At 37.2% G+C, this 144179-nt stretch overlaps 7 protein-coding genes across 8 annotated transcripts; 1 reads left to right on the plus strand and 6 right to left on the minus strand.

Moving 5' to 3' along the window:
• Positions 1–17446: 17446 nt before the first annotated feature.
• LOC110792189 (uncharacterized) lies at positions 17447–18225 on the minus strand. The gene has a single exon (XM_021996997.2). It carries the CDS (start codon positions 18086–18088, stop codon positions 17591–17593), a length of 498 nt encoding a protein of 165 aa, XP_021852689.2. The 5' UTR covers positions 18089–18225; the 3' UTR covers positions 17447–17590.
• A 38457-nt stretch (positions 18226–56682) lies between these two features.
• Positions 56683–57126, minus strand: LOC110792196 (uncharacterized). The gene has a single exon (XM_021997005.2). The coding sequence runs from the start codon at positions 57124–57126 to the stop codon at positions 56683–56685; it is 444 nt and encodes a 147-aa protein (XP_021852697.2).
• A 596-nt stretch (positions 57127–57722) lies between these two features.
• LOC110792193 (phospholipase D zeta 1) lies at positions 57723–82936 on the plus strand. Of its 2 annotated transcripts, XM_021997002.2 has the most exons (20): positions 57724–58201; positions 60476–60577; positions 60677–60792; positions 60922–61063; positions 63706–63876; positions 66913–67086; positions 70463–70705; positions 70780–70896; positions 72066–72205; positions 72346–72495; positions 73404–73560; positions 73637–74125; positions 78917–79027; positions 79410–79556; positions 79631–79828; positions 79924–80025; positions 80289–80420; positions 81404–81469; positions 82051–82112; positions 82205–82936. In XM_021997002.2, the coding sequence occupies exons 1-20, from the start codon at positions 57950–57952 to the stop codon at positions 82452–82454; spliced, it is 3321 nt and encodes a 1106-aa protein (XP_021852694.2). In that variant the 5' UTR covers positions 57724–57949; the 3' UTR covers positions 82455–82936. The 2 variants fall into 2 exon arrangements, with proteins under 2 accessions (XP_021852693.2, XP_021852694.2); XM_021997001.2 differs by having other exon boundaries at positions 57723–58201; positions 60476–60792.
• Positions 82937–83736: 800 nt separating this feature from the next.
• LOC110792192 (uncharacterized) lies at positions 83737–92915 on the minus strand. The gene is made up of 5 exons (XM_021996999.2): positions 92616–92915; positions 91819–92047; positions 88139–88291; positions 84221–85059; positions 83737–84111 (listed from the first exon to the last, which is right to left on the minus strand). Exons 1-4 carry the CDS (start codon positions 92829–92831, stop codon positions 84374–84376), a joined length of 1284 nt encoding a protein of 427 aa, XP_021852691.2. The 5' UTR covers positions 92832–92915; the 3' UTR covers positions 83737–84111; positions 84221–84373.
• Positions 92916–108862: 15947 nt separating this feature from the next.
• LOC110792195 (uncharacterized) lies at positions 108863–112136 on the minus strand. Its single transcript, XM_056829613.1, has 10 exons — positions 111962–112136; positions 111628–111866; positions 111313–111522; positions 110155–110247; positions 109963–110067; positions 109422–109875; positions 109241–109317; positions 109156–109199; positions 109017–109036; positions 108863–108897 (listed from the first exon to the last, which is right to left on the minus strand). The coding sequence occupies exons 1-10, from the start codon at positions 112134–112136 to the stop codon at positions 108863–108865; spliced, it is 1452 nt and encodes a 483-aa protein (XP_056685591.1).
• A 285-nt stretch (positions 112137–112421) lies between these two features.
• Positions 112422–114284, minus strand: LOC110792194 (uncharacterized). The gene is made up of 5 exons (XM_056829614.1): positions 113863–114284; positions 113624–113718; positions 113392–113569; positions 113197–113302; positions 112422–113114 (listed from the first exon to the last, which is right to left on the minus strand). Exons 1-5 carry the CDS (start codon positions 114282–114284, stop codon positions 112422–112424), a joined length of 1494 nt encoding a protein of 497 aa, XP_056685592.1.
• Positions 114285–119565: 5281 nt separating this feature from the next.
• On the minus strand, positions 119566–129685 carry LOC110792191 (bidirectional sugar transporter SWEET17). Its single transcript, XM_021996998.2, has 6 exons — positions 129486–129685; positions 129327–129363; positions 129015–129222; positions 124768–124929; positions 120194–120313; positions 119566–120102 (listed from the first exon to the last, which is right to left on the minus strand). Exons 1-6 carry the CDS (start codon positions 129517–129519, stop codon positions 119923–119925), a joined length of 741 nt encoding a protein of 246 aa, XP_021852690.1. The 5' UTR covers positions 129520–129685; the 3' UTR covers positions 119566–119922.
• Between the last annotated feature and the right edge of the window lie 14494 nt (positions 129686–144179).

Below are 144179 nucleotides of genomic sequence, written 5' to 3' on the forward strand. Positions count from 1 at the left end.
TCCAATTGCCAGCGGCTAAACTTCAGCTCCGTCGTCTCATCCGCGATACACATGACCACCCATCTCATCCTCCAAAAAATGATGTTTTGACGGCTTGTCAAAGGTAGTAGCATACTCACCTTTGTTGGAAAACTGGAACCAACCTTCAGCTCCCTTTACCTTTTGAAAGCGCACCAGCCTGAGGAAAGCGTTAAAAGACGGCCTCAGGCCCAACAACTCACACTTCGCGACGTACCCCAGTACGTCCGTCCAAGAATTGGGTGACAATTGGCAAAGACCAATACCGAATCCATCCAACACTTCCTCTACGAAAGGATGGACAGGGAAACGCAAGCCGCTCTTGAAATCACCGGCATAAACAGAAAATTCACCTGGGCCCACGTCAAAAATAGTGGACGCCTCGCTTTCAGGAAACCTCATTTCATAACCAGGGCCAGTATTCATGCCAGCGGCATAATTTTCCCCGTGTTTCTCCAACCACTTCAACCATTTTGGATCAGCTCCAATATGATCCGCATCAATTTGAGCATTCTCCCCTTGAACACCTCCACCAACAACCTGAGGCACTTCAATTGCCTCCTCTTCGGCCTCTTCACCCACAGCTAGGGATGGCAGTGGGTAATGGACCCGACTCGGATCCGTGGATCCAGATCCGTTTTCAGCGGATCTGGATCCTCAATTTTTGGACCCGACGGATCCGGGTAGGATCTGGATCCTTGGTTTTAAAAACGGATCTGGATCGGATCCTAAGTCATTACCCGGATCCGGATCCGTTTACCCGTTTTTATATTAAAAAATTAAAATATAAAAATAAAGACTTAAGAATTGTAATACTTTTGAAGTTTGTTGAACTTTTAATATTATTTATGTTAGATTTGTTAAATTTGACTTTAGTGAACGCTTGTATGGACAAATAGCGTTGTTATTGAAGTTTTATTAAACTATGTTTTAAGGTTAAAATCAAAATTAGAGTCGTTTGATGAAAAAATAAGTTAAGATCCGTTTTGGATCCGTTTTGGACCCGGATCCATAGGATCCGTCGGATCTGGATCTGGATCCTCAATTTCATTACCCAGCGGATCCGGGTAGGATCTAGATCTTTGCCTAAAAAACGGATCTGGATCTGGATCCTAGAGGATCCGGTCCAGATCCTACCCGTTGCCATCCCTACCCACAGCCTCACCGTCGCTCTCATCTGGTTCCGACTCCTCGAACGAGTCGCCAGGCTGTCTTGATGGACCAGCATCCTCCATCTCTTCCATCCAAAACTCATCAAAGTGTGTAACCCCTTGACGAGCACCGCTAGTCTCGCCCGGTGGAGTCCGGCTTATCTCCCCCGCCGGCACTCTGATGGATCTCCCCCCTGAAAAAGAAGGGTCCATTTGCTGACCTCTTAGCCGCAAGTCAGCAATGTTTGCCGTCTTTTTCGTCCTCGCCATCGTGTCCTGCATAAGACGCAATGGGAGGCCGAACTTAACGACGGGTTTAAAAAATGAGGGGTATTGGTGCGGCGCAGGTCAGACCACCATACCCAGAAGTTCCAACCTTAACGGCTCAAGAACCTTAAAACCATCAACTAAAATATTGGACGGTACAACAATGGACGAACAACAAAGGTATTTCAAAAATTACCAACACATAAAAACTGAAGACGAAATGATTAGAGGATTTACCTTAAAAAATGTCGGAGATAATGGCACCATTTTCTTCAAATAGGATAAGCTATAATTAAAACTAATTACAACTATTTGGTGGTACGCAGACCATATTTGAATTTGAAAAACAACTTTGGTACTTTAGACCAATTACATTCAAATTAATGGTACGCAGACCATATTTTCTATCCTATTTGGGCCATACTAGTCACTTCATAACCTGCAAAACAGTACATATACAATATATACCATTCACCCATTCATTATCATGAATGGCCCACATAGCTGGTTAGTTAAACACATTATGCATCACGTAAACATTTGCAGCAATTAATCAAGGGCACCAATAATCTACCAATTATTCAGTCCTTATTAATTCTAATCAAGTTGTTTTAACCTTAAGGATTTGTAGACCTAATCAAGAGTTTATGACTAAAAGGGCTCCCACTTAAACCAATAAATTCATTTGCTTTACTAATTTTAAACATAAAAATGTATTTCTAGTCTAACCGGAAACATACAAATTTAATTAAAATTTAAAGCTCATATAGATTTATAATTGAATCCAAAAAGTTTAATTTAATTTCAGTCGTATTTAAATTAATTCATGATTTTAATTTTAGTAAAATAATTAGAATAAATAAAATTTATTATAATTACAATATTCAAAATTAAAATCCAAGAAAATAATTTAAATTATTAATTTTAAAATTAATTAAAATTACGTAAACTGAAAATTTCAAATTAAACATTCAAAACGATCTAATCGCAACGCAAACACCCTACGCATCGCACGCCCATGGGCCACACGCACACAGCCATCGCTGGCCATGTGCGCGCAGCCCATGCGCTCGTCGCATAGCTGCTGCATCTCCCATCGCAAGCCATCGCACAAGTGGTGCTCGCTGCGCGCGCGCCAGCGCTCGACGCACGCGAGCCATCGCTCGCTGTGCGCGCTCGCCAGCGCTTGCTGCGCGCGCTCCAGCGCTTGATGCACGCGAGCCATCGCTCGCTGTGCGCGAGCAATTGCTCGCTGCGCGCGATCAACGCTGGGCGCAGCGCTCGTGGCACGCGAGCTTGCGCTCGCTGCGCGCGAGGCTGCGCGCGCTTGCGCGAGGCAGTGCGCGTTGTGGCGCAGCTCGCTTGCTGCCCACACGCGACTGCCATGCCTTGCCTTCGCCCATGCCCAATCATCTATAGCTCGTGGCACACGACACAAGGCAGGGCTGCTGCCTTGTGCTCGTGCACCATGCCCTTGCTCATTGCATTTGTGCCGCACGGGCGACGAGCTCCCTTGCTCGTCGTCGCATGCCCGCACTATACAACACCCCTTAAGGGTAACACGAAGCGTCCATTGCTTTGTGCGTGCAAGTTATATGAACGAATCGCATAAAAATTTAAAATTTTTATTTAAAATTAATGAAAAATTAATAAATAATATTAATTTCATAATTTTAGGGCGAAAAAATCGAAAATTTATTATTCAATTGATTTCCGATTATCATGGATTCAAGCCTAGGTCATAAAATTTAAAATTTATCATAAATTTACAATTTTTATGGTGGTTTTTAATCATAGGTTTCTAATTAAATTATAATTAATTATGAAAATCAAATTAATTCTAAATTATTCTAATTTTCAACAAATTAATCATAATTACAAATTAGATTGTATAATTAACAAGGCTAGGCATTCAAACTTGTTAAACATATACAGTAGGTCAATCAAAAATTCAAGATTTATCAACAAGAATCGCAAATATTTAATTTAACATCTTAAATTTACGAAATTTTGCATTCGAAAAACTAAAACCTTCGAAAAGTCATAGTTAGGCTTCGAATTTGAGAATTCTGGGTTCGGCAGAAAAATATAATTTTTGTCAAAATTTTAGAATGCCTTTTACATGCGGAATTGACACAAAAATCACTCGATTTGGATGAGTAACGAAGAAACTGCCAAAAAACTGCGTACGTATAATTAAATAAACGCAATTTGCAATTAATTAACAATTACGAAAATTAATCACCCCTTTTAATTCTTGCAAATTTGTAATATTTAACCATGTTCATGCAATTTAGATTATGAAAATAATAAGAGGCTCGTGATACCACTGTTAGGTTATGATACATATGACAATTCATAAATCATGCGGAAACAACCATTAATCCAGGAATACATATTATTTACACATAATCATATAGCATAATTTAGATGCATACTCTTTGTTGCGTGCCTTCCCTAGCTGCGCCCGAACCGAACAAGAACAAGTCTTTTAGGACTCCAAGTGTCGTCCCTCCGTAGATAGTCCACAGCACGTCCGGATCCGCCTTAAGATTGACCAACTAGAATCGCCCTTAAGGTACTATTATTTTCGGCTAAAATGGGCAAGAGTTATGGCTGATTTTTCTGCTTAAAAATCCTAGTTTTGAATACTTGAAAACTTATTTATAAATAATGACCCCTAGGCCCTTATTTATAGAGGTATGGAAAAGGAATTGTAATCCTACTAGGATGTGGATTTGTTAATTAGAACTTTATTAGGACTCTAAATAACAAAGCAATTCTAATAAGATTAGGATTTTAATCTTCGCACGAATCCCAATAGAATTAGGATTTCCGGCATACGCATCGCACAAGCCGTGCACCCGCGCAGGCCTTGCGGCCCACGACAAGCGCACAGCCCATGTGCGGTGCTGCGTGCGCGCGCGCGCCCTTGGCTGGGCCTGGCCTTGCGCTGGGCCTGGTCGAGGCGTGCGTTGCGTGCGGCTCGCTGGGCGATGGCCTGGCTTCGTGCTGGGCCTTCGTCTAGCGGGCCTCGTCCGATGCTAATTCGTACGATACGCTTCCGATTAAATTCCCGATTCTGGAATTCATTTCCGATACGAACAACATTTAATATTTCCGATTCCAGAATTAATTTCCGTTTCGAACAAATATTTAATATTTCCGTTTCCGGAATTATTTTCCGATTCCGATAATATTTCCGATTCTGACAATATTTCCGTTTCCGGCAATATTTCCGATTCCGGCAATATTTCCATTTCCGATAATATTTTCCGATACGTACCATGTTTCTGTTTCCGGCAACATCTACGACTTGGATAAGATTTATATTTCCGATACGATCCATATTTCCGTTTCCGGCAATATCATCGTTTCCGGAGTATTCATTTCTTGCCTGTGACGATCTCAGCTCCCACTGAAACCAAGATCCGTCGATTCCGAATATCCATAGATGGAGTATTTAATGCCATCAAATACTTGATCCGTTTACGTACTATTTGTGTGACCCTACGGGTTCAGTCAAGAGTAAGCTGTGGATTAATATCATTAATTCCAGTTGAACTGAAGCGGCCTCTAGCTAGGCATTCAGCTCACTTGATCTCACTGAATTATTAACTTGTTAATTAATACTGAACCGCATTTATTAGACTTAACATAGAATGCATACTTGGACCAAGGGCATTATTTCCTTCAGTCTCCCACTTGTCCTTAGGGACAAGTGTGCATTTCCTAATTCCTTTGTCGCTCGATGCTTGCTCTTGAACATAAGGTAAGAGTTGTCATCCTTATTATGTCCAGAGGTGTTTCTCGGTTTCAGAGTTCAACTGATCAAATAGACAGATAATCATAGCCTATGATTCATCCGAGCACGGCCATGCATTTCACAGTTTCTAGCTCTCCGAGTGGCCTTGTACAACTTTTAAGCATCTCATCCCGATTTATGGGAGGACAATCCCAATCTTGCGATCTTGAGATTAGACTTCGTTTGATAGGTGATTACCTGAGCGTTGCCTTTATAGCCTCCTTTTACGGTGCGACGGTTGGTCAACGTCAAAGCAACCAGTTCTCAAACAAGTAATCTCAAATCACTCATGTATTGAGGATTTAGTGTCTAATAATTTTAATGAAATTTACTTATGACAGATTCTCATCTCTTACAGTAAAGTTTCATAGGTCTTGTCCGATACTAGTCTTCCCAAAGTAAGTATCTATGCAAATGATTATGACATTGCCATGTCCACATAGTTCAAGAAACAGAACTACTAGTCATCTTGCATTCTAATCGTCTAATGTTTTCTATGCGTCCAATTTTATAGAAAACTCCGACTAGGGACCATTTTCAACCTTTGACATTCAAGTTCACTTGATAGACATTTCTTAGTCACAGGACTGGTCCTGACAGTCTATCTTGAATATATCGTCAAATTGAAGGGACTCATCATTTAATAAACCACAAATTAAATGGAAAAATGAATTCTTTTCATTTATTGTGAATGATTAACCAATAATGTTTTACAAAGATTTAAACTCTAAAACTTTAAAACATTAAACAGAGACATCAAAGCCATTCTCCAATATGCTTGATTCCCATAGCTGCAGTGTGCGAGTTGTGCTTCGCCTGCGGCAGAGGTTTAGTTAATGGATCTGATATGTTGTCATCAGTACCAATTTTGCTTATCTCGACTTCTTTTCTTTCAACGAACTCTCGTAGAAGGTGAAATCTACGAAGTACATGCTTGACTCTCTGGTGGTGTCTAGGCTCCTTTGCCTGTGCAATAGCTCCGTTATTGTCACAATACAGGGCTATTGGTCCTTTAATGGAGGGGACTACACCAAGTTCACCTATGAACTTCCTTAGCCATATAGCTTCTTTTGCTGCTTCATGTGCAGCAATGTACTCCGCTTCAGTTGTAGAATCCGCAATGGTGCTTTGCTTAGCACTTTTCCAGCTTACTGCTCCTCCGTTGAGGCAGAAGACAAACCCAGACTGTGATCTGAAATCATCTTTGTCGGTTTGGAAACTTGCGCCTTTAACAATTAATTCATCATCTCCACCATAGACCAGGAAGTCATCTTTGTGCCTTTTCAGGTACTTCAGAATGTTCTTGGCAGCAGTCCAATGCGCCTCTCCTGGGTCTGACTGGTATCTGCTCGTAGCACTGAGTGCGTACGCAACATCCGGGCGTGTACATATCATAGCATACATTATTGAACCAATCAATGATGCATATGGAATCCCATTCATTCGTCTACGCTCATCAAGTGTTTTTGGGCACTGAGTCTTGCTTAGAGTCATTCCATGAGACATGGGTAGGTAGCCTCGCTTGGAGTCCGCCATCTTGAACCTATCAAGCACCTTATTGATATAAGTGCTTTGACTAAGTCCAATCATCCTTTTAGATCTATCTCTGTAAATCTTGATGCCCAATATGTACTGTGCTTCTCCTAGATCCTTCATCGAAAAACATTTCCCAAGCCAAATCTTGACAGAGTTCAACATAGGAATGTCATTTCCGATAAGTAATATGTCGTCGACATATAATACTAGGAAAGCAATTTTGCTCCCACTGACCTTCTTGTATACACAAGATTCGTCTGCGTTCTTGATGAAACCAAAGTCACTGACTGCTTCATCAAAACGTATATTCCAGCTCCTGGATGCCTGCTTCAATCCGTAGATTGACTTCTTTAGCTTGCATACCTTTTTAGCATTCTTTGGATCCTCAAAACCTTCAGGTTGTGTCATAAACACGGTTTCTGTTAAAACGCCGTTTAAGAAAGCAGTTTTGACATCCATCTGCCATATTTCGTAATCGTAATATGCAGCGATTGCTAACATTATCCGAATAGACTTTAGCATTACAACTGGTGAAAAGGTTTCATCGTAATCCACACCGTGAACTTGCCTGTAACCTTTTGCAACCAATCTAGCTTTGAAAACTTCAAGTTTCCCATCCTTGTCCTTTTTCAGTTTGAAAACCCATTTGCTTCCAATGGCTTGGTAGCCATCTGGCAAATCGACCAAATCCCATACTTGGTTTTCAGACATGGAGTCTAATTCAGATTGCATGGCTTCTTGCCATTGCTTGGAGCTAGGGCTCGTCATAGCTTGTTTGTAAGTCGCAGGTTCATCACTTTCAAGTAATAGAACGTCATAGCTCTCGTTCGTCAAAATACCTAAGTACCTTTCCGGTTGAGATCTATATCTTTGCGATCTACGCGGGGTAACATTTCTAGATTGACCATGATTCTCACCAGATTCTTCTAAAGATCTCTGAGTTTCATCTTGAATGTCATCTTGAGCATTCTCTAGAGTTTGTTGTTCGACTCGAATTTCTTCGAGGTCTACTTTTCTCCCACTTGTCATTTTGGAAATGTGATCTTTCTCCAAAAAGACACCATCTCGAGCAACAAATACCTTGTTCTCAGATGTATTGTAGAAGTAATACCCCTTTGTTTCCTTTGGATAGCCCACAAGGATACATTTGTCAGATTTTGGATGAAGTTTGTCTGAAATTAATCGTTTGACGTATACTTCACATCCCCAAATCTTAAGAAAAGACACATTTGGAGGCTTTCCAAACCATAATTCGTATGGAGTCTTTTCGACAGCTTTAGACGGAGCTCTATTTATAGTGAGTGCAGCTGTATTTAGTGCATGTCCCCAAAATTCTAATGGAAGTTCGGCCTGATCCATCATTGACCTGACCATGTCTAGCAAGGTTCTGTTCCTCCGTTCCGACACACCGTTCCATTGTGGTGTTCCTGGAGGAGTCAATTCTGATAGAATTCCACATTCTTTCAGATGGTCATCAAATTCATAGCTCAGATATTCACCGCCTCTATCAGACCGCAGTGCCTTAATCTTCTTGCCTAATTGATTCTCTACTTCACTCTGAAATTCCTTGAATTTGTCAAAGGATTCAGACTTATGCTTCATTAGGTAGACATAACCATACCTACTGAAGTCATCAGTGAAAGTGATAAAGTAGCTGAAACCACCTCTAGAATTTGTACTCATTGGTCCACATACATCTGTATGGATTAAACCCAATAGTTTATTTGCTCTTTCTCCAACTTTAGAGAAAGGTTGCTTTGTCATTTTGCCAAGTAAACATGATTCGCATTTACCATAATCCTCTAAGTCAAATGGTTCTAGAATTCTTTCCTTTTGAAGTCTTTCTAAGCGTTTCAAGTTTATATGGCCTAATCGACAATGCCACAGATAGGTGAGATCTGAATCATTCTTTTTGGCCTTTTTGGTATTTATGTTATATACTTGTTTGTCGTGATCTAATAAATAAAGTCCATTGACTAATCTAGCAGATCCATAAAACATCTCTTTAAAATAAAACGAACAACTATTGTCTTTTATTAAAAAGGAAAATCCCTTAGCATCTAAGCAAGAAACTGAAATGATGTTTTTAGTAAGACTTGGAACATGGAAACATTCTTCCAGTTCCAAAACTAGCCCGGAGGGCAACGACAAAAAGTAAGTTCCTACAGCTAATGCAGCAATCCGTGCTCCATTTCCCACTCGTAGGTCGACTTCACCCTTGCTTAACTTTCTACTTCTTCTTAGTCCCTGTGGATTGGAACATAAGTGTGAGCCACAACCTGTATCTAATACCCAAGAAGTTGATTTAGCAAGTATACAGTCTATAACGAAAATACCTGAAGATGGAACGACTGTTCCGTTCTTCTGATCTTCCTTTAGCTTCAAGCAATCTCTCTTCCAATGCCCCTTCTTCTTGCAGTAGAAGCATTCGGATTCAGAAGTGGGTTGACTGACCTTCCTCTTTACAGATTTGGCGCCAGTTTGCTTAGTTGGGCTGGCCTTGTCGCCACCTTTCTTAGCATTCCTCTTCTTTCCAGATTTCTTGAACTTGCCCCCACGCACCATAAGCACATCCTGCTTATCACTTTTGAGCGTCTTTTCAGCGGTCTTCAGCATACCGTGAAGCTCAGTGAGCGTTTTGTCCAGACTATTCATACTGTAGTTCAGTTTGAACTGATCATACCCGCTATGAAGAGAATGGAGGATGGTGTCTATAGCCATTTCCTGAGAAAATTGCTGATCCAGCCGACTCATATTCTCAATGAGTCCAATCATTTTGAGAACATGTGGACTTACGGGCTCGCCTTTCTTAAGCTTGGTCTCAAGAATTTGCCTATGAGTCTCGAATCTTTCGACTCGAGCCAGATCTTGGAACATGTTCCTCAACTCACTGATGATTGTGAAAGCATCTGAGTTGATGAACGTTTTCTGCAGATCCGCACTCATGGTGGCGAGCATTAGACATTTCACATCCTTGTTGGCATCAATCCAACGATTGAGGGCTGCCTGAGTGACCCCGTCGCCTGCGGCTTCGGGCATCGCCTCATCTAGGACATACTCCTTTTCTTCCTGCATAAGAACTATTTACAAGTTCCTTTGCCAGTCAAGGAAGTTTTTCCCGTTCAACTTCTCCTTTTCGAGAATTGATCGAATGTTGAATGAATTGTTGTTTGCCATTAAAACTACAATTGAAAAGAATAAACAAATAAATAACCATTCACAGTTTCTCTTAATAAACTTAAATTCTAGCATACATGCATAATTCAATGTTTATTAAGCATTTCATTCAAGTTATGTGTTCCGGCAGGTGTGAATAAAATGATTCCAAGATCCTAAAATCATTGAAGAACTAAGCACAGTTTGTCGACTTAATCCTAAAACATCTTAGGTAAGCAAAAGCCTTTTGCTAATAGTCTAGAAACTATTCTTGGTTGATAGGTACGTCTAAGAACTTATTAGGTAAACCTATCGATTTTGCCACGACATAAAAGGACTCCTTACTTATATCGTTGAGTTTCACCAAAACTAACATGTACTCACAATTATTTGTGTACCTTGCCCCTTTAGGACCAATAAGTAACACCTCGCTGAGCGAAAACTATTACTAGATTGATATAAAGGATATCCAAGCAAGTGTATATTTTGGCATGGCACCTTTTAACTCAATTTTTAAGTTTGGAACTTAAGGCTCTTACTATGTTGGTTAGATTTTAAGTGAACTAAAATCCTTAATCATGCAACATAATCAAGCCACAATCTTATGCATAATTAAGACATATTTAAAGCAATAAATAACTTAAAGCATGCATAAGATAAATGTGATCTAGTATGGCCCGACTTCATCTTGAAGCTTTGACTTCAAAGTCCGTCTTGAAAATCTCCGTGGGAGGCACCATTTTCTTCAAATAGGATAAGCTATAATTAAAACTAATTACAACTATTTGATGGTACGCAAACCATATTTGAATTTGAAAAACAACTTTGGTACTTTAGACCAATTACATTCAAATTAATGGTACGCAGACCATATTTTCTATCCTATTTGGGCCATACTAGTCACTTCATAACCTGCAAAACAGTACATATACAATATATACCATTCACCCATTCATTATCATGAATGGCCCACATAGCTGGTTAGTTAAACACATTATGCATCACGTAAACATTTGCAGCAATTAATCAAGGGCACCAATAATCTACCAATTATTCAGTCCTTATTAATTCTAATCAAGTTGTTTTAACCTTAAGGATTTGTAGACCTAATCAAGAGTTTATGACTAAAAGGGTTCCCACTTAAACCAATAAATTCATATGCTTTACTAATTTTAAACATAAAAATGTATTTCTAGTCTAACCGGAAACATACAAATTTAATTAAAATTTAAAGCTCATATAGATTTATAATTGAATCCAAAAAGTTTAATTTAATTTCAGTCGTATTTAAATTAATTCATGATTTTAATTTTAGTAAAATAATTAGAATAAATAAAATTTATTATAATTACAATATTCAAAATTAAAATCCAAGAAAATTATTTAAATTATTAATTTTAAAATTAATTAAAATTACGTAAACTGAAAATTTCAAATTAAACATTCAAAACGATCTAATCGCAACGCAAACACCCTACGCATCGCACGCCCATGGGCCACACGCACACAGCCATCGCTGGCCATGTGCGCGCAGCCCATGCGCTCGTCGCATAGCTGCTGCATCTCCCATCGCAAGCCATCGCACAAGTGGTGCTCGCTGCGCGCGCGCCAGCGCTCGACGCACGCGAGCCATCGCTCGCTGTGCGCGCTCGCCAGCGCTCGACGCACGCGAGCCATCGCTCGCTGTGCGCGCTCGCCAGCGCTTGCTGCGCGCGCTCCAGCGCTTGATGCACGCGAGCCATCGCTCGCTGTGCGCGAGCAATTGCTCGCTGCGCGCGATCAACGCTGGGCGCAGCGCTCGTGGCACGCGAGCTTGCGCTCGCTGCGCGCGAGGCAGTGCGCGTTGTGGCGCAGCTCGCTTGCTGCCCACACGCGACTGCCATGCCTTGCCTTCGCCCATGCCCATTCATCCATAGCTCGTGGCACACGACACAAGGCAGGGCTGCTGCCTTGTGCTCGTGCACCATGCCCTTGCTCATTGCATTCGTGCCGCACGGGCGACGAGCTCCCTTGCTCGTCGTCGCATGCCCGCACTATACAACACCCCTTAAGGGTAACACGAAGCGTCCATTGCTTTGTGCGTGCAAGTTATATGAACGAATCGCATAAAAATTTAAAATTTTTATTTAAAATTAATGACAAATTAATAAATAATATTAATTTCATAATTTTAGGGCGAAAAATCGAAAATTTATTATTCAATTGATTTCCGATTATCATGGATTCAAGCCTAGGTCATAAAATTTAAAATTTATCATAAATTTACAATTTTTATGGTGGTTTTTAATCATAGGTTTCTAATTAAATTATAATTAATTATGAAAATCAAATTAATTCTAAATTATTCTAATTTTCAACAAATTAATCATAATTACAAATTAGATTGCATAATTAACAAGGCTAGGCATTCAAACTTGTTAAACATATACAGTAGGTCAATCAAAAATTCAAGATTTATCAACAAGAATCGCAAATATTTAATTTAACATCTTAAATTTACGAAATTTTGCATTCGAAAAACTAAAACCTTCGAAAAGTCATAGTTAGGCTTCGAATTTGAGAATTCTGGGTTCGGCAGAAAAAAACAATTTTTGTCAAAATTTTAGAATGCCTTTTACATGCGGAATTGACACAAAAATCACTCGATTTGGATGAGTAACGAAGAAACTGCCAAAAAACTGCGTACGTATAATTAAATAAATGCAATTTGCAATTAATTAACAATTACGAAAATTAATCACCCCTTTTAATTCTTGCAAATTTGTAATATTTAACCATGTTCATGCAATTTAGATTATGAAAATAATAAGAGGCTCGTGATACCACTGTTAGGTTATGATACATATGACAATTCATAAATCATGCGGAAACAACCATTAAGCCAGGAATACATATTATTTACACATAATCATATAGCATAATTTAGATGCATACTCTTTGTTGCGTGCCTTCCCTAGCTGCGCCCGAACCGAACAAGAACAAGTCTTTTAGGACTCCAAGTGTCGTCCCTCCGTAGATAGTCCACAGCACGTCCGGATCCGCCTTAAGATTGACCAACTAGAATCGCCCTTAAGGTACTATTATTTTCGGCTAAAATGGGCAAGAGTTATGGCTGATTTTTCTGCTTAAAATTCCTAGTTTTGAATACTTGAAAACTTATTTATAAATAATGACCCCTAGGCCCTTATTTATAGAGGTATGGAAAAGGAATTGTAATCCTACTAGGATGTGGATTTGTTAATTAGAACTTTATTAGGACTCTAAATAACAAAGCAATTCTAATAAGATTAGGATTTTAATCTTCGCACGAATCCCAATAGAATTAGGATTTCCGGCATACGCATCGCACAAGCCGTGCACCCGCGCAGGCCTTGCGGCCCACGACAAGCGCACAGCCCATGTGCGGTGCTGCGTGCGCGCGCGCGCCCTTGGCTGGGCCTGGCCTTGCGCTGGGCCTGGTCGAGGCGTGCGTTGCGTGCGGCTCGCTGGGCGATGGCCTGGCTTCGTGCTGGGCCTTCGTCTAGCGGGCCTCGTCCGATGCTAATTCGTACGATACGCTTCCGATTAAATTCCTGATTCCGGAATTCATTTCCGATACGAACAACATTTAATATTTCCGATTCCGGAATTAATTTCCGTTTCGAACAAATATTTAATATTTCTGTTTCCGGAATTATTTTCCGATTCCGATAATATTTCCGATTCTGACAATATTTCCGTTTCCGGCAATATTTCCGATTCCGGCAATATTTCCATTTCCGATAATATTTTCCGATACGTACCATGTTTCTGTTTCCGGCAACATCTACGACTTGGATAATATTTATATTTCCGATACGATCCATATTTCCGTTTCCGGCAATATCATCGTTTCCGGAGTATTCATTTCTTGCCTGTGACGATCTCAGCTCCCACTGAAACCAAGATCCGTCGATTCCGAATATCCATAGATGGAGTATTTAATGCCATCAAATACTTGATCCGTTTACGTACTATTTGTGTGACCCTACGGGTTCAGTCAAGAGTAAGCTGTGGATTAATATCATTAATTCCACTTGAACTGAAGCGGCCTCTAGCTAGGCATTCAGCTCACTTGATCTCACTGAATTATTAACTTGTTAATTAATACTGAACCGCATTTATTAGACTTAACATAGAATGCATACTTGGACCAAGGGCATTATTTCCTTCACAAAGAACCTGATAAAAAGATCAATGATCAAGAACGGGCATTACACCAACTATTTTACTCTACTACCCTTCTTGAGGGGCAAATGATGTGGGTAAAAATACCCCGCCTACGTGGCCTAATTACGGCGTGACACGTGGCTGCTTCTAACAGGTAAGCCGCCTATTTGGCTGCCATATAAGAGTCAGCAAATGTTGAGGTGTAACTGAGCAAAATGTACCAATCCCTTTAAGGCCCATGGCCCATAGGGAATGTTATGATAGTGACACATGTCGTTATCTAGTGAACTGACCAATCATATGAGATCATTCTAGGGTTTCCCCCCCAAAAAGGAGGAGACTATAAATATACTCAATTCCCAAGGAATTAACACAGAATTCTAGACAGAGAAACACCCTACAATTTATAGTTAATACTTTCTGTTCACTAATTACTTCTTCCTAAAAACCTTTGTCTTACTTAAGCATCGGAGGGAATATTCCTTCGGGAATATTCTTGTTTTGTAGGTACGCTGCCGACGTGGACTGGACTTGACACTACGTGGAACCTGATACCTCCTCGTCATCATCCATAGGAAAAACTCCCACAACACTAATGGTTACTTCTTTTTATATTTCTGTTACTTTTATATTTTTAGAAGAGTTAATTTTAATCAAGCTACTTATACACTTCCCCTAAAAAAAAACTACTTATTCACTTAAAACATTAGGATGTTACTTTAATATTTTACTAGGGTTACTTTTTATGTTAATGATGTTAATTTTAAACACTAACCATAGTCACTACTTATATTGCGAAGGGTTACTTCTATTAATAATTCCAGTTACTTCTATAGTTTTAGAAAAGTTATTTTTATTCAAGCTACTTATTCACTCAGAACATTAGAATGTTACTTTAATATTTTACTATGGTTACTTTTTGTACGTTAATGGTGCTACTTTTAAATATAAGCACAATTACTACTAATGTTCTAAAGGTTACTTCTGTTTGTAATTGGTTACTTTTATTTATAATTGGTTACTACAACTTAAAACTAAAAACGGACAAATTAGGTACCCTCTGATTTTTGTTCCTCCTACCTCTAACAACAATACACCTCGCATCCATGCCTTCATTTCTCTAAACTCCTCAAAAAATAAACCACTTTGGAAACTACAACCACCGCCACATCTTCTATGAACTATATATTCTTCTTACTTTCTCTCTCCTATATACCACCAACATCTTCGATTACTATATATAATGCAAAATGGTAAATCCTGAATCTTCATCTTACTCTATCTCCTCTAACTTCAAACCATCATCATGAAGATGTCTCTTTTTTGCCGCAAAAACTTTAATTTCATCATTGACCATACAACAACAACACCACCAACAAAGCCTTAGTCCCAAAATGATTTAGGGTCGGCTAACATGAATCGTCGTCGTAGGATCGTAATTGTCACCAATCAAATCAGAAAGGAACAGGAAATAAAAAAGAAAAAACAAGGAAGAGAAACTTTATGGGTTTTATTTCGATCCCTATAGCCGAAGTAACTACTGGTTTAATTGCCAATATGAACATGTCACACTATCAACTTGATGGTTTGGCTTGCCACATATGAGACTTGAAGTTATTCAAACCGCCAATTCAGTTAGCGGTTTATATAATGTAAATGCTATTTCAATTGGCAGTTTTTTGCTGACTAAATAAAAAAAATAGACCTTGTTTATGTGGACAGCAATATGAAAATTAACATCACATTTGTATATTTTAGAAATTTTAGCATCCTTAGGATTATTCCCGGAAATCTCTTGAGGATCTCCTCCAAAAAACCAGAAGCAAAATAACAAAATCCATACAACAAGAATGGTGGTGGCTGATGGGACAGTAGACAGTAGCAATAAGCAACAACCCAAAAATAAAATCAGAATTTATTGTACAACATGATCACTTTTAAGAGCGATTTCCTTCAATATTGCATAAAGATTCAATAATTCCCAAAATACGTTGCTTTCTAAGTTAATTCCCACCATACCGTCCACGTCAGCAAAATAAAAACGGTCTATTTTTTTAATAAAATTTACAGTAAACCGCTATCTCAAACAACGGTTTATAGGGCTAAACCGCTACCTGAAATAGCGGTTTATGTATTTAATGAACCGCTATTTCAGATAGCGGTTGAAATAACACACCAAAATCAAGTCAGGGGTTAGAGCGTTCTTATTGATTTCAAAATAACAAAAAAACACATCTCCCTTCCCTAGTTCCCCGTTGTTGTGAACAGCGCTGCCCCCACCCTGCCTCTCGATCAATCGCCGACCGACCAGTCACCCACCGACGTCGCGGCCAGACCACTCACCCACCGACGTTACTCGTCTGCCGCATATCCACCTGTTGCGGTGGCTGCAACCAGGTAAATCCCTAATTCTTTTTTAAATTTTATTTATGTAATTAATTTTAATTGAATGGAAAATTGATACAAGTATTAGGTTTTCGTTTGTTTAGGGTTTAGGGGTTTGCTCATAATTCTACACGGTTTAGGGTTTTGCAGACACCATTGATGATGGTTGTTAAAGGTTTTGTTTGATGGTGTTATTATCAGATTATATGCGCAATTTTTTTTTTTTTTGCTTTAAAACAAAATCGCCAATGTTGAACCAGGAAAAAAAAATATAATTCTTTCTCCCTTGCTGACGTGGACGATATGATGGGAATTAACTTAGAAAGTAACGTATTTTGGTAATTATTGGTTCTTTATGCAATATTGAAGGAAATCGCTCCACTTTTAACACAAATTTTTATTTATCTAATTTTTTTGTAATTTTGAATATGCCTTGATTAACTTTATATTACGGAGTATAAAAAAATGATAAATAAACAGTTTAAAAGATTCAATGATTAATTAACTTTTACATATACGGATATCTTTTAAGACTTTTAAGCATTTATAAAGTGGCACCAAATTAACTTTTATTTTAGCGCATAATATTGTATACCACTCATAAATAAAGTGGCACCAATGACAGATATTTCCCAAAGACCCTATCAATGTCATTGGGGTTTTCAGAGCAAGATCAGGAGACAGATTTTCAGTACAAGATCAATATTGACCTCTCTATTAGACCTTCCTATGATCTACAAATCACAACTGGAAATTTCTTCCCACATCTTTTTCTCGCCCCCACCATTTCCAACCACGAATCAACTAATACATTTCAGATATTATACTTCGTATACGATCTTGGCAACACATCTTCAGATTCAATCTTAATCCATCTAACATTCTAAGACAGTAATCACTAAGATAGATATCAGCAAACCAAAAGCATATAAATGCATCATTGAAAACAATGAATTTCTATCAAATTATTCATCAATTCATCACTACAATATGGACAATTAAAGCAACAATATGTTCGAGAAACAATTAATAATATATATGTACATTTATATACATCCGAATTGATTCAAGTACCAGTGAATTATCAGCAGACAGAGGCGATTCTCAACGGAACTTTTTCTCTCTCCTCGGTAATCAATCGAACAACCTTCTTGACGGCAAAATGCAAACAATTAGAGAAAACCAACCAACAAATAACCTCATAGACGAAATCAAAAGCCGGATCATCAGGATACGAAGACGAAGACGACCAATCGTCCCAATTAAACCCACCGCCACCTCCAAAACCATCGGAATTCCAACCTCTTCCACCGCCAAAACCGCCGAAAAAACCACTATCATCACCGCCGAAGAATCCAGCATCGTCTTCTCCATCGGAGGGAGGAGAACGGCGGCGAGTGCGGCGGCGGCGTTTGAGGAGAGTACGGCGAGCGGAGGTGCGGCATGAGGAGCGAGATCTGACAGGAGGAGGCGCGACGGCGTCGATCGGGAAGATGATGGAAGAGATTTGGAGAGAGTCGGTGATGGTGAGTTGGTGAGATAGAGAGATTGAGTCCGCCATTGCCGAAAGTGAGACCTCCATTGAAAAGAGAGAAATAGAGGTCTACAGAGAGAATGAAGGATGGTGTTGTTACTTGTTAAGGTTGTTTAAATCGGATGAAACGACGACAGTGCTTCGTGGAATTTGGTTGCGTGCTTGGGCTATGACGCGTACTTTGACACGTCTCTCTTTCCTCACTTACGGGACTTAATTGTTACTCTCTCCCTCCTCTCCCTCCTCTCGAGGATTTGTTCTCTACACCGATAAAATAAAATAAAATAAAATATGGACTAATAAGATAAGATAAGATAAGATAAGTTCAGAGTTAATAAGATAAGTTCAGATAACATAAAGTAAATATTACATAAGGTAATACTATAAGTTTCAATAAGATAAGATAAGATAATTGTCAATAAGATAAGATAAGATAAGGATCAATAAGTTCAGATAAGATAAGATAAGGGTCAATAAGATAAAATAAGATAAGATAATGGTCAATAAGATAAGATAAGATAAAAAAAGATAAGGGGCAATTAGATTTACACTTCCTCGCGTCCCAATCACCTCCATCCTCGATCGCTTCCCATCATCGGCCTTCCATCGCTCCCCATATGCGCGAAATGATGCAGCAACTGAGGTCACAGCCGTCGCTCTCTCAAGGATTTCCGTCACAGAAAAACGAAGTTTTCTCTCAAATATCTCAGAACTCCATTGGCACGATCTTCACTGAAATCAGGTCATTTTCCTCTTTTCTCTTGATTTTCCTTGCTCAATTGATTGAAATTCTGGAAATTTTCAAAATGATTTTGTTATTTATTTTAATTTTTTTTTTGGTGAATTCTTTTGTAACTCATGCTACAACATAGGTGAATAATTAGTTGAATTGGTTGTTAATGTGTGATTTATTGAAATTTCTTTGTTTCATATTGACTAATCCCAATTTCTGAAAATTTGCTGATTTTTAGTCTTTGATTTTTCTTCAAAATGGAGATTTTTCTGGAATTTGTTTTTTGCGTTTAATTTTGCTTTTGTTTTTTTTTTCTTTCAATTTTTAGGATTTAGAAGATAGAAGCATGACCAAAAACCCATCAAAGGTGGTCGCTTCCATCTCTAATGGTTCAATTTGTGGGTTTGAATCGCTTCTCCACCTCCTTCCATCTTCTCTCCCTGCTGACACTTTCCAGGTTCGTTCTTTTTCTTTATATTGTTTTCAATTTATGATTTTTTTTATTGATTTGAACTACTCCTCTTGAATGGCTTTAGAATGTAATTTAATCATCTTCCCACTTCTTTTTCTCTCCCCTTTAATTACCAATTAAACTCCATAATTAATCACCTTTCTGTTTCTGGGTTTTTTGTTAATTGTGAAATTTGCAGCATGAAATCGTCCCTGCTGAGCTAATTGATCGCATTGCTTCCCTCAGTTAATTCCTGTTCAATTTCCTAATTTCAATTTTTAATGGGAGATTAATAGTTGTGACTATATGTGGTTAAGTAAATAATCACAATTGGTTAAATTTATTTATATGAATGATTGAATATAATTTGTAACCTCTCAAGATATCATAGGAAGAAAATCTCTTCCAATCAGAAGCTTGTATAACTATGATCTTGTGCCTGTCATGCGTGCTTCAAGGCCATCTGCAAAATAATGTGCTACTCTCTGTACACTATCCCAAATGCTGTAGCATATATGTTGCCTGATTTTCATGAATGATTGAATATAAACATAGATATGCGTATTGCCCTAACAATTACTCGGGATTTTCCGTGTTGCTCGGTAGTGTGGGTCGGCGCCCGTGATGCTCGATTTTGTTAATTGGTCGGCGCATGAATTCTAAGTCCTTTATATGATTTTGAATGTAAACGTTCCTTGAAGTTGAATCGTGGCATTCGCTTTGGGATAATGTACTTGGAATTGGATTTTGAACCGATGTGCGGAATTAGAACGGGCTCGGAAATTGGAATTTTGGAAGATTGAAATGAATTTTGAAAGTTGAAGGTTGGAATTAGAAGTTGATTTGGAATTGGAAATGGAATTGTAATTAGATCATTGTCCTTCGCAATTGGTGCTCCCGCTCGGAGTTGTTTCAAGTGAAGAAAGATCGATGATGTCGTCATCGGTCCTAAGGGGTGACACAAATTAGGTGTCTACAATAGGCTACTTTATGAAACTTGTGATGTACGTTTTAGAAAGTTGCGGGTGCAAGATCATGTAAGTTATGCCATATTATTTTGAATAATATCAATCTTTTGGATGTTAATTATATTTATCTTTCATATATTTAATTCCTGGTATTAAGTACATTTTTCTTTCAAGATCAGGTAGTATTTGAAAATTATTGAATAAAAATAATTATATATTATCAGCGTTACCGTAGAAATTTTCAAAAAGTTAAATAAATACAAGAAGCTTTACATTTGGCACACTGAAGCGTGCGTTTTATAATATGCAAGGTGTTACCTTTGTAGTCTAATGTAATAGGGATTGTACCAAATGTAACACCCTTTTAGAATAGGTGGAGGCGTTACATAGGTCCAATTAAGTGTTACAACATATCGAGTACCGTGACAACAAATCTATTGTAGCGGCCACGAATGTAACGAGGTATTTACCTTAACAGAATATTAGAGATATTCTGCTTATTTGGTGGTGAAGACCAGCCCACCATTTTTGCAGGAGCAATAACTTCGAATGCTCTAGTACTTGTGTTTTATGTGAGTAAGTTAGAAAGAGACAAGTGAAAAAGAAAGGGGGGGGGGGACTATTTATAATATAAAGGTTAAAGGGGGGGGGGGGGATGGGTTGCTACAATAAAAAAAAGTTCCCGCCTTAAAGAACTTCCTAGAAGGAGGAGAGAGATGAAACGTGGAAGTTGAAACCATCAAGAATCGGCAGTTTCAACCCACGTGAGTTACTTTCCACCCGTAAATTAGTTTTTTTTTTTTTTTTTTAGAGTTTTATATGTATTTAAATCATTTTAACACTTAGTAAAGTTAAATGTACCAATCCATTTTGAGAGATTAAACTAACACTTTTGAAACTTGAAGGACTAAGCCGAGGGTCTGTTTGACCAAGTTTCTAAAAAAAAAATTGTGTTTCCTAGAAGTAGGTCTATTGAAAATGTTCTATGGAAACGCTTTTGAGAAACAAAGTCGTTTGACAACAAAATTTGAAAAGTACTTCTAAAGAAGATATAGATAAACTATATTGTTTGGCCCAATATAGATTTTTGTGACTTATGATTTTTTTTTTTTTATTATTATCAGTAGTTTAAAAAAATATTGTACACCCTTTAGCCTTTAAATAATTTATATGATGATTATAACTTACTCATATATATTGACAATCATACTCCGTACATTTATTTCTTTGTTATGGAAACATGATAAACTAAAAATTGTTAGTTTGAATTTTGGTCAACCTGTAGTCCTACTTCACAACTTTAATTTAGAATCAAGCATCACCGTTGGGACCAAGAGTCCAAACAGGCAAACACACATATAACCATAAAAAAAACACCAAACAATTACCCTACCAACCCTCGCAACCACCAGCTAGCAACATTCACCACCAAAAAAAACTCCTCCCTCTCTTTATCTTAACAATTCCCACCACCAGCAAAGGAACCCAGAGAAAGCAAAACTCTTTCCAATATTTCTCTTCACCCATTTCTACTAAGTTGCCACATCCATCAAATGTTGTCGTCGTCGAAAGTTGCCACATGCATGCAAACAAAGGTCTCAACTAGAATTTGATTACATAAAAGAGAAAATTGAGAAATTATTATGGCTGAATGATAAACACCATAAACATGCTTGAATGAACAATTTTTTTTCCAGTGAAGTTGGCGACAATCCTCTTAAAGTTCTACTATTGTCGTTTTTGGTGGAGGTGAGAGATAAACGTGGGTTCTTTCTTTTAAGTATAGTTTTTGTTTTGGGGATTTACTCTAGTTAATTTACATGAATTTCTCTAATTATTTGCAGAGGAAATTAGGATTGTTTAAAGTAAGGTGAGGAAAAAGATAATGGCATGGGTTGTTCTTTGGGTAATTGATAATTACACAAATTATACGAGGATAATATTGGCCAAGAAAAAGTTTCATTTAATGAGCAAAAGTGTTCGGCTAGAATTTGTTTTGCCTTCTTGCCTTTACATACTATTTTAAGCTCTTTTGAGTTTCTAGGAAAACATAAAGACCTTTCCATTTATTCTCTATTTGGCCTTGTTGTTATTTCTGAAGCCCAGAAATAGTTTTAAAAACTAGGTCCAATGTCAGCTAAACGTTTTAAAAAAGTTTAGAGACCATAGTGTACTTCATTCTTTTTCCGCCAAGAGGCGATTAGAACGGGCTCGGGAATTGGAATTTTGGAAGATTGAAATGAATTTTGAAAGTTGAAGGTTGGAATTAGAAGTTGATTTGGAATTGGAAATGGAATTGTAATTAGATCATTGTCCTTCGCAATTGGTGCTCCCGCTCGGAGTTGTTTCAAGTGAAGAAAGATCGATGATGTCGTCATCGGTCCTAAGGGGTGACACAAATTAGGTGTCTACAATAGGCTACTTTATGAAACTTGTGATGTACGTTTTAGAAAGTTGCGGGTGCAAGTTCATGTAAGTTATGCCATATTATTTTGAATAATATCAATCTTTTGGATGTTAATTATATTTATCTTTCATATATTTAATTCCTGGTATTAAGTACATTTTTCTTTCAAGATCAGGTAGTATTTGAAAATTATTGAATAAAAATAATTATATATTATCAGCGTTACCGTAGAAATTTTCAAAAAGTTAAATAAATACAAGAAGCTTTACATTTGGCACACTGAAGCGTGCGTTTTATAATATGCAAGGTGTTACCTTTGTAGTCTAATGTAATAGGGATTGTACCAAATGTCAGCTAAAGGTTTTAAAAAAGTTTAGAGACCATAGTGCATCACTCTTTTGCCAGTCTCTCAAACATGTCCCCAGCAAAAGACTTAACTTTGGCCAGTCTCTCAAACATGTCCCCAGCAAAATCGGGACGCTCAGTTCTCTCTTGGGTCAGCTTTTCCGCCAAGAGGTGATTAGAACGGGCTCGGAAATTGGAATTTTGGAAGATTGAAATGAATTTTGAAAGTTGAAGGTTGGAATTAGAAGTTGATTTGGAATTGGAAATGGAATTGTAATTAGATCATTGTCCTTCGCAATTTGTGCTCCCGCTCGGAGTTGTTTCAAGTGAAGAAAGATCGATGATGTCGTCATCGGTCCTAAGGGGTGACACAAATTAGGTGTCTACAATAGGCTACTTTATGAAACTTGTGATGTACGTTTTAGAAAGTTGAGGGTGCAAGATCATGTAAGTTATGCCATATTATTTTGAATAATATCAATCTTTTGGATGTTAATTATATTTATCTTTCATATATTTAATTCCTGGTATTAAGTATATTTTTCTTTCAAGATCAGGTAGTATTTGAAAATTATTGAATAAAAATAATTATATATTATCAGCGTTACCGTAGAAATTTTCAAAAAGTTAAATAAATACAAGAAGCTTTACATTTGGCACACTGAAGCGTGCGTTTTATAATATGCAAGGTGTTACCTTTGTAGTCTAATGTAATAGGGATTGTACCAAATGTAACACCCTTTTAGAATAGGTGGAGGCGTTACATAGGTCCAATTAAGTGTTACAACATATCGAGTACCGTGACAACAAATCTATTGTAGCGGCCACGAATGTAACGAGGTATTTACCTTAACAGAATATTAGAGACATTCTGCTTATTTGGTGGTGAAGACCAGCCCACCATTTTTGCAGGAGCAATAACTTCGAATGCTCTAGTACTTGTGTTTTATGTGAGTAAGTTAGAAAGAGACAAGTGAAAAAGAAGGGGGGGGGGGGGGGGGGGACTATTTATAATATAAAGGTTAAAGGGGGGGGGGGATGGGTTTCTACAATAAAAAAAGTTCCCGCCTTAAAGAACTTCCTAGAAGGAGGAGAGAGATGAAACGTGGAAGTTGAAACCATCAAGAATCGGCAGTTTCAACCCACGTGAGTTACTTTCCACCCGTAAATTAGTTTTTTCTTTTTTTTTTAGAGTTTTATATGTATATAAATCATTTTAACACTTAGTAAAGTTAAAGGTACCAATCCATTTTGAGAGATTAAACTAACACTTTTGAAACTTGAAGGACCAAGCCGAGGGTCTGTTTGACCAAGTTTCTAAAAAAAAATTGTGTTTCCTAGAAGTAGGTCTATTGAAAATGTTCTATAGAAACGCTTTTGAGAAACAAAGTCGTCTGACAACAAAATTTGAAAAGTACTTCTAAAGAAGATATAGATAAACTATATTGTTTGGCCCAATATAGATTTTTGTGACTTATGATTTTTTTTTATTATTATCAGTAGTTTAAAAAAATATTGTACACCCTTTAGCCTTTAAATAATTTATATGATGATTATAACTTACTCATATATATTGACAATCATACTCCGTACATTTATTTCTTTGTTATGGAAACATGATAAACTAAAAATTGTTAGTTTGAATTTTGGTCAACCTGTAGTCCTACTTCACAACTTTAATTTAAAATCAAGCATCACCGTTGGGACCAAGAGTCCAAACAGGCAAACACACATATAACCATAAAAAAAAACACCAAACAATTACCCTACCAACCCTCGCAACCACCAACTAGCAACATTCACCACCAAAAAAAACTCCTCCCTCTCTTTATCTTAACAATTCCCACCACCAGCAAAGGAACCCAGAGAAAGCAAAACTCTGTCCAATATTTCTCTTCACCCATTTCTACTAAGTTGCCACATCCATCAAATGTTGTCGTCGTCGAAAATTGAGCTCGACGTATCACGATAATGGATATGATGCATGCAAACCAAGGTTTCAACTAGAATTTGATTATATAAAAGAGAAAATTGAGAAATTATTATGGTTGAATGATAAACACCATAAACATGCTTGAATGAACAATTTTTTTCCAGTGAAGTTGGCGACAATCCTCTTAAAGTTCTACTATTGTCGTTTTTGGTGGAGGTGAGAGATAAACGTGGGTTCTTTCTTTTAAGTATAGTTTTTTTTTTGGGGATTTACTCTAGTTAATTTACATGAATTTCTTTAATTATTTGCAGAGGAAATTAGGATTGTTTAAAGTAAGGTGAGGAAAAAGATAATGGCATGTGTTGTTCTTTGGGTAATTGATAATTACACAAATTATACGAGGATAGTATTGGCCAAGAAAAAGTTTCATTTAATGAGCAAAAGTGTTCGGCTAGAATTTGTTTTGCCTTCTTGCCTTTACATACTATTTTAAGCTCTTTTGAGTTTCTAGGAAAACATAAACACCTTTCCATTTATTCTCTATTTGGCCTTGTTGTTATTTCTGAAGCCCAGAAATAGTTTTAAAAACTAGGTCCAATGTCAGCTAAACGTTTTAAAAAAGTTTAGAGACCATAGTGCATCACTCTTTTGCCAGTCTCTCAAACATGTCCCCAGCAAAAGACTTAACTTTGGCCAGTCTCTCAAACATGTCCCCAGCAAAATCGGGATGCTCAGTTCTCTCTTGGGTCAGCTTTTCCGCCAAGAGGCGAATAGCAACAACTAAGTCATTATTGTTGGTCATTCTATAACATGACCTGAAATTAATACATTCTACTCTAGGTTCGAACTATAACGCATATGTATTCTCTAAAGGAAAAGATTTGATCATAGAGATCACATCAACAAACAATTATCCAGGAAAGTACACAATCATTAGAGTAATCATCACTCATCCAGGAAAAATATTCACCTAAGGCATAACATTTTGAATCATATCGGTCATAAGGGTCTAGATTGCCCCTCATTTCCTTTATGCACTCAAATCACTTATTATTCTTGTGGCAATTCAATTGTTCCACAATTCACATTGAGTATGCAAACAATAAAAGAATTAATCTCTTGCGTGCTACTTAGAGCTTGGAGTATTATGGAATTCTCAAAATGAAAATAATACTTGAACCTTTATTGCTAATTCTATAAAGGTTTATTACATCCTTGAAAAGAATAAATAACAACTCAAACTCCTATTGCTTTAACTTTAAACTGTTGTAGCTTTGCTACTTATTCTCCAAAACATTTAAGAACAACCTAACTATTACAACTTTAAATGTTTAAGGCATCTTGTCTATCTGTTCTTTCCTTGGAAATTTGTGAAGTGAAATCTAGATCCTCAGTATTCGTCGATTTTCTCGAAGGATCCTATGTTGGTGTACTTGGAAAGAAGCATTTTATTCATGAAACAGACAACTTAAGATCTTACTAACGATTTCCCAACCAAAGCATAATCAGAATTTAATAAAACAATAAGTTTGGTGGAATCAAACAATTTCTATGCACATTTAAATGCAACACTTAAACATTTAACACGTTCACATACCAATTAACTTCTTATGCTAGCAATTAACTACTAATTCACATATAATTCTATCCTATATGCCCTTTCCTATATTACCCATCTCTCGTAATAAATCAAAATAAGTAAAACATTAAAACACTTAAGAAATAAACGAGACAGTTAATAAGAAAGGAATTTTATTAAACGAATAAATATTTATTAAACGAATAAATATAAAGGAATAAAGATACTTAAGGAATAAGTTTTTTTTATTATATATATATATATATATATATATATATATATATATATATATATATAAAATTTAATTTCGAAAAGAAAGAAAAACGTACTTAATTCACATAAACGAAATTTTTTGAATAAATAAGTTAATTTCGAACTTAAATAAGAAATATTAATGTACTTTCAAACAAAATAAAATGAATATGGTCCCCCAAAAAAAGTACGCATTTTTGAATGATATAATAAGTAGTAGCTCAATTCTAGGAAATTCGTTTTAGAAAACTAGCTAGTTTAGGCGCCTAAAATCATTGAAGTAAAACCATAAGCTCTGATACCACTTTGTAACACCCCGACAATTCTTTCTTTTCTAAAATAACCTTTTAATATAAAATGTAGAGAATTATCAAGGCATTATCGCCCGTGTGAAAACGTAACGGCTTATTCAGAATTTTACAGCGGAAAACATAAAACTAACTTTAGGTTTATAAATAATCGATTACAGGTTTAGTCCCAAAAATCAACCAACGAAAATAAGGAAATATAAATAGTACGACAAGTTTAAAGTCCAATTAAACAAACCCAAGTCAACTTAGTAAATCAAAACTAAATACAAGCTCTCTATTCCCGATCCCAATGATGCAACATCTTCAAACCTGCAGGTGGACAATGTTTATTGATCCTTAGAGACTGCTCACCAAAGATTGGGTCATCACAGGATCAATAAGGCATAGCCATGATCAACATGCACAAGCAAAAGCATGTAATCAGCAAAGCTGAGTACTACATACTAAATCAATAATAATCCTAACATGATTCTAATGAACACAAATAAAGGCAGACAAAACATGATAGTTTGACGACCATACTTGACCAGACTAGACTAGGCTAGACTTTTAGCAATAATATTATTTTAGTTGAAATAGACAATGGACCGAGTTGACCGTCCGACAGCCTTCACTAAGGAAGACGAGGTACGGGCGCGACTCCGTAACCTCAGAGACCTGCGATATCGAGGAACATTTGAATAAAAATAGGACACGGTGATCAATCCGGTCCGAGATAAAGGCCATGGGCTACCACCATGAACCCCAACTCCTGTTTGTCCGTCACTTTAGACGTGCACAGTCTAAAGCTATTGCTACTCAGTTTCACTTTACATGATTTACAAATTGAGACTCTGTTATGACTCAACAATCACATAAGGCATATAATCCACATTCGTTCACAACTGTTTTTATCTTAGAATTAAGTACGTGATCATAAAGGCATCAATCAAGACTCATTCCAATTTACCCAACTTTTCCTTTAACCATGATCAACCCTGTATATGGGTATAAAGTTTCAACTTAATAAACAAGGTCCTCGGCCCTCATAAAGTAGTGAAAAGCTAAAAAGGGAACAACAATCAACTGATCTGAATCAACATATACAAAGTAATCTAGTGTTCCCAATCAAACATGTTTGCATCAATCATCCATACTAACATGTTATAATTCTCTTAATGCAATATAGGTTCAATACGTCCATCCAACAGTATTAAACATGCAATTTCAACCTGACTAAGTTCGTCGATAATATCAACATCACCAAGTTCAACAATAATATCAACATGGTTTCAACAATTAGCACACATTCCAAGCACACAGGTATGTACGTACCTTGTGTAAACAAACTGATACGTCACTTTAACACTTTCAAAAGTCGCCTAAAGAGAATTCTCCGCCTAAAACAACCAACAAATAATCCCAATGAATCTCTAATCATTCGCAACCACAATAAAGCATTCTAAATGCATCCTGAACATATTTAGAACTTTCCCCAATATCAAAACTTGAATATTTGATTTCCTAGCATAACAATTATTGAATTAGTGATTGAAATTCGTTGAAAACTCTTTGCGAACATCGTACTTTAAATTTTCAGCAATATAACTAATTTCAAACTACTCCCAAAACTTTGAAATCATAAAAACGATAACTTTAATAATTTATAATCATCCTACCATGATTTCAAAACTATTAAAACCTTAAAAAATCATGTTTTAATAATTAAAATCATTATTTCAATCAAATTGTATAATATGAAAATTAACAACTTAATTATATAAAACATATAATCTGAAAATTATAATTAGACCATAAAACTATAAATCTAATCCAAGAAAACATGAATTGAATTAATAAACATAATTAAAGCCCCATCTTAAACATGATTAACAAATCTGAAAATAAATTAGTTTATGATATCAACATATAATTTGAATTTTAAATATAAATTATAAAAAATAATAATTTAAACTATGAAACCTTAATTAAATTATTAAAACATAGTATTAAATTAATTAAATAAAAGGCTAAAGAATTAACCAAAACAAGAAGAGAGAGAGAGAGAGATTGGCCGGTGACAAGGGGCGACGACAGCAGGACGGTGCTCGCAGGCTGGGCGGCGCGGCTAGCCGGTACAGTCGGCGGTGGTTGGTGGCGGTAGCACGGTGGCTGCAAGCAACAAAAGGACAAACAATGAGTAAGAGAAAGGAAAGAACGAGAAGGAAGGAGAGTGATGGCCGGAAGGGGAGCGACGACGGCCGCCTGTAGGCAGTGCAGGGTCGGCGCGGCGCAACGTGGTGGTTGTGGGTGTTGGCGTGTGAAGAGAGCAAGCAAGAAAAGAGCATAAAAGAGAAAAGACGAACTAGAGGGAGAAGGAGTTGACAATGACAGTGCAGCGGCTGCGGAGGAATCTGGGCGGCGGCGGCACGGGGCGGCGGCGCCGGTCGACGGTGGGTAATCAGTGGTGGCCGACGAGAGAAGTAAGGAAGAAAGAGAATAGAAAGAGAGGAGAGAAGAATAACGTGAACGTGAGGAGGAGGGAAGGGTTTTGGATGTGTGAATGATTTCACGTGAATTGAAACAAGGATTGGGGGTTATGGGTTATTTGTTTTGGGCTTTATCAAATTGGGCTAGGATTAGAATTAAGTTTGGTACTTGAATTTAACACCGCTTAGGATTATTTTCTAAATTCAATCGTGTTTTCGTAATTCAAATTCTTTTCAACATAAAATTCTAAAATTATTTTTATTTCATAAATCGTTGAAATATTTAAAAAGTAATAAAATAAATATTCGTTAATTACATATTTATTTCTAAAATTCGTAAATTCTATTTAAATATATTAATATACGTTAAAATATATAAAAAAAAATGTATAAAATTACGGGGGATTACAGCCGTTTTGTTCATTCGCCATATTAAATAATCGTTGTAGTGGGGTTCAAATACGGAAAACATTAACGAAAAACGTCAAATGTTAGTGTTAGTCAAACAAATCAAACTTATAACATAGTAAAATATAATTTTCTTTTTAAAATATAGCAATTCACAAAATTACCAAACTTAAAAGTAGTGTTCCACCAAATTTTCATTTTATTTAGGCAAAATTGCTAAAAGGGACCTTTTATAGTCCAGAATTTGCGAGAAGGGACCTTTAAATTTTTTTTTGTAAAAACACACCTAAATGTAAAAATAATTTGCGAAAGACAAAAAAAAAAAGAATATTCAGGCATTGACTTTGACAAGCCGGCGTTGACTATCACGTGAGAGTCACGTGCTCCATATTTTCTCTATGTGCACCCCTTTTCCCTCCAAAATATCAGGGTATATAAACCCTTTGAAACCTAAAAAAAAAATTCTGGGAAACTCTTCAACTCCTGCTGCGCCATCAATGAGGTCTTCATTAATGAAGCGTCATCAATGAAGTTCGAAAAATTCAACCAATAAGCACAAGTAAGTCATCATCAATGGTCCAACTACCTAAATTCATGTTCTTTTTTCCATTTTTGGGCAAATTTTCTGACTTTCTATTTCCCTTTTTTGTCAAAATTCTCTGCACCTTCTGCTATTCTCTAAATCTCTGCTACTATTGTACTTCCATGGCTAATAATGGAAAGGGGAAGGCGTCATCATCAAGGAAAAGGAAGAGGAACGAGACAAGAGTCAACAACTACCTAAATTACAGAGTGATCCACAAGGACAGGTGAATTACCATATTTTAACCTTGAGTATACTGTAAAAATTAGGGCTTAGTTTAATAATTCATTGGGATTATTGAAGGACATGTGTATTTGTTAATGGCTGGTAATATTATACTAAGTATTCCTAAAAATTCGATTAATTGGGATTAGGGTTTAATGTGATAATTCAAGAAATTGATTCTTAATGTGGTGGTTTATTTTAAATTGATTTTGGGTGATTAATGTGGTGGTTTATGTTTGTTAAATTTATTCTGGTTGTTAAATTTGGGCTTCATTAATCTGGTTGCTTGATTAATTAGGATATTTTGGCACATTTTGATGAATTACTGGAATTTGTATTGTTGAATTTGTGTTGGCATAGCTGTGATTAAATAGGAAATTGAATGTAGTGTGTCGTTGTATGTGCATCAGGTTTAATGGTAGGATTCACGTTGAACAAAGCTGGTTTAAATTGATGGAGCCTGTTACTATTAGGTTGTTTCACGGGGGGCAATTTGTATCTAGAAATAACAAAACTACGTATGAGAGGGGTGATAATCCTAAGGCTGGTATGTCATTGCATACAAATGTGGAGGAGATATGTTGCTTTGAATTTGCAGATTGGATTAGGAGGGAATTGGGATACGAAGAAGTAGTTCAGATTTGGTTTAGGAGGCGAGGGGTGTAGTTTACATGGGAATGGAAGGAAAGAGATCAAGAGTGATGTTGAGATTCCAGAGTTTTTGAGTGCACCCGAGAAGGATGGGTCGTACCAATTGTATGTGGTACATGGTGAGAAGGAGTATGATGATAGGAGTCGTTTTCCTACACATGTCAAGTGGTATAGTGATAGTGATCTCCAATCAAGTGGTGGAGGGAGAAATTCTGTGAGTGGTGACTCATCAATGGGGGGCCCACTGGTGGATCTAGTCAGCAGTATAGTCAGCAGCACTAGTCAAAACCCTAATTCCAGTCAACACTCCACACATTGCCACACTTTAAAAAGCTTGCATCCACACACAAATCAGTCCAAATCACTCCCACCATCCAATCTGTCCAGGGAAATCCCACCCCCTTCAACAATACCCCTTCATTCCACACCCATATTTCCCAAATTTTCCCCACTACTAGAGCAGGCGGTGAGACAAAAAAATCCCACAGTGTCCCTTTTTAAGAAAACACTTGCTGAAAAGGAGGCACTGCTTAAACACAAATCAGCTGGGGGTGAGGGAAGAGTTTCTGTGAGTGAGGGAGGTGCATTTGGGAGTGAAGTGAGAGCTGAAAAAGGGCAGAGATCCAGATCAGTTGTGGGAAGAGCTGCTGTGAGTGTGGGGAGAGCTGCTGTGAGTGAGGGGAGAGCTATTGTGAGTGAAGAGAGAGCTGAAAATGCTGATCAGATTGTGGTTCAGGGAAGAGCTGGGGGTGAGGGAGATCAGGAGACAGCTGTTGAGAATGAACAGAGAGGAAGAGCTACTGTGAGTGAGGGAAATACTGCAGGAACCGAGGAGAGAATTGATGAGGGTCAATCTGATACTGACAGTGATGTCTTGCTGAGTGAGGGTGACTATGAAGATGAGAGTGATGATGACTTGTTCCATAAATATGTGGACCATGAGATAACTGAGGGAGTTGAAAGGACTTTAGGAGGACTGCAGCAAGCAGCAGGGGAAGAAAGGGAAGAAGATGAAGACTGTATTGAGGGTGGGCTAATTGGTGGTGATGATGTTGAGCTTAATGACAGTGATGGTGAGGTTGTTAGCATACTAGGATCAGATGATGAAGGACCTAATTACCCTTGTTTCAATCATAGTGTAGATTTTAAAGTGCCAATTGAATTGTTTAAGGGGTTGAAGTTTCCATCAAACACTGTTCTTAGGAAGGCAATTAGGTACAATGCCATCCAGAAAGGGTATAATTACTACTACTTGCACAACAACAACAATAGAGTCTCTGTGTATTGTGCAAACAGATGTGGGTGTCATGTGAAGGGAGGTAGATATGTGCAGTGTGTGTGTAAGCAGAAGAGGAAGTGCAGATTTAAGATCCATGGTAGAAAACTAAAGGATGAGAACAGTTGGCAAATAAAGAGTATTAGGCCAAAACATATTTGTGGGTGGCAGTTTGAAAACCCTAAGGTTACCTCAAAGTACCTAGCTGAGAGATACTTGGAGGATTGGAGGGATGAACCTAACACAAAAATTAAGGCATTCATAAGACGAGCAAGGAGGGAAGTGAAATCTGAAATAGGATATTACAAAGCTTACTATAGTAGATCTTTAGCTATGAAAATGATCTTTGGGGATGCTAGCTTAGAGTACAAAAAGGTGTGGGATTATGCAGCAGCTATTAATAAGTATAACCCGGGAAGCACAGCTGTGGTGAAGGTACAAGGCATAGAAAACCAACCTCCACTATTTCAAAGGTTGTATGTGTGTTTGCAAGCTTGCAAAGAGGGGTTTATGGCTGGCTGCATGCCAATAATAGGAGTTGATGGGGCACATTTGAGGGGATCATACCCAGGTATCTTGTTGACTGCAGTTGGGAAGGATGGGAACAACAACATCTTCCCTGTGGCTTGGGCTGTAGTGGAGACTGAAAATGCTGAAACTTGGGCTTGGTTCTTGGAGCTTTTGAGAGCTGACATCATCACTGTGGCTGACTCTGTTACTTGGGTTCACGAGAAGGAAGAAGTGACCTACATGTCTGACATACAGAAGGTACAATCTTTCCCCTAATCTTTTTCATTTATTTAACTTTATCATGTCCGATTTCAAACCCGAGTCTAGAATATTTTTAAGTTGGGCATAATTTGTCATTTTTTAACTTTATCGTGTCCGATTTCAAACCGGAGTCTAGAATTATTCAAGATTGTATATATTTGTCATTTTTTAACTTTATCGTGTCCGATTTCAAACCCGAGTCTAGAATTTTCTTAAGTTGGACATAATTTGTCACTTTTTAACTTTATCGTGTCCGATTTAAAACCGGAGTCTAGAATTATTCAAGATTGTATATATTTGTCATTTTTTAACTTTATCGTGTCCGATTTCAAACCCGAGTCTAGAATTTTTTTAAGTTGGACATAATTTGTCATTTTTTAACTTTATCGTGTCCGATTTCAAACCGGAGTCTAGAATTATTCAAGATTGTATATATTTGTCATTTTTTAACTTTATCGTGTCCGATTTCAAACCCGAGTCTAGAATCACATAACTGACTTGTGATCTCCACATCTGACTTGGTCATTGCATTCATGGTTGCCTGGTGTGCAGGGTTTGCTTGATGCTTTCAGAACAGTTATGCCAAATGCAGAGACCAGATACTGTTGTAGGCATATCTGGGCTAACTTCAAAGGCAAGTTTCCTGGTGTTGTGTACAAAGAGCATTTCTGGAAGGCAGCTAGATCTTCCACAAAGGTATTCTTTTTCTGTACTTGCTTTCTCTGAGTCTGCATATTGGGGTCTGTTTGTCTGTCTGCATATTGTTCTTTGAGTCTGCATATTGTGGTATGTCTGTCTGTCTGCTATACATTGATCTAACACAATACATCTGTTGTTTCCAGCACCATTTCAACACTCACATGGCAGCTATAAAAGAGCTGAATGAAGAAGCATTTAAGTACTTGGATGCCATCAACATCGCTCACTGGTCTAGACATGGGTTTAACACTGCTTCTAAGTCAGGAATGCTACTAAACAACTGTTGTGAGAGTTTAATAATGTGTTGAGGGAGGCAAGGGCAAAACCAATCCTACAGCTGATGGAGTGGGTTAGGAGGTATGTCATGGAGAGATTCAATTCAAAAAGGGAGGGACTGAAGGGATTTAAGGGTGTCATTATGCCTTCTATTGTTAAGATGGTTCAGCAAGGTCTTAAGCAAGTGCATAACATGAGAATCAGGCAAGCTGACTTACATGAGTTCGAAGTGGACCATGACCAGGATACATTTGTTGTCAACTTACAGTCCAAAGTATGTGGATGCTACAGATGGAGTCTTATGGGAATTCCTTGCTGGCATGCATTGGCATGTATTCAAACAAAGAGGCTAAACTACGAAGACTTCATCCACCCTGCCTATCATGTTCAGACTTATGCCAAGTCTTATACCCCACCATTCAAAGGCATGCCTAGTCAGAACCAATGGGATCAAACACCCTACCCAGGTCCATTGCCTCCACCTTACAGAAAAATGCCAGGTAGGCCAAGCAAGCACAAGAAGCATAAGGCAGCTGGAGAGGATGAAGACAAGCAGCCTGTTAAGAGAGCAAAGAGGCAAAACAAGTGTAGCAGATGTGGTGGATGTTAGGTTATGATACATATGAATAAACATAAATCATGCGGAAAAACCATAAAGCCAGGAAACATATTATTTACACATAATCATTTAGCATAATCCAGATGCATACACTTTGTAGCGTGCCCTCCCTAGCTGCGCCCGAACCGAACAAGAACAAGTCTTTAAGACTCCAAGTGTCGTCCCTCCGTAGATAGTCCACAGCACGTCCGGATCCGCCTTAAGATTGACCAACTAGAATCTCCCTTAAGGTACTATAAATTTTGGCTAAATAGGGCAAGTGTTTGTGGCTGATTTTTGCTTGAAAATCTTACCTTTGAATACTTTAATTCTCGATTTAAATATGTGACCCTAGGCACCTATTTATAGAGTTATGGAAAAGGACTTGGAATCCTATTAGGATACTAATTTATTTAATTAGAATCTTATGAAAACTCTATTAAACAAATTCTATCTTTATTAGGATTAGGATTTAATCATAGAACAAATTCCATTAGCTTTAGGATTTGTATTGAAACTCAAACGTTGCACGAGCACGAGCATCGCACAAACCCGCGCAGGCCTTGCGGCCCACACGAGCTGGCGTTGCTCGCAGCCCACGAGCATCAGCCCGCGCGCGCGCCAAAGCCATTGCTGGGCCTGGCCTTGCGCTGGGCCTGGCGTGGCTTGGCAGCGTGTGTTTGGGCGCTCGGCTTGCTGGGCGTAGGCCTGGCTTCGTGCTGGGCCTTCGTCTAGCAAGTCTCGTCCGATGCTAATTCGTACGACGCGCTACCGATTAAATTCCCGATTCCGGAATTCATTTCCGATACGAACAATATTTAATATTTCCGATTCCGGAATTAATTTCCGTTTCGAACAAATATTTAATATTTCCGTTTCCGGAATTATTTTCCGATTTCGATAATATTTCCGATTCTGACAATATTTCCGTTTCCGGCAATATTTCCGATTCCGGCAATATTTCCATTTCCAATAATATTTTCCGATACGTACCATGTTTCCGTTTCCGGCAACATCTACGACTTGGATAATATTTATATTTCCGATACGATCCATATTTCCGTTTCCGGCAATATCATCGTTTCCGTAGTATTCATTTCTTGCCTTTGACGATCTCAGCTCCCACTGAAACCAAGATCCGTCGATTCCGAATATCCATAGATGGAGTATTTAATTCCTTTTAAATACTTGATCCCTTTACGTACTATTTGTGTGACCCTACGGGTTCAGTCAAGAGTAAGTTGTGGATTAATATCATTAATTCCACTTGAACTGAAGCGGCCTCTAGCTAGGCATTCAGCTCACTTGATCTCACTGAATTATTAACTTGTTAATTAATACTGAACCGCATTTATTAGACTTAACATTAAATGCATACTTGGACCAAGGGCATTATTTCCTTCAGTCTCGCACTTGTCCTTAGGGACAAGTGTGCATTTCCTAATTCCTTTGTCGCTCGATGCTTGCTCTTGAACATAAGGTAAGAGTTGTCATCCTTATTACGTCCAGAGGTGTTTCTCGGTTTCAGAGTTCAACTGATCAAATAAACAGATAATCATAACCTATGATTCATCTGAGCAATGCCATGCATTTTACAGTTTCTAGCTCTCCGAGTGGCCTTGTACAACTTTTAAGCATCTCATCCCGATTTATGGGAGGACAATCCCAATCTTGCGATCTTGAGATTAGACTTCGTTTGATAGGTGATTACTTGAGCATTGCCTTTATAACCTCCTTTTACGGTGCGACGGTTGGTCAACGTCAAAGTAACCAGTTCTCAAACAAGTAATCTCAAATCACTCAGGTATTGAGGATTTAGTGTCTAATAATTTTAATGAAATTTACTTATGACAGATTTTCATCTCTTACAGTAAAGTTTCATAGGTCTGTCCGATACTAGTCTTCCCAAAGTAAGTATCTATGCAAATGATTATGACATTGCCATGTCCACATAGTTCAAGAAACAGAACTACTAGTCATCTTGCATTCTAGTCGTCTAACGTTTTCTATGCGTCCATCTTTATAGAAAACTCCGACCAGGGACCATTTTCAACTTTTGACATTCAAGTTCACTTGATAGACATTTCTTAGTCACAGGACTGGTCCTGACACTCTATCTTGAATACATCGTCAAATTGAAGGGACTCATCATTTAATACTAAACCAAGATTAAATGGAATATGAAAATACATTTCATATATGATAAATGTTCAACCCCAATGTTTTACAACCATGGGCCTCAAACCCATCTTTAAAACAGTTCATGGAATTCAAAGCTATGCTTGATTTCTAGTGCTACAACGTGAGTGTTGCTTCTCACTTGTTGCATAGGTTTAGTTATCATGCTTTGCCAATCTTAATATCCTGTTCATCGAATGTTCTTCGAGATAGATGATAAGATCTTTTGAGTATGTTTATCTTGTGATCTAGTCTTTCTTGCTACATTAGTGGTTCTACGCATTTTGCAATGAAGAACCATTAAGTCAACAGACATGTAATCTTCCCAAGTTCAATGAAGAACTCGTTAATATAAACAACTCTGTTTTATTGCTTCTTAGGCAATAAGTACTTTTACTTCAACTGTTTAGGTTGCTAGTGATGCTTTGTTTGGATTTACTTGTCCAAGCGGTCCACAGATATGTGGAAGACTTTCCAGCTGTATCTTAGAACATAGAAATTAATATTTTAATTTCCCACGCAACAACTCATGGTCTTTAATCCATGTTTCCATTTCAAAACACGATGCTCTATAGCTCATCCTTGCCAATGGTTAACTCCAAAGGTCTTGCTTGACCCTTTGCCAGTGTTTATGCGTGTAGCATCAATATTTAGCATATCTTTATTTCCTTGAATCAAGAACTAATCCTATGTACCTTTTCAAGTGCCATAAGTTTTTCTTGATCTCAATCTAGTTGATCTTCACTTAGATCAATAGAGATTGGTATATGTTCGTTATGCCTAAAGCCATACGATACATTTTTGGCGATCCTCATATTATATCATACATGATAAATTCTTTTGCAGAATTATTCTCAATTGAATTCTATTCATGTAACTTTAGCTCATTCAATTTCAGTAGATACTGAATCCGGCTAAATTCTTTGACATATAACATAGGTTTAAGAATCTCACTTGGATCCTTTGATGTTTAACTTAGTAAATGCTTATACATAGTTCAAACATTCATTACTTAGATTTATTCATATGGGTCGAATATCTCCAATGGAGTCTTTCGTTTTTGATTTAGTAAATGCCATTACTTAATCCAAAACAATATTATAAGATCTTTGTAAATAGATCTTAATACCCAGTATGTACTAAGTTTCGCCTTGGTCCATCATTGATGAATAATTTCAAATCTAAGTCATTAGCATTTGAATGTTATTTCACAATAGAGAGATATGTGTGTGATACACATAGGACCAATTAAGTTTTATGTACTCCCACTAAACTTCTTATATATCTATAAGAATCATGTACATTTTATGAAACTAAAACACTTATTAGCTTCACTAAAATACAATTCTAATTCCCAATTGCTTGCTTAAATCTGTACTTATATTTCATAAGCTAGCTTTCCTTTTCAAGCATTTATTTGGATCCACAAATCCTATGACATGTCATGTACATAGTTTCTTCCAACATTTGACTGAGGAAGATGTTTTGTCATCCAATTTCCATATGTACCAATATGCAATCATTGCTTGTATTATAGACTTGAGCATTACGATTATGTATGAGGTTTCAACACAATCCATGCCATGAATTTGCTTGTAACCTTTAGCAACTAATCTAGCTTTGTGTTATGAACACAATTCCATGTTTGATGGTTTTTATCCTTAAAACCAATTTGCAACCAATAGGTGTTAACCCATTCTTGCAAATCAACAAAATTTCAATTTTGTCATCAAAACATTGAGTATGTTTTATGGCCTCTAACCATTTAAAACATTTGAGTCTATATATGGCCTCTAACCATTTTTAGGGAATCTGGGTTTCGTCATAGCTTTCTTACAGGTCACAAACTCAATAATCTACATGATAATAGTTTGACTGCAAGTTGTAGGTTTCTTCACTATCTAATAGAAGAATCGCATAGTTTCAATGACTTGAACTCTATGCCTACTTGGGTATAGAAAATCAAACAATAGAATATCAACAACCACTTGAAAGTCCATTTAATATTCTATTCTCCTTGAAGCACTTGTAAAGTCTTCTAAGAGATGTCTATTCTTTAAAAGCCACTTCTAAAGTCCTTAAAGAATACGTGTTCGGAAATCATGCGGAAAAACCATAAAGCCAGGAAACATATTATTTACACATAATCATTTAGCATAATTCAGATGCATACACTTTGTAGCGTGCCCTCCCTAGCTGCGCCCGAACCGAACAAGAACAAGTCTTTAGGACTCCAAGTGTCGTCCCTCCGTAGATAGTCCACAGCACGTCCGGATCCGCCTTAAGATTGACCAACTAGAATCGCCCTTAAGGTACTATAAATTTCGGCTAAATAGGGCAAGTGTTTGTGGCTGATTTTTGCTTGAAAATCTTACCTTTGAATACTTCAATTCTCAATTTAAATATGTGACCCTAGGCACCTATTTATAGAGTTATGGAAAAGGACTTGGAATCCTATTAGGATACTAATTTATTTAATTAGAATCATATTAAAACTCTATTAAACAAATTCTATCTTTATTAGGATTAGGATTTAATCATAGAACAAATTCCATTAGATTTAGGATTTGTATTGAAACTCAAACGTTGCACGAGCACGGGCATCGCACAAACCCGCGCAGGCCTTGCGGCCCACACGAGCTGGCGCTGCTCGCAGCCCACGAGCATCAGCCCGCGCGCGCACGCCAAAGCCATTGCTGGGCCTGGCCTTGCGCTGGGCCTTGCGTGGCTTGGTATTGTGTTTGGGCGCTCGGCTTGCTGGGCGTAGGCCTGGCTTCGTGTTGGGCCTTCGTCTAGCAAGTCTCGTCCGATGCTAATTCGTACGACGCGCTTCCGATTAAATTCCCGATTCCGGAATTCATTTCCGATACGAACAATATTTAATTTTTCCGATTCCGGAATTAATTTCCGTTTCGAACAAATATTTAATATTTCCGTTTCCGGAATTATTTTCCGATTTCGATAATATTTCCGATTCTGACAATATTTCCGTTTCCGGCAATATTTCCGATTCCGGCAATATTTCCATTTCCAATAATATTTTCCGATTCTGACAATATTTCCGTTTCCGGCAACATCTACGACTTGGATAATGTTTATATTTCCGATACGATCCTGTGAGGGGGTCGAAAAAGCGCGAGACTAATGCGTGACCTCGTCCCTCGTGGGTGTGACGATTCTTTTTATTCAATCAAGTGTAATTGGATTTCCTGTGAGTATACACCCAATTGACTAGTAATATAGGAGTCGCCATTCAGTTTTTAACGACAATGAGAAAAACTGACAAAACCCGGTTATCGTGACATAAAGGGAGTGCAATTATGTTTGACCACGACGGCCGTAGGTTCCCTTGTGATCCCTGGTGTGGGGATCTCTCAATATACACCCGCAAGGTAGAGATTGAGGGTTCGGGGGACTGTAACTACTGAGAGGAGTACTTCGCTCGTCTATAACTCCATATCCTTACTAGCTCAGCATAAATAATTGAAGGGACATGCGTTAACTATTAAACTAATCTGAGTTGATTTTAGCAATATGCAACATATAATACTAATTCGATCGTGATTATCTGATTTAAATAGCATTAAGGGACCTAGCATGATAATCCGATTTCCCAAAAATATTATGTTTGTTAGGCGTGATAGAACAATCAGATTAGGTTAGTTTAACAGTTCATAAAAAGGGCGAGGAAAGCAGTTAAATCATCGAAAAGGGACACATTACGACGCACCCTTGAGAGGTGCGTCACGGTTCTCAGAAAACTAACCACTTTGACTTTGCTATTTCTCCTTTTTATTTAACGAATCTCAATTATGGGACAGGATACGTTCTGTTCGATTTATGGATCGATTGCGACAGAACGCGTGAACAGTTTCGCAGCGTGAGGCTTAGGCTAAGGGTTGGAGTCAATACTCAGAATATAATTGTGTGTTGTTGTGTGTTCTTTCACGTCGAATTTAGGGGCCTATTTATAGGGAAGAGTTCGTGGAAAGATAGAATTGCAGAGTTCTAATCCACAAAGAATTAGGAAAAAACACGTACCCGGGTATTTTCAGCGGCCAGGCCTGGGCGCCGAAGATTTCGGCGCCCAGAGCCAGGCGTTGAAAATAGGGTCTGGGCAGTTTTCTTTAGTCAGATTCGGATTCCTGATATCCGTAGAGTTTGAGATTAATTCGAGTCTTTTAGCGCGTATCAATTTTATGACGGAATGCGTCTGGGACCATTACGAACTCTAGGCTCGTTAGGATTTTAATTAATACGTAACTCTAATTTACGAATCATATTAGGAATAGGATTCTCGCAGTTTTCTATCTCATTTAGGATTTATGTTGGAGTGCAACACCTAATTCTGACAGGTTTCTATCTTTTATGACTTGCCACTTTTAGAAACTACCCTTTACGGCAGTTACTATTTTTAGCAGGTTTCCACAAATAGTAGGTTTCGGGTGAAATGAAAAGGGGAAATGAGATTCGTTATTTTATAGGAGATGCGTTGTCAAGTGGAGATTTACGCTTTCATCATCGAGCCTTTCCCTTGCGGGAATGGGGACAAAAGTAGGTGCCTACAGTTAGCCCCCACTTTGACTGAGTCTTGGAGTAAGACGATGGTCAAATTATTAGACGGAGTGCGTCACACAAGCCACGGTGTATTGTGACTTGTTTTGCGAGGGTCTCACGAGCCCCCGAGTGATAACATTTGACTTAAGGGTCATCACTTGAAGTGTCGACATATCCCTCACGTGTCATTGGGATTTGTCAACTGATAGTATAGAAACTTCCTCACTTTGTCATTGGAAGAATCTAAAGGTGCGTAGAAATTCCCTCACTTTGTCATTGGGAGTAGCTACAGAGTTTTTCGAAATCAAAGCTATAAAGTGTAATTGGGCCTGGCAAAGCCCAATCACGAGGTAAAAAACGTTTTTTTTTTAAAAAGTTTCTCATTTTCAGGGCTAGCTAAACGAGAAAACCCCCTTGTTTTTATAGGACGTAAAACGAAGGAAAATCCAGCACCCTTGTTTTTATAGGACGTAAAACGAAGGAAAATCCAGCAACCTTGTTTTTATAGGACGTAAAACGAAGGAAAATACAGCAAAAGTTATCGCTGCAGCGACTAAGGACCTGCGCGGTTTAATGGCGCAGACCCCGCCGGCTGAAGATGGCGAGCCTGTCCGCTAAGGGTGGACACTCCGTCCGATAGAAGTGGACGAATCTGTTTTTGAAATTTTGAAAATAAGGACCTACGCGGTTTGTGACGTAGACCCCGCCGGCTGAAGATGGCGAACCTTGTCCGCTAAGGGTGGACACCCCGTCCGATAGAAGTGGACGAATCTATTTTTGAAATTTATTTTGCCTTTTTTGAAAATAAGGACCTACATGGTTTGCGCCGTAGACCCCGCCGGCTGAAGATGGCGAGCCTATTTTAAATTTGAAGACTTTATTTTTCGAAAACTGAGGACCTGCGCGGCTAGTGACGCAGACCCCGCCCGCTGAGGGTGGGCGAGCCCTGTCCGCTGAGGGTGGACGTCCCTGAATTCGTTTTCTTTTCGATTTGGGAACTCGCGCGGTTTGTGACGTGATTCTTGCCTGACTGAAGATGGGCAAGTTCCTATTTCTTTGGTTCTTTGTGATTTCTTTTGAGAATTTCTTTTTATTCCTTCTTGCAAGAGCGAATTCTTTCAAGGGGTGCTCGAATTTAGTTGTAACCTGAACGTGGGCTGACAACGTGTTCAGACGGATCTTTGTCTTGCGACCGTCTGCTTTCGTGACTTTGAGCTAGTCTTTACGGCTCGACTTGGTCTTTGATCAGAGGACCGTGTACAAGTATCAGTGATGTCCTTTCGATGAGGTCGAACCTATTGTTGTTCTTTTTTTTTGAGATATCCAAACATGATATGGTGTTTGGCACAGTCCGGGAATGTGATTTTGATCGTGCGCTCCTCGTTGGAGTCTATTTTTCGCGAGCCCCCAAGCACTGGGGCTCGTCGGTTGTTTTTCGCATCTTGTAATCATGTTTGGGGTCATGCTCGTATGTGCGAGCGACCTTCTATAGTAGTGTGCTACTTTAGCGAAGCCGTGGAGTGCGACTTTAGTTTTCAGGCGACATCCGGTTTTAGCTTGGCCCGGATTAACCCTTTGACAGACAAACATTTTTTTTTATTTGGAAAACCATTGACTCGACGACACATATTTTTGGTGTTTCGAAGAATGACCATGATATTTAACTTGCTTTTTTTTTTGAAAGTGTACATAAGCATTTTCTGAGACGAGTCTAAGTTTCGACCAAGTTTTAATGTTATTATTTTTTCTTGCTTATTTGGGAGCTAAAGGTGCTTTGGGCTTGATCCTACTTGCAATAGGGCCTCGTGTTTTAGCAACATGGTCTTAAGTCCTTTCCTGTTCCGTGTTTTGTGAAATCTGGGCCTTGGGCTGCATTTTCAGCGCCCAAGTTCAGGCGTTAAACATTTCGGCGCCCAGCCGTGGGCGCTGAAAGTCCTTTCCTGGTAATATTTGATTTTCGGATTTCCTAACACGTTTCCGAATGGGATCAGGATGTCATTGGGTGCGTTCAGCTATATATAGGGGGCTAGATACGTCCTTATTTTCCACCACTCTCAAATTCTTTCTCTCCTTTTTGCTGTGCTCTAATTATTCACTGCTTTTGCCATGTCGATCCCCACTTTCTCACTCCAACGAACTGTTAGGCGTTGGCTGCGGGCGCTTACTCTCACAGAAAAAGCTTTGTTAAAAGAATACCACTTAGAGGCACTTTTAGGTTTACAACAAATTAATATTGATTATAACTTTCTGCATGCTGCCCTAAGCTTTTGGGACTCCGATCATCATGTTTTTGCCTTTCGGGGTAATGAAATATGTCCTTTGCCTGATGAATTTGCTACGATCCTTGGTTATCCTACTAATGCTACTCCTGTTACCCCTGGCACTATTGAAGAGGGTAAAACAACCATAAGGGCTTTCCTAGGGCTAGATGATAACATGTTTGCTGAAATTGTTGTAGATGATAAGTTTAACTTGGCGAAACTTGTAAAACATCACTTTAGGCCTAGTAAGAATATGACCGTACAAAAATTGAACATTCGAGCCCTTGTATTTTGCTTGTTGAATCATTACTTGCTGTCGAATAATAATGGTGAGTTCGGTGACATAAGGTTGATCCCCTTGATTAGCCAGATGGAAAGTTGCTATTCTATTATGCCGTTGGTTGTTGCTGAGACTTTGCTGAGTGCGGATGAACTGAAGAAGGGCGCCAAATCTGAATATTTTAAGGGGAGCCCCCTATTGCTGCAGGTAATCGATCTTTTCCTTGCGCACATGTATATTTTTTTTTGCATATATTTCTTTTGCCTGGGGCTGAGTTTCAGCGCCCAGGGCTGGGCGCTGGAATATTCGGCGCCTGGTCCTGGGCGTTGAAACTGCGCCCCAGGAACCGTTTTTTCTTTCTTTTCATTCTTTTGATTCGATCGTACCTGTTTTTGCAGATTTGGCTTGCAGAACGGCTTAGACTTTTGGAAGCTCCTGCCGATCCTAAACATTATCGCCCTATAGCTTTGGGTAACCGAAAATACTTGCACCAAGGCCAGGACGAGGCCGAATGGACCTCCTTTTTTACTTATGGCATTTGTTCTATTAAGTGGGTGGTACCATGGTGGGGTTTGACAACTATGACAGGGGGGTCTGATGTATCGGTTTATGTTTCTTTGTTGGGGCTATCTCGTCCCATTTATATTTTCCCTTACCGAGTCATGCGTCAATATGGTTTAAGGCAGACTATCCCCTTTTCTGATACGGTACCACCTAAGGTAGCGGCCTTTTCACAAACACGGGTCTTAGCGTGGGCTAAGTATTATGATGGTCTCCCGCGTTGGGCCGTAGCTACAAATGGCTTTGTGGGTCTTTCTGAAAACTACAAGTTGTGGATGAGCTCCGATGACAAAGACGTGAGGACCGAGGCTCGAAATGGGGAGCCGGCTGAGCTTTTGATACCTCGTATTCGTGTTAAGTATGAGGGTCCTGATTCTGCCAAACCTCGTACCTATAGTGTTAAGACTGTGAAAGCTCGTCCTGATCGAAAGCGAAAGGAAGTTCCTCCCCGTTCCAGTTTCAGGCCTAAAAAGATGCCTAACATGAAGGGGCCTGCTGTTGTTAAAAGAAATGCAAGCTCTCGCGGAGATCGTCGCCGGAACAATGTATGGGTTAGGAAGGCTCAGCCGCCTGTAGAAACAGCGGCTAGTCTAGTTGATGATAATAATCCTTCTCCCATCATTGCCTGTGCCCTCGAGGCTGAGCGGGCTATAAATGAGAACGTTTCTGAAGCCTTGGCATCTTTGGAAGTTAGTGTCCAGGAGCCGGTTCTTATGGAGATTGACATTGGGGCAGCGCAGAGGACTGTGGGAGTGGATCCTGCGAATATTGCCCTCTACAAGACTTTATTTGATGATCCAGAAGAACTAGAGTAGTGTAGTTCTTGCTATGGTGTAGGTACCCTCTATTTATTTCAGTTGTGTTTGTTTTTATTTTTAGCACTCTGTTTTCCTTCTTATTATATTTTAATAAAGGCGTATTTTTAGTTTTCATTTATTTTTGTTTCTCCTCTTTTTTATGTATTTTATATGTCTAACACTTTTTTTGCAAAGAATTTTTTTTTTTTATTTGGACCGAATCCTTGGTAAGGATTGCCTACGTATCTTGTCAGAATCAGGTCGCGCGTAGTTCTAGCTTTAGAATAAGTTCTAGTATGCCGGATTTCGGTAGATATGTCCTGAAGTGGAAACATATTACTTAATTGGTCAAATGAGTGAAGTATTTATTTTCATCTGCCGTTTTTTTTTTGGCCATAGGTTGCGTAAAATTCGACTAATTTGTATAGCTATATTCTTGGTAAACCTATTTGGATACATACTGTACCCCCCAAGTGTTCGTTATTTTTCCGTTGTGTGCGGATAAAATGACGAGCACTTTCAAAAAGAAAACTTTTGGCAGAGAGTTTCAACGCCCAGGCTGGGGCGTCAGAAATTTCGGCGCCCAGCCCTGGGCGCTGAAAATGACTTGGGCGGTCAATTTTTGACGCTTTGCTTCACATGTTCTTGCGTTTATTTCTATTCCCCTTTTTTTGTGCCTTGATATTGTGCTTCGTATTTAAAGTTAATTTTGAGGCTATTTTGGAGGCTTTTTTGACTATTAGCGTGAAATGCACTTTTGTCTGGATTAATTTTTTCTATTGGTGTCTTGAAACAGTTTTGAAAATGGAGTTAGGGTGCGGAAGTTATGAAGATCTTTGTGTAGGCTTTGGAGGTGGGTTGTTAGTGAAGGGTATGATGGAATCTATGTTTTATGAATCTTTTTTTTTTGGTAACATTTGCATTGTTTTAAATTTTTGATTTCCTTTGATTTTGGGTTGCATGGATTGGCTCTTATGATGACACTGGTTGGCTTTTTAGGTTTTGGGGATATGAATGGGATAGTGTGGTTTATTTTGTGGGTTTCGGGAATTGGTTCCCATGGCACTATTTCAAAACCGAGTGGCCTTTGTTTGTTGGGCCTAGAGTGGGCCGCCTCTTTATTTTTGTATTTTGCAAGTACATTTGGTGTTTATTTAGTGTTAGAATAAAATTTTTAGGAGAAATATTACGCCTTTATTGATTCGGAAAGTAAGGAAAACACACTGAAATAAAACTGACCCATATTCTAAAGGGCCTTAGGACCATCTAAAGTCTCTATTATTTTTTCTATCAATCTAAAGAACTACTAGGCGCTTTTTACTAATGGTGCTCTATGTGGCTCAAGCCTGGGGTTTAGTCTCATAAAACTTTGGTCCTTCACCGGTACTCATCTTGAATTCCATTCCTTTTGCGTTGACCCACTGATATGTCTTCACCCATCCGTTCTCGACCTCTTCTAGTGTTGATGCAGGAGAGATTAACCGGGGATCGAAACCTTCATCTTGTAAAGCTAGGGTAGTCATCACAGTCTCGTCCTCCATAGGCCTCGATTCGTTAAACAATGTCCATAGAGCCTGGTTGTCCAATATTTCAGCTGTTTTAGTCTTGGTGAGGTGGGGTGCCTCATCCAAGGTGTGGCAGTCATGGAAAATTTCAAATCCGGGTTTTAGCAAGCCATCCTGAACGAAGGGTTCAGGGAAATCACAGCATGGGTGTTCTTCTCCTTCCCTAACGAACATCCCGTTAAGGGTCCTTTGATATGGGGGAAGGAGGGTGGTTTGTTTGGTTTTGTTAAGGCGTATCCTAGATAGGCGGTCAGCAATATCTTCCTCCGTTGGTTCATAACCTAAGCCAAAGGGAGTAGATTTGTCGGGAAAAGGATGGAATGTGCATTCCTTCTTCCTTATGCCCAATGGGGTTCCTGGAAAATAGCCTTGAGCTAACAGCATTCTAGGGATGACTCGGGATGCATGCGGGTCTAGGAATGCTGGATCATAATCTTCGATGAACTGGACTGTTTCTTCCATTTGAAACCCATAAAGGTCGTCTGCAGTTTCGGCCGTTCCAACCATAGTACAACTGACGTCGAGAGGAGGGGCGCGGATTTCTAGTATTACCCCGTTATGGTTAAGTTTAACCATTTGGTGCAAGGTAGAAGCCACACCTCCTAAGTCATGGAGCCAAGGTCGCCCCAAGAGGAGGTTGAAAGTGGGCTTGATGTCGATTATTTGAAACTCCGTGGTGCGTGCCACAGGCCCGGTTTGTATGGTAAGGTTGATTTTTCCCAATACAGGCCTTCGGGAGTTATCATAAGCTCGTACCCCTTGCGTGGAGGTTTGGAAGTCATTGTTTCCTAGCCCCAAGCAATGGGCGGTTCGCAATGGGCAGACATTAACCGCCGAACCATTATCTACGAGCGCTAGGGGGATGTTTTGTCCTTTGCATCCAACCACTAGGTAAAGGGCTTTATTGTGAGCACCCCCCTCTTTGGGTAAGTCTTTATCAGTGAAAACTATGGCCTTTTCCCCGGCATCTCTCGTGACATGGCTAACCAATGAGTCGGGTGTGATATCTGTAGGTACTGAGATGAGGTCAAGTGAGCGAATAAGCTTTTCGCGATGTTCCTTTGAAGTACACATAAGATCCCAGATGGTAATCTCAGCCTTGGTTCTTTTTAGTTGTTTCAGGAGAGGATTTTCAATGACTTCCGCGACGGTGGCGTGCCGTCCATTCTCAGGAGTTTGCCTAACCGGGATGTCGTCCATAGGAGGTGGGTGAATATCCGGTTGGTATATCCTTCCGGATCGGGTGAGGTTGTCGACCTCGGGCTCCTGAGGGGTGGTGTCAATGAGAGCATACCCGGACCAAGTTTCGGTGAAGAGGTCCTGACCCGAGACTTGAGATAGGTAAATATCTTCAGCATCATCATTCCACACACCGCACACTTCCCTCTCGATTCGATCCATAGGGACCACAGCGAGTGGTGCACCTTGAGGTGTAATATACACCATGGGGTCGAAATTCTCTGGTTGGTCGAGAGAGATGTGACAAGAGCCGAGTGGGCTCTTGTTTTTGTTGGGTTTGCCAACGTTAGGGAGAGGTATCACTTCATCCTCTATCATGTCCTGGATCGTATGTTTTAAACTCCAGTAGTTTTCAGTGTCATGCCCATTTCCTTGATGGAATTTGCAGTAAGTACCTTCGACCCAATATTTTCTTTTGACAGGAGGGTCACGGGTGGGGCCTATAGGTCTCAACTTTCCTTGATTGGTCAGTCTTTCAAAGGCTTGTACCAAAGTTGACCCGAGTGGGGCAAACTTTCGGTCTCGGACCCATCTTACAGGGTTTCTTCGAGCGGGAGTCTCTTCTACAGCATGGACTTCTTGGGCTTGGGATGTGTTACCCCGATTATAGGTGTTAGTCTTATATGTGGGTTTTCTCTGTATGGTTTTGGCGAGGTCGTCCTCGATCTTTATTCCCACATCATAAACTCTTTTGAAAGTGTCGAGTCCCAGGTACCTAAGGTGTTGTCTGTAAGCCGGGTCCAGGTTGTCAATGAATTTTTGGACCAATTCTGTTTCGGGAGGCCTATTGATTAGCTGGGCCGCCTGGTCCCTCCATCTAGCAAAGTAGGTTGTGAAACCCTCGTTTTTCTTTTGGAAGAGGACTTCCAGCTCGCGCATGGTGACTTGGAAATCCATGTTCGACGAGTATTGCTTGATGAAGACATTGACAAAGTCTTCCCAAGTGGGGAAGAGCTTAGGGTCCTGGTGATAGTACCATTTGAGCGGCACAGGTTCCAAGGACAAAGGAAAGGCAGGTAAGTACATGGACTTGTCCACGCCTTTCAAGTTCATGGTATTCACAAAGCTCAGTAGATGATCACGGGGGTTGTCCGTGGCCTTGAACTTTGGTAAGTCAGATGAACTGAACTTTTCTGGTAATTTTCCAGGAAAAGGTTCAGGATCGAGGGAGAAGTATTTGCTCCCCATGGTTTGCTGTAGGACCATTTTTTCAATCCTCTTCTCGTTATCGAGGTCATTTTTGGCTTGCGCAGCCGCTAAAGCTTCATTTTCCATTTTCAGTTGGCCCATAAGTTGGGTCATTTGGACCATCTGGTCTCGCAAATCTTCGATGGACATGTTTGAAGGTGCGAATCGAGGTTGGGGAAGCGGAGATCCTTGAAATGAGGGACGACGGACGGAGCTTGGAGTTACTAAACCTGGTGTTGGCGATGTATCTTCGAGACGCACTAACCGTTGATTCCCTGATCGGCACCAAGTGGCAGGACCAGTCCTAGGCATAAGATAAGCTAAAGTTTTAGGTTCCCAAAGTTTCAAGCATTACTTAGTCTAGACTTCGACTCTCTAAATTGGTTTTTCACTCTTTCTTTTGTCGGTACACTTTTTGGTTTTTTTTTATTTTGGTCATTCTTTGGATTTTCGAAACACTTGCCCGTGTGACATTCATAGTTATTAACACGTTCGGTTTTGGTGCCGGGTATTGTCGTCGTAGGAGGCCTAACAACGACACAAAGAGTCATTAATTTTTTTTTTACGAGTCGCTTTTTTGAAATCGAGTGCTTTTCTTACGCCCTCGTAGCAATTCTTTTTATGAACATTTTTTTGCGCAACGTATTTTCCTTTCGCGCGGGCACCGAGGCTGCTGCGCCTGACCAGAATGCCAAGCAGCAACTTCAGCACCCAGCGAGGGGCGTGAGAAGTTCTGGCGCCCAGCCAGGGGTGTTGAAAATGCGTCCCTGGCTGGTTCTCGTTTTCCGTCTTCTGTTTATGCGACTTCGATTTGCGTGCTTGCCTAATAACGTCCTTTACGGGTAACAGCGTTTGTGGGATTCGTTACAGGCCATCCCGAGCGTCGCTTATTTTGTGGCGATCATTCGGGTTTGCGGAACACGTGTTTCGGTATAACTCTTTGGCAAATTAGTCTATGAATGTTTGGGCAGTTTTTAAGGTCGTTGGTTTTCTAGGATAGTTTGTCACACACAATCACATATTTCGCTACACATAACTACATTACAAACATGGATTTGAAAATTAAATATGCCACGTAGTTTATGATAGGCTTCTATGGGTAGTTTATTTGCGCCTGGCTTGGTACCGCTTCTATCGTAGATCCAACACATGCCCCGGTCGAGGTAGTGTCTTCAACAGACGAATTTCGCTCAAGAGGCCAACCCGCAAGTGCAAGCCAAGGGGGCATGCAGGCGAGAGGGACCTAATGAGCGAGCGATTGGGTTCGGGATAGGTGTACTACCTGCACAAGTACCGAGTGGGAAACATGCGCGGCGTATGCACCCCCCTATTGGCGAAAAAAGGTATCCTTAGTCCCAACTCCCGAGGGAGCCGAGATTCGTTATGATGTTCTGCCCGTTCACATTAATATGATGATTTTCAGGTCGTCCCAACTTGATGGGGAAATAAACGCGGGGTAGGATCGTTTCACCCTTCGGCTATTTTGATTACCTACAAGCACGAGTATTTCCTTCACTATCCCCGGTGGAGTCGCCACTGTGAGGGGGTCGAAAAAGCGCGAGACTAATGCGTGACCTCGTCCCTCGTGGGTGTGACGATTCTTTTTATTCAATCAAGTGTAATTGGATTTCCTGTGAGTATACACCCAATTGACTAGTAATATAGGAGTCGCCATTCAGTTTTTAACGACAATGAGAAAAACTGACAAAACCCGGTTATCGTGACATAAAGGGAGTGCAATTATGTTTGACCACGACGGCCGTAGGTTCCCTTGTGATCCCTGGTGTGGGGATCTCTCAATATACACCCGCAAGGTAGAGATTGAGGGTTCGGGGGACTGTAACTACCGAGAGGAGTACTTCGCTCGTCGATAACTCCAGAGGCAGGATATCCTTACTAGCTCAGCATAAATAATTGAAGGGACATGCGTTAACTATTAAACTAATCTGAGTTGATTTTAGCAATATGCAACATATTGTAACACCCCGACAATTCCCATTTTCTAAAATAACCCTTTTTAAATATAACTGTAGGGAATTATCAAAGTATTATCGCCCGTGTGAAAACGTACGGCTTATTCAGAATTTTGCAGCGGAAAACATAAAACTAACTTTTAGGTTCATAAATAATCTTATTACATATTAGGTCCAAAACCAATTAACTGAAATAAGGAAATACGAATAGTACGACAAATTTCAAATTTAAGTTAACAAACCAAATCACTTAATAAAGAAAATATAACTACAAGCTCTCTAATCCCGATCCCAATGATGCATCATCTTCAAACCTGTAGATGGGCAACGCTTATTGATCCTTAGAGACTGCTCACCAGAGATGGGTCATCACAGGATCAATAAGGCATAGCCATGATCAACACACACAAACAAAGCACGTAATCAGCAAAGCTGAGTACTACATACTAAAACAATAATAATCCTAATATGATACTATTAACGAACAACCCTAACATGATACTAGTGAACATAAACAAGGGCAGACAAAATATGATAATTTAACGACCATACTTAACTAGGCTAGGCTAGACTGGACTGGACTTTTATAACAATAATATTATTTTAATTGAAATAGACAATGGACCGAGTTTTCTAGCTAGATGCTTCACTAAGGAAGACGAGGTACGGGCGCGACTCCGTAACCTCAATGACCTGCGATATCGAGGAACGTTTGAATAAAAAATAGGACACGGTGATCAATCCGGTCCGAATTAAAGGCCATGGGCTACCACCATGAACCCCAACTCCTGTTTGTCCGTCACTTTAGACGTGCACAGTCTAAAGCTATTTCTACTCAGTTTCAGTTTACATGATTTACAAATTGACACCCTGTTATGACTCAACAATCACATAAGGCATACAATCCACATTTATTTACAGCTGTTTTTATCTTGGAATTAAGTAAGTGATCACAAAGGCATCAAACCAGACTCATTCCAATTAACTCCAATCCTTCTTTTAATACTGATCAACCCTGTATATGGGTATAAGGTTTCAACTTACTAAATGAGGTCCTCGGCCCTCATAAAGTAGTGAAAAAGCTAAAAGGGAACAACAATCCACTGATCTGAATTATATACAAAGTAATCTAGTGTTCCCAATCAAACATATTTGTATCAACCATCCATACTAACATGCTATAATCCTCAAAATGCAATATAGGTTCAATATGTCCAACCAACAGTATTAAACATGCAATATTCAACCTGACTAAATTCATCAACGATATCAACATAACCAAGTTCATCAACAATGCAACATGGTTTCAACAATTAGCACACATTCCAAGCACACAGGTATGTACGTACCTTGTGTAAACAAACTGATAGGCCACCTTAACACTTTCAAAAGTTGCCTAAAGAGAATTCTCCGCCTAAACAATCCAACAAGTAATCTCAATCAATTTCTAATCATTGACAACCATAATAAAGCATTCTAAATGCATCCTAAATAGATTTAGAACTTTCCCCAATATCAAAACTTGAACATTTGCTTTCCTAGCATCATAATTATTGAACCAGTGATTGAAATTCGTTGAAAACTTTTGCAAACATCGTACTTTAAATTTTCAGCAATATTAATTCATTTAAAAGCTTCACCAAGGTCAATCTACGTTCCTAGTATCTCAAAACAACCAATTCAATAATTCATACTCAACCTATCATGATTAAAACTCATAAAAACCTTGAATTTCATACTTTAAACCATCAAAACCAACATTTCAATGTCATTAGATAATCTGAAAATCAATAACTTTATTATAAAATTCATATAATCTTAAATTCATAATTTACATCACAAAACCCATAGCTTTAATTCAAGAAAACATAATTCAAACTAATAAATCATGATTAAGCCCTAATTTAATTTTAATTATTCAAAACTGAAAATTAATTCGTTTTTAATCTCAACATCAAATCTGAAAATAATATTTACCATAAAAATTATAAATTTAATTTAAGAACATAATCTAAATTAACAAACTTTAATTTAAAATAATTAGTTACTTAGGGTTTAAGAAAGTAACCAATTCAAGAAGGAGGAGAGAGAGTTGGCCGGCGAACGGAGGTGGCTTGCGGCAGGGGCTGTGCGACGGCGGCACACGGTGGTGCTACTTGCGGTGGCTGCGCGAATTGGTGAAGGTCAGCCATGAAAAGGGAGGAGGAACGAGTACGAAAATAACAAAAAGAAAACAAGAAAGAAAAGGAGGGAGGATGGAGATCATTACCGGCGACAATAGGGTGGCGGCTCAGCGACGCGGTTGGGCGGAGGAGCGAGAAGATGGTGGCTGCGGCTAGCTTGCGCAAGGAGTTTGCAAGAAACAAAATTAGCATAGGAACGAAGGAGGAGGGATCGAAGGAGAAGGAGAAGGAGAAGGATACTTACCGGCGGCGAGGAGACCGGCGGCTGGAGCAACGGCGTGAAGGAGGAGAGCAGCGACGAGGAGAGAGAGAGAATGAGTTCTTGAGGGTTTGAAAACTTACGTGAATAGTGAAGGAGGGTTTTGATTTTCTCTTCCTAGCTTTCACGTGAATTAGAAGAAAGAAGGGGAGGGTTTGAGTTTGGGTTTTGATGTTGGGCTTTTCAAGTGGGCTAGACTTAGGATTTAGCTTTTATGATTCGAGTCCAAAACTGAATAGGATCGTTTTCTAAATTCAATCAATTTTCGTAATTCAAATTCTTTTCAACTTAAAATTCTAAAATCATTTTCGATTTCGTAAATCGTTGAAAATATTAAAATGTAATAACTAAATATACGTTAACTATATATTTATTTCCAAAATTCATAAATTCTTATTTAAATATATTAAATATACGTAAAAATATATAACTGAAATGTATAAAATTACGGGGGATTACACATATAATATTAATTCGATCGTGATTATCTGATTTAAATAGCATTAAGGGACCTAGCATGATAATCCGATTTCCCAAAAATATTATGTTTGTTAGGCGTAATAGAACAATCAGATTAGGTTAGTTTAACAGTTCATAAAAAGGGCGAGGAAAGCAGTTAAATCATCGAAAAGGGACACATTACGACGCACCCTTGAGAGGTGCGTCACGGTTCTCAGAAAACTAACCACTTTGACTTTGCTATTTCTCCTTTTTATTTAACGAATCTCAATTATGGGACAGGATACGTTCTGTTCGATTTATGGATCGATTGCGACAGAACGCGTGAACAGTTTCGCAGCGTGAGGCTTAGGCTAAGGGTTGGAGTCAATACTCAAAATATAATTGTGTGTTGTTGTGTGTTCTTTCACGTCGAATTTAGGGGCCTATTTATAGGGAAGAGTTCGTGGAAAGATAGAATTGCAGAGTTCTAATCCACAAAGAATTAGGAAAAAACACGTACCCAGGTATTTTCAGCGCCCAGGCCTGGGCGCCGAAGATTTCGGCGCCCAGAGCCAGGCGTTGAAAATAGGGTCTGGGCAGTTTTCTTTAGTCAGATTCGGATTCCTGAAATCCGTAGAGTTTGAGATTAATTCGAGTCTTTTAGCGCGTATCAATTTTATGACGGAATGCGTCTGGGACCGTTACGAACTCTAGGCTCGTTAGGATTTTAATTAATACGTAACTCTAATTTACGAATCATATTAGGAATAGGATTCTCGCAGTTTTCTATCTCATTTAGGATTTATGTTGGAGTGCAACACCTAATTCTGACAGGTTTCTATCTTTTATGACTTGCCACTTTTAGAAACTACCCTTTACGGTAGTTACTATTTTTAGCAGGTTTCCACAAATAGTAGGTTTCGGGTGAAATGAAAAGGGGAATTGAGATTCGTTATTTTATAGGAGATGCGTTGTCAAGTGGAGATTTACGCTTTCATCATCGAGCCTTTCCCTTGCGGGAATGGGGACAAAAGTAGGTGCCTACATATCCATATTTCCGTTTCCGGCAATATCATCGTTTCCGTAGTATTCATTTCTTGCCTTTGACGATCTCAGCTCCCACTGAAACCAAGATCCGTCGATTCCGAATATCCATAGATGGAGTATTTAATTCCTTTTAAATACTTGATCCGTTTACGTACTATTTGTGTGACCCTACGGGTTCAGTCAAGAGTAAGCTGTGGATTAATATCATTAATTCCACTTGAACTGAAGCGGCCTCTAGCTAGGCATTCAGCTCACTTGATCTCACTGAATTATTAACTTGTTAATTAATACTGAACCGCATTTATTAGACTTAACATTAAATGCATACTTGGAACAAGGGCATTATTTCCTTCAGTGGACTTGGACACTACAAACCTAAGTGTCATATGCCTGCACCACCTGGTGAAACAGTGGCAGCTTCAACCCCTGCTGGTGATACTTTTGCTGGTCAGATTGCAGCTCAAGAACCTTTTGTGGTTCAATCCTCCCAAGGTGCTTCTCAACTTAACCCAAGTCAACAACAAGATTAGATTAGGTTAGTTGTTAGTCAGTTGGAATCCTAGTTTTTGGTATTTTGTAAGTTAAATGAATACAATTGCTGCTTGCTTGCTTATCTCTGCTTGCTTGTCTATAGCTCTTATTTTGGTCATGAAACTGAAGTCAACTTTGGTATGCTAAAGTCAACATTAGTCATTTTGACTACTTTTGTAAGATTATGTCAATTTGACAAGTTATAAAAGTGTCTTTCTCTCCAATTTGTCATCTTATATAAGTCCGTTTCATTTTGGTCAAGAAACAAAGTACCTTAAACACGACACAATACGGAAACAAAATACGGGAACAAAATACGGAAACAAAATAAACATCAACTTAACCACGACACAATATATTAAACATACCTTAAACACGACACAATATATTCAACTCGACGGCTACAAAAATAAACATCAACTTAACCAAATACGGGAACAAAATACGGAAACAAAATACGGGAAGATTCATACCAACAAAACAAATAATTTTGGCAAAATAAAGGAGGCAAACTTTCCATTCATTCTAAACCACAATGGTTTGATTACAACAACGAATGCATTAAACATAAAGGCATTACAACGAGGAATTAAACCAAGCCTAGCTTCTAATTGCCTAACATTCCTTAAACAAAGTTCATCCTACCATCTACCCAAATAGCTTGATTACAGTGAAACTAAATAACACAGACACAATTTCACACACACAAATCATCCCCATTAGCTGATTCTGACCCAAGCCATCCTTCTCAGACCCCAAAACACCCATCATCATGCCCTTGTTCTTCCTCAATCTGTCAACCTCTTCGACTAGCCTAATCTTCTCTTGTTCAATGCAAGCAAATCTGTTCCTCAGAATTGCAAGATCAGTGGACAACCTATGTTTTTCAGCAACAAGCACATTAGTAACATCCCTTTGCCATTCAACAATATCTTCATCAAGCCAATCAAATTTGTTGCACCCCCTTTGCCCAGTTTCAGGATTGTAGAATTTGCAAGCAATAAACTTTCTCCCCGGGTTTTCATGAGCCCAAGCAGTCCTCTTGGCTACAGGAAACCCACACCCACATTTCACTTCATTCCATGGAGCCATAATTACTGCAACAAGTAATCAACAACATCCGATTCAATTGATTTACAAAATTGGGGGAAACAACCCTAATTTTCGACATTAAAATTCCACAAAATTAGAAGGAATTCTTACCAGATAATTCGTGCCCAGACTCGAATCTTGATGGAGATGCTTGCAGTATTCGTTATTCAACTTAATTTTGCAGAGAGATTGAAATTTTTTTAGAGCATGGGGTGGGGGGAAGAAGAAGAACAGAGGAGGGAGAAAGGATGAACGTATTTTTTTTTTCCAGGTTGGGTGGTATATACCCTGATATTTTGGAGGGAAAAGGGGTGCACATTGAGAAAATATGGAGCACGTGATTCTCACGTGATAGTCAACGCCGACTTGTCAAAGTCAATGCCTGAATATTCTTTTTTTTTTTTTTTTTTTTTTTTTTTTTTTTTTTTTTATCTTTCGCAAATTATTTTTACATTTAGGTGTGTTTTTACAATTTTTTTTTTAAAAGGTCCCTTTTCGCAAATTCTGGACTATAAAAAGTCCCTTTTAGCAATTTTGCCTTTTATTTATGCCATTTTACGCATTGTTAAAAAAATGAAAATCCAGAAGAAGTGCACGAGCCATATTTAAAACATTCCGTATTTGACTTGGTTCTTCATGTTCTCTCTCCTCCCTCCGTCCCCTTCTCTCTCTCTGCCTGGTTAGTTGTTGCACGCAATTTCATCGACTTTCTCATTGGATCTCAAACTCGTAGAATTGTCTTCAAATTTTTTCGGATCAGATTTCAATTAATCAGAACTTCTTTTAAATTCTTTAAATTACTTTTACAATTGTTTTTGAAAAAATGGCATCGGAAAGGTTAATCGGCGGCGGCGAAGGCCCGTCATACTTGCAAATGGACTCGGAAGAGCCGCCGTCTCCGGCGCCAGGGAGGACGTCGTCATCGTTCTTTGCATTCAATCAAAGCGAGGCGACTGAGTCAACTCGGATATTTGAGGAGTTGCCCAGAGGCAGTATAGTTCATGTCTCTAGACCTGATGCTGCTGATATTAGTCCGATGTTGTTGTCTTACACTATTGAATTGCAATACAAACAAGTAAGAAAGTTATATTTTTTTCAATTTCATAGTTCAATTTTATTTTTTGCGATTTCATAGTTTTGATTTACATTATGAATTATGAATTATGAATTTTAGCTGTGAATTTTTAGCAATTACTGTAAACTTGTTTGTTTGATTGAATTATTCGAAGACATTTGATTTGTGGGTTGTGATCAAGTTTATTGAAATATCTGGCGCTACACATTGTGGGTAATTGATCCTAATTTAAACTGAAGCCATCCTACAATCCCGAAGAGGGAGAAGGGAAACTATTAATGTAGGAGAATTATTTCCCCTTATTTTTTGCGGTTATTCTTTCCTTGTTTGGGCATTCACCATCTACTCCGGGGCATCTCTTTCGTCATCATTGTTTGAGAGATTGTTAGTTACATGGTGCACGCTGGACCAAATAGTTTGCCCCATCTTTTTCCTGGTTCGATTGTTTTGTTGTATAAGAACGCATAATCATTACCGAAATCTATGTACTAAAAATATGGTCACCTATCCTTCAACTCGGTTATCTCCTTTTGAGTTGAAAATGCTTATTTCCTCTTTTCTTTTTAGTTCACTTTTATTCACTCTGTGTGCCAACCTAGCCTGTCAGGTATCGACACTGCTATTAAAAGATTCACTATGCTTTGCAGTCATTTTGTTGTTCATGTTTTCATGATGTTTGAACTTTCAGCCATTTCTGGGCACGTTGCTTTCCTGCCATTCTATGTCTGCAATTTTCTGAAGCCATGCCACGTGCCCGCATTAGAGTTTATTGGTGTTGGACTTGAGGGCTGATATTAAAATGCAGACATTGAAGTGGATGACACAGAATGGTCTAAGAACTTTTTTCTGGGCTTAAAAAAAATAGTGTCGTAATGTTGATAGTTATTGGGCCTTAAATATTGGATGGATTGAACTCACATGTAGATGAAAATACCAATGCGAGTGATCCTTTGTGTTCTGTTCTTGTGTAGCAAGCATTAGATAAGAGTATTCCTTATAGGTAAGTCTCCCATAAAACTGTTATGGTGCTTAATGTTTTTCCTCCATGTAAAAAAAATAAACTTGAAGTTGTTAAAATCGACTGTTTTCAATGGAAGGAGGCAAAAACGCCAGTCAAAGACTCAAGAATGATTTCCCTTTGTCCCCAACTCCCACCCCTTTAAGGCATGCAAAAATCAGCTTATGTGAAGCTTGCATAGTAATTAAAGTGTGGGGCAATTCAGAATGTCAGACGTCAATTCTTTTCAAGGCATGTGTTATTTATTAGTATGAAATTGGGGTTGCGGGAGATGGGGGAGGGGTGTTGGGCTGCCACAAATGGTTGAGGGGGACATTGAGGAGGTTTGAGGTGAGGGGTAAAACCATACTTTCAAGCATTAAATGTGGATGTTTTTAAGTATAAGCGGCCGTCATTTGTCAACATGTAATTAGCCATGTCTGATACTTTATCGCGTAGTTGTGTTGGAAATGAGCACCTGGGTCTGTGTGATATAGCCTACATGCATGGGTGTTAAACTTATTTTAAAAGGTGGAGAATTACATGTTAAAATTTCTCCTCTTTTTCTTTCATAGTCACATGTCCCTTTTTCCTCTTAACAATGACAATCCGGGAGCAGTGAGCACAGTGTGTGTACAATGTTCCCCTAGGGAGCACCATATAAATATCCGTTCAAGCAATGTACTCCCTTTCGTCCCTAAAAGATTGCCCTATAGAGCAATCTTCACTTTATTAATATTTGGCTGTAAATGTTGCACATGAGTTGGTAAATTGGGCCCATGAAGAGAGAGATAGAAAGAGAGCAAGTGTGAAAAGTAACCATTTAAGGTATGGGGTAACCTTAAAGGGATACCCTAAAAAGGAATGCGGAGCAATCTTTTAGGGATGTAGGGAGTAAAGAAAATGAGACATAATCTGGTATCAGTGAGGTTTGAAAACATGGTTTTGTTTTATTAACTAGTCTAGTTACCAAAAACAGAAGTATAGATGCATCTGATAATAGATTCTTGCAGTTTGTTGATATTTTTCGGTTTAACTCCCCGTTTTCCCATTTGACTTTTTTTTTTGTCATGGAAAAATGTGGGGAACTAACTTTTATTTCCTGCAAACAATACCTTACTTCTAGTTCCTCCATCCCTAAAAGATTCCCCAAATGCTTTTATTTACTTTATTAAGAATTGAGTATATCCTTACGTTATAAGCTTTTATTTTGGAGATATCTGTTAATTCTCAAATATTTAAGCTGACGTCAGAGTATTATGATTCCTCAACGCTAGTTCAAATGGCAATTGCATAAGAAGGCTGCACAAGTGTTGTATTTACACTTTGCATTGAAAAAACGTGTGATAATTGAGGAAATTCACGAGAAGCAGGAACAGGTGTGTGTAAATATTTGGTTTTTTTATCCTCCAGAATATCTTTCATTGTATACACTGTTGAATTGGGGTTTGATTTGGTGTATGTGGATATCAAATAAGGTCAAAGAATGGCTGCAAAACCTTGGAATAGGAGATCATGCACCAATTTTGCAAGAAGATGATGATGCTGAAGATGAAACTGTTCCTATGCATTTTGATGAAAGTGCCAAGAATAGGTACTACTTGCTGGGCCCCCTTTTTTATGTTAAGACACTTAAGAGGGTTTCTCTTGGTGAGTTTAAGTGCTCCCCTATCTCTATTTGTGTATAGTTGGATTTATAATCTTTAGCTGGTGTTATTTTCAGAGATGTTCCATCAAGTGCTGCACTTCCACTTATCCGTCCAGCACTAGGTCGGCAACATTCTATTTCAGATAGAGCAAAGGTGGCCATGCAAGGGTATCTGAATCACTTCTTAGGGAACCTGGATATTGTAAACTCTAGAGAGGTGTGCTTGTTTCTTTCTTTTGATCTGCTTACAACATTCTTCTAAAAGATACTGTATGATATATTTCATCTATGTTACTCAGACACGGGTGTCGGTGTCGTGTCCGACACGGGTGTCGGAGCCCGATCCAAATATTTGCAGACACTCCGACACGGTCAAAGGAGTGTCTTGACTTGTTTTTTAGACACGGCTGCCTTACAAAGTGTCGGAAAAAACATCGACACTTTTTATAAAAATATAATTTTTAAATTAAAAAAAAGATAAAGATTAGAATATTAATGAATAATAAAATTAAAATTACAAAATAAGATAAATAGTCTTTGAAAGAGTTTAAGAATACAAAGAGTTCAAAAGTAAACATATAAATATCCTTAAAAAAAAAGGGAAGTAAACATAAATATATAATAAAAAGCTGACAGACCCACTCCCAACAGTAACACCCTAGAGTCCTAGACTATTCTAAAATTACCACGTGATATCCCACTATATGAATTTCTTTCTTTTAACTTTTCTTTTTTTTAACTTTTGTAAACGTGATATCATAACCCAAAAGTGAGAACAAACCTTGTACCATAAACCACGAACCCGAAGATGATAGCCCACCACCTTAAAACAGACGCAAAACATGAACACGAGGAGGAAGAAGACGCCGGAAACAATGGCGATTCTCAAGCAGTCATGAAAACAAGGATCGAAGAATGCTTTCAACTCGTTTTTTCTTCTACAACAAAAGCCCCAATATATTTTTTTCTTAATCGTCTTCCCCGACCTTCAATTTCTAGATCTAGGGTTTTGATTTTTTTACTCAATTTCTTTTCCGACACTGGTGCCGACACTTATTTTGGACTCTTTTCCGACATTGGTGTCGACACCTCCCCGGACACGTGTCGGGTGTCGTGTCGCGGGTCGGGTCGTGTCGACACCGACACCCGCCGCTGGAAGAAGTGTCGGAGTAACATAGTATTTCATGATTCTCAAAAATCTATATTTATTGAAGTCTAAATATTAAGGATACTTTTATTTGGCATACATGGTATAATGTTGACTTGCACTCGTTGCAGGCACTAACTGATTGATAAGATGCTACTGATTTTCAAAATTTAATACGTATAAGTCAAATTAGTTTCATTTTCCAGTTTGAATAATACTCCCTCCGTATTAATTAAGTGGTGCACTTTCCATTTATGGAAACTTTCCCTCGTGTTTTATAATTTTTTTTTTCTTACCCCATGGACCCCACTAGTCAAATTTACTCTCACTAGTCATATTTAATACTTCCACTATCTTTACTCCAATCGTTTAATCTACACTTACCCCACTTGTTTCTTTGTTTAATAAAATCAACTCAGCTTCATTAAACTCCGTGCCGGTCAAAGTGCACCACTTAATAAAATATGGAGGGAGTATGATCTTTAATGTATCAAGATTGGATTCATTTAGTTTTCAAGTGGTTAGTGAAAACTGTATTCAGTAGATACAAATGTAGTAAAGCCTTTTGGGAAATTCCACTAATGAGCAGTGACAACAACTCTAGGAAGTATCTGAAACTCTGAGGTCATTGAAAAACTTTAGAGTGCTAATTATGATGGAAAACAATGCCCCTGACAAGTCATATTTTCACCCTATGTCTACTCCCCTAAGTCTTCACTTTTGTCTTCTCGGTGATAAGCATCAATATTGCCGGTAATGCTTTGTGGCACTCAATTCTCTTCTGCCCTTTTTCTCTTTATGTACTTCTCACCATACTTCTTTTCTTCCTTTGCTGGCTTCTGGAGGATGGGAGGTGTAAGACTTTTGGTCTCATCTTACATTTGGGTTGATTTATTTGCCATATGTAACAACCTTGGCACTAATGATGAAGGTTTTGTTTCAAGGATTTGGCACGACCTGGGTCAATCTCGGTATCGATCCTGGTTGATTTGTTGAAATGGTTTCCTGATTAATCATATTAACTTCTCTCTTTTTCTCATCAATTTTACTTGAATTGGCTTTAATCTTGAGCCAATTGAATATATCAACGGTAATTCGGAGAGTGTACATTAGTCTGGTAATTCGGAGCGTACCTAAGTCTCTCTCACTCATTTTCATGGAGGGATATAGAGGGAGGAGTAGAGGAAGCGGGAAAGAGAAAGGGTAAGTCGGGGAGGAGCTAACGTCACTAGATTGTTGTTTGAATTTAAAATACTCATGTAAAGTTAACCATGCATAATCACATAATGTTAGAGCTGTTTTAGAGGAAAAATTCTTAACGGTGGGGTTCCCCCGGTTAATTTTTCTCACAGATATTTATGCACTCTGTACATTTAAACTATCACATAACTGGAGATGGGATCAATGTGTAAGTAGTTGTATTGTGATTATAATTACAATGATATAATAAAGTTGAGAGCTCGACTGCCAAAAATAAGATATTTTCCTGACACAGAAAAGAGAAGATGTCCATAAAGTTAAATTTTGTAGCATCTCAAGAACTTAGAACTTGGAAATTCTTAAAATCTGCTTTCCTTCACTTCAAGTTGATAATTGATTGTGCTTAATAGAGTTTCACTTTACTTTCTATGTGATTTTAGCTCTGTTTTTACTTGATTGGACTTATAACAAGAGGTTTCTTATGTTGAGGCTTTTTGGTGAATGTGCTTTAGGTCTGTAGGTTTTTGGAGGTCTCAAGATTATCATTTTCGCCTGAGTATGGTCCCAAGCTAAAAGAAGATTATGTTATGGTGAAACATCTTCCTCAAATTCCCAAAGAGGATGATCACAGGACATGTTGTACATGCAATATGTTTAGTTGGTGCAATGACAATTGGCAAAAGGTTAGAAAAACCTTGTCTCTTCTACTTCCGCTAAATTTAATCATCTAAGGTTATGTGAACTTTTGCAATATGCACCTCTTATAAATTAGTAGTGCATACTTATATTGCGTCATATGCAGCATTGAACATTACATACATATGTTTGCTTGTTCTTGTATACATTTATACATTGAATCTTTTAAGTTGGGTTGTGTTGGCACTTTTGTACATCTACTTAATTTAGAAATAAAAACTTAGCTCTGTTACTTAAATGCGCAAGCAAATAGCACAAAGTTTATTGTGATTGCTGTAAGATGACTTTTGCTTTAGTTGAAGGACATGTGTGGGGTTTAGATTCGTCCTGCCATTTATTTTCTTAAACTTTTTTGGGGTTTTGTTATCATATCATAGATCTCCTAAAGGCACTTGTCAGTTTGTATGTATGTCATTGAACAATTTTACGAATGCTGCAATAGTTCTTTTATTAGTAAATTGGGTGATCTTATTGAGTTTTATTAGCGAATTCTTGTAGGCTAAGTAAATAATACTCCCTCGGTCCTATTACATTCCTATTACATTCCTCCGTTTCTTTTTAGATGCAACACTTTCCTGTTTTGGCCGTTTGAAAATAGTTGCAAACATTCTAGTTTTGGTAGCTTTAAGTGGTGAAGTACACCCTTACTTATCCATTTAACTAAATTGATAAACCAGTCAACTCCAATTAAATCAACTCTACCAACTCTCATTAGTTCCCTAATTATGAAACACCCACTAGCCTGCTCACTGATCATCATCGAAAGAAACCCATCACTATTTCATGATCTCCAACACACTACCACTATTTTGTTCTCCAAACAACTACCATTTCCATCCTCCAAGCATAGGGTCCCCACTAACCCCCCTCCTTCACCAAAACCAGCTAGCCCACTTGCAAACCTTGTGATGTCCTCCACCACCACCCATCCCAAATGGTGTCGGAAAAAGTAATGAGCACTACCATATTAGGTGATGATACATTCTCTCTCTTTTATCTTTCTCGAATTTCTTGAATCCGGATCTCTTCTCTTTCTCAGTTTCCTACTTCACTTTCTCCATCCTGGGATGGTTGAGGTCGCGGCGGGTTGGTGGAGGATTGAGGTGTGGTGGTTAGTTGGGACAGTTAAGTATTTGGGATGTGGACGTGAATTTTGGGCTTGGGTCCTTGGTGGTGGTGGGCCTAGAGGCAACAACCAATGGTTGTTTGGATAGGGAATGGCTCCGAGAAGTAGTTGTGGGGCATTGGGTTATGGGGTGGTGGAGTTAGTGGGAATGATAAACTGTTAATTAGCTACCTACATTTATCTCTCCTTTTTCCCCCTTATTCATATAAGCAATTTTGAATTACATCCACTAGTTATTTCTCCTAAATTACCATGCTTACCCCAATGGTTGCATCTGAAAAACCAGAAGAGACACAACTTTGGAATTTCCCAAAAGTTGTTTCTATTACCTACACCTACTTGGCTGTTCCCGCCCCATGTGGTGTTGGTCCCACTTTCTCTTACTATTTTTTTTCTTTGTTCATTATGTCAAGTTAGACCCTTTTTCTCATAATCCTACACTCTCTTATTATTTTTCCTTAACCTATCCTCTTTCATGTTCTTTTCCTCCACATTTAACCAATATAGGCCCACACCCCAAGTGATTTTCTTAATATTAGTTTGAAAACTTAACAAACATATTAATATTTGTCGTAGACTCGTAGGAATATGTTTTTTTCCTTGGGATGAGGTAGGCGTTTGACGGAAAATCTAAATGAATACTTGTGTGTTACTACCTCCGTTCCTCACGGTGCATTTGCTAGAAGGGAAAGGAAGGGAAAGAGGATGAAGGGGAGGGAAAAAAAGGTGGAGGAGGTGAGCTCCATTTTCCCTCCAGATCTCTCCAATTTTAGAGGGTTGGGGTTTATTGAAGAGGAAGGGAAAATGGATCCTCCAAAAGGCGCGCGCCTTATGCGCATTTTCCAGGCTCAGGGCGCAACGCCTTATGGTATATGTCTCCAATTGCTGACAGTATTATATTTTATATTTTTTTAAAAAGGCCAAACCTCGTGACTTTAATGCCCCCCTAACAACTAGAATTTACTCTATTGAAAAGAGGACAAAAAACATCAAATTTCTCCATTTTTTCCTTCTCTCCTTCAACGGCAGCCTTCCCATGTCATGTAAACTCCTCCTTTTTCTATTTTAAAGTAATTGTTTTAGGTAAGATGTAACTCACTTCTTTTGAGAACCTAAATGAAGAGCCAGTGAATAAAAAAATGACCAAAAAGTTACTTGAACCTTCCCTTTTTGTTTTTAATTTTTCCTCAAAAAGGTTTACCCCTTTGTGACAACAACTAATAATAGTTCGATTTTCTTTTACAGAAAATAAATACCACAAAAATTTAAAAATTGTGCGCGCAGTCTTGCGCCTAGGCTCCATGGACTTATGCGCCTTGGTACGCGTTACGCCTTTTAAAACTATGCCCTCTCCCTTCCCTTCCTCCCCCAACCTTGTATCCAAACAAGGGAGCTTGTATGCCTTCCTTTCCCTGCTCTCCCTTTCTCTTCCTTTTCTCTTATTTTAACAATGTGTTATGTTGGTTACACTTACTGTACATACAACCAAGAAAGGTTTGTCAAAATAGGAATAAACAAAAGTGTAACCAACAAAAAGAAATGAACGAAAATAGAAAGAGTAACCAACATCGGAGGTAGTATCAGTAATATTCAAATTTTTTTGTTCGTTTAATAGTAAAACCAATTCATTAATAAAAGGTCATATGACATGTAAGGATGTTAACTACATATATGTGCATGGATCAAGTACCAACCTCTGTGTATGTAAATATGGAAGCTCTATAAATCATGGGATGATTTTTATTTGGCCCTTTTGTAAATAAAAAGAGTAAGGATGATCATGTGTTGCATAAGAGGTTTTCAAATGTCTTTATTTATTTATTGGAGATGATGTCTAATATATTTTGTTTACAACCAAGCTGCTTTTTCATTTTACTAATAATTGAATTTTATGTAGGTCTGGGCTGTTTTAAAACCTGGGTTTTTGGCCTTATTGGAAGATCCTTTTGATACAAATCTTTTGGATATTATTGTGTTTGATATGCTGCCAGCATCGGATGGTAACGAGGAAGGGAGAGTTCTATTAGCGGAAGAAATTAAAGATCACAATCCACTACGCCATGCATTCAAGGTAGAATGGCAAGACACTTTTTTTTTGACATTGATTCTCTTTTAAACTTGTTTGCAAATTATTTTGTTGGTAGACCCTCGTTATTTTTCTTGACTTGCTATTTTCTTTACTAATTCTGTGTTTTAGCTTAATTTATTTATATATATATTCTTTAACTTTCCTCCTTTTAGATAATTCACAAATTGCACTTTTAGAAGTAGTGACATTCGAATTTTAATTCTGCTATCATATCTCTTATAAGATGTAGTTGCTGTTGGTTCAACGTTACCCGGTTCGTGGTACGTGGCCTCAAACCGCGAACTCGGTTCGTTTTGTACCCATTTCCCTGTGGTTCGCGAACCGTATCGCCGGAGGTGAAGAACCCGAATTGAAATCCTAGATCTACAGTTGAAACATTTCGATAAAAATTTCCAAATAAAAATTTGTCTATTTATTACTAAAAGGTTCAGGGTTCTTTAAAGGTTGCGTTTCGTGTTCGTCGTCCCCGTACCACGTACCACTCGAACCCACGTTCCTTGTATCATTGGTTTGGTTTGTGACAAGGGATAAGAATGGAGAAAAGGAAGGCAAGGAAAGGGTAAAAAAAATGAAAAATCCTCAAACTCCACTGTGACAAGATTTTAAAACCCATTTGGTGTTTAGTGAATCTTTGTACTATGAGGGAAGAGGGGAGGACTTGGTGTCCACATAAAAAGACTATATACTCCTCATTAAATTCCCAATTGAATTCTTGAGGTCTTTACCTTTTGGTGTCTCCCTTATGAACAATCAGTAGTGTCCCTATTTGTTACAAATTACATTAATTACAATTGTCAATATATGTGTGCATATAGCTAGTAGCTTATAATAAAACTCTTCACTTTGCCTAACTTCCATCATCTCCCTTCCTCATCAGACTCCTCTTCCCGACCCTCTATGGTCTTCTTCAACCACTTTACTCCTATGCGAAAGCTCCAGCCATTACAAGACCCTCTTGCACACACATCTTCTACCACCGTGGCTAGCCCTTGGACCGCCGCAGAAAAAGTACTCTCAGTGATTAAAATTGACCATCGTTTCGAAGCTCTAAATCTGGAGCTCTCATGGTCAATTTCACTCATGTAAAACTCATTAAGTGGAGAGTCGCAAAAAAAGACGATCTCTCTCTCTCTCACACAGACACATCTGTAGTGTAGGGGTGGATGTTTCTTGGTGGTTGGTGGTGGAGTAGAAGTTTGGCCGGTGGGTTTGTGTGCAAATATAGTGTTGAAGGAAGTGACAAAACAGGAAATCCGGCAGATTTCGGTGTAATGGAGCGAAAGTGAGGATTGGCAGGTGGCGACGAGGGAACTCGGTGGCTATGTTTCTGTTTGGAGGTTGATGAAGTGGTGATTGGTAATTTGACAGGAGGGTAGTGGGTAAGTTTGGCGGCAATATTGGGCATTTTTAAAAGGGTGAATGGGATAAGAGAGGTGGCAGCTAGCTGGTGGCTCGACCAATGTTACCCGGAACGTGGGACGGAGCGAAATGGGGTACGAGAACAGGGACAGGGAACGCTGCCCTCCAAAGTTCCCGGAACGATGGGTTAATATTTTTTTCTTTCTTTGTGGAATTCAAATTTTATAATACAAAATTAAGCAATAAATATTTTCTTTTACTATTATATAGTACTATATTTATTTATTTTTGGTGAAAAAGGCGGGGAATAACCCCGGGCATAAAAAGATAAAAACTTCTGGCAAAGTGGGGTCATAACACTGTTATATTTTATGAAAAGGCTAGCTGTAGTAACGATAAGTCATAACACTTTAAAAGGATTACATTTAAATCAAGTAATCAAGTGGGAAACACTATTTTTTCAATTTGATTTATTTATTTTGGATAGATTCCCAAGTCTGCTCTCCCACTTCCCAATCTCCTTGCTCCTTCCTCCTCCATTTACGTTTCGCAAGCTTCAAAAGTGAAATTGAAAACGTAAACTTCATTAAACATCACACCAAAAATCAAAATTTATAACGTTCACAAATCTAGATGATTGGGTTCGTCAATACCGGCGACCCGGGACGTGTACCGCAGCGACTCGGGACGACTTCGTTCCCCGTTTTGGAACTACCGACCCGGTATGCGGAACGGGGGGGGGGGGTTCCCTGTTCCGGGTGTAACAAAGGCTCGATATAACTTTGTCTGTTGTTAGTTGTGCCGGTGGGTCTTTGTGGTGGTTCTATAATACGGGAATTGGGTTGGTGTCCTTATGCAAGTGCAACATCGGGGTTGGGATATGATAGTTTTGGTAGTCATCAAAAGTGGAGAGTTTGGGGGATCGAAATTTGAAATCCCTTGGGTAAGAGTGGTGGGGTGAGGACGTGAGATGGGGAATCTGTGTAAAGGAGTTAGGGGTGAAGGGAAATGAAAAAATAAAACAAAAATCAACCATACACCATAAAAGGGTATGGTTTTTGATTATCTTTCCTTTCCTGAAACCCTCCTATCCTGTACCATGCGTTTAACTCATGGGCTAATGCTTTGAGTGGACTAAGTTGATGCTATGCTGGTTGTGGAATCTTTACAAGTTTGGGTATTGTTTCAACTTATTTTTACTTATTTAGAAAAAATAAGTTCTGACAAAATAAGTTAAGATAAGTTCAGCAACTGAGCAAAGTAAGTTACTTTCAACAAAAACACACAAATAAGTTCTTTTTGGAAAAGGTAACTTTTTTTCAGGAAAAATAAGTCCATACAAGTTTATATAAGTCCATATAAGTTTATATAGTTCAGATAAGTGGATATCAGTCAAATTCAAATTCAGGTGAACCAAATAGAGCCTTAAGTGGTAGTGGGAGGCTTGCATCTTTACATGACGTTCCATACATGCACATAGTGATCTCTTCTACTTTCTTTCTCCTCAAAGCTTATTCTGGCTTTCATTGAATTTATGTAGAATAGATGATTAATTAACATGCCTACTTTATACTTGATAGTTTTTCTTCCCTCGCATTGGTTATGATACTTTTTCACTTTTGGTCCAGTTATTAAGCATTTTCATGCAAGTAAATGATTGAAGCTGTGAATCGAGAACAATATAAAGCTTTGGCTATAAAAGATATCCTTAGTACTGCCTCGCTCGCTATGTCTTAATAAGAATTTTGTTTATAATTAAGGACTAATGTCGTTTCTTACTCTCTCATACTTCCCTTAGACCTTTTAGGTTGCACAACTAATCTCTAGTCTATTTACTCTTTCAAAAGTATGCATTTTTTTAAAATTTGTACTGTATCCTTAATTTTCGTCTGAAATAAAGTGACGATGGAGTATTACTTGTGATTGGATCCTCTCTAATCTTGCATGTAATGTGCAACATAAATAGCTCTTGCTCATGTGGTTAATGGTAACTTTGAAGGTCACTTGTGGCACTCGTTGCATAAGTTTGAGAACTAAGAATACTTCCAAAGCTAAGAGCTGGGTTTCTGCTATAAATGATGCTGGGTTAAAGCCACCTGAAGGTTGGTGTCATCCACACCGCTTTGACTCTTTTGCTCCTCCGAGGGGATTAACTGATGATGGTAGCAAGGCTCAATGGTTTGTTGATGGTCAAGCAGCTTTTGAAGCCATTTCCTTGGCTATTGAAAATGCAAAATCAGAGGTATGCTCAGTTACCTATTTGCAGAAAACATTCCGACTTCTATATTCATCTTATATAATCGAAGTCCTTTGCAGATATTTATTTGTGGTTGGTGGGTTTGCCCAGAGTTATATCTCAAACGCCCTTTTAAGGACTATGCTTCATCACGTCTTGATGCTCTACTTGAAGCAAAAGCCAAGGAGGGGGTGCAGGTATATGCTGTCTGAGAAGTCACTATTTTTCTGTAATATCTGTAAGAATTTACTATTTTGACTAGTATGCTGATCTTATTATAGCTGCCTAATGGAAGTTTCATCCTTTGCTTATAGTGTTTCTATCCATTATTTTATGTGCATTCCTGTTTCATACTTTGCTTGTGCTGTTATGAATCCAAGCTGTTGATCTGTGTCAGCCAGAGGCCTGACAGATGCTTTTTGGGTGCATACATCTCACTTTTACTGTTTGAGTTGCCAGTAAATTTTGGAAACTTAAACTGGCAAGCAGAAACCCAGCATTTTAAGGACTTAGAACTGTCTTTTAATTTTTAGGATTCAGCCTCTCAATATATAACTCTCAAATCTAATTTAACTGAAAGGATTTTTTTTTTCTGATTTAAAAAGGGAATTTTGGTTATGCTCTGCTTCTCTTATGGGGCTTACACAGGGGATTGGCTTGGTTTTTGGGAAAAGAGAACATCAGAAGCTGCTTTGCGGGTATGCTTTTATGACAGTGATTAGGGTGCTTTTTTGGACAGTGTGTTTTGCAATAAAGCTCATTCAATGAGGTGGTAAGGAATGGAGTGATTTTCTTAAAAATTTTGTGGTCTTTGGCTTCTGGTGCTTCCCAAGCATATTTGCTTCCGAATGTCCAACGTGACTGACGTAGTTACTGTACCTTCATTAAGGAAGATACCTATTCTTCCTGAATGTTTGGTTTCCATCATTGCATTTATGATTTAATCTTATCTTAAAAACTACCCTAAATAGATTATTCGTAAATCTCCTATTGGTTGGTTCAATATGGTATTACGTTTTTATTTGTAGAATTTAGAATGGGGGAGATGAGACTAGGGAACATAGATAGACTTGTGCAGTTTACATTTGTGTCTTGCACGGATTTCCTGGATTTGGAAAACAGGTTTATCCAGGGGTTTAGCTTTTCAGGATGAAGTTTTACTTGATTGCAAATATTGGGATAATTGTGCTAGAGTATTCTTGCATGGAATTTGAGCACCGTGTAAATTGTTAAATCTTAATTTTGTTGTGCTATACTGCCAGTATTCGTGTTACACTTTGAAAAGAACTTACTAGGCTCTCCTGTCAACTAAAATTTTAATTTTTTAGGCGTAATAAAAATATATTTTGCATTTCAATGGTGGCAGATCTATATATTACTGTATAAGGAGGTTGCTCTAGCATTGAAAATCAACAGTGTCTACAGCAAAAGAAAGCTCCTTAGCATCCATGAAAATGTTAAAGTACTACGATTTCCTGATCACTTTTCAACCGGTGTTTACCTATGGTATGCAGCTTTACTGGAACTTAGCTTTTACTTTTGATTCTGCAATAGGAGTTGAGTTCTTATATATATTAAAATTAGGTTTTTATTTTCTAATCTTCTTTTTGCTGTATAAGTTATGTGAAGTGTGTGTCTGCATGTAGGTCTCATCATGAAAAGATTGTGATTGTTGACTACCAAATTTGCTTTATTGGTGGATTGGATTTGTGCTTTGGTCGCTATGACACATTTGAGCACAAAGTGAACGACTACCCTTCAGCTGTATGGCCTGGAAAGGACTACTACAACCCAAGGCGAGTCTCCTCTATCTGTCGCTATGGCTTTGTTTGGCTGGATGACAATTTTTTTTAAGAAATATTTTAACATAATATATTTTCATTAAGAAGTTTTGCTTGATGGTCTTTTGATTAGTTGTCAATGTACCAAGTGTAAAACTTTAATTTCTTTGTAAACCGAAATTCGTTGTTTTCTGAAAGAGGGGTGGTAACATGTAAATGCAACTTGGTTTTAAGTAGGACGAGATGAGGAAATGGGTTTCCTCATATCTCCTCTTCTCAAATAGAAATGTTTTAGTGTTCACATTTTGTTATACAATCAAGAAACGGATAATGGAGTTAAATGTTCTGTGTCGAAGTAAGGAAATCCTAGTCGAACACAAGTATGTGATCATGGAAGGCAATCTTAGCTGGCGGGACAGAGATCCAGAAGGATTGTTATATCTTTCTGCTAAAGAATTATAAAAGTATACTTTGTATTATGTCTTCTGAAACGTGATAATTTAATATTTTAATGTTCAATCTAGGATGATAAAAAATCATCCAAGATCCATCCAGTCGGTATATTGTTGAAGTTTTTTCATGGTATTAGTATACATGTAAAATCCTTGGTTAATACTTTAAAGTCTCTCTCTTGATGTATCAAATCATCAATTATTTTTCCTTCATAGCTACTGAACAAGATTAAAGGCTGTAAAGAATTCAAGATCTTATTCGACAAAACTGTTTCAGAATCATGCTTGTTGTCTGTTGTTTCTTCTTTGAATTAACCACCAGTAGGGACATGGGGTGGCATGTCGGTGTAAAGGAACAAGTTTCTGAAGTTTACCTTGGATATATCTAGATCTATGTAAGAGATTTCTTTTCAATTGGCATACACATGCCTGCTATAAACTTATGCATCCTTGTTTCTCTCACTAATCCAGGGAATCTGAACCAAACTCTTGGGAAGATACCATGAAAGATCAGTTAGATCGCACAAAGTATCCTCGTATGCCATGGCATGATGTTCATTGTGCCCTTTTTGGGCCACCTTGCAGGGATGTGGCCAGGCATTTTGTTCAGCGTTGGAATTATGCGAAGGTTGATAAGAACTCCTTAACCTGTTTTGTCTTCAAGAATATAGTACTGTAAGTGATGCCATTATGTATTGTTTCAGAGGAATAAAGCTCCAAATGAGCAAACAATTCCACTGCTCATGCCTCAACAACACATGGTTATCCCACATTATATGGGGAGCAATTGGGAAATAGAAGAAAAAGACGTGGATGTAGCTGAGAATCATTGTTTGAAAAGACAAGATTCATTTTCCTCTCGAGCATCTTCTCCCGACTTACCATTGCTTTTGCCTCAAGAGACTGGAGAGGACGGCGATTCAAAGTTGAAAGGAATGCATGTGAGCCATGACCATCAGATGAAGATTATCAGAAATGTTCCATTCCCTTTCCGGAAGGCAAAAATTGAACCTTTTGTTTCAGACATGCCAATGAAGGCCTTTGTTGGTGATTTTAATAAAGTGGATGGGGTTGGACGTGTTGGCATGAAATCATTAGATAATGAGTGGTGGGAGACCCAAGAACGTGGCAGCCTGGTTGTTCCTTCCAATGAATCTGGGCAAGTTGGACCATGTGTCTCATGCCGTTGCCAGGTCAGTTAAACCTCTATTATTTTGAGTTAGGTTTTAGATATTTTTAAGCTGTCTCGCCTCTTATAGTTTTACTTTTGGTTAATAATTTGATAGTCGATTGCCTGATTGATTATTATTTTTCGATGATAGAAGTTGGCCTTGTTTATTATCACTAAAACCTTGAATTGAGTAATAAACATAACCTCTCAATGCAGCTTGCAGCTAAGGCGCACTTCGCCAGGGATTTATTTTTCTATGCTGAGGGTGGGTAGAAGCAAGGGTTCATATCTTTTTTAATTTTTAAGTTTTCAAGTTGTTTAAGTTTGTTATCTTGAAATATTTCCTGTTGGGATCCACTGCAAGTTCCATTCGTTCGCCTAAAGTAGTTGAAATGTAGGCCCTCTTTCTATGAGTGCCCCTTGGCTAGGTTGCACCGATACGGGTACGGGGACGGATACGGGGACGGAAAACGGCAAAATCAAAAATACAAAAAACGGGTACGGCATGGATTCGGCAAAAAAAACAAAAAAAAAAAATTTTAAAAAAAAAACGTCCAAAAAAATTAAAAAAATAACAGAAAAATATAACATAATTAAACACTTCATATTCCAAATTTCCAACACAAAAAAATAAATCATTCAAACACAAAAGTACAAAACAAATAGAGAAACAAAAAAAGGAAAAAAGAAAAGAAAAAGAGAAGCCTCACCGACACCGAGTCACCGGCGGCGAGGAGAGAAGGAGAGACGGCGCTATCTGCAGACGACGAGCATCCCTCGACGGCGGTGGTGGTACGCACTTCCTCCCTCGACGTCGCTGCGACTGCGAGGCTGCGAGCCTGCGATAGACCGATAAGTGCGTTGCGACGCTGCCTCGCTGGTGGCCGGCGGCAAGGAAGAACACCGGCGGCGAGGAAGAGACGAAGAGCCGAAGAGACGAAGTGTCGAACCAGGTGAGAGAGAATTTAGGGATTTCAGATTTGGGGAAAAACCCTAAAATTTCGAATTTGGGTCTTAATGGGTGTTGGGTACTTCGTTTTTGTCCAAATACGTACCCACCCGCGTACCCACCCCGTACCCAGCCGTACCCAGTTTCGGCCCACGTACCCAGATTTCAGATTCGTTTTGGGGACGAATCCATGGCGTACCCGTCCCGTACCCGACCCGTACCCGTCCCCGGTACGGGAAACGGGTGTCCAGTGCCGTCCCCGTGCTTCATAGCCCCTTGGGAGATTTTCATGTTACTTCTGATTGGACATCTCTCCTTTCTTTAAACATTTGTGAAGGGCTTGGGGAATCCACCTTAAGTTACTGTACTGCTATGTTACTCAGACACGAGTGTCGGTGTCGTGTCTGACACGGTGTCGGAGTGTCCGACACTTCGATCCAAATATTTACAGACACTCCGACACGGTCAAAGGAGTGTCTTGACTTATTTTTTAGACACGGCTCCAAAATAAAGTGTCGGAAAAAAAAAGACACTTTATAAAATAATTTTTTTTTCATATTTAGTAAATAAAAAAATAAAGATTAAAATATTAATAAAAGTAAGGTAATAAATTAAAAACAGAAAAAAATACAAAGAATCCAGTATTGGAAAAAGTAACAAATAAAAAAACAGAAAAGAAAAGTAAATGACTTTTGGAGTTTAGAGGGAAATGTATCAGGCATTTATTAAAAACGTAAAAAAGAAAAGAAAAGGTGCAAACAGTAAATTTCCTAGAATCCTAGAAAAAGGCAGGTGGATTTGTCCCACTTCCCACCACTAATTTAATAATAAAAAGTTAAAACAATAAATAAAAAAGTGTAAAGTTCCTAGATATCTAGAAAAGCACGTGGGTTTGTCCCACTTTCCACCCCCTAATTTAATTTTAAAAAAAAAGGTAAAAAAAAAGAAAAGTAAAAGGTGTAAGTTCCATAAATGACGGGAGAAGGAAGAAGGAACGCCGGAAGCCATGGCTATGGCTGATTCGGAGTAAATTTCAACGAAAATCAAAATTGAATAGTCCATTCCACTCGTTTTTTCTTCTACAATAAAAGCCCTAATAATAATTTTCTTCTCTCTCCTTCCTCGGCCTTCAATTGTTAGAGTTAGGGTTTTGAAATCCCGATTTCGACACTTCTTTTCCGACCCTTTTCCGACACCAGTGTCGACACCTTCCCGGACACGTGTCGAGCGTCGTGTCGCGGGTCGGGTCGTGTCGACACCGACACCCACCGTCCGACGAAGTGTCGGAGTAACATAGCTGTACTGCAAGCTGTCATTACTTTTACTATCTTTATCTTTTTTTGTAATAATGTATTCTTGAACCATGACAAATGGTTTTTGAAGTGGAAATTTACCCGTCTCAAATGATAAATTTTATCCCTTGTGGCCGTCCTCAATCTCTGTTCTCCATTCAGTTTTATAGATCGAAGCGAACGGAGAGAAAGGATCTTTGTGGACGACCACGGGAGATAAATTCTTGGTTCATGTAGCCAAGCTCATCTTTCTTAGGAATGAGGCTTTGGTATTGTTGTTTTTTATCGTTGTTTTTGTGAATTAGAGGGCTTCTTTTTTCCAGAAAAGAAAAAGAACTGATGTAGCCATTTTCTTCCCTGTTGCTGCTTGTTTGTGCAAAGAACCATTTTGTGTGGCTAGTTATTGCCTGTGTAATTGTGGAGTAATTATATTTGGACCATCTTTTTTCCCTTGTTTTACTAAAGATGTATAATTGTATATTCAACAAAGTCAAAGATTTATTACTTGGCTTTTGGATCATAATACTAAATTATAGTGGCTAATGAAATGTTTGTTTTACTTATTTGTTGTGAAGCGGTTGGTGATTGTTGCATATCAGATCAAAGGTCAAATTTAAATAACCTCTGTATTTATCGCAGGGGTAAACATGTGTGTATCCAGCTGCCTCTTAACCTAGGAAGTAGGGTTGGGGTTTCTTTTGAGGGGTAATTTTGATGTTGATATTAGTTCACTTAATGGACATATTTCTGATTTTTCTTTTGAAATAGAACTTCGTGTTTGTAAACCAATAGTCAAAGATATTTCATTAATTAGGGAGCACAGAAATAAAAGATAAAGAAAAACTGTTTTTTGGAGTTGCAAGATGAAATTGAAGAAAATGCATATTTTCTCAAATAGAGGTTAGTCAGAAGTTTGGAATTAAGTGAATTGAGTTGGAGATGAATGAGTTACAAATAATTGGGTGTAATTGTAAGTAATAACATAATGATCATCAATATTTGAAAAGCCCTGGGAGAAAACCACAGACTGTCAATGTATCTTTCTATCTCTTTGAAGTACTTATTATTCGTGCCTGAAAAAATTTATGGAAATTAAGGGCAACCCAACAGCTTTTTATTTATTTTAATGCTCTTAGTATAATAATCGTCATCAATGGTCTTTCCGATTACTTTTCCTTTGCTGAATTGGTATGCATCCTAGACAATTGCATATCTTCAATCTTTTGGAAGTTATATCAATGAAAAGTTGGATTATAATATAGTGAAGAAGGTGGTGTTGGTTCTGGTAGCTACTCATAACCTTTCAGAATAAAGTTTTCGGGGTTCCAATCTGGGTAAGACGAGTGTATTACAAAAATGACCGGCTTATTATCATTGCTAAGTACGGAGTAATTGTTATGAATCATAATATTCAATATGGCCTTACTTCCCCTTACCCTTTTTGTTAATCTTCTCCCTGCGTCAAACAGTTAAATTGTCATGACTTTCTCTCTACCCTGAAGCTGTCTTCTTTTAAAAAAAATTAGTAGAATGGATAGCAGCTAATGGAATAATGAATTAAACATGATCATTGACCAAATGGTAGGAATTTGGGAGCAAGAAGCAATGCTCCAAGCTCTTGATAAGCTCATTGCTCCTGCTATTCTCTAGCTTTCTCAAGCATAACAGCCTGCTTTCTGCGACGAAGCTGAAGTCAAGCCTGTTATTTGTATCTGAGTTAGTTTTAGTGTTTTGATGCCTGTATACGGTACTTTTACTGTGCTTAGAATATAGGTCAGGGGAGACTAATTGTAAAGAGAGAGAGAAGCTGAGATGCGATGTTATATTAATAAAATTATCCAGATGATCAGGAAAATGACATGCAATCTTACCTCTTCCAGTGTTCCTTGACTACTTAGGTCATAAATGCTAATTGCTATATTCTCTTGAATGTACGATATTGTGGCCATGTATACTCAATTTAAGAAAATGTACCCTTTGGTGCTCAAAATAAAATAAGGTCACCGTGCTCTTTCATTGTAAACCTTCGAGAAAGCATAATCAAGAAGTGATGCTTTCTTGAATTTTACTCCCTCCGTTCCATAATGATGTTCCAATTTAGAATTTTGACATATTCACAATTGGAGAAAATCTTCTAAATTATTTCTAATACATAAGAAAATATATATTTCATGTGGTGTCTTGTTTTATACGTCTTAATAAATACTTTAATAATATATATTTTGCTAACGTATAGTTAGATATATAAATGTTAGTAAATGTGCATTGGCAAATGTCAAAAGTAGAAATTGGAGCATCCTTATGGAACGGAGGAAGTTTATGTTTGTGAATTGTGAGTCTTGGGCTTTCGTATTCTTGGGCATCAAATTCTTGACCGTGTGTGGTAAAATAATTCTTCAAATGATTTTGATTGTTCGTGTTCATTTATCTTTATACCCATGGATCAAAAAATTGCGTGAAATTATGGTGTTTAACCAGAGAATATAAAATGTCTGGTTTGCAGTTCCTATTTTCTTCAATCATTATGATATTGGTTTGAATATGCATGAACACTTGTGAATTTAACTTTCAGGTTATTAGGAGTGTCAGTCAATGGTCTGCTGGAACTAGCCAAACAGAACAAAGCATCCACAAGGCTTATTGCTCACTAATTGAAAAGGCAGAGCATTTCATCTACATCGAGGTAATCTTTTTATTTAACCAATCATGTTAAATATACGTGAAATATACTTGCTCTTTCAGATGCATTAGTTATGATATCTTATACACCATACGAACCCAAAGTTGCTTCTGGTACTGTGCTTCATCTGTGCTTTAGAGATATCACGTATTGTCTGAGTCTCTGAGAGACTTCCAAATACCCATATTTGTGTTTTGAAGAGGCTTTGATGTTGTCAGTGTAAAGACTTCGATATTTACTGAATAATCTGGAATATGGTGACTAGCTGCGTCCTACAATTATATGTGGGGTTTTTCTTTTGTATTATTATTTTATGCTTCCTTAGGCAGGGAACATGTATATTTCTGTCCTAATAATTTCTTTTTTTCATGTATGATTTTCCCAGAACCAGTTCTTCATATCGGGTCTTTCAGGAGATGAGATAATACACAATCGGGTATTGGATGCATTGTACAGGAGAATTTTGAGAGCTTTCCACGACAAAAAATGTTTCCGGGTTATCGTTGTCTTGCCTCTTTTACCAGGGTTTCAGGTACTATGTCGTGGCCTGTATGACTTTTAAGTATAAGTACAGTTGATTTATCAAACCATTTACACATATTTCAGGGGGGTGTAGATGACGCTGGTGCAGCATCTGTTCGTGCGATAATGCACTGGCAGTATCGAACAATATCGCGAGGGATGAATTCAATATTACTCAATCTTTATAATATAATGGGACCTAAATCACACGACTACATCTCTTTCTATGGTCTTAGAGCTCACGGTGAACTATTCGATGAAGGTCCAGTAGTTACCAGCCAGGTATTACCGTATTGAATTTATTTTAGTATCATGGTCACTAGATACTTCATTTCACTGGTTGACATCGCTCTCCTATTCTGACCTTTTTCACACAGATCTATGTGCATAGTAAAATCATGATAATTGATGACTGTATGGCCTTAGTTGGATCAGCAAATATCAACGATAGGAGCTTGTTAGGTTCGAGAGACTCCGAGGTATGTATTTATCCTGAGATGCTACTAAAATTATTGTTTGAGTTTAACCAACATGTATACATGATTCTTTCAGAGACGTTATTGGTCTCATTGGGATATGTGGTGAAATTTGTAGTCATATGACTACTTAAGCTGTAAACTGTCGATTACTTTAGCCAGTCATTAAATCAGACAATGCAAAGAAGCAAGCTTATCTTGTGCAATACAGTTATTGAAATGCTATTAATTTTGGTACATTTTTCTTAAAATAATTTTGGTGTCAGATTGGAGTGCTAATTGAGGACAAGGAAGTAATAACTTCAAGTATGGGAGGAAAACCATGGAAGGCTGGAAAATTCACTATAAGTCTCCGTCTTTCTTTGTGGGCTGAACACCTTGGTCTTCGACCTGGAGAGGTGAGTTTTTTTGGGTTTTGTTTGCTATCATCCAACAAAACATCCACCTTTAATGTATTTGGCATTTCATTGTTTTCCTAAACAAATGCCACGCATAATGGAAAAGCTATGACATAGTAGAAATTCGACTAATTCTGCAAAAAACTGTAAACATGGTTTTCACAAGGATACTTTGACCATTTGATGTCTATTTTAGGCATTTAGTTACTCCATTAGCCATCACTACTTTATCCTAGTTGCTACACCTGCTCATGCCATTGAACGTCACGTGTAAAGGACATCTTGAGTTATTATACCAAACATTTAGAACTACTCATTAGGTACGGCTTGTTTGGTAAAGAGAAATTGAAGTTTGGATGGTAAAGAAAGGAATTGTGTGATTTTCTTATGATTGGCTCTAAAATTCATATGTTCATTGGAAAGAAATAAATGTTGACTTTCCTTTCTTCCCAAAATTGGAAGAATTTGAAAGGAAACACGAATTAAAAATATGTTAGATTTTATCCCTCTCCCTTTCTTTCATTAATATAGCAACTAAACATTAGATTCCACTCAATTTCTTCCATTAATCAAATATTGAAAGTTGTAATAACCTCCTTTTCCCACCTCTTGCCTTTGTTTCTCTTCCCTTGCTCCTTTTCTTTCTCTCTTTACTTGAAAAAATATACCCCAACAACTTGTTAATATTTTTTTTAAAAGATGTTGTAACTTGTAAGGTATATTTCAAGTATAAGCAAAAATATATTAACAAGCCATTGAATAAAGCGGCGAAGTCTTAACGTACTCGAATTTGGTAATTTGAGACATGACGATATATTTGTTACCTTGACTTCCACTACATGCTGCTTCTACTATTTTGCAGCTTATCGTGCTGACACAATTTTTACTATGCTGGTCCAATCATTAATTAGCACCAGTCTGCTAAATCGTATGCCATTTTGTTAATACACATGTCTAAAATTGATTTATGTGATTTGTAACAGATCCCTCAAATTTATGACCCTGTGGTTGATGCAACCTACAAAGACATATGGATGGCTACTGCAAAGGTGAGAACAAATTGTGTTCTGAACGCTGCAGATTACCATGTTTCTACTTTCTAGGCTTCAACAACTTTCAATTTGCTAAAGATAATTATCAAACAGAAAATAGCGTGTTACTTCCGAATTATTTTGTGTTTTCCAAGGCCATGGGAACTGTTGCACTTTTAGCTCAAATTAGTGCGAACCTTTTATTTTTTATTTTTAGTGTGTACGTTGTCTTGTGTTTTGTCTTAAAGTATGGTGTAGATGGAATTTTGGTTACTCGGTTTTGCTCTTCTAATATTGCAATCTTGAAGGAATTGCCGTTGCTTATTCCACAGCATGAATGTGTTCTTTATCTCCAATAATTTTGAGGAGATACCATCATACCATCCTTCATGTCACCAGTGTGAAAAGATTAGTAGATTATTGGTCCTGAAATGTGTGCTAATTGATGTATCGTGGACATGATGCAAATAACTATAGGCAAAAGATATATATGTATAATAAGCAACAAGTTAAATCATCTTGTCTGCTCTTGCATGACATCTAAATACTTGTGTTTATATTGAGCCTCGTAATAATATCCTATGTGATTTAATTTACAGACAAATACAATGATCTACCAAGATGTCTTTGCCTGTATTCCTAATGATCTCATACATTCCAGGTAGGTTTTAGGCTTTCTTTCTCCCTCGTCTTCTTACCCTTGTTTTATCATTTCATCTGTTTTTACTAATCATATATGTTCATGTCATGCAGAGCTTCACTTAGACAGAATGTTGCTCATTGGAAAGACCGGCTTGGGCATACTACCATCGATCTCGGGGTGGCTCCTAAGAAGTTAGAATGCTATCAAAATGGGACCCTCAAAGACACTGACCCTGTTGAAAGGCTAGAATCAATCAAAGGGCATCTTGTGTCCTTCCCAGTTGACTTTATGTCACAAGAAGATTTGAGACCTGTGTTTAATGAAAGCGAATACTATGCATCACCCCAAGTTTTTCATTAACATGACTGGAAGTTGCAAAAATAGACCAGTATATATATATATATATATATATATATATATATATATATATATATATATGGTTTAGCGTAATTATTAGTTTTTCGATTCGATATAGAGCAACTTGTCTATCAAAAGACAGGCTAGTCGAAGGTGGTAAATTTTTGTAAATGCATAGCAAGAAAGGTGGAATATAGGGGAAGGATTTGTATTTTTGCTAATTTCCTTTCCAAAGGCAGTTGTGTTCCAATGATCAATGCCCACTTCCAGGATGAGGGTGAGAATTTTTGCAGCTGATGGGAGAGTGAATTTCGAGCTGGATCATACAGTTAATGTATAGTTGATCATTGTTGTACAAATCAATTCATTACATGGATGTGACGTACAGTCTTATCCACCCAATTCTTTACAGGAATCACAGTGCTCTTTGTTTGATCAAAATTCTCTGCTTTTTCCTTTGTATGTTGAAAACAAAACTTTCCCTATTGTGTTCTACGGACCTCTCTCCATATTGGAGGAAAGGGTCTCTATCAGCCAATTCTAAAATTGGCAAATACTGCAAATTTCTGTTAATTAAATTGTCTTAGTTAGGGTAAGTTTATCTCTAGTTTGAAAGGGAGTCTGAAGCTAGACTCTTGGGATCATGTGGGAAAATACTAAAGCAACTCTGGAAGTGAGTTTGAAAATCTAAGACTCACTTAAATCTATTTTTTTCTCCAGCCAAATCAAATTAGGATACATCATCACATTTTATCCTACTTAAAAGTAGGCAGAGTTAGTGAAAAGCTCACGTGGCAGAGTCTGGAGTCGGGGTTGAGTTCGGGAATAAACTCACCCTTAGTCAAGAAGGCCTATAACACGTGATATATCTTGAAGTGCCTAAGTTGGTTTGCATTTAGCAACAAACTCAAATGTTTGGAATTTATTCATTCATCAATTGGTTTCTCTAAGTACAATTATTCTAATCCCCAGCCTTACCTGCAGTGGCTGATAATACCGTGACATATATGAAAAGGAAATCAATCGTTTTTTGTTTTTTTACAAAACTAAAAACAAAAATATGAAAACCATATAAAGTAATTTCCAGTATTTTGTTGTCAGTTATCTAAATCAATATGATTGCTATAAGTATGACTATTTTTTAGTTCATGATTCAATCTAAATTACATGACTTTTAAAAGCGAAAACTAGAAACTAGCAGTGATACAGAACAAATTAGCCGATCTTTGTTTCTGTTCTTTCTCGGAGGTTGCTTCCATTTTGTGCACGCAAAAGTTTAACATAATTAAGGACAAATCGAAACATAGATGTAGCCTATTCTTTTGGTATGGGGGATAGAAGTTATTTAACATGTTTGCAGTATGAATGAGCAAATTACAGACCATCAAGAGCATCAACTAGTTAAAGATCTCAGTGACTCAGTCAGAAAGTGGTGCATGAAAAGCCATCCTATTCAATCAGATTAATAAAAATGGCGGCTCACAAAAGCAAGGTGATTTTATATACAGCAATTAGGCAGATCACAATCGGATTATATGCATCCAGCTAGTATAAGTGTATAACTGCAGCATGTTAGCCATAAAGGCGCTCGGAGAGTTCCACTGCACAATTTACTGTAAATATCCATCCAGTGCCGTCTTTCTCATTGGCTGTTTACCACCTAGAAAATAAGACGCAAAAAGGGGGAAACGGAAATGAGTATTAGAACTTACAAGCATAACTTATGAGCAACTTTTCAAATATAAGAATGCTAAAGGCATTGCAAATACCTGACAAGAACAGATACCGCATATATATCATAACTAGACCGGAATTTAAAGCTTCTGAGCATGTGTTCAAATATAATCTTGCAGCTTTCCTGCAATCTTAAGGAAAATGCTTCTGAAGAACATCACAACCTTTCACAACGGAAAAGTTATCTATCAACCAAGAAGACGGAAACCTCTTTTAACATATGGTAAACATGAGAATGGCATGTTTAAATCCATGTCCACCTCAAGAGACTTGGACATGAGGGAATTCGAAACAAAATCTTGGTCTGCCACACCAAAACCTCTACAAACAACAAGGGTCGTATTACACACCCAGGGAACTGAAACCGTGAACCCCACTCCAGGTCTACTAAAGGAGCTTTCCTTATCCACCATCATATCCTTGTATGCTCGGCAGACTCCAGAAACATATTTACCCATAGGCAGAATTGGCTGATGAAGAGGAGATACTGGTGCATCAGCACTATGTACATCATCATCAGAATGAAGATTCACTACTACGGTGCCATGATTAGGATCAAGTCTGTTACCAAGGGCTACAAGGAAAGGAGAATCTGCGTCCCATAGCTTGAGAGGAAATATATCATCTCCATCATATGCATCAATGAAGGCAATATCATATATATTTTTTGTGTTGAGGATGAACTTCTCTGCATCCGATTCATAGAGGAAAAGTCTCTCATGGACACCTTTCCATACAACTTCATCCATTGTATTGGGTGTTGACAGAGCATGGCAACCTGACGGAACTGCAACTGAGAACGATGGAAAACCCATTGTTTGTATTGATGTTGAAATAACAAGAGGGTCTATTTCAACAATGTCAACAACAGCACCTAAACAGTACAAGGAAAGAATCATCAGAAACTTTTGTATGTGTTGTGAACCTGTGATTCACCGCATGACCAGGTTAATCGGTGATCAAGTGCTTAAAATGTTTTTTTAGTGATTTTCAAATACAGACATTTTCAGATACTTGAAGAAAAAATAAATTCAGGAAATATACTTTTTCTTTATATTAAAATAATAGCATGTTCAAGTCCGGATTTTGAACAGAGAATTTTTGACAAACAACCAAACTGTTTAACATGCTTTGGAGCCAAAGATTCATTTGTTCTTTTGGCAGTGGGATATAATGGACTAAATCAAAATGGCTCTTAAAACCTCTTCGCTTCCTTCCCATGAAGTAGAAGACGGTCGTCCCGTGGTAGTCCCGTTATCGCTTTTGGGTCAATTGGAAACAACCTCTTTGCAATTGCAGGGGTAAGGTTGCGTACGTCGGACCCCCCCTTACCCCGCTTCTTGCGGGAGCCTCTTTAAGGCAATGGGGTAATGATAATGAATGAACCAAACTGTTTAACACGCTTTGTAAAATTCAGATGAGATATAGTTATTTCATCTAAACATAAATTCCATTTGTCATGTCCAGCAACCAAGCATTAAGTCTGAACTATAGGATACTTGGAATCCCTTGAAGTCCAAAGGTGTGCATAAGAGCTTTTGCATATTTAATAAATACGGATATTTCATGAAATACCCCTGAGTTTTGCAATAATCCACCAAATGCCCATCAAGTTTCAATAATTCACCAAATACCCCTTCATGACGTCATCATCCTCATAATCAACAAATTACGATCTAATTACCTACCTAATCCCTAATTAACCCCCCTAATCCCTAATTACCCACCTAATTCCCCATTAACCCACCCACCCATTAACCCACCCATTTCCTTTTCTTTTCTCTCTCCCCTTCCTTCTTCCACTGCTTCCTTCCCCTTGTTCACTCTCTCTCCTACTCCATTACCACCACCTATCTTCTTCGGTTTTTTATCCCACCCGATTTTGATTTTCCGCCGAGGGAGTACAACTTCCCCTCTCTCCTTTCTCAACCACTTGCTCGACTTGGGAAGTGGGTAGCGATAGGACACCATCCCTATAATCTCATCTCTCACCTCCAATACTTTCAACACCCCACCAAAAACCACCATCAAGTCCATCACCACCGTATCCACCATATCACCATCATGGATATGCTCAATTGATTGCATTCAAATGAAATATCCGTAAAAATTATTTAGTACCAAGTACGGGGTATTTTATACATAGTACTAAGAAATCAAAATCCCAATGTTCAATCCATTATTTCAACCAAAATCCCAAATTACGAAGATCATGTTTTTTATTTCTTTTCTTTTTAATTTTTTATGGGTTGGATTTATTTAGTTGTTCTTTGATTTTGTTTGTAAGTTTTCGCATTTTCCAATTGAACATTTTGTTTGAAAGAGGTAATTGAATTGTAGAAATTGGGTGGATTCAATGGGGAATCTAATTGGATAATTGGGGAATTATAGAGGTTGGGGGCATGGAGGGGTGAGAAATCCGGCATGAAGATCTCGCGGATTTTGGCGGAAACTATGGTGAAGAGGGAAGCAGACGGAGAAGACGAAAGAAGTCAAGAGGGGAGGGACTGGGAGGAGAAGAACTGAAGGTGGTGGTTGCTTCCATGGAGGTGGTGAAACTGAAACGATTGAACTCGAGCTTGAGCTGAGGAATCCAACTCCCAATTCCTCCAATGAAGCACGAAAAGAAAAGGAGGGCGACGAGTAGAGGGTGTGGCGGTGGAAGGCGGAGGAAATTTCAAGGAATACGGTATGGGGAGAGGGGAAATAAAATCTAAAATGAATAAAGACAAAAATGGGTTAATTTGGAAAAATGGGTTAATGGGTGGGTTAATTAGATGTTAATTGAGTTAATTAGGGTTGATGACGTCATGAAGGGGTATTTGGGGTATTAAGTCATTTGTGAGGGGTATTTGGTGAATTATTGAAACTTGATGGGCATTTGGTGAATTATTGCAAAACTCGGGGGTATTTCATGAAATATCCGTAATAAATAATACCCATTATGACTAGTGCTTGCACTGCAACCCTCTCCCTTAGGGTTGGGAATTTCACTCACTCTCCCACTCCATTTGGACTTCAAACACCCATTGATGAGGGGATTCCATGTATTAATTATTTAACATATTTAATAAGTTGGCCTGGGTCCCTTAAACGGACTCTTTAACAGAAAAAGTTAAATGGTGGTGAAAACCATTTTTTTTTTTCTTTTTTAAGGTTTTAAAAAAAAGAAAAAATCAAGGTGTTAAAAAACAAAAACTGGTTTTTTTTTCTCAAGGTGTTAAAAGCCAAACAATCCTTAACCCAATAACAATTGAGAATACAAAATTTGTCTTTACATCCTAGTAATAAATGTGGTCAAAGTTTTTAAATGAATAGTGTGGAAAGTCAATATGATGCATCTATTAAGAAATAGAGGAAATATTATCTCACATTTAATTTTGGGGGTCATTCCAAAAATATTCACAATCCTATACTCATGTAACCTTTTTTGTCTCTTTCTTCGTCACATCAACCCTTCGTTTTTCTCCATTGCAACATTTCTCTTGTTTTTCTCTCTATCCTCTCATTTTAACATTTCTATCAATACTTATGCCAAACCAAAATGTAAAGTATATCATTGGATGCAAAGAGTGTTGGTTGCATGTTAAACACTCTAAAATCTTCTTCACTCTCCTGCATACAAAAAACAGTAACTAGTTTCAGGCAAATTCCTCTACTTTGAGATTCTTGAATATGCAAGGAAACATCAAGCTGTACTATACTAGATCATACCCATATGGTAGGAAGAATAGGAACATTAAAAGACCTCTTCGTAAGCACAAATTATCCACAAGTCACAACAAAATATAGCTTTTGCATGCACAAAAGGTTGGGTGTAGTTATTGGTATGAGTGTGGGTATAGACGCATGGGTATACATGATACTAGTTCTTAGGGGTCTAAACATTTTAAGAAGAAAAATACCGAAATGATTTCCTAAGAACTACAGTAGGAGGTAATTTATCATTCTACCTTGAATTTTAGAAGCGATAAATAATGGCAAACTTCCTCCACCATGACCTACACATAAGACGCGCATTGTTTTCTTTCCAGTGATTGCATTCACGAGATCGTAATTAGTAGATGATAATGCAGTGAATCCAGCCGCTATCATACTTTTTGTATCTGCAAAAAAGTTTTATATTGAACCAAAGTTATCCAGTAGCAAATGAAAAGACAAATGAAACAACAAATGCACATATATACATATTACTCCCGCCGTTTCGCATTAAACTTCTCATACGGAGTATGTCACAAACTATTTGTCCCTCACTAAACCTCTTATTTCTCATTTTGTGTGAGTCTAAAACATATTATATTGTTTTTTATCCTCTTACCTCCCCATTTTGGGCTGCCTTTCACTCACCTCCCCTACAGAGCATTAAACCACACCCATTCTTATATCCCATTAACAACAAAACCCCTCTGCAATTGCTCTCCTGTAAACAAGTGCCCAGGAGAAATGGGAAGTTCAATGGGGACGAAAGAGTGTAAACTAAGATTATAAGAAGGCGAATTGCATGTAGCATCTCGGATATTGATACTCCATTCATTCCTTTACAAGTTGTGTTCTTTTCAACTTATTTTGACTTATTTCTAACAAAATAAGTTTACGACACACAAGTTCAGATTCAATAGGTATATAGAAAATAAGTCTCATGAGACATGCTCAGAAATGAAGACAAAATAACTTCAAATAAGTTATTGGTTCATATTAGTCAAAATAACTATGCTACATTTGGTTGAAAGTCATTTTTAAGGGCTTGGGTTAAAATACCATAACCACTTCTGATTATTTAAATTTTCATGTTAAGTTCTAACTTCTCTGATCTCCCGATTTAACACCTCAGTTCCTTCAAACATTGTGGCGACCAATGGGTCCGACCTACATTTCATAATAATTGAGATCTTCATTTGCAGCCTTGGTATTATATGTTATACTCCCTCCTTTTTTTATTTGCATCATTTGATGTTTCGCGCTTGCAAATGCAAATCTTTAGCCATTAATATTTATAATTATACATTAGCTACATTATAAAGAATTATATCGAGACGAATCTAACAAGATCTCACATGAGTACACGACTATAAAATTCATCATGTATAAATCCCAAAAAATTGATAAAAGAATGTGTGGTTGTGTGAATAGTGTAAAATTGCAAGTGGTGAAAGTAAAAAAACAGATGAAGTATATTTTAAGAGGCTTACTAAATCCGCCCCATAAATACTTACACGCCGAATTAAATGACCCAACTACCCTAAACCTTAAAGGAGTTGGTGGGTGAAGTGTACTGATGAAGGGAGGGTTGAAGATGGGGTAAAAACTGTAAAGGGGGGAAGGGGTAAATATAGAGAGGGTAGTTGGGTCATTTAATAGGGCGAGGTTTAGTGCTCCACTTTTTTGAACCAAGCAAAACACCGCCGCAAAAAAAAAACATGCACGTATTTGGCTTTACAATACCAAACCACACCCGTTTTCACTGAAGTTCATTTGAATGTCACACATTAGAAATAAAGCAACAAGGTGAAAGCATAAAGGTTCAGCTTTCATCAAGTCAGCATAACTAGTACATAACTTTTCAGGCATAGTAAGGTAATTTAAGTTACTTCCTCCTATTTTTAATACTCGCAACGCTTGTGATTTCTACACTACTCACATATTATACTTTGATCATTGTTGGTGATTTATACGTAAGATAAAACATAGTCATGTGGGATCTTGTTAGATTCATCTTAATGTGTATTTTCAAAATATTAAGTTTTTATAATTTTTGCTTAAAGAGAATTAAAGATATTAATGATCAAAGTTGTGCATTGGCATGCGTGAAAATGACAAACGTTGCGAGTAAAAATAAACAGAGGAAGTATTAAATATACCCAAAGTGTCCAATTACTAGACGCACCAAAATAGAAATGTGGCCTTTTAAAGAGGAACAGAAGTAGTAACAATTAACAAGATATCATCAATAAAAACATTTAACTAAAACACTAGCCCCGTGGCTATTAATACACAAAGAAAGAAGGTCTGTGTATGCCTAATGTAAGAAGTTTCATCAATCACTTAATTCTTGGTGCCAGTATTTAAAAAAGCGCGCTTTAAGCTCTGAAGCGCGAAGCTCTAGGGAAAAGAGCTTAATTAGGTCTAAGCGAAGCCCTTGTGATTAAGCGCGCGAAGCGCAAAAAGCGCGCTTTTTGGCGCTTCATTGAAATTCTTTTCTCTTTTTATTACTTTACGTTGAAAGCTTTTTTTTATATATTGTTATTGTGTTTTGGACCACTCCATATTAATCCTTAACAAAAGAAAGTAGGCCAAGAGTCCAAAAGAAAAGGAAAAAGAAGAAAAGAAAAAGACAACAGTCACAACAGTCGGCCTTAGCTTCTGGATAAACATTGTGTTATATGCTTTATTTTTGTTAAAATAAAGAGTAATATATTTTTGGAAGCAAATCTGATGTTATATATATTTGTGGTTAATTTAGTAAGATATATATGCATAATAGTAAAAAACCTTCAATTCTTAAAAAGTGCGCTTCACTTCGATGAAGCGCGCGCCTTGCGCTTGCGCTTTGCGCTTAAGCTCTAGGACTCATATCGGTTTAGTGCGCTTTGCGCTTTTTTATACACTGTTTGGTTCTTGATGCTATTTGTTGCTCTTCTAATGAAACTTCAACAACAAACTTGAGAGTCAGAGATCAAGCAACACAAATGTTAAAATATAGTAAAAAAAAGTCGGCTTTGTGATAGAAATTTAAATCAATGTTCTAAACCTTTGTTTTCTATTTTATCTTTAGCTTGGGTTGGGTACAACAGCCACGTCAACTAGTTTGAGCACTTGAAAGAACACATTAATGCACATAAATAACACAAATAGTTGAACTGCGATATGATGCCTGATAAGTGATAACATTATTTTTATACAATCAAAAAACTTTCAATAGTATTGGTGTGCAATTAATCAAGATACCAGATAAAATTGAGCTTAGCTGCAAGAATCTACGTTATCAAATAGGAATCTGCAATAGCCTAATAGGTACAAGGTGAATTGCGAGGAAATGTTTGAACAAGTCTCTAACTATCCATCAATAAACATACGGTGATCAACTCTCTCTGGTATAAACCCTGAGGGGAGGAGAGGGAGAGAGAATGATCAACTGACTCTTATTTCTCCTCACCATCTCACCAACCATCCGTTTCGTTCAACGTGCATACAAAGCAGATTTACGGTACTATTTTCATAAAAACCTTCCTAAAACAAAAACTACAAAAATACCTAGACGAAATCAAGCAAGAAGATAGTTTTCACAAGAAAGACTGAAATTAGCTTTTTATCTACATAAAGGAAATTTCACACAGACTTTTTATTATTCCTGTCCTACAAGTGATGAGAAGACATGTTAAGATGCTGCCATATAGGTCAGATGTAACATAAAGAATGTCTACCCCGTATTACACAAGATAACATGAAGTACTTAATACTTAATAACAAAGATTAGGGCTATCCAAACAAACAAATCTCACACTCTGTAACTGAGGTACACAGATTAACGCTATTAAACATTGTTACGATATGAAGTCACCTGTAAAATCTTAAAACACAAAGGCTGCAAAAATTGAGCTACTTTATCAAAGATATTCAGCTCAACAACACTTACAGGGAACAGCCAAAACATGAGGTTGCTGCATGTAGTATACTGAACTAGGATCCGATACTTTTGAAGCTGCCATAATTTTTACAGCACTCTGGCGTGTGACATCGTTAAATCGAAGCACACGCCACTGGTAACCAAGTACTTTGAAGCATTCGTCATGTTTTGCATCTGAACATACTTCTGCATATCTTTTCCGGAGCCATTCTTCTGTTTTCAGCCAACGATTTGCAGCCTATTAGAGGTATAATCAAGAATCAAACAACATTACAAACATCATACTCACCAAAATCAAAACTAAATTCACCAATTATAACCATACAAAATACAATTCGCATACAATTGTAAACAGGTTTATCAGCAAACATTCACGGGTTTCGCAAAAGAATATATTTTGTAGATTCCCAACTACTTAGTACTTAACTTAAACATCTACACTTCTTTGCAAATTATGATACTACCCCATGAAACCTATTTAATTTGAATTCCTTAATTAAGTGCTTCACACTATCTTAGTAGTAAATGTATTTTAGCGCTAAGCATAACAAGCTAAAACTATCAATCAACTCCTGAATTTGTCATGAATTCCCAACTCAAAGCTAAATGCCTAAATGTATTTGATGCTTATACTTAGCCCTTAGAACGACGAATAGAAAAAGTGCAGAACCCTTTAACCTTTGATAAAATTTTCGAATATTAAAACCCAGATTTAGTGCTAAAACCCTGATTTGGGAAAACTCAAACCCAATTGATTTAGAGCACTACAAAAAAAAAAAAAAAAAAAAAGGAGGAGAGAGACTAACGGGTGTGGAAGAAGGGTAAGCAAGGACGGAAATGACACCGTTTCCATGGAGAGAGGTAGCTCGGAAAATAGAGTGGGAATGGTGATCGGAATCGGAGCCCCACCACTGAGAAGAATAAGACCAAGAACCTTCATCTTCAAATTTTGATCCGGTTGAAGTTGATAATCTCCGTAGTTTTAATTTGTAGCTTAATCTGCCTATCCGCCATTGCAACATTGAGTATAAACCTCTACAATGCTCTCACTTGCTGGTTGCTACAGGCCTACAGTTCTCCAAAACCCCAACTAAAACGAGAAACTCTTCTCCAATATACTCCCTCCCTATTTTGGCCGTGCACGGGTATCAAGAAGAATAATTGAATGAAATAGAATAATAAAGTAAGTGGGGTTGGGTAGATATTTTAATAAGTAAATAAGTGGGGAACATGCCATTTTGGGTGTGGAAGGTGGGGTGAGTTTGTGAATTTATTTGTTTAATAGGATGGTGGGTCATAAGATAAATTAGATATATTATTTAATTAGATGGTGGGGTTGGTAAGTTACTAAAAATGGCAAGTGTATCTCTTAAATAAATACGGTCGGAAAAGGCAAGTGTATCTCTTAAATAAATACGGATGGAGTAACACACTAGAATTGTATTTACACTAACCTAGTCCACACTAACTTAGCTTGGACCAGAATAACGGAGTAATTTATTTGGGAAACATGTGTAATTGTCATGTGACAATTATTTCATAATTTTAAATATTAACTATGTGTTTTACAGAGTTACTATATGTTTTGTAAAGTTTCTATGCGATTTGTGTCTAGCCCACTTTATATATGTTTTAATTTTTTTTTATTTTTCAAAATTTCATATCTTCATTTTTCTCTCCTTATTTTCTCTCTATTCTTTTTAGATTTTAGCCCAAATTTCTAGGATTTGTTCAATTGTGTTCTATTTTCTTCGTAATTATCTTATAATTCTCATAATTGGATTTGTTAGATGAGGAAAAACTGGAGGAAGTAGTAGATCAAGAAGGAGGTTCGTCGTTACCGAAACCGAATCGAATAATTTGCGCTCGTCTACAAATCATCGCAAGAAATTTGAGAGATCACATCTCGGTTAGTTGTTTTTTAAAGTATTTTAAGTCTATTTTTATTTAAAATTGAAAATATTTGTTGTTTAAGAGAATTTAACATTTGTGTTTTGCCGAAATATCGTTTTCACTTCGCGAATTCGATCAGTGACTTCACGATTTTAAATGGTAACTATATGAGTTGTACAGTAACTTTATGGTTTAAAGAGGTATTATGTGATTTTTAGAGTTTCTATTTGATTTTAACTATAATATTTGCTTATTGTATGTTATAATGATTTATCGACTATATTTGATTATAAATTTCATGATTATGTGACTATAACCCAAAAGGTTTGTGCTCTTCTACAAACCGATGCGAGAATTTGGAAAAAGGATTGGGCCTATAAATTCCCGAGTTGTTGAATTACTATATGTTTGAAATAGTTACTATATGCTTAAAATAGTTACTATGTTAGTTTGTTATGTTCTGTGCATGTTTTTGGTGTTATTCTATATTATTAGTGATAAAGTTGCTATATTATGATAGAGTTACTATATTATTATCACAACAACTATGTCTGCAACTCTATGACCAAGTGACCACCAATAATATTTATAGGTACTATATTTTGTATAATAGTAATTATATGTTTGGTATAGTTATTATACATATTATAATGTATTTTTTATTTACGTTTTTTGTTGTCCTCTATGTTATTAGTAACAAGAGTTACTATGTTATAAAACAGTAACTATATGATTATAACAATAACTATATCTGCAACTTTGTTAGTATATGACTATCATTAATATTAAGAGATACTATATCAAGTATAATACTCCCTTCATTTCTTTTTGATCTTCCTGTTTCTATAAATGTCGTTCCTATTTGATCTTCCTGTTTCTATTTTGGGACATGATTTTTTACCATAAATTTCCCCACCATCCCTTATTTAATTCATTCACATTTCCCTATTCACCCACCCAACCCCACTTTTATGATTTTTTATTACTTTCATAAAAATATCTTCTCTCTCCTTCATTTCTTTATTACTTTCTTCATTTATTTATTATTTTCTCTTACACCCAATCATTACTCTTACACCCAATCATTAAAAGATTCCAGTTTCTTAATTTCCACCCAAAACTCCAAACAGGAAGATCAAAAAGAAACGGAGGGAGTAGTAACCATATGTTTTAATACTTACTATGTTATCATTATGTTATTTTTTTGTACTCTATGTTATTAGTAAAAATAAGAGTAACTACATTATTATGACAATAACTATATGACTATAACAATAACTATATCTGTAATTCTACGAGTATCTTACAATCATTAATTATAAGAGATGTTATATGATTCATAATAGAAACTATATGTTTTACATAGTTACTATTTTATTTTTTTCATATTTAAATGTTAAATTATTAACTTAGTTTATATATTATTGATTCATAAATACAAAGATGATGCATCCAAAAATTAAAGTCGTACAAAGAATAACTTCTGCAAGAAAAACAAAAGCAGGAGAAGAAGAAGAAGAAAATTTTGACAACAATGAAACCAAGGACGTGGTAGAGAAAGGATATGACGCGGACGTGGAAGGAGATGACGTGTTGGTGGAAGGAAGGGACGTAGACGTGGCTATTAATATTTTTTAGTTCAAAAAATATTTGAGTTTAATGTGGTTTATTTAATAGATACAAATAATTAGAATGTCGTAGCTAGAAACAACTAACCGTGTAGTTAATGTTTTTCTTAATTATTGTTCAAGAGTTATAATTACTCTTACTTTTGATATATATAAATACTTTTTTTTCTAATAGTTATATGATATATAATAGTAACTCTATAATAGAAAGTTATTATATGACCTCTAAAGCATTTATGCCGTATTGTTTATTTTATAATACGGTAATTGTTCTACATTTAAAATTACTTTTCTATATGATATACTTATTTTTTTTGATAGAATAGTTACTATTCTGAAGATATAGTTACTTTGCAGAACATATAGTTTCTATAATATATTCTTTTTGTCTGCAAGAATGAATATATAATTACTTTTTTCTTTTTTATATATAGATAGTCTTACTGATAATATTAACTATATGATATATAATAGTAACTATAGAATAGAAAAAAGTTATTATATGATATAGAAGGGTAACTATTCTATACGATAGAAACATTTACTATATGATATAAAACAGTCAATACTTTGTGTATACATAATTAAGTAATTGAATTCTTAAGGCTTTAGCTTTTGCCTTTTCTTGTTCTGCTATCTTCGTTGCTTCTTCTTTGGCTTTCTTTTCTTCTTCCCTTTTTATGATCTCGTCAACTGCTTTATTATCATTAAACTCTCTTCGATAACAGTAATAACAATATATATCACAAAAATATTGGATAACAATACTTTCAAAGTTATAATTACGTTACTAAATAATATAGTTACCCTTTGTATATTATACGTACTTGACTCTTTTTGTTTCAAGGACTTGAAAAACAAGAACTTATGTATAGTTACTCTTTAAATGTTATGATTACTCTCCACATAATATAGTTACTCTTTTTAACTATATTGCATATGTAAGACTATGTATTACTTTTATGACTATTTGAGTAACTATATTACGTATAAGTATAACTATATCAATATAAGAGTTATTATATGATCTATGCAAAAAGCATATCACATATATTCATAATTATAAATTTAAAGTTGTTGTATGACTATTCCAGTAACTATATTACATATATGTATAACTATATGAACATAAAAGTTACTATGTGATCTATGCAGAAACTACATATATTTATAATTAGAAATTTCAAGTTATTATATGACTATTAGAGTAACTATAATAATATTAGAGTAACTATATCAAAGTATACTAGTAGAAAAAACCCTGGTTACAGGGGGCATTTAGACCCTTGTTACAAGGTACATCATATGCTGCAACTGGGGGGCTGCAACAAGTGACTTGTTGCAACGTACATTGTTCACTGCAAAAAGTACTTTGTTGCACGGGACATATACTTGTTCGCTGCAAAAAGTACTTACGTAAGAGTAACTATATCACATATATTAGTAATTATATCCACTTGGATAATGGCTCTTAATGAGAAATATGAGAACACTATCATAAAGATCATACATAACAATCACTTGTAGAATTCCATAACCCATAAGTTGTATACAAAACAATGGAAGTTGATGCCCGCAACGGGAAATCCAGCTCCTTAGGTAAGGGCCTCAAATTCCCTCTTGCTCCTCTCTTTTCCCTCCTGGATTTTGTGTCATCACCAATAAATCCACGTCTATTGCACCAAATTATTATCTGTTCCTCATATCACCGTCGGCGTCATTGGTAATTCTTTTTCTTTAATGTCAATTTATCTAGAAAATAGAATTACCTACTTAGTATTCAGATCGATTAAATCGACGTCCATTGTTGAGCTGCAAAAGGAGAGAGAGAAGAGACAGGAGGAGAGAAAGGAGGAGAGAGAAGATGTTGGAGCAAAGAGATTTCAGATTTTAGGGTTTCGTTTGAATTTGGGCCGCGCGTTTTTTCTGTTATTTGACATCACGTGAAATCCTCATGGTCCCTCACTACTAATTTACGAAAACACCCCGGTCCACACTAATAATAGCGTGGACCTGGTCCATGCAAGTGGAATTGCAAGAATTGAAGCCCGTGCGATACACATTTACTATTAATATTTTATCCATAATTTTAGTTAATTATATTAAATTTATTTCACCCTCAATAAAGAATTAAATATTAATCACATTATCCTAAAACTTTATCTACGAAGTACATAATCAACATCTGATCTTATTGTGGTTATTATAATTATACTTTGGTATTGTTATTGAATGTGAGAATAGTCGAAAGTAAATTATGAAGTTTAAACATGCTTTAAGTTTATTAGAGGTTTTTGTGATCTAAACAAATTGGGAAAAATCTATTCAAGTATTACATATTTTTATTGTATCATAGTAGTAGTTTGTAACAACCATAAACTCTTATTAATAAATATACATCATCACGTACTATTTTTATATAAAAGAAATTACATGTACACAAATTATTTAGTCAATAATAATTTAGAGAGTAATTCTCTGTGAAGGAGAAGGTTTTTGGGTAGGAGGAGTCAAGTATTTATGAGGTTTTGTAATTTGAAAATTAATCAAACTTATGTTAAACTCTAGCTTTTCATTAAATAAAAACTTATCATATTGCATTAAATATTAGCATATTATCAATGTCACTACGGAATGTCAACAGAGTACTATGTAGTATTAGTTAAGGTAGTGTTATATGTGTACTATTAATATGCTAATGTATCGAGATCGGAGAGTTAAACGTCAAAACGTAGTTGTTTCTCAAAATTATAATGCAAAATATGTTTTATTATCTTTTTAAAACACTTAAGATTAAGATACTTTATCGTCTTTATTATTATATCCTTTAATGTACATCGTACTTACTTATTTTCTTTTTTGTAATTTAAAGTCATGTTAAACACATTATTTGGCGATATTTTTTTTGGTTATTGGCAAATATGCTGATAAATTTTGCATAATACGAAGTATTTTATTTATCTTTTTCAGACTTATACTTTAATTATTAGAGTTATGTTAATAATTAATTAATTAAAATATCTACATGGCGCACACATTTTTCAATTCTAAAATAAATTAAAAATCTTATTTTTCATTGGTCGGAATCTAGTGATTTCTTACGTGGCTCTTTAATAACTCAGCAAATGTACTCTCTTTAATTATATAATATTAATTGGCTACAGTCCCCAATATGGTGTATAATAATAATATTTTATTAAAAATTAAAGATTTTATCTTAGCAGGAAAAAGTATATGACTGGGCAAGAGAAAGAGTGACCGTGGCTATGTATGACATGACAATCCATCTAAATTGGAATATGTATATTTTCAACAATACACCATGAATACGTATACTCATTTCATCATTTTTCCCATCTCCCTCCTTTTCTTCACTGGTTTCAACCTCCATTTCTGTTCTTCGCTAGTTCTTCAAGCTCATTGTTGTGCTTCTTTTCTCCAATCTCCCTCCTTTTCTCCAAACACTTGCCTTTGTACTCCGACATTTTCGATCCTAAAATTAGTTAAAAATACAATTAGAACTCCGCCGTATAATTGGGGAACATGGAGTTGTTTCCTTCCGTCACCTCCCAAGCCTCACAACGCCGCCGCATATTAGATGATTGGACTGTAAAGCCTTTAATTGAATATGCCTTAAAAGTAGCTGATCACCATCAAGATGCTGTTGAACATTCCCAAACCTCTCATTTCAAGCCCTATGTATAGAAAAATGGGCTTCCGGTGCCGAATACGCGGGTTTTGAGCCGGAATTTGTGGTTGAGTCCAATTCCTTCAATGTTTTGATTTTCCGTGAGAAATGGATTCATGCTAGTGTGGTCTGGGTTTCTTATGACTGGCGTTTGAACTACACAACAGGAATATGTGGGATAATATAGATGCATAAAGCAAATTTTCAGGAAATAATTTCCTAACATCTATTATAAGATCACATGCATAACAATAATATGAATCAGATTTATGGTGGAAGAACAATAACCTTTGTAGCGTGTACTCCAGTTTGTATGCAAGCTTCAAAGATCTGAGATCCCTAAGCGTTGCTCCTCTATTTAGTCCATGAACACCAGTTGAACACCAACGTCTACTAGAACGGAAGAGAAAAAAATCTCTTGCTTTTGATGGTAGTCTAAGCAGCGTTTTCTAAGGGAAGGGTTTGAGTTTTCTTTTGTTTCAAAGTTACTGATTAACTTTTTGTACGTAAAACCCAATATTATATCATATATATAATATTAGAGTTCTTGGTTAATTAAGAGAACTAATTCTCCATCCCTTTCCCTTTAGGGACGACAGGTACAAGGCCCACTAATGGGCTTGTTTGCTTTTGTTCAACTAGTGTTGCAATGTGTGACCTCGTAGGATTAATATATTTTAGTTGTATGCCCAATCAATATTGTCATACTAATCACATTTATTCTCTAGCAATAAAATATTATTACTAAAATAATTAACATATTATCTTTATAATTAATTCCTGTTTACATTTAGTAATTGCCGGAAATGTCTAAGGACGTAATTCCTCAATCTCCCACTTGTCCGAAGACAAGGAGCAATGCTAAATTCCTTAAGTATCTTAATGCCTAATTTTATAACACAATGTTATTTCAAATTTCTGTTTCTTGATTGCCGAGTTTGAACTGTACAAATAAAGATTAACATTTTAATCCCATTCCGCATGGCCATACAATTTTCCAGTTCTCGCTCATCAAGAGGCCTAGACACCATTCCTATCTAATAGGAGGACTCATTCACTCTTGTATGACCATAACTCCCACTCAATTCTTAGCCCACCTGATCACTGCCTTTATAACCTCCTTTTACGGCACGACGTTTAACAACGTCAAGGTTAAACTAATTGTCTCATTGTTATTAAGACATACTCATGTCTAAGGAATCCACTAAATATAAAAGTTTGATTCTAATTTTAGAATCTAGTTAGGTCATGTCTCAATGCATCAAGTAAACATCCATATAATCAATTAGACATCTCTGTGTCTCCATAGCCCATGGAACTACGCTATCAATTAATTAAATGCTAGTCTTGAATTAGATCACTTATGTCCAATTTAGTGATTTAGACTAGGGACTTAATAAGTTGTGATTTTAGTTCACTTTATAAGTGTGAGGGGGGTCGGAAAAGACGGGTTCTGGATCTTTTCTTACTTTTTCCCTCGCGGATGTGTGGCAAACAATATTCAGTAAAGAATCAAACTAACAGTGGGCAATTTGCCTCTTTTTTACTAGTTTATGGAGTCGCCATTCAGTTTTACAAAACTGACAAAATCGGGTTATTGTGATACGTGAGTACAAGCTTGTGAGACCCGGGCTCAACGTATTTGACCAAAACGGCCTTAGGTTCCCTTGTGATTCATGGTGTGAGAATCGCTCAACATATATCCAGCGGAGTAGAGATTGAGGGTTCGGGGGACATTTACTAATACGGGGAGTGCCACACATTATCCCATGAAGCGGTCCTTACTAGTTCAATGTAACGAAGGCGGGACATGCGTTAGACTACATTACTAATCTAAATTTCTTTTAATGCAAAAATATTAACTAACAATCGCCAAGGGGTGATTTAGATTGATTTAAGGTACCTAACAATAATCCGTATTGTCCAAAGAATATCTTATTACGCGTGATGAATAATCAGATTAAGTTTGACAGATTCATAATGGTGATTAAAGCAATAAATCAGATTATGGCACTTTACAATATAGTTTTGGCTATATTGCGGTTCTCAGAAACTAACCACTTGGCTTTACTCACTTTCCTTTTATTCAACGAACGTTCCTCGACTTGACTAGACTCTTAGGAAGGATCCAGGCTTAATTCGGGTTCTTATACGGACCGCATTCCGCTTAACAAGAGTTAAGATGGTAGAACTACGTGAAGGAAATAATGCACTTGGTCCAAGTATGCATTCAATGCTAAGTCTAATAAATGCGGTTCAGTATTAATTAATTATACAAGTTAATAATTCAGTGAGATCAAGTGAACTGTATGCCTAGCTAGAGGCCGCTTCAGTTCAAGTGGAATTAATAATATTAATCCACAGCTTACTCTTGACTGAACCCGTAGGGTCACAGAAATAGCGCGTGAACGGATCAAGTATTTAAGTGAATTAAATACTCCATTTATGGATATTTGGAATCGACGGATCTCGGTTCCAGTGGGAGCTGAAATCATCAAAAGGCAAATTATGAATACTGCGGAAACGATGATATTGCCGGAAACGGAAATATGGATCGTATCGGAAATATAAATATTATCCAAGTCGTAGATGTTGCCGGAAACGGAAACATGGTACGTATCATAAAATATTATCGGAAATAGAAATATTGTCGGAATCGGAAATATTGCCGGAAACGGAAATATTGTCGGAATCGGATATATTAAATATTTGTTCGAAACAGAAATTAATTCTGGAATCGGAAATATTAAATATTGTTCGAATCGGAAATGAATTCCGGAATCGGAAAATAAATCAGAAGCGCGACGTACGAAATAAACATCGGACGAGCTTGCTAGACGCAAGACCCAACACGAAGCTAGGCCCGCGCCTAGCGAAGCCCGCGCAAGCGAGCATCAACAAGAAGCGCAGCCCGCCTAGCAAGGCCAGGCCCAGCCGAGCAAGGCAAGGCCAGCAGCAGCAACTCCCATGCTGTGGGCCGCGTGACTGCCTGCTGGGCCGAGCCGCGTGCGCACAGCACGCCCTTCGTGGGCTGTGCGTGTGTGTCGTTGTGTTCGTGCATGTTTCGAATCCTTAGGCGTTTAGGATTTGTCCGGTTAGATTATTTTCCTAAAACTGCTAGAGTTTGGGTTTGGGTTGAGATTTTCAACCCGGTTAATTAAATGGGTCGACACGAACCCGACCTGAAGTTAAATGGGTTAGGTTTGGGTTGAGAATCTCAACCCGAAATCAACCTGTGTAACCCAAATATTTATATGGGTCAAAATCAGGTCGGGTCAACCCGGGTCAACTCGACCTGATAACCTGAAAAAAGTTTTTTAAAAAATAAAATAAAAAAGATAACGAATTTTTTTAAAAAAAAAAGTAACACGGGAGGCGGTAGTTCACTACTTCACTTCAGCAATTCACGGTTAATATTTACTTTGGGCCAAGCCCATATTTTTACCCTAAATTCTGATCCATATAAAAAGGTAAAGAAATCTAAACCCTAAATTTCTACTCTCTCAGTCACATACTCACACTCTCTCTCTCTAAAAATTCTGATCCATCGCCGCTTGCTTCACTCCTCTCTCTGAGGTCGACGGCCGTTCCTCTTCAATCTCTCATTCTCTCTCAATTCTTCGGTTCATTCCTCTTCATTCACTCGGTAATGTTACTCTTTATTGATTTCCTTTCTTGTTTTTCTCTAATTTATGCTATTTATTTTTATTTTTTTCGTTGTTGATATGCTGATTTTTCGAATTTTCGTGTTTTAAATGATGATATTTTCGATTTTTTATTTTGATATGCTAAATTTTCGATATTTTTTGTTTCCTTCGATTATTTTTTGTTTTCTTTCGATTTTTTCTATTTTAATAAGCTGATATTTTTCGATTTTTTCGATTTTGTGTTTTTTCATTTTATTATGCTAATGTTTTTAAACTTTTCGAATTTATTTTCAATTTATTCGATTTTTTTCAGGGTTTTTTTTCGATTTTATTTTCAATTTTATTTTGTTTATTTCGGTTTAATTTTTCGATTATTTTTGTTTATTTCGGTTTAATAAGCTGATGTTTAATTTTAATGTTTATTACTTACTCTATTTGCGTGTTTTAAAAATTAATTTGCGTGTTTTATTAAAATGTAGTGACTTTGGAGCCGCAACTTGAGGCTTTGTGTGGATCCGTCACGAATTTGGGGGTGAATGTAGAAGGTGATGAGAGTCCATTGCCAATGTCGCCACCGGTTGAGGCTCATCGGCCATCCTCCTCCAACAATATCTAATGTCATGTTCTTGTTTTTAAAAAACTCTAGTTACTGTAATTTGTGCCTTTGAGGCAACTTTATTTGGTCTGTAAAACTTAATACTTCGTTCTAACTTATTACTTTATTAGGGTGTGCAAACTTAACTCCTTGACTTGTTATATTTTAACTCTCTAAGAGTTAAACTTTTGTGTAAGATATTCAGGTATTTCTTATCAGGAGCTGCTGCCATTAGAGGCATAATTTCAAAATATTATTTTCGAAGTTGTTTGTACAGGTTATCAGCATTGTATTTGTGATCAGAATTCAAAATTTGTTGTTTTGGTTGGCTTGAAAACAGATCAGGTCCAGGTTAACCCATCCTGAAAACAACAGGTTCAGGTCAACCCAACCTGAAAACAGCAGGTTCAACTTAGTTTTTTTGTGATTTTAAAATTTTAAAATTTTCAGGTCAAAACAGATCAGGTTCAGGTTGACCTGATAATTAACAGATCAGGTTCAGGTATAGGTTTTCAACCCGAATTCTTAAACAGATCAGGTTCGGGTCTGGGGGTAGTCAACCCGAAAATAGTCAACCCGAACACGAACCCGACCCAACCTGATCTGATTGCCACCCCTACATATTATCAATAGCTCTGCATTTTCACTTGCCGCTACATTTTAATTTCTCTACTATTGTAATATGCATGTCTATATTCAACCAAATCTCATGCCATTATAATCAAATTAAATCGGCAAACTCCAACAAAAGTGGAAAAAATAACACATAAGAATATGAAGAAAAAAATATCAACTGAGGATTAGATCAGTTAAAAATAAATTTACAACTAAAGAAAAACAGAATAAGATACACTAGATCTGAGAAGTTGTTAAATCTAGATAAATGACATTTTTCGAGAGCAAATCGCCTTTTCAAACATCGAAGCATAATTGAAACCTACCCTTACAGTTTTTTTTTTTTTTTTTTAAGGGAATACTCTCAGTTTACCAAGTATAAAAATATATGCAATTAGACAAGTCAGCACACCTATTAATTTTGTTGGCGTAAGGACGAGTGATTGTATATAGATTGTTGAAGATTGAAAGAGAAATCTTAGAAAGAATGAAACATATGCTTAATAATTTGAGTTAGATATCCTTTGACCAAGCTTGGTATACCACTATACCATAAGGATTTCTTTACACATGAAAAGACGATTACATTAACAAAACATTAAGGTAGGTTCGGTACAAAACCAACTTCCCTTGTGGAGAAACAAATAACGATAAGATCATACCTCCCTTCTACAAAACATCCCAATAACCTAGATAAACCTTGAGGCCACAACAAATCTTGGTTATCTATACAATCCAAAAGATGAAACACTACTAAGACACTTGGGAGAATTAATTGTTGGTGATTTCTCCATCTTCCATTTAAAAAATGTAATCGGATTATCCACCGTTGAACCGCTAACAACAAAAGGAGTAAAGTCCTTTGCCTTCGAAGAAGAACCTTCTACCACATTCGAGTCCTTTGAAACTTTAATGGGCTCCTAACTATCATACAAAAAACTATATGAGATGCATTTGAAGTAGTTTCCACTTTGTTGATTATTGTTGCTCTTGCATCTGCTTCCTTTTTAATTTTAATTTTTGTTAATTGACTACATTATTCTTGAATAAATATTTAAGACTAACTAAAACATGATCATTAATATCATAACCAACTAAATATTATTAAATATGCCTTAGTTTAGGATGAAGGAATTATAGTAACGTGTGGTTGATATGATTAGAAAAAGTAACATACTCCATCCATATATGATAAATGTTGTACTTGACCGGCACAAAGTTTTAAGAGGGTGAGTTATTTTTATTAAAATAAAAATACAAGTGGGTAAGTGAGTATTAAGGTATTGAAATAATGTAAAAGGTAATAAGAAATAAAATGAAGGTATTCAACTCCCTTTTATCAAATCACCATTTCAGAGATAAAGCTCGAACATTCAAGTCTTTGTTGGCATTCACGTCTATGGGCGGTAGAAATAATTGACAACACCGTTAATAACGGTATATACCCCTATGTCTTCCACATAAGCGGTAGTAATCATCATAAAATTGGGTCTTTAATCCCAGAGTCAATGAGCTTGCTAAAGTTTGCGTAATTGTACATTTATAACATTGATAATGAAGTACAAAATGGCATGCACGCATATGATAAATGATTCTGAATGATAAGCCCTATAATCCTATATAGAAGGACTACACAAATACTTGATAGTGTAAATCCATATGCCGCGGTGTTACGGAATGCTCGAAACATATGTTGCTGACCAATGTGAATATCAAGATTTGCGGATTAGAATTATTAGATCTAGAGAAGGTAGACAATATGTTCACACTTTTTCAGAATCTCATGAATCTATAACTTAATTTTGGATACTTTTTTAGTTTTATTAATTATGGTTTTATGTTTTTCACAAGGGACATACAATAGTTAGAAACGTTTTGATATTGCTAAATAATAAACATTGTAATTAACATAGTCGTTTAAGAGTTTTTTTTTATACTCCGTACTTTTTATAGATACCCGTGCAATAGCACGGTCGCATACTAGTTTTATTATTAACTCAGAATGCTTAGAAATAATCCGAAAACCTCATTTTTTTAAAAGACAAAACCGAGTCCAACTATGGTTAGACATTGCATACAAGCTAACTTGTCCTAAAGCTAGTCGGAATTACACAAGAGTTTGCATTGGAAATTGCTTGAAATGCAATTAATTCCGGCCTAGGAATTCAATAAGGAATTGGACTAAGTGGCGCAAGAAGTTTCTCGCGCGGCTGCACAGGCGCGAGATTTTATGGCGCTGCAAGTCTGGCGCGAAACACTTTCTTGCGCCATCCTTTTGGTTAGAGTATAAATTATCATAAGAAAATTAATAGCTCGGAATTAGAGTATAAAGGGAGGAAAACTCACCTTTAAACAATCGCCAATTGAATTTTGGACTGAAGAGAGTGGGGAAGCTTGTAGCCTGCACATAGGATCAAGAAGCTAATAAGAATTCCTCCTTTTCAACAATCATTAGCATAAACAAACAAATAAGTTTAGAGATTAATCCTCCATGACAACAAGCCAACATTGATGCCACCAAGATAGAACTAGATTTGGCTATGACAATTACAAAAACACACCTAATCCATTGTTTAACAGTTCAACACCACAACACTGACTATTATAAATTATAATGACGACAAAAGAGTTAAGGATCATTCATCTCCACAACCCACACCCACACACATTCTCTTTCTCTTTTTCTTTCTCTTCTTCCTATTGGTTATTACAATACTTATGTGAATCCCATCAACTTGCTTTTTGTTATTTGGAGCATGAACTTGAATTTATAATGCATATCAGCATATGTTTGATTTCTCCTTAGGCTTACAAGAAAATCTATTTTGTCCCTTACCTTTGTCTGTTTTATCAATGTGTGATTTATAGGAAAATGATCGTGTGCAGTCTCTGCACCCCAGCGAGCAAGCCTATGTACGTCTAATGTACTACCCTTAGCTTCTTTATTTGTTACACTATCTGATAATCAATCTACCAGCAGTAACTGCTTGTCTCCACTCAATGTCCAAATTCTCATTTTAGCACTTTTCGACCTAAGACAACTAACTTATTAGCAAAAATATGTTTTAAGCTACCCTTCAAAACTCACTTTCCAGTTTCCACCCACCAACCTATATAACAACCATTAACAGACTCATATAGAACATATTGCTATTTGTTTTACTCGAAATAGTTTTATTTTTCTAGCAATAAGCGTAGTTGGTAAACTGAAGAAATCATGGCAACTGTGTCAAGGTGCTTTCTGAGAAGATCAAAAACAACCTCACATATCTTTAAACATCAGGAAAATCTAAAGCATAACTAAACAATAAGGGATGCCTACATTTCACCAGGAAACATGAAACAAGAATTCAAATTTAAAACATAACTAAACAACATAATTCGCCTGAATTTCACCCATATTTGTTATTTATCATACCGGAGATGAATGAAGAGCTAGGTTGAAGAAAGAAAGAGTGTGGTGATCGAAGGTGGCTCAACGAGCGTCCATCGAGTTCGCCTCCGGTGGCTGGTCACTGGGCGAGTAAAAATTACATATAATTACTTGATAAATAAGTAATTGAACTAAAATTAGAAACATTCAAACCCTAACCTTGGAAAGAAGATGAACTCAATTGAAGTCGTTGCTGGTCTAGTGGAGAGAATTGTGCAGTGGTGGTGGTTCTTTTCGAGGTCGTCGTCGGTGAAGTGGAAAGAATTGCAAATACGGTGTAAGTGTGTGATGTGAATTGAAGAGCAAGTGAAGAGTGAGCAGACCAGAGAAATGGAGAAGAAGAGAGCGTGCGTTTTGTGAATATTGAACAAGGGGGTTAGGCTTAATTTTCAAGTACAAAACAAAAACAAAAACGAAAGATGCTCTTAAATGAGGCAGAGCATCTTTTAATGTTTCCTTCCCAAAAACTTGGATACTAAACTCTTTTTTTTTTTTTTATCAATCAGATGCTCCTCTTGTCAAATAAGAGGCACATTTGAGCAGCTGATAAAGGGAAAAACTAGGTCGTTGCTAGTCTTACACATAAATCAATTCAAATACCTAAACTAACCACAAGAATCAAGTAGAGTGGCAAGCAAAGGGTCGATATCCACAGAGAATTGCGAGTTTCGTAGCTAGAAATGCTAACATAAGCTAGTTCGAAAAGGGGTTGGTTGTTGAAAAAGAAAATTCAAACTAAGCGATTAGAATGTTAAACAAGGATTAAAAACACTAGGGAATTGGGGTTCACCAAGGGGTACATGCAATAGGGGATTAAGGATTTGGGGATTAACTAGACTTGCAAAGACAAATTGAAAAGGGGAATCGATCTTTAATACTCTCAAACAATGAATCATACTTCCGCATCAACCCAAGGGCTAAGAATCAATCAAAATAAATCCGATCGAAATCATACAACACAATGGCTCACAATCCCTTGCCAAATCAATGCATCGTATTCCATTGACCAAGCACACTACAACAAAAACAATCTTTAGCGGCATTTATTTTAGGCTAAGGCGGCATATATATAAGCCGCTAGAACCTGTAGCGGCATTTAATTAAATGTCGCGTAAACCGATGTCGCCCAAACATATAGCGGCATTTGATGGAAATTCTGGTAAAGCACCAAATAAATGCCACCTAAAGTCTTTTGGCATATAGAACCATATTGCTATACTTTCTAGCATATGTAACCTGAAATCCTCATTTATGTGAAGCGTATACATAATAATAACTCCAAATCAATACATATTATTTCCAAAATAACACTTCGTCAAATTTTCATAGATATAAAAGTGTAAGTACATCAAAATATCCAAAGCTCTTACATATTCCAAAGATGAGCTTGGAAGCTATAAGGAGTTTCATATACAAAAGACGTTGCAATTTGATCACACTTAAAAGAGTTTACATGTATAACCTTGCAACGACACACCTTAAAATAACCTAATAGATGAAGTCCTAAAAATACAACTTTAAATAACCCCGGATATGAAAGACTTGCCCTGCTCATTAAAATGCATGATCGTCATTTGCATCCGAGTAACCTGAGGAAAAAGCATGAACAAAATCAAAATCAACAAATAGAAAACAACAAGTTAGTAACCTCTTCTTTTTGGTACAATGAGAAATTTTATTACTAAAAGGATACAAGAAATATCCATACAGAGAAACAAAATACCACAACTGAGGATGCACAACCCACAACAATAAGCACAAAAAACAACAATAAAAAACCAACAGCAACAGGGCACACAATAGCTCACACATTAGAGGCCAGATCAAGCAACAACAAAAAAAAGCACCCAACAGTGCACAACAAAGCACCAGAACAACAGAACCAACTGCACTGCAAGCCACCCAACAATGCACAACAAAGCACTAGAACACCAGAACCACTGCACTACTAGCCACCCAACAATGCACAACAGGCACCAAAACCATTATGCGGGAGCAGTACAAGCAGTCTGAAACACACCCCAACAACAACCCAAACTACCAACCATTGATGGGCAACACAAAACAACATAAACACATGAAACCTGAATAAAATAATTTTTTTTTAAAAAACAGCGAGAAGAAGAAGAAGAACAGGGAGAGAAGCCTTCAAACAGAAGAGAAACATCTGGAACATCTAAGGAACAAGTTGGCATACCTCCGGTGGAGGATGACGGAGTACGGCCATTTGGAGTGCGCCTTCCCAGCAACAAAGCCTTCAACATAGCTAGTTCCTTTTCAGTTTGGGCTTGCTTTTCATGCATCCTTGTCAATTCGGTGTACAGATGCTCAATTTTTTCATCACATGCATCATGATCATTATCATCCAAGTGTTCATCTTGATGTTGAGTATGTGAAATAGATGTCAATGATGTCGGGCACCTGCCAATTCCACGAACATAACCTCTTCTCTCTGGTCCTATCACTTCCTTCATCACTTGAGAGTATATATCACCATCCCATGCAACAATTCCATTAGTAATTTCCTTTCCACCTGGAAGTTGGCTCATTTTTTCATTTATCATGTCCTTCAAAACAACAAATATGCAATGAGATAATATTAAAGTATCCCATCGATAATCTAGAAAAACGCATATTATTTAGATAGAACATACCACAGCTTGTTTTGACTTTACATCCATTGGAGCTGGATGGATCTTACGATCCTTGTGAGTGTCTAGATACACTTGAGAACGTGATGGAAGCACCCCATTCATAGTCTGGAAAAACAAAATGATTAATCCCTGGATATTTAAACTACAAGTCATTTTTTATTCGTCATGAAGCTACAAAGGATTATAATAAACCTTCTTGGCAGCATAAGATGCAAAATTCTTTGCTCCACCGGTATGTGCCATGACTTGCATTTCACGACTCCACCGATTTGTTGAGCTACGTTTCTGTAGTTTGTATAAAACATTAGTAATCATTAAAACCATACATAAAATATAAAATATTTTAAAAATATAAAAGCTACTCTCTTCTCTAAAGAAGCTAGGCATCTGATAAAGGGTATTCACTAAAAAAAAAAAAGAGTTTTAGAGTCTCGCATTTCCTCCAAACTACTCATACAAGGTAGTCTTTCCTTCCAAGTTTGACTTATTGAATTAGAAGACTAATTAGGATACGCTTAAACTGGAAATGTAATTTATAACGACAAAGGGAGTATAAACGTACTCCATACAAGAATATCTTAAAAGACAAACTCTACACCAATTATTATTTCAAATTATGGCTCAATATATGCTTCAAAAACTAATAAGGTAGGACCACAAAGTCAACTTCAGTATTACTGTCCTAATGCTCCTAAAACAGACAGTCTTCAGTTTCCTCACTAGGAAACATAGCAAACGATATTAGCATACACAAGCGTTGTATAGCTTTATATTTTTTTCCCACTGCAAGTACCTCGTATACAAATTCATACACAAATTACTGAACAACATAATACAACCCGTAATTGCACACATTTTGCAAACAAAACCAACTAGCCCATAACCATAACCAAAAATTCCAGGGTGCCCATTGATGTAAATAAAGGTTAAATGCATCTTCAATGGTTAGAAGATGAAATATATCTCCGTTACAATTGCTGCTAAAAGCATACATTATGTGGGAAACAAGCAATTTTCAGACTATAAATGAACAAGAAACACTTTGCAATCGATCTTTTTCATTGTTTTGTATACGATGTCAAAATTTCATTTCTTACCTTACATGATCCCCAACATTATAATCTCATGACCATAACTTAATGATTTCTAAAACTCAGAGATAGCCAGACAACCAACCAGCTAGGATTGGCTAAATACTTATGGATAATGCGTAAACCATACAACATACTAGTAATACATGGCAATGTCCTGAAAACAATTTTCATAAAAAGATACTCCAGTATCAGAACTAAAATACTCCGTACCAATTAAATCAACAATAAACTAAGATAAATATTTTTATTGTTTTACCTTGCCCTCATCAGAAAACCAATGAGTGACCAAAGCAATCCATTGATCTTTTGGCACAATTTCAGGCTTATTATTCAGCACCATGTTCAGATTTCCGCTGTATGGTTCATGGTATTGGAGTTTGAGCTCTGCCTTAAAATTACTCCACTTTTTTCCCATAGATGACATTGTAAACTTTTCTGCTAATGGATGAGGAATAATGAACTTTGACTGAAAAATAAGAAGAAAAAAACAACAAATTTATAAATGTTATTATTAGTAAATATTTATAACCCGATTACAGAACCATGCATGAAAGTAAAAAAATCTCAGTACCTTGACAATGTCCAATAGTCCTGTTTTTTCTTCTTTTTCAAAAAGTCTCCAATCTGTATATGCTAAGGTGCATAATTGAGGATTTCGAGCCATAGTGCCCAAAAAATGAGCAAGATCAGAGCGTTCACCACCAATTGGTTGCCAATACTTATTCCACTCAACAACTACTCTTTTCTCTTTTGGTTGATTCCAAATGTGAGCCATTAGAGTAATCCCCCTACGCTTTTGACTTGGTGATCCTAAAATTATTGAACAATCAAATTTATCATAACTAATTACCATAACAATCAAAGCTTATAACTAAAAATAAGTTAAATTTATCATAAATAATTACCTTCAACATTAGCATTGTTGGAGTTGTCATGACCAAGAGAATCATTGGCTGGATCAGGTTCCTCGGTCGGAGAATCCTCATAAGGAGTTTGTTCAATATCTCTGGTAGGTTCTTCTACAGCATCTCCAGTGGGTTCTTCAACAAGAACAGTTCGTGGCCTCTTTTTTCTTCCCATTGAAATCTGCAAAGATCATTATTCAACACAAAGTTTCTATTGGTTATAGAGTGTACACAAATGAATATTTCTCAAGTATAAGCAACAAGGCCCATTGTGAGACGTGACTGAAAATCCCATTAGGAAGGTAACACTCAAACCAGAGGGGGGGGGGGGGACCTGCATACATTCTAACATTAACAATAAAACCCTAGTCCTAAAATTATTCAATTAAAACAAAGCATAGTTATAGTTTAAAAAATAAACGTTGTGTTACACCAAATCTAGGATTGAAAACCGCCAAAATCAATTGTTGTCCTCTTCATCTGTATCTTCTATGTGGTCATCATCCACATATATGCCTTCAGAAACAATTGTCGATGGCAAATTATCAATATCATCCTCCATATCTCCTTGATCTGCGATTGAATGAGCACCTACTGCATGGTGTTCATCGTGATGATCATCCTCCCCAATGTCATATAAATCCCTTGGTTTCATTGGAGTTGGAGTAAACCAATCAAGTTCTCTACAATCTTGTATGTATATAACCTGAGAAACTTGAGATGGAAACACATATGGTTCATCATTTACCCGACCACCAGTGTGTATTAAGTGACTGAAATTGACATGTGTATAACCTAAACTATCTCTTCTCAATCCTCTTCCTTGGACCACATCAACCCATTCACATCCAAATAAAACGGCCTTAAAATCTCCATAGTAATCCAATTCTATCATATCTGTAACCCTTCCATAATATGCCAAATCTCCGAGCATCGGCCTCGTATCACTTGAGCTAGCATAACTTTGGGTCTTAGCAACTACTACAACTCCACTATTTTGAGTACTCATATTTTTCTTATACTCTTTAGTTCTAAATAGATATCCATTGTTAACATCAAAAGCGTGAAATCTTCTTGTATGATTTGGTCCACGTGCAAGTGATTTGATTTCAGTTGTTATTCTCTCATCAGATGCATTTTCTGGATCTTTAACCTATGTTAAGTCAAAGAAAGAAATATCATAAATATAAACCTTTCAATACTTGCATTATGTAATTTAACAACATAAAACTTACATAATTTTGTAGCCAATCACTAAATCCTTCATTATGTAGCAGTTCCTTTTCATGTTGTGAAGGGCGTCTTCTACGTGTTAATCTAGTAATGTGGGATATATGATCCCTATAGTAAATAAATAAATAAAAATGGCATTAGTAAAACAATAGTTTTAGCATATTTTACAAACATAAAATTATATTATTAATACTTACTTTCTTAAGGTTTCAATGGCAGGATTCCCGCAATTAAACAGAATGTATCTATGTGCTTGCTTCCACACCTTATCATCCATCCTAAATCCTTGAATGTTCCCGTACGGTTTCCCTTCAGAAGGAAAAAGATCTGATAGATCTGATGCGTTGTTGTCTTTGTCGTGATCTAACTGATCATCTGCATTGTTTCGCGGTTTGTTTCTTTACTCTAACCCTTTTAAGTATCTTGAACAAAATATGAGGCATTCTTCAGCAAGGTATGCTTGTGCAATAGATCCCTCAGGCTGAGCTTTATTACGCACATAAGATTTCAATGTTTTCAAGTACCTAATCGGTTTAAATGTTATACATGTGAGTAAATTAAGATATATAGATATTACATAATTCTATTAAAAAGTGAGCATACATAAAAAAATATAAAAGAGTAAATAAATCAAATATGTAGATAATATAGTATAGTATTAAAGTTACCTCTCAATCGGATACATCCAACGATAGTGCACCGGCCCTCCAATTCTTGCTTCATATACTAAATGAATGACCAGGTGAACCATAATCGTAAAGAATGAAGGTAAGAAGATCTTCTCCAAGCGATAGAAAACCCTGGCAGCCTTTTGTTCCAGTAGCTCGAGTGCACGTATGTGAAGGGTCTTTCCGCATAACACACGAAAAATGCTACACAAATCATCTATTACTGAGACAACTTTATCATCCAGATTTCTTCTTAATGCAATAGGAAGAACGCATTGCATAAGTACATGGCAATCGTGACTTTTGAGACCAGACAATGAACGATGCTTCTGACCGCAACGTGATATATTAGATGCATAACCATCGGGAAACTTGACATTCTCTAAAACTTCATAGAATAACTTTTTTCCCTCTTTACTCATATTAAAGCATGCAGGGGGCAGGAATCTTCTCCCAGATTTTCGACATTTTTGAGGCCATAACTTTCTCCTTATTTTTAATTTTTTGAGATCACGTCGAGCCGATAAATTATCCTTTGATTTTTCAGTATTCAACACACTATGCACAATATTATCACAAACTTTTTTTTTTCCACATGCATCATATCAACATTGTGGCGAATTAAATTAAACTTCCAATAAGGAAGTCTAAATAAATCGCTCTTCTTCTTCCACGCGTTCTTGGGAACACCAGTTGCAGGTTCACTTAACTTGCCCAAAGTGAAATCAATATCTTTCAATTGCTCCAAGACATCAGATCCAGAGGGTGGTTTAGATGCATTCACATCATTCAGAAAGTGTTCATGGTTCATAAAACAGAATTTATGACCATATTTTAATCTGTAGGAATGAGTTTTTACATTACATGATAGACACACATATTCTGAATGTATATTCCAACCTGACTAGTTTCCAAGCGCCGGAAAATCATTTATAGTCCACATAACTATAGCACGCATCTGAAAAATTTCTCCGGTTGAGGCATCATAAGTGGCAGCCCCAGTTTCCCACAATTCAAGTAATTCTTCAATGAGAGATTGTAAATACACATCAATGTTATTTCCTGGGGAATGAGGACCAGGAATAAGCAATGACAAAATAAAATTTTCTTTATTCATGCAAAGCCATGGAGGTAAGTTATAAGGTATAAGAACAACTGGCCAAATACTATATCTACTATCCAGCCTACCAAATGGGTTAAAACCATCAGTTGCAAGCCCTAACCTAAGGTTCATCACCAAACTCAGGGAATTCAGCATCAAGGGATTTCCATGCATTTGAATTTGCTGTATGCCTTAAAATCTCATCTTTCTTACGTTCTTTGTGATGCCATGTCATGTCATTTGCTATTTTTGATGACATAAACAATCTTTGTAGTCTAGGATTTAAGGGGAAATACCGCAACACCTTTGCTGGTATTTTCTTTTTCTTCTTTGAAGCTGAAGAATTTTCTTCTGAAGTCCTCTCTTCAACTTTCCATCTAGAGGCATGACATATTGAACACTCCTCGTCTTTAGCCTTTTCTTTCTAAAACAACATACGGTCATTCGGGCATGCATCTATCTTCTCATACTTCAAACCCAATCCCTCAATGATTTTTTGTGATTCTCTCAAAGAATTAGGCAAAGTCTCACCTTCAGGTAAAGCCTCTTTTACCAGTTTAAGAATCATATCAAAGGAATCATTTGGCAAACCAAAACCACGCTTAATATGATTAAGATGCAGCAAGAAAGATAAGCGGTTGAATTTCTTACACCCTGGATATAACTCTTTATCAGCATCCTTAATTAAATCATTGAACTTTTCTGCATCATGATGTACATATTCATTAGAGTTTTCAGTTTCAAGCCCTTCTGAATTTGACGCCGTTGTCACGTCTTCATGTGATTCTAAGGTTGGTGCTTGAGTGTGAGTTCTAAACATATCAAGTAGCATTTCCATCATATCTTCAGAACCATTATTACCATTATTTCCCCGACTAGTTGCTGCATTAACATTCGAAACTTGTTATTCACCTAGCCCAAAGAGTGATTCCCCGTGACAATACCATGTATCATAGCCTTCAAGCATTCTGTGTTCCACAAGGTGGTTATAGATCTCTTCCTTAGATCTATAAAAACGATTCACACACCTTTGACATGGACATGGAACTTTTCCTACATCTTCTCTAAAAGCAAACTTCAAAAATTCATCAACCCCGCCAAGATATTCATCCCACTTATTACTTACAATCCATTTGCGCTTTCTATTATCCATTAGAATTGCTGATAGCATAATAAAAAGTAAAAAAGTAAAATATATATATATATATATATATATATATACATATATATATATATATATATATATATATATATATATATATATATATTAAATTTGCACAAAAGAAACATAAAGCGTAGTTTACTCTAGTGGTCAGGGAATAAATTTTTACTTGCAGGGGTTATGGGTTCGGGTTCGATTATTGGAATGAGCAGTTTGACACCTTAACAAATTCACTTTTATTATCTATCAGTTGTTAAAAAAAAATTCAATAAATTGAACCATTATTCCTTTTAGAGTTTATTATTACCAAAAGGAAAGAGTAATAAGAATAAAGTTCTCTTCAATTTCCAAAAACAAATAATTTGTTGTTTGCACAAATTAATTAAAATACTCTTAGCTTAGAAAATACAAGAGCTAAGATTAAACATTACAATTTTGGTGAACTTACACTCTGGATCCCACAACAAATAACAAATACTTATACATAGAATGTCAAAGAAAAATAACATAAACAAATGAAGAGAGTCGTTAACAAACTCTTTTTTAAGTACTTAATATAGCTGGTAAAGTAAAGGGTTCTTAAACATTTCTTCCTGTTTTCCCCCTCTTTGCCTCCATCTGTTACAGATTTTGTTTGCTAAATTGATTTTACACCCAATACATACATGCATACAGGTAATTATTTCTTTCGCGAAAATTCTGTTGCAAGTTACTAGGCCAAGGACTGCACTCCTTGGCAACCTACAAGGCTTGACAATTTATAGAAATTTTCAGCAACATCCTGAAGCCACTAATGTTCCTGGTATATTGATTATAAGAGTTGATTCAGCCACCTACTTTTCCAACTCAAATTACATCAAGGAGAGGTAATATTTTGAATTCACTTCACCTTAAAAAAGAACTTCTTTTCTTTTTAGTTATTTTTTTGGGGCATATCTTTATACATTATACTTGGTATTTGTTTTCGATCTTTAATAAAAATAGACTAAGCATTGTAAAACATGCAAGCTGAAAAATATCTGAAATAAGAATTTGATATTATAAAGAACATATTCTACAACAAGTGATCAAATAGGGTCTACTGGTCTAGTCAACCCCTTTGGTAGAAAGTGTGATGAAAATAGTACCGAACCTCCTTGCACAGGGTAAAATCTGATGCTTTCTTTTCCCTTTATATTTTTTTTTTGAGTTAATGGGGTTGATGACTCCTCGGTCAGTTTCACTTATCTTAGTTGTCTATACGTTGTTTAATCTGAAATTGAGCAATTGCTGATATATCACAGGTGGGTGGAGCAAGTGCTGAAATGTTGAATAATGTACTGTCAATGTCATTTAAATTAGATAGCGCCATCAATGAAATTTGCGGAAAATATTAATATGTATCAGATATGCAACAAAAACAACTCCAATTGACAAAATTCGAAATGGTCATGATATTTAAACGATAATTAGAACAACAATTAATATATTAAACTCTCAAATCGAATTAAATTGCAACTCAATTGGAAAAATAACAACAGATTAATTGAGGAGAAGCTAGATAATTACCACAGAGAAGCAACGGCAAGAGCAGCAACGGCAAGAGCAGATCGAAACCGTCGACCAGTAACCACCGAGCAGCAACCACCGACCGGTAACCACCGAGCATCAACGACGCAACCCCAACAACCACAAAGAAAAAGAGAAAGCCAAGAGCACCAACCCGAGTAGAAACCACCGAGCAACCACCGCCGAGCAGAAACGCAGTAACCACCAGCGACGCAGCTACTGAGTTTTCTGGAGGAAGTGATTGAGAGAAAGTGACGACACGAAAAAAAAATAAGGGAAACCTTAAGTTAGAAATAAAACTATGGGGCTAGTTTCAAATGAATTGTATTTTTTTGGGTGAAAATTTTCAAATGAATTGTGAAATTAATTTTGGGAATAAGTGCAGCGCCAAAAGGACTGATAGTGGCGCGATGTGAAAATTCGGCTTAGGCGGCATTTGTTTTGTAGCATTTGATGGAATGTCGCCTAAACCTTTGTTTTAATATCCCAACAAATGGGTTTAGGCGGCATTGCGCATAAATGCCACTAGATAAATGCCGCTATACAATACTTTTGTTGTAGTGGCAAAGTTATGTCTAACCAAGAAAGCAACAAGGAACCCCCCAACTTATACATTTAATTGCAAAAACTTATAAATCCTACCTTAAAACCCCATACATGGAAACCCTAGGCTACACCCAAACCCCTAGATGAAGACTACTCACTCATGGAATTGACCACAAATTTCAACATGATATATTCAATAGGAGTATGCATTTCCGAATAATCAAGGCAGAAATCTCTAACCAAATAGTTTAAGCTAATTTCATCATGGCAATCAAATCTATAAGCAAAACCATCATCAACAATACAATCAAAATCACCAAATCTTAAAAGATTAGCAAAGAAGCTAGTAAGTCTAATCATAAAGGATTAGGAAAAGCTAAATAATCAAACAAGTAGGAAGGAAAAATATAAAAGTGCCTATTTTTGGGGTTTTTTTATTAATGAGAAAATAAGAGACAAAAGTAAGAAAAATCAGAAATTAATGACAATAAATGGAAATAAGAGTTGAGAATTTTTACAATGAAGCTTCAAATCCAAGATTAGGGAGAATCCCAAGCAATACAATGACCAATGAATGAAGTTCTCCTCCTTTCTCTCTCTAAAATAAAAATTCAGACTACTTTTGTAAAAAAAACTAGGTATTCTAAAAGTTCCCAAAATGATTGAAATAGTCCCGAAAAAAAGGCTCAGCGCTGGCAGCAGGTTCGGCCGAACCAACGTAGAAGTTCGGCCGAACCAAGAGGAGAAACAGGAACTGCTGTTTGAGAGGTTCGGCCGAACAATTTGGGGAGGTTCGGCCGAACACAAGGAAGTTCGACCGAACTTTTGGAAATGTTCGGCCGAACTCTGGGCTTGTTTGCTTCAGGTTGTTCTGCTTCGGTTCGGCCGAACACTTCTGAAGTTCGGCCGAACACTTCTGAAGTTCGGCCGAACATCTTGAGTTCTTGATTCCTTGACTCCCTTTTTCTACTTCGACCTTTCCTTGGGTACCCTTGACTTCCATTGACTTTTCCATCCGTTTTACTTGTTTTCCTACACATTAACAAACCCGTGAAAAGCAAAAGCTTGAAAAAAAATAAGAAAAATAAGGCAAAAGGGCAGTAATTAGGAAAAACCGAGTCAACTAAGCACGTAAGAGCAAGGGGACTAAAATGAGCACAAAAGGGGAAGAAAACAAACGAAAACAAGAATAAAAAGGAGGAAAAACCAGAATGTCACTCATCAGCAGCCACATTTGATATTTTTCTACTAGTGTATTAGATTTGGATCCACAGGATTCAGAACGAGTTCAAAATCCCTTTCCATTTCTAATGATAACTGATATCCGAAATTAAATTTAATTAAGTACAAAGAAATGAGGGTTTTGTTTACGTATTTGATTACTTAAGAACTTAATCGGGGATACAAAATATTTGTTTAGGGGTTAACCCCCTCTAAAAAAGAGAAATACATAAGAACTTAATTAGGGATAAATATTTCACTCAACTTTTACAAGAAATTATAATCTATTTGATGAATTTGAATTGTAGTCGCTTGTACATACCATATTCTTTGACACTTTTATACTATACCTTCACTCAAAAAACAAATTTATACAACACAAATTAGACAGTCGGCAATGTCCTCACAATGAGATCATATACATCATTTGTATCTTTCTTCAAAAAGAGTGATGGATGAAAACCAAAATACTTTTCAAGATTCACCATTTGACATCTTTCTTTGGTGGTTGATTTGAAGGCGATGAGATGAGATTAGGTTGTTGTGAACCTTCCTCAATCAGTTTTGCTGAAAGGTCACTCTTGGAAGGCTTAGCATTTCTATAAATAGCGTATAGAACTAACTGTATAACTCCAAGAAAACATCCAATCCCATTTGGCACCTGTTCATGTTCAACAACAAAATTTAAGTTAGTCAATGAATGATTCAATACCAATACTGCTGAAAAGATAACAATTAAATGATGAGCTTACCATAAGGTAAATATCCTGCCGAAGAACCGCATACAAGCTCCAAATTGCTCCATTTAAGAAGAAGAAAAATGATAGAAGGAATGGCATATATTCTACACTTTTTGTTGTCACCACTGTTTTCTGGGAAACAATTCAAAAATACAAATATGAACTTCTTAACATAACTTGGTATGTAAATGATAATTATTTAAGACCTTAGAAAATAACTTCAAATTTTCTAAGCAGTAAAAATCTAAAGGAACAAATGATGTTCATTGCTTCATTATCGGGTCTTGATTATTATCCTCAAAACGGTTAACTAATTAAAATCGTTTGTACATTCAAAAAAAATAAATTAAAATTGTTTGTTCACAAAATGTTGTAAAGAGTACTTTATCTTTCTTAGCTTAATCAACACTTTCTATGAATTTATGTATACCATCTCAGTTAAAAAAATTACCATTTAATTTCTTTTTTGTCATTTTTCTTATTTTGTCTTTTGCTATGATATGCATTTGCCCACACATATCTGATATCCGAAAATACCATTCTGTAAAAAAAAAGTACCATTCAGTTAAAAAAAGTACCATTTTTGTTTAAAAAAGTACCATTTAATTTCTTTTTTGTCATTTTTCTTATTTTGTCTTTTGCTATGATATGCATTTGCCCACACATATCTGATATCCGAAAATACTTCCTCATACCATCTCTTGGAGTCATGGGCACACGGTGAGTTAGTAGACCAACTAGTGTCATGTCCGTACGATGTACTGTTTATACTTTAAATTAGTGTGTGGTTCGGGTGTTGTTCCGGGTTTTGACTTTTATTCGAGTTTATTTTCTTTTGTAAACATGTGACACAAGATTAGTGGTTGATCAACAACCTTTCAAATCTGAAACGGTGAAACCCCACATCCGAAAATCAAAACAAGGTTGGATCCTTTTCTTCATTTATTTGATTTATTATTCAACCTCCGTCAATGTTTCTCCGCTTACTCATTAGTACACTCTAGTACACCGGGGTTTTTTTTGTTTGTGAGGCTTAAGCTAGGAAAATAATTACTGTACATTAATAAATTAAGTAATCATTCCTCCTTTTCCCTTTTTTTTTGCATTCACTTTTATTCAACGTATTTATTTATTGTAAAAAGTGTATATATGTTTATATAGAAAGATATAACATAAGTTGTGGTTGATTAAGATGGTAGGAAGTGTAACTTTTAACAAAAAGGTATGATGTTCAATCCTTGCTACATTTCTTTTTTTTTTTGCTTGTAATGACATGTCATGATGCTAATTAGTGGTGGCGTGGCGTAATAACGAGAGATATACGTGGCACGTGTACGTTATTAAGAACAACTATTAGTAATTTGTGTATACATATCAAATTTGCATGACATCTAAACTATATTCATAGACAATTATCATCAAAGTATAAATTGATAGATTTGTTACTGCCACCATCTTGTCTTATTCATTTAAAAAAAAGAGTACATAGATAAATTTATTTTCTTCCCCTTTCATCACTTGTGTCAAACAAAAAGTTAATCTCGACCTTCCTTTACTTTAATAGTTATAACCACATAATCCCACCATCTATGTCATTACCGATCACTTAACACCTACCCTCGTGTACTTTATTCAGCTAGATACTATTTCGAGTTGGGGTGAGGCCGGTAGGAAGGATGATCCCTCCACACCTGTATCCGCCTAAAATTTTCATCTCCATCCCAAGTCACCACAATAGGTACTCTACTCATCCTCATCCCACTCCCCACGTAATATAATTTATCTCCGCTCCATCACACTCGCCTCAAACCTAGTCCTAGACCCTTTTTCTTTCTTGGAGAGTTTTGAAGTTCAAAACTTTATTTTAGAGTATTTGTCAATTCAGTTGATTGATTTTAATGTATCCGTCAATTCACAAATATTTTTTTAAGTGAAGGGTATTCGTCAATTTGGTTGATTGATTTTAGAGTATTCGTCAATTCGGTTGATTATTTTAAAGCATGAGATTGACGGAGCGATTGTGCGAGTATTAGATAGGTACTACTATTGAAGTGAATGGTGGATGAGATAACTTTATGCTTGACACATGCGGTGAATGAGAATCAAAATAATTTTATCTAGGTAACCTTATTTCTTTTTGTTTTAATAAGACACCGATCGAATAAGCAATAGCAAATTTATCCATCATTAATTTTAATTTAAAGAATATCTATAAACTCTATTTTGATGATAATTGTCTATCATATTTCATATAAATTTATATTTAGATTATAAATTGTGCATTGCACAGGTACTATACTAGTATATGACTATATTATTCATGTTAAGAACCTTGTCTTTCATACAACACACTTTCCAATTCGTTGGGACTTTTGTTTTTAGAACTACAACTATCTCTATTATATAAGTCAACTCCTAAATTGAAATGCAACTATCTCTATTATCTAATGAGATATAGGCAAACAACTGCGCACTGATTGTGCACTGAGAACACGACGACCGCGCACAAGATCTGCGCGGTGGTCATGTTGTCGGCGCATAATTTGTGCGCTGCAACCATGGCCTTCGTGCAATTTCTGTGTGTGGGTAGGGTAGCGCTCATCTTCGAATCAACGTTTGCTTCAAATGAAGATGGGATATTTCCCCTTTAAAGTGAATACAATATTATTATTTTTTGTTATTATTATTTTTAACTATTATTATTGTTATTATTATTTCTATTTTATTTATTTATTATTATAATTATTATTATATTAATAAAGAAGCAATTACACAAAGTTGGATGGGAGCCTAGCCACTAATTGGGCTCCGACACCCTTATTCAAAGCAAAACACAAACGATGAAAAAGAAATATTGTAATTATTTTTTTATTTCTATTATTTTTATTATTATTACTATTATTATTATTTGGGTGAATATTAAAAGGGCAATATTGTATGTTTCTATACTAAATAAGGGCGTTCTTATGAAAATGAGGACGTCTTTTAATCAACCCGTGAAATAAATCCCGTTACTAATTTATACGGAGTAATCCATAAGGATATTATAAATTAGTAAATTGATTTATTTCATTCTGGCAATATAGATGTAAATTGGTTTTGATTCTTTTGAAAAGGAGTAAATTTTGTTTGGGGCTTATACATAATATCCTTATGGATTACTCCGTATATTATTTTTTAGTGGTTGGTTTTCAAATTATCTATATAACTTTCATATTAAATTGCAAGTCGTTATATAAAATTATGGGATAATTATTAAAATATGCACAAGGAAATGTACAGTTATAGTCAATGGCGGAGCCAAATTTTATCCTTGAGAGGCTAAACATGCAAGTGAATACGTCAAATTTGAATTGTAATAATTTAATTTGTAAGGTTACGTAAAGATAAATGAGGAGTACTTTAATACTGTGTAGTATGCTTTTTATTTAAAAAAAAAACATAGTATGTCTGGCCTATGTTTTAAAAACTTTAATAGAAAAGAACGACTGTTAAAAACGACATTTGTAGAACCCATTATTCGAACACGGATTGTTTTTCTATAAATTTGAAACAATCGTCCATGCACTTGACCAACTGGAACCATTTTTTCTATCTTGGGGGATCCCCTAGCCGCCCCCTAGCTAGCCCCACCGGTGGTTATAGTAGTTTCAAGAGAAATTTATGAGAAATAACATTTTCAAAAGAAATTCAACAATTACGGTATATTGAAATCCATGTCTTTAACTAATATTTTAGTTAAAAGACAAAATACATATCTCATTTTCCTCTCCCGTGCAATGGCAAAAGCGATAGTTATTTTGGAACGGACGGAGTAGTATTACAAGTTTGTTTTAAATATTTTAAAAGATTGTACTATATGTACATCAAAATAAAACTTTGTCTCAAAACAATAATCCGTGATAAGCATGATAGGTAAGGTGTTAGATAATAGTCTTCTCATTTGAGTGTGTGGGAGTATTCTCCCACATAGAAGTTTAAAATGTCTTAAATATACTCATCTGCATCATATATTAAACATGTGTTGGTTGAGTTGTTGAGCCAAATGGAGCATTGGGCTTGGTGTGCTAGTATTGGATTGGTAATATAGCTATATATTATTAATCAATACTTAGCACGGTTATTTAATGGCATAATTAGCGTTAATATTTTTGCGGTTATTATTTAATTAATATTTCGGTATTAATTAATTATTTATTTTAAATAGGATAACACCAAAGGGCAGTTATTTAGTAACTGCCATATTGGTTCCTTATTTAATCTAAGGCATAATGATAATGTTAATAACGTTTTATCATATTTCTCACAATGTTAATGATAATGTTCATGGGAATGGTTGATTTGTTGTATTCCATTCGTGATTAGGTAATTCTGGGGGTAGATTAGCTTTGAATCCCATTATCAATATAGTGGGAGCTAATATTATCCTAAGGACAAATATTATCTCATCCTAATATAATTTTCTATATTTACGTTTTCAATAATTCAAAATATAGTATTTAACATAAGGTACATCATGGTCGCTCCCAAGTGTATAAACAATTCATAAAAAAAATAAAAAACAAGAGCAATGCTAATAAACTTACCATGGCAGCAAGAGGAGAGCCATACATGACAACGTTGAGGCCCGCACATATAAAGCCTAAAGCATCAATTTGATGTGTCCCTTGCAATGCCAGCTTTGGTACTATTATTGCTGCTGTCAAAAACCCCACATCTAGAAGACCCACTAGTATCCAAGTCTTCATCTGCATTTGTTTTTTTAATTTGCGCACGATGATTAAATATTTAAATGCGTACCTTCATCACTAAAACATACCAACTATGACCCAGCCCCCCCCCTCCCTCACCTTACAATCTACATGCAAATATCTACTACCTAATCACTACTTATCGTGCAAGTGTTTGGTCAATTTTCTTTTTCACATTGTTTTCTCAATAACCTAAGTGCTATTCTTCTTATCTTTTTTTTTAACAAAAAAAAAAAAGAAAAATCTTTTCTCAATAATACATAGTACTTTATACTATGTGGTTTAGTATCTCTTATATGCAATAATTGATTACTGATTGTATCTTACGTATGATATAACTTATGTTGTTTCTTTTTGTACCTGCTTTAGTCATGTGAGCATATATAGGTAAAAAATTAAGCTTTATTGAATCTCGTAATGTATAATCAGTTGTACAGTGGACTATTATGTTTATATGTAATATCTGATCCTCTTTTTTTCAAAGAAATAGTACTCGCTTTGAGTAGTAAAATAATACTCTCTTTGATCCTAAATATTTTTTCCAATTCTTTTTAATTCATGTGTTGTCTATCTCTAATTCCATGCAAATAAAAATTATAGAAGTATGCCATTCTTATCGTATTTTTTGAGAGAAATTATATAAGACTGCGCATGACTATGTTTTATCCTTATATTATATATTGAAAAAAAATTAGAAGGTTATCTTCACTTGTGAATAGTAAGAATATCCCAAATAGAATAACAAAAAGAATTTAAGGGATTGCTCTTTAAATAAACTTCAAAAAATAAACTTTTTTAATTACAGTGTTTTTCTAGTATTTAGTTACATTATTTCTATCTTCTATACTCGACAACGGTGGCGGATCCAGAAATTGAGAAATAGGGGTGCGAACACAAGTTCCAATTGACCATAAAAAGGGTTAAATTCTCCTAAAAAATGGTTCAATTAACATATTGGTCCAAATAATTAGATCAAAATCGTAAATGATATCATTTGTGTCTCTTTGACAACTACTTCCTCCGTTTCAAAAAGATCTTTACAGTTACTATTTGCACGAACTCCAATGCAATATTTAACTACTAATATATCCAATTTCGTATGTGAAAAAATTATAAAAATTTGATAATCTGAAAATACATATCGAGACCAATCTGACAAGATCTTACATGTAACGTTTTGATGTATATAATAGAGTGAATTTACGGTCAAAGTTTTTATACTTTGGACACATTTTCCAAATTTCCCGGATGTGGTCTCAAAGCCGTTCCTCACATCGAGTCAAAAATCAAATGGTTTAGGGACAAATATAATGTGCTATCAGAAATGTTTCGTACTTCAGGATTTTCGTGGGATGAAGAGAAAAACATAAACTAGCTATGTGAGAGATAATCTTATGATGATTTTTGCAAGGTAAATAATACTTCTCACCCCCTCTTTTTCACTTTTTGTAAGCCATTAGTTTAAGATAAATAATCTATATTTTAATTGCAGCAACACAAAAATGCTCAAGGGTTATGGAATGTTCAATTTCCTTTCTTTGACCAATTAGCAACTATTTATGGATGTGATCAAGCTACAGGGGCTAATTCTGAAACTTTTGTACAAGCTGTGGGTAATCAACAAAACGAGACTATTAACTTGGATAAGGATCAAACTGATGAAGATGATGACATTGAGGATAACGACTCAGTGAATCAATCAAATCAATCAACTGCAGGAGAACTTTCTTCAAAGAGATCAAAGAAGGAGAAGACTCCAAAAGGAAAACTGAAGAAGAGAAAGTTACCAGAGGTTGAAGATTTAACTTCTTCTTTTAACATTATGTCATCTAGCTTATCTGGTTTTATGAGTGACATGAATACTCATATGTCAACTATTGCAAGTGTCTTGTCTACCACACAACAACATGAACAAGTGATCATGGCTCGTGAACAAGAAGTAGAGGAACAAAAGAAGACTTTGATAAATGAGCTCCTAAATGTACCATGTTTGACTAGATATGAAGCATTATTAGCATCAAAAAAGTTAGCATCTAATTCAAGTGATCTCTCCCTTTTTTACCAAAGCCCAGATGATGAGTGGAAGAAAGATTTTGTCCTCAATCTCATTCAACCTCATATATGCTAGAATGATAATTCTTGATATCTTATTGGTTTAGCCGTATTTTTGGTTTGCGAAAAACTTTGAAGAGTTTTGGCATTGATGCCTTGTTAAAGATTTATCATATTTTGGGTGTAGTCACAATATTTTAGTATTTGATGATGATGTACACATTAACATTTACATTCGAATTTTATTTGTGTGGAATGGTAGTTTCCAAATTTGATGATATATTACTAATTATTTGTCATATTTTAAGTATATATAAAAAATAATATTCAATATATATTTTTTTAAAAAAAGTTGAATCAGAATCCATTCCAAGAATGAACCAAACAACATGAATGGGATATAGAATCCATTCCAGGATCAAACCAAACAGTTTGAGATTGGTATGGAAAATACAATCCATACCTCCCTGGTATGAGACTCCATCCCATTCCATTCCAGTTCAGCGAACCAAACGACCCCTTAGCAAAGTCTATAAACTCGCGCTACCAACTGAGACTGACATTAAATATTTAACACCTTTGTTTCTATGTTGTTTTCTTATTTAGAATTATTTAGAGTTTTTTTTGGGTTCGGGCCGGGGTAATTGGGGTCAACTGCACCCCTTGTACCCTGGATCCGCCCCTGCTCGGCAAATATAAAAGTTGTACAAATTATAGAAAAAGGAAGTTAAATAAATACTTATTTTTTTATCCGGTACACTGTTTTTTTTTTTACCAAGTAAATTAATTATTCCCGTCAAAAGAAAAAAAAGTAAATTAATTATTGTAAAAGTTATCCGGTACACTTATGTCAAGTTCCTAAAAAAATTGATAGAAAGTACTACACTATGCTTGAATTTGATTATTTTAATTAATAAATACCATGTGATTTTCAACCAATAAGGTGTACTTGTACCAACTTAAACAATTTTGTAAAGTTATTTCTCAATATTATTCTTTATTACAACTAGAACTTTTTAAATGAGACAAATCGAAATCATAGTTTATTGTAAATGGAATTCCTTTGAATGTTATAGATTTGATAACTCAAAAGTTCTTATCAAACCTTTACTCAGCTCCCTCCGGTCCATTTTTAAATTGTATTCCCATTTATGGTACCAAAAATAAATAAGAAAATAAGAGAATTTGTGAAAAATGAGTTTATTTAGAGAGTGTCATTTATTTATAAAAGTGGATCCATATACAATGAAGTAGTGTAAAAGGAAAACAAATATTACTACTCATATAAAAAAAAAAAGTAAAAAAAAACCGTTTAAGACTATAAAGAGTAACTAATTACAGAATAAAATATGATATTTATAGTTACTATTTACACAAATATTAAGATAGAATAGGAAAAGGGTGTAAAAAATTGGGTGAATATAATAAAATAGTTCGTATTAATAAGTAAGTGTGGTAGATGTGTAAAAAGATGAGTGAGTGTAAGATAAAAATGAATGAAGAAAAAATAATTGGAAAGTCGTAAATGTTTGGGGTAAAATAGTTAAGATAGTAAATTTCGAAAATAGGATAAAACATAAGTTATACTTCGTAGAATATAGAACATTATGTAACGTACTAAAACAGAAAATGTAAATATCATTTTGAAATGGAGGTAACTATTTTACCTTGATTGGTATCTTAATAAACTATTTCGAACTTATAAACCACTGCTTTTTGTGGTCTATGACTCTTAGCTTCTTAAATAATCCAAGTTATACCAACAAGTTAAACACAGTAGCTCTTGACAACATACAAGACCATTGCAATCAGGAAAGCTTCAACAACAATAAGACATGTTAATCATTAAAATGATTTGTGAGAAATTCAATCCACATACTTAATCAGACGCACATAATTTAAATGAGGAAATAATTATTGCAAACCAAAATGAAAAGTCAATGGTAAAGGAAAGCAGGTTAAAATTCAGGATCAAGTGAATAATGGATAATTAAGGAAAGATGAAGTGTTAGAGTGTTAGTGTTACCCACCTTCATTCTGCGAGGTGCGAAAATAAGGAACAAAATGACGTAGATTATCTCGACGAAGACTCCGAATCCATTAATGGTGGATACAAGAAGTTCAGGCTTAATTATACCATAGTAAGTCCACAAACAAGAGTTTAAAAGTGTACATATATATGGAACACTCTCAAAATTTTCTGTGGATCTGTTTTCAACTATCCTCTTGAACGTTGACCTGCATCAATTTCCCAATTAAATCACTAAAAACTTTCTTTTACTGAAAATATGGATGATACTATATATAATTGTTAACTAAGATTTGAAATTGAATAAACTTACACTGGGGAGAGAAACATGAGTAATGAAATTACATTGCCTGCATAAAACAAACAAGCAAGTTTTAAACTCTTTTATATTAAGGTTAGCGATCTCTTAATGTTTTTCAAATGAAATTAATTAATTCGACAATTTATGATAATTACGAGTTGTAAGTCTTACCTATGACTCCAACATAGAAGCTAATATCCACCATTTTCAAGTGATGATGATAAGAAACACAAGGAGAAAAAGAGGGAAATAGAGAGAGAACTTTTTCTTTTCAAGATTACAAGTAATCCTTTTAATAACTATAGTTTAAGTATGAGCTTAATATAAATAAATTGGTCGCACCAAAAAGAAAGAAAAATAAAAATTATTAGGAATGTACTGTATCTTTCTTGCAGATTTTTTTTTTTTTTTATATTAATACTTGACCAAGTTGATATGATGTTCTTTTGATTTTCTTTTAGGGAGTATTTTTTTATTTGTGGTGGATGGCCGGTGAGGATTTTATAAAATAGTGGATACCATGATTAAGTATAAATTTATCACTTTTAAATTGTTTAATTAAGTTTAGTTTAGAAAAAATATTTGTACACGATCACAACAATTGGTAAATATTTTACTAACATGGTGGACAGCCAAATTTGTTATTCCAATCGTCCCTAAAAGATGGTCTCATTTGACTCTCCGCCGTTTCTAAGACACGCCTTAAAATATAATTATCTTTAATTATGTTTATGCCAAATTTCGTCTAGGGGCGACTTTCGGCTAGGGTCGACACTAACTAAGCAATGAACGAATAAAGCAAGTAAAAGAGACACGACACAGAGAGGTGTTGACGCGAAAAACCCAGGAATAAGGTAAAAAACCGCGGATAGCTATGAGGCTATCAATCCACTAAGTATCTTCTGTAATTTGTATGAATGTTTATGCTTAATCAAAATAACTAATACAAGGAATTCCTCTAAAGTATGAATGTAAATATTGCTTGAGTATTGAGAGCTTCGGTTAACTTGTGCCTTCTAGGGTCATCGTCTTCCTCTTTTATAAGATAAATTCTAACGGTCTTGTTTGTTGAGAGAATCCCTAGAAGGTAGGGGTCTTCTACTACACGTTTCTTCAGTCTTCCCCTCCCTCCGTGATCTTCTGCCGTCCCTTAGACTTATTCTATTGAAGATGACGGCGCTGCCCACTTTGGGCCTCGGGCTCAGATTTTAAACCTATCTTTGCCAACCTGGTCGTCGTGGCTATCCCTCTGTCGCTCATGTGCCGTCATCAGTCTCTCGTCGCCTGTCCTTCGTCGTACGACATCATCCTCGACTTGCTCATCCGACGCGACATTACCTGCGACATGGAATTACCTGATTGACACGACATAGACAAACGACGAAGCAGTTATGTCGTTAGTACGAAAAGTGGGATAACAAATTCTACAAGAGTACAAATCGCAAAAAGTTGATATTTCAAAAATATATATTAAAACGAATCAAGAAAGAATCCACATAACTATATAATTTCTAATAGGCAAATGAAAATTCATGGTCAAAATTTGATCCAAAATTAACAACAAGGCAATCTTTTAGGCATATGGGAGTATTTCGTAAAGCAGATGGAAATCGTCCTAGCGATTACAACAAATTGTTATAACATTTATTTGAAAATGTTGAATTTCTCAGCTGCTAAGATTGCTGCGTTGAATGCCGAGAAGGAGACGTTGGCTGTTGAGGTTGACGAGCTGAAGACGTCTCTTGCCAAAGTCAAGGCGAGGATTTTTGAGTGTGCTGGTTATTACACTTGGAAAATGAGGGTTGAGATGATGGAAGACTTCAAGGCGGGTAGGCATGCGAACTGGACTCCGAATGAATATATTGCTCAGTTCAACGCTGCATTCCCAGAGGAGTATGTCCCCCCCGGTGCCGTTAGCGATGAAGAGGACGTTTAGGAGGGTGTAACTGCAACCAGCCCCAACGCCGAGACGATGGCGGCACCAGGCGATGGCGAACAAGGGGAGAATGTAGGTCCAACAGATCCTTAGGAGTAGCTCTTGAAGGAAATAATGCCCTTGGTCCAAGTATGCATTTAATGTTAAGTCTAATAAATGCGGTTCAGTATTAATTAACAAGTTAATAATTCAGTGAGATCAAGTGAGATGAATGCCTAGCTAGAGGCCGCTTCAGTTCAAGTGGAATTAATGATATTAATCCACAGCTTACTCTTGACTTAACCCGTAGGGTCACACAAATAGTACGTAAACGGATCAAGTATTTAATGGCATTAAATACTCCATCTATGGATATTCGGAATCGACGGATCTTGGTTTCAGTGGGAGCTAAGATCATCAAAGGCAAACAATGAATACTCCGGAAACGATGATATTGCCGGAAACGGAAATATGGATCGTATCGGAAATATAAATATTATCCAAGTCGTAGATATTGCCGGAAACGGAAACATGGTACGTATCGGAAAATATTATCGGAAATGGAAATATTGCCGGAATCTGAAATATTGCCGGAAACGGAAATATTGTCGGAATCGGAAATATTATTGGAATCGGAAAATAATTATGGAAACGAAAATCTTAAATATTGTTCGTATCGAAAATGAATTCCGGAATCGGGAAATTAATCGGAAGCGCATCGTACGAATTAGCATCGGACGAGACTTGCTAGACGAAGGCCCAACACGAAGCCAGGCCCGCGTCCAGCAAGCCAAGCGCCCAACACAACGCAGCCAAGGCCACGCCAGGCCCAGCACAAGGCCAGGACCAGCAAGGCCAAGGCGCGCGCGCGCGGGTGGGCTGACGCTCGTGGGCTGCGAGCTGCGCCTGCTCGTGTGGGCCGCAAGGCTTGCGCGGGCTGTGCGATATGCTCGTGGTCGTGTAACGTTTGTGTTCGATAAGAATCCTAAAGCTAATGGAATTCGTTCTATGATTAATTCCTAATCCTAAAAGATAGAATTAGTTTAAAAGAGTTTTAATGAAATTCTAATTAAACTAATTAGTATTCTAATAGGATTCTAAATCCCTTTCCATAACCCTATAAATATGTGCCTAGGTTCACAATTTATAGACGAGTTTTCAAGTATTCAGAGTGACATTTTGAGAGCAAAATTCAGTCATAATATTGCCCATATTAGCCGAAAATCTTAAGTACCTTAAGGGCGATTCTAGTTGGTCAATCTTATGGCGGATCCGGACGTGCTGTGGACTTTCTATGGAGGGACGACACTTGGAGTCCTAAAGGCTTGTTCTTGTTCGGTTCGGGCGCAACTAGGGAGGGCACGCTACAAAGTGTATGCATCCTAGACTAATTATATGATTATGTGCAATTAATATGATTCCTGGCATTAAGGTTTTTCCGCATGATTTATGTTGTTCATATGTATCATAACCTAACAGCTCTGTCCCCACCCCCCTAAAAAAAAAGTTAAGATTTAATGGTTACTTGTGTTTTTAAACAATGGTTTTTGTGGTTGGCCTTTGAAGAGGTCAAAAGATATTGTGGTTGTGTTTCGTCTTAATGGCGGCAGCTATTTGTGTGTTATTGGGCTTGTCCAAGAGGGACAAGTCATGTAAATATTTGTGGAATGATTTTAATTTCTAAGTTGGTTTGTGTGAACTGCTTGTGTTTGGAAAAAATTTGCTTGGGTTTGTGTTTGTTTTGCAGGTATGTTTTGGTGTGCATACCTCGTGTCTGACTTTGGCGACGCATCCAACTTGTCAGGAGTGATGTTGCAAAGTAAGAAATGTGAACTGCAGAATAATGTAAATCTGTATTCCAATGTATATGTAATGTACAATGTAGTGTGTCAGGTGTTTTTGTTATGGCCTAAATTGTAGTTTGTAATGTGTAAAGTTGTAATATGTAATTCGTACAAGTGCGTTTGTAACTTTTGAGAAATATGAAATAAAATGACGAAGTTTCCTCGTATTTGTTTCTTCGAACATGCTTTGTCGTGTATGACTTTTCCTCAATCTGTTTCCTTGTGTTTGCATTTCAACTTATCCAATCTATCCTCTTCTTGTCGAATCCGTCATCATGTGGGAATCATACTGTCAACATGTTAGAGCGTGAGGATTGGCCGTTGGTGGAGCCAACGGCCCTGAGATGCTTAAGTCAGTATATGGAAACATGAAATAGAACAAAGTTACGACAAGTAGAGGAAAAGAAAGAGTTTAGAAGGAGTACTAGACGAAGTCGTGTTGTATGTATATGTTTGTTGTTCCTTCTAGGTGTTCGTTCGTGTCAGCTTCAAGTTATGATCTGCAAAACGAGACGATGGCGTCAAGGTTGGCTGTTGGTGTGGCCAACGACCCTCCGATGCCTAAGTCAGTAATGATAATGAAGGAAAAATCGAAAGCAAAGTAAGAGAAAGACAAAGATAGGGGACTTATCTGAATTTGTTGTCGTCACAGTTGCGTCCTATCGTGATTGCATCCGGGATCGTCTGGGGTCGAGAATATGTCCTGTTGTCCCCAATTTGGGGGTGTCGACAAGATGTCGGTGGATACCAGTCTTCTTGTGTGTTAGAAAAAACTAAAAAGAGTGGATTCACAAAATGTTGAGAAATGATACAACTTCAAGTGCGTTGCGTTCCAGCTCCTTGGGATGGGTTTCCGTCTCTGTCGACCAATTCGTACGCGCCATGACCTGTTCGTCTCACGATCTTATAGGGTCCTTCCCAAGTTGGGGCCAATTTCCCATGTCGAGGGTCCTTCTTATTTGGAAAGACCTTGCGCAAAACCCTATCTCCTTGTTGAAAAACTCGAGCTCGTACGTTCTTGTTGTAACTGTTCGCGACTGCCTGTTGGTAGGATGCCATCCTGACCAGTGCTGCTTCCTTGAGTTCATCAACGGTATCGATGTTGTAGGACAGGACTGAGTCGTTCATTCCTGGCGTCATGAAACTACTTCTTGCTGTGGGGAGTTCGACTTCGGGAGGGATGACTGCCTCGCAACTGAAGACCAAAGAGAAAGGAGTATGATTAGTTTCCGTCTTGGGTGTAGTCCTGTCAGCCCAAAGGATCATAGGTAGTTCGTCCGCCCATCTTCCTTTGGCGTCATCGAGGCGTTTCTTGAGGTTGTTGATGATGATCTTGTTGCTTGATTCGGCCTGGCCATTTTCTTGAGGATACCTCGGTGTTGAGGTGTGTAAGGTAATGTTGTACCTGCCACAAAATTCTTTTGTTTTGTTGCTGATGAACTGGGAGCCGTTGTCGCAGACGATCTCGGAGGGAATTCCGAAACGACTAAGGACGTTCCATTTGATGAGTGATATGACCTCAATATCTCGGACTCGTTTGAATGCTTCTGCCTCGATCCATTTGGAGAAGTAATCGGTCATTGCCAACATGAAGACGCGCTGCCATGAAGCTTGTGGTAAGGGGCCCACTATATCCATTCCCCACTTCATAAAGGGCTAGGGGGATAAGATGGGATGGAGGCCAAGGAGCTCTTCGCAAGGTTGGCGAGAGATGGATGCGAACCGTTGGCAAGAGTCACATTTACTGGCGAAGGTGGTTGCATCTTTCTTCATAGTTGGCCAAAAATATCCCATGGTTAGAGTTTTATGGGCTAAGCTTCGTCCTCCAGCGTGATTTTTGCATTCGCCATCATGGATGTTCCTCAATGTCGACTCGATCTCGCCATGATCTAAGCATCTCAGATATGGTCCTGCAACTGACTTTCTGAACAGTATCCCATGGATTAGGATGAAACTGGAGGCTTTCATATGGAAGGATTTTTCGTGGGTGATTCCAGGTGGGATGGTATGGTGTTTGAGCCAATGTATGTAGGGGTCGCGCCATTATGTGGGCATTTGAGTTAGTGGAGTTTGCTCATTGATGGGTAAGTTGTCTTTGGTGATGGCTGGATACATCAAGTGGACTACGGGGATGGAAGTGAGCTTGGGTTTAATGTTTCATCCAAGGTTGGATAAGGCATCAGCCTGGGTGTTCTGATTGTTAGGTTATGATACATATAAACGAATATAAATCATGTGGAAAAACCATAAAAGCCAGAATTCCAAATTAATTGCCACATAACAATTAGCATAATTAGGATGCATACTCTTTGTAGCGTGCCCTCCCTTGCTGCGCCCGAACCGAACAAGAACAAGTCTTTAGGACTCCAAGTGTCGTCCCTCCGTAGAAAGTCCACAGCACGTCCGGATCCGCCTTAAGATTGACTAACTAGAATCGCCCTTAAGGTTCTAATATTTTCGGCAATATGGGCAAAGAATGTGACTGAATTTTTTCGCTCAAAATTCTCACCTTTAGAATACTTAAAACTCGTTGTAAATTATGAGCATTGATCTCATATTTATAGGCTATGAAAAAAGTAATCGAATCATACTAGGATACGAATTTATTAAGTAGAATCCTATCAGAACTCTTATTAATTAACTTATCCTTTAGGATTAGGAATTTAATCATCGAACGAATCCTATACGTTTTAGGTTTCGTATGTGAACACAAACACACACGCACGTACAGCAGCCCACGAGGGGCGCCATGCGCGCGCGCGCTGAGCCCGAGCAGCGACGCAGCCCACGCGAGCTACGAAGCCCACGAGGCTGCCGCAGCCAAGGCGCGCGTTGGGCCTGCCTTGCGCTGGGCCTGGCGTGGCCTTAGGTTGTTGTGTGGCGCGCCTATGCTTGCTAGACGTGGGCATGGCTTCGCGCTGGGCCTTTGTCTAGCACGCTCGTCCGATGCTAATTCGTACGACGCGCTTCCGATTAATTTCCCGATTCCGGAGTTCTTTTCCGATATGAACAATATTTAACATTTCCGATTCAAGAATTAATTTCCCTTTCAAACAAATATTTAATATTTCCGTTTCCGGAATTATTTTCCGATTCTGATAATATTTCCGATTCCGACAATATTTCCGTTTCCGGCAATATTTCAGATTCCGGCAATATTTCCATTTCCAATAATATTTTCCGATACGTACCATGTTTCCGTTTCCGGCAACATCTACGACTTGGATAATATTTATATTTCCGATACGATCCATATTTTCGTTTCCGGCAATATCATCGTTTCCGGAGTATTCATTTATTTGCCTTTGACGATCTCAGCTCCCACTTAAACCAAGATCCCTCGATTCCGAATATTCATAGATAGAGTATTTAATGCCATTAAATATTTGATCCGTTTACGTACTATTTGTGTGACCCTACGGGTTCAGTCAAGAGTAAGCTGTGGATTAATATCATTAATCCACTTGAACTGAAGCGGCCTCTAGCTAGGCATACAGTTCACTTGATCTCACTGAATTATTAACTTGCATAATTAATACTGAACCGCATTTATTAGACTTACCATTAAATGCATACCTGGACCAAGGGCATTATTTCCTTCAGTCTCCCACTTGTCCTTAGGGACAAGTGTGCATTTCCCAATTCCTTTGTCACTCGATGCTTGCTCTTGAACATAAGGTAAGAGTTGTCATCCTTATTATGTCCAGAGGTGTTTCTCGGTTTCAGAGTTCAACTGATAAAATAAATAAATAATCATAGCCTATGATTCATCTGAGCACGGCCATGCATTTTACAGTTTCTAGCTCTCCGAGTGGCCTTGTACAACTTTCAGCATCTCATCCCCATTTATGGGAGGACAATCCCAATCTTGCGATCTTGAGATTAGACTTCGTTTGATAGGTGATTACCCGAGCGTTGCCTTTATATCCTCCTTTTACGGTGCGACGGTTGACAACGTCAAAGTAAGCAGTTCTCAAACAAGTAATCTCAAATCACTCAGGTATTGAGGATTAGTGTCTAATAACTTTAATGAAATTTACTTATGACAAATTTTCATCTCTTACAGTAAAGTTTCATAGGTCTGTCCGATACTAGTCTTCCCAAAGTACGTATCTATGTAAATGATTACGACATTGCCATGTCCACATAGTCCAAGAAACAGAACTACTAGTCATCTTGCATTCTGGTCGTCTAACGTTTTCTATGCGTCCATCTTTATAGAAAACTTCGACCAGGGACCATTTTCAACTTTTGAAATTCAAGTTCACTTGATAGACATTTCTTAGTCACAGGACTGGTCCTGACAGTCTATCTTGAATATATCGTCAAATTGAAGGGACTCATCATTTAAAAAACCACAAATTAAATGGAAAAATGAATTCAATTCGTTAATGTGAATGATTAACCAATAATGTTTTACAAAGTATTAAACTCTAAAACTTTAAAACATTAAATAAGGACATCAAAGCCATTCTCCAACATGCTTGATTCCTATAGCTGTAGTGTGCGAGTTGTGCTTCGCCTGCAGCAGAGGTTTAGTCAATGGATCTGAGATGTTGTCATCAGTTCCAATTTTACTTATCTCGACTTCTTTTCTTTCAACGAACTCTCGTAGAAGGTGAAATCTACGAAGTATATGCTTGACTCTCTAGTGGTGTCTAGGCTCCTTTTCTTGTGCAATAGCTCCATTATTATCACAATACAGAGCTATTGGTGCTTTAATGGAGGGGAATACACCAAGTTCACCTATGAACTTCCTTAGCCATATAGCTTCGTTTGCTGCTTCATGTGCAGCAATGTACTCCGCTTCAGTGGTAGAATCCGCAATGGTGTTTTGCTTAGCACTTTTCCAGCTTACTGCACCTCCGTTGAGGCAGAAGACAAACCCAGACTGTGATCTGAAATCATCTTTGTCGGTTTGGAAACTTGCGTCTGTATAGCCTTTAAAAATTAATTCATCATCTCCACCATAGACCAGGAAATCATCTTTGTGCCTTTTCAGGTACTTCAGAATGTTCTTGGCAGCAGTCCAATGTGCCTCTCCTGGATCTGACTGGTATCTGCTCGTAGCACTGAGTGCATACGCAACATCCGGGCGTGTACATATCATAGCATACATTACTGAACCAATCAATGATGCATATGGAATCCCACTTATTCGTCTACGCTCATCCAGTGTTTCTGGGCACTGAGTCTTGCTTAGCGTCATTCCATGAGACATGGGTAGGTAGCCTCGCTTGGAGTCTACCATATTGAACCTTTCAAGCACCTTATTGATATAAGTTCTTTAACCGAGTCCAATCATCTTCTTAGATCTATCTCTGTAAATCTTGATGCCCAGTATGTACCGTGCTTCTCCTAGATCCTTCATCGAAAAACATTTCCCAAGCCAAATCTTGACAGAGTTCAACATAGGAATGTCATTTCCGATAAGTAATATATCGTCGACATATAATACTAGAAAAGCAATTTTGCTCCCACTGACCTTCTTGTATACACAAGATTCGTCTGCGTTCTTGATGAAACCAAAGTCACTGACTGCTTCATCAAAACGTATATTCCAGCTCCTTGATGCTTGCTTGAATCCGTAGATTGATTTCTTAAGCTTGCATACCTTTTGAGCATTCTTTGGATCCTCAAAACCCTCAGGCTGTGTCATAAACACATTTTTTTGTTAAAATGCCGTTTAAGAAAGCGGTTTTGACATCCATCTGCCATATTTCGTAATCGTAATATGAAACGATTGCTAACATTATCCGAATAGACTTTAGCATTGCAACTAGTGAAAAGGTTTCATCGTAATCCACACCGTGGACTTGCCTGTAACCTTTTGCAACCAATCTAGCTTTGAAAACTTCAAGTTGCCCATTTTTGTCCTTTTTCAGTTTGAAAACCCATTTGCTTCCTATGGCTTGGTAGCCATCTGGCAAATCGACCAAATCCCAAACTTGGTTTTCAAACATGGAGTCTAATTCAGATTGCATGGCTTCTTGCCATTGCTTGGAGCTAGGGCTCGTCATAGCTTGTTTGTAAGTCGCAGGTTCATCACTTTTAAGTAATTGAACTTCATAGCTCTCGTTCGTCAAAATACCTAAGTACCTTTCCGGTTGAGATCTATATCTCTGCGATCTACGCGGGGTTACATTTCTAGATGGTCCTTGATTCTCACCAGGTACTTCTAAGGATCTCTGAGTTTCATCCTGAATTTCATCTTGAGCATTCTCTAGAGTTTGTTGTTCGACTCGAATTTCTTCGAGGTCTACTTTTCTCCCACTTGTCATTTTGGAAATGTGATCTCTTTCCAAAAAGATACCATCTCGAGCAACAAACACCTTGTTCTCAGAAGTATTGTAGAAGTAATACCCCTTTGTTTCCTTTGGATAGCCCACAAGGATACATTTGTCAGATTTTGGATGAAGTTTGTCTGAAATTAATCGTTTGACGTATACTTCACATCCCCAAATCTTAAGTAAAGACAATTTTGGAGGCTTTCCAAACCATAACTCATATGGAGTCTTTTCAACAGCTTTAGACGGAGCTCTATTTATAGTGAGTGCAGCTGTATTTAGTGCATGTCCCCAAAATTCTATTGGAAGTTCGGCCTGACCCATCATTGATCTAACCATTTGTAGCAAGGTTCTATTCCTCCGTTCCGACACACTGTTCCATTGTGGTGTTCCAGGAGGAGTCAATTTTGATAGAATTCCACATTCTTTCAGATGGTCATCAAATTCATAACTCAGATATTCACCGCCTCTGTCAGACCGCAGTGCCTTAATCTTATTGCCTAATTGATTCTCTACTTCACTCTGAAATTCCTTGAATTTGTCAAAGGATTCAGTTTTATGCTTCATTAGGTAGACATAACCATATCTATTGAAGTCATCAATGAAAGTGATAAAGTAGCTGAAACCACCTCTAGCATTTGTACTCATTGGTCCACGTACATCTGTATGGATTAAACCCAATAGTTCAGTTGCTCTTTCTCCAACTTTAGAAAAAGGTTGCTTTGTCATTTTGCCAAGTAAACATGATTCGCACTTACCATAATCCTCTAAGTCAAATGGTTCTAGAATTCCTTCCTTTTGAAGTCTTTCTATGTGTGAGGGGGGTCGAAAAAGCGCGAGGCTAATGCGTGACCTTGTCCCTCGTGGGTGTGACGATTCTTTTTTATTCAATCAAGTGTAATTGGATTTCCTGTGAGTATACACCCAATTGACTAGTAATATAGGAGTCGCCATTCAGTTTTTAACGACAATGAGAAAAACTGACAAAACCCGGTTATCGTGACATAAAGGGAGTGCAATTATGTTTGACCACGACGGCCGTAGGTTCCCTTGTGATCCCTGGTATGGGGATCTCTCAATATACACCCGCAAGGTAGAGATTGAGGGTTCGGGGGACTGTAACTACCGAGAGGAGTAATTCGCTCGTCGATAACTCCAGAGGCAGGATATCCTTACTAGCTCAGCATAAATAATTGAAGGGACATGCGTTAACTATTAGACTAATCTGAGTTGATTTTAGCAATATGCAACATATAATACTAATTCGATCGTGATTATCTGATTTAAATAGCATTAAGGGACCTAGCATGATAATCCGATTTCCCAAAAATATTATATTTGTTAGGCGTGATAGAACAATCATATTAGGTTAGTTTAACAGTTCATAAAAAGGGCGAGGAAAGCAGTTAAATCATCGAAAAGGGACACATTACGACGCACCCTTGAGAGGTGCGTCACGGTTCTCAGAAAACTAACCACTTTGACTTTGCTATTTCTCCTTTTTATTTAACGAATCTCGATTATAGGACAGGATACGTTCTGTTCGATTTATGGATCGATTGCGACAGAACGCGTGAACAGTTTCGCAGCGAGAGGCTTAGGCTAAGGGTTGGAGTCAATACTCAGAATATAATTATGTGTTGTTGTGTGTCGTTTCACGTTGAAACTAGGGGCCTATTTATAGGGAAGAGTTCGTGGAAAGATAGAATTGCAGAGTTCTAATCCGTAAAAAATTAGGAAAAGAAACGTACCCAGGTATTTTCAGCGCCCAGGCATGGGCGCCGAAGATTTCGGCGCCCAGAGCCAGGCGTTGAAAATAGGGTCTGGGCAGTTTTTGTTTAGTCAGATTCGGATTCTAAAATCCGTAGAGTTTGAGATTAATTCGAGTCTTTTAGCGCGTATCAATTTCATGAGGGAATGCGTCTGGGCCCGTTACGAACTCTAGGCTCGTTAGGATTTTGATTAATACGTAACTCTTATTTCCGAATCCTATCAGGAATAGGATTCTCGCGGTTTTCTATCTCATTTAGGATTTATGTTGGAGTGCAATACCTAATTCTGACAGGTTTCTATCTTTTATGATTTGCCACTTTTAGACGCTACCTTTTACGGCAGTTACTATTTTTAGCAGGTTTCCATAAATAGCAGGTTTCGGGTGAAATGAAATAGGGAATCGAGATTCGTTTATTTTATAGGAGATGCGTTGTCAAGTGGAGTTCTAATGCTTTCATCATCGAACCTTTCCCTTGCGGGAACGGGGACAAAAGTAGGTGTCTACAGTTAGCCCCCACTTTGACTGAGTCTTGGAGTAAGACGATGGTCAAAGTATTTAGACGGAGTGCGTCACACAAGCCATAGTGTATGTGACCTATTTTGCGAGGGTCTCACGAGCCCCCGAGTGATAACATTTGACTTAAGGGTCATCACTTGAAGTGTCGACATATCCCTCACGTGTCATTGGGATTTGTCAACTGATAGTATAGAAACTTCCTCACTTTGTCATTGGAAGGATCTAAAGATGCGTAGAAACTCCCTCACTTTGTCATTGGGAGTAACTACAGATGTTTTCGAAATTAAAGCTGTAAAGTGTAATTGGGCCTGGCCAAGCCCAATCACGAGGTAAAACGTTTTTAAAGATTCTCATTTTCAGGGCTAGCTAAACGAGAAAACCCCCTTGTTTTTATAGGATGTAAAACGAAGGAAAATCCAACAAACCAATCCTTTAATTTTTGGAAAAAGGGAAAACCAATAAAAGTTATCGCTGCAGCGACTAAGGACCTGCGCTGTTAGTGACGCAGACCCCGCCCGCTGAAGGTGGGCGAGCCTGTCCTCTGAGGGTGGACCCCCCGTCCGATAGAAGTGGACGAAACTGTTTGATGTTTTTGAAAATAAGGACCTACGCGGTTTGTGACGTAGATCCCGCGGCTGAAGATGGCGAGCCTGTCCGCTGAGGGTGGACCCCCCGTCCGATAAAAGTGGACGAATCTGTTTGATGTTTTTGAAAATAAGGACCTACGCGGTTTGTGACGTAGACCCCGCCGGCTGAAGATGGTGAGCCTGTCCGCTGAGGGTGGACCCCCCGTCCGATAGAAGTGGACGAATCTGTTTGATGTTTTTGAAAATAAGGACCTACGCGGTTTGTGACGTAGACCCCGCCGGCTGAAGATGGCGAGCCTGTCCGCTGAGGGTGGACCCCCCCGTCCGATAGAAGTGGACGAATCTGTTTGAAATTTTATTTTGTTTTTTTTTAAAAAAAAAATAAGGACCTACGTGGTTTGTGCCGTAGACCCCGCCGGCTGAAGATGGCGAGCCTATTTTAAATTTGAAGACTTTTATTCTTCGAAAAACTGAGGACCTGCGCGGCTAGTGACGCAGACCCCGCCCGCTGAGGGTGGGCCAGCCCATTTTGAATTTCTTATTTTGCCTATGTAGAAGAGCCTTTGGTGATTACAACCTGTTGGTGGGTCGTAATATTTCCCGATTAGATGTGTCCTATAAGTGGGTCCACACTGTGTATATTTAACAATATATTTTTTGAGATATCCAAACATGATATGGTGCGTGGCGCAGTCTGGGAATGTGATTTTGATTGCACGCTCTTTGTTGGAGTCCACTTTTCGCGAGCCCCCAAGTGTTGGGGCTCGTCGGTTGTTTTTCGCGTCTTGTAATCATGTTCGGGGTCACGCTCGTATGTGCGAGCGACCTCCTATAGTAGTGTGCTATTTTAGTGAAGCCGTGGAGTGCGACTTTAGCTTTCAGGCGACATCCGGTTTTGGCTTGGCCCGGATTATCCCTTTGACAGACAGACATTTTCTATTTGGAAAACCAATGACTTGACGACACATATTTTTGGTGTTTCGAAGAATGACCATGATATTTAACTTGCTTTTTTTGAAAAGTGTACATGAGCGTTTTCTCAGATGAGTCTAAGTTTCGACCAAGTTTCAATGTTATTATTATTTTTTGCTTATTTGGGGAGCTAAAGGTGCTTTGGGCTTGATCTTACTTGTAATAGGGCCTTGTGTTTTAGCAACACGGTCTTAAGTCCTTTCCTATTCCGTGTTTTTGTGAAATCTGGGCCTTGGGCTGCATTTTCAGCGCCCAAGCTCAGGCGTTAAAAATTTCGGCGCCCAGAGGTGGGCGCTGAAAGTTCTTTCCTGGTAATATTTGATTTTCGGATTTCTAAACACGTTTCCGAATGGGATCAGGATGTTTATTGGGTGCGTTCAACTATATATAGGGGCTAGGTACGTCCTTATTTTCCACCACTCTCAAATTCTTTCTCTCTTTTTTTGCTGTGCTCTAATTATTTACTGCTTTTGCCATGTCGATCCCTACTTTCTCACTCCAACGGATTGTTAGGCGTTGGCTACGAGGCCTTACTCCCACAGAAAAAGCTTTGTTAAAAGAATACCACTTAGAGGCACTTTTAGGCTTACAACAAATTAATATTGATTATAATTTTCTGCATGCTGCCCTAAACTTTTGGGACTCCGATCATCATGTTTTTTCCTTTCGGGGCAATGAAATATGTCCTTTGCCTGATGAATTTGCTGCGATCCTTGGTTATCCTACTAATGCTACTCCTGTTACCCCTAGCACTATTGAAGAGGGCAAAACAACCATAAGGGCTTTCCTAGGGCTAGATGATAACATGTTTGCTGAACTTGTTGTAGACGATAAGGTTAACTTGGCAAAACTCGTAAAACATCATTTTAGGCCTAGTAAGAATATGACCGAACAAAAATTGAACATTCGAGCCCTTGTATTTTGCTTGTTGAATCATTATTTGCTGTCGAATAATAATGGTGAGTTCGGT

This window comes from Spinacia oleracea, chromosome 5, assembly GCF_020520425.1.
Source record: "Spinacia oleracea cultivar Varoflay chromosome 5, BTI_SOV_V1, whole genome shotgun sequence".
In the NCBI taxonomy this organism is placed as follows: Eukaryota; Viridiplantae; Streptophyta; class Magnoliopsida; order Caryophyllales; family Amaranthaceae; genus Spinacia; species Spinacia oleracea.

What these genes read in the sequence shown, in the direction of transcription:
- LOC110792189 (XM_021996997.2), bottom strand. Translation starts at nt 18,088, where the DNA reads ATGGAGGTCTCACTTTCGGCAATGGCGGACTCAATCTCTCTATCTCAC.
- LOC110792192 (XM_021996999.2), bottom strand. Translation starts at nt 92,831, where the DNA reads ATGTTGCAATGGCGGATAGGCAGATTAAGCTACAAATTAAAACTACGG. An exon ending in CTTACCCTTCTTCCACACCC is followed by an intron (nt 92,048 to 92,615) that starts GTTAGTCTCTCT and finishes TACCTCTAATAG; the next exon opens with GCTGCAAATCGTTGGCTGAA. An exon ending in TATCGCTTCTAAAATTCAAG is followed by an intron (nt 85,060 to 88,138) that starts GTAGAATGATAA and finishes TGTACTGTTTAG; the next exon opens with GTGCTGTTGTTGACATTGTT.
- LOC110792193 (XM_021997001.2), top strand. Translation starts at nt 57,950, where the DNA reads ATGGCATCGGAAAGGTTAATCGGCGGCGGCGAAGGCCCGTCATACTTG. An exon ending in GTGTCTCATGCCGTTGCCAG is followed by an intron (nt 74,126 to 78,916) that starts GTCAGTTAAACC and finishes TTTAACTTTCAG; the next exon opens with GTTATTAGGAGTGTCAGTCA. An exon ending in CTCTTTTACCAGGGTTTCAG is followed by an intron (nt 79,557 to 79,630) that starts GTACTATGTCGT and finishes CACATATTTCAG; the next exon opens with GGGGGTGTAGATGACGCTGG.
- LOC110792194 (XM_056829614.1), bottom strand. Translation starts at nt 114,284, where the DNA reads ATGAGTAAAGAGGGAAAAAAGTTATTCTATGAAGTTTTAGAGAATGTC. An exon ending in TGGATGTATCCGATTGAGAG is followed by an intron (nt 113,719 to 113,862) that starts GTAACTTTAATA and finishes TAAACCGATTAG; the next exon opens with GTACTTGAAAACATTGAAAT. An exon ending in TGAAGAATGCCTCATATTTT is followed by an intron (nt 113,570 to 113,623) that starts GTTCAAGATACT and finishes GAAACAATGCAG; the next exon opens with ATGATCAGTTAGATCACGAC.
- LOC110792191 (XM_021996998.2), bottom strand. Translation starts at nt 129,519, where the DNA reads ATGGTGGATATTAGCTTCTATGTTGGAGTCATAG. An exon ending in CTTCTATGTTGGAGTCATAG is followed by an intron (nt 129,364 to 129,485) that starts GTAAGACTTACA and finishes TGTTTTATGCAG; the next exon opens with GCAATGTAATTTCATTACTC. An exon ending in GCTCTCCTCTTGCTGCCATG is followed by an intron (nt 120,314 to 124,767) that starts GTAAGTTTATTA and finishes ATTGTTTCCCAG; the next exon opens with AAAACAGTGGTGACAACAAA.
- LOC110792195 (XM_056829613.1), bottom strand. Translation starts at nt 112,136, where the DNA reads ATGGGAAGAAAAAAGAGGCCACGAACTGTTCTTGTTGAAGAACCCACT. An exon ending in CAACAATGCTAATGTTGAAG is followed by an intron (nt 111,867 to 111,961) that starts GTAATTATTTAT and finishes CAATAATTTTAG; the next exon opens with GATCACCAAGTCAAAAGCGT. An exon ending in GGTTTTCTGATGAGGGCAAG is followed by an intron (nt 110,248 to 111,312) that starts GTAAAACAATAA and finishes TACAAACTACAG; the next exon opens with AAACGTAGCTCAACAAATCG.
- LOC110792196 (XM_021997005.2), bottom strand. Translation starts at nt 57,126, where the DNA reads ATGGCTCCATGGAATGAAGTGAAATGTGGGTGTGGGTTTCCTGTAGCC.